Source organism: Sebastes umbrosus, chromosome 6 (assembly GCF_015220745.1).
Source record: "Sebastes umbrosus isolate fSebUmb1 chromosome 6, fSebUmb1.pri, whole genome shotgun sequence".
Taxonomy (NCBI): domain Eukaryota; kingdom Metazoa; phylum Chordata; class Actinopteri; order Perciformes; family Sebastidae; genus Sebastes; species Sebastes umbrosus.
Genome location: NC_051274.1, coordinates 21,716,596 through 21,860,774, shown reverse-complemented (window position 1 = coordinate 21,860,774; position 144,179 = coordinate 21,716,596). Strand labels below are relative to the sequence as shown.

General features: G+C 40.8%; 2 protein-coding genes across 2 annotated transcripts in view; one reads left to right on the top strand and one right to left on the bottom strand.

The window, feature by feature from the left end:
• Window positions 1-32,870: 32,870 nt before the first annotated feature.
• LOC119490602 (chemokine-like protein TAFA-2) lies at window positions 32,871-122,939 on the bottom strand. The gene is made up of 5 exons (XM_037774107.1): window positions 122,447-122,939; window positions 80,833-80,933; window positions 44,832-44,981; window positions 39,321-39,445; window positions 32,871-33,805 (listed from the first exon to the last, which is right to left on the bottom strand). Exons 2-5 carry the CDS (start codon window positions 80,930-80,932, stop codon window positions 33,794-33,796), a joined length of 387 nt encoding a protein of 128 aa, XP_037630035.1. The 5' UTR covers window position 80,933; window positions 122,447-122,939; the 3' UTR covers window positions 32,871-33,793.
• A 19,364-nt stretch (window positions 122,940-142,303) lies between these two features.
• The window catches only part of LOC119490309 (rho-related GTP-binding protein RhoA-D), a 21,240-nt gene continuing 19,364 nt past the window's right edge, over window positions 142,304-144,179 (top strand). The window contains exon 1 of the mRNA XM_037773617.1: window positions 142,304-142,462. The gene's annotated coding sequence lies outside the window, so the exon portion shown is untranslated. The remainder of the gene's footprint in view (window positions 142,463-144,179) is intronic.

Below are 144,179 nucleotides of genomic sequence, written 5' to 3'. Positions count from 1 at the left end.
AAATAAGATTGATTGGATTTCTATTAACCAGAAGTATGAAACATTACATGTCCCTTATAAATTAAAAAGAAAATACCTCTAATTTGTGAGGGAAATGTCTTTATTCTTTGATTTTTGAGTTCCTGGAAAAAATGTAATAAATAATGCCTGACAATGATCCTGATATATTTTACTTCAGGAAATCTCTGACTACATACATGCTGAAAATCAAACATTCTTACTGTATTAATTAAAGTTAATTTAAAGTCCCTAAAAGTTTGTTATTCAACTTTTTTCCCATTGCCTAGTGTTAAAAAAAGTCAAATAAATAACGCAATAAATGGTAATACTGAATATACTGAATCGCAAATAGCAATACATATCAAATCAGCACCCAAGTATCGCGCTAGTATCAAATCGGGATATAGGTGAATCGTCCCAGCTCTAGTAGAAATACATACTGTTGGCTTATATCACCTGTCATACCTAGTTGGATCCCTCATCCTCTACACTCCAAGTTTCCACCAATCCCTGGTCAAATCCCTAACCAAATGCTAATATATGCTAATCCACTCTGAATTTACATGCCACTTTTAGCCAATGAGCTCAGCTAGAACAAAAGGCTGGAGGTAACCTTTCCCTCATCACTCAGCCGCCGCAGCTCAGGATAAAAGTCTTCGCAGAGAAGAAGATATGCACAGAGACACATTCAGCCTACAAAACAGCTCCCGCTGTGCACGCTTGATTTTTCCACCACAACTTCTAAATGTGTAAAAGTGAGAACACCCTCAGTGAGATTTCAGAGCAGGTAAAAAGAGTGAGTTGTATCGGGGGTTTATAGCTGTGTGCATTTCAATTGCACTTCAGCTAACGAGACAATCCTCTGGAAATCTCCCAGAGAAGGATTTTTTTTCCCTCCACATTGAATTTGGTCAAAGCATGTGTTCCTGCACCACTAGAGTTTTCTTTTACCCTCCTCTGTGAGTGGAAGGCTAAGTGTGAAAAGCCTGGTTAACCTCAGCCAGGGCCTTGGGGGATACTAGTGCTGTATGCTACATGTCAGAGGCTTAATGATGGCTCACAGTCAACTCCAGCTCAACTCAGTGTGAATGTGCACGTGGGCTCACATGCGTGTGTGGGGGTGTGTGTGTGATTATTCATGTGAATGTGCCCCTGTGTGTGTTTCTAAGATCAAGGGTTAACTACATAGGGCATGATGTCAAAGGCAGGTCTTTGGTCGGTGAAAACACTGCCGGCTCCACTCAGCAGTTACCATGGAGACAGCGCTGCTAATTCTTGACAGCTCTGCCACTGTTATCAATGGTATCTACATTGATTTGGTCGCTTTTTGCAAATTGCTGTTCAAGTGAAAGGCTTTTTAAAATTTAAAGGCACTATTGCTCATCTCGATTGTTTCATGTTGATAATTGATCTTCACCGTTATAGCAGAGAGTTTCAGATATACTCAAAGTTTTATTCAAAATTAGAGTTGCATCTTTTCTGCCACCAAGTTTCAGTTGGACATTAGCAAAGCATGTATATTGCCAAGAAAGTCAATTGTTCAGTCCATTGCAACATCAGCACCCAGGAGCACAGCTAGGCTTCGCCATTTTGGACTGAAAGCGACTACCCGACGCCAGTTAAACGTTGGCCTAAAAAGTGCCGTACAAAAGAAAAAAAAAATATTTCTATTCTATTGTCATATTTTACCAAAATGGCCTGTGTTGAAAATAAAATATTGTAAATATAATAAGCGTTTTCAGTCCAAAATGGCGGCAGCGGCTGTTGTAAAAAAAAACACCAGAGTTGCGTCTCTTTGCTTCTATACTCTTTGACATTAGTAGCAACTGCTACTGGCGCAGCTCTAAAGCAGTTTAACTGACACGGTTACATACAGTCTTCGTCAACAGGGCTCCTGACTGCGACTAAAATGGTCACATATGCGATCATTTTTTGTGAATGTGCGAGTTAAAATTTCACATGGTCAGATTCATGCGAGATGATCATTATCATTGGTCCCTCCGCTGGAGTGGAGACATCAGCTACTGTTTATTCCATCATCGCCTCCAAAGTCTCAAAAAGTCAACTTGATGGACGAGTGAGTATGAAGCAGTTGAGAGCGTGCAGGGAGGGTTGAGCTCGAGCTCGTCACAGCTTCATGCTCGCGGGACTGCCCTTGTGTAAGGGGAGCAGAAATGCTACCTCGTGAGGATGCTTTTCCGCTCGCGGATACTGTTCTGTGCGCTCGTATCACATGGACTTGCCTGGTTTTTATGTGCGCAGGTTTTGATACTATTGTACAGTTGGTAGATTGGGTGCTTGGGGCAAATGGCACAGCGGTCAAATTTGCGTCAATTACACATGATGTGTTTTGTGCTTTTGTTTCTTCCTGGTAAAAGGGACAATGGAAATAATTTGACAGCTGTGTTCAGACACAAAGCGAAACAAATTTTAACCTTGTGTCATTTATGCAATTTTGGCCACTGAATTGTTGTTTATTGGCTCCAAACAGCCAAAGTACTAACTTTACATTGGCTGTTAGCTATAGCAACAGACACACTGGCTGCATAGCTTTTAAAATTCGCTTTGCCTATCTAAACACACAAGAAGTCTTTACTTTTGTGATTCCAGTTTCGTTGTTACTGTGAGGGCAGAAGATGTGATCTGAACTACTGTATATGCTAGTATTCATGTTCATACATACACACACATCCCTGAAGAAAGTTTCAAAGATAAGTAATTCATGGACATTTGACAGTTTATAGTAAGCTAAAATTTTAGATTATTTTTCTCTCTTACAAAAAGTACTGAGATTCTTACAATTACTTGACAAGAAACTCATTAAAAGTGGACATTGGAAGTAGCAATCTTTTAAAATGAGCAGACTGGAAAAGCTATCAAAAGCACCAAAATATTTTCTTATCTAAATTGAAGTGCTCAAAGCTCAGCAAGACATGCTTTTAGATATTAGAGCTGTGAAATTACAAACTCAGGACCTTTCATCTGATATTTAATTTGATTTGTAAGCTGTTATTTTACTCATATCTCTCATTTTCTATCAAAGGACAAGAACTGAATACAAGTGATAATTCTGATGCTGTGAGGACACATGAGATCTGTTCTGCAGAGAAAATAGGATCTCTGGATGGTTCTGCAGGCTTTGTGCTGTTTGTACAATTGCCTTGACAGATCTCATTGCTAATCCTACAGAAGCAAGTACTTTGTTATGGTGGCGAGTTGCTAAATACTATTCAGTTATTAAATAAAATGATTAGACGCAGTTTCTAGCATGCCACATATATTTGAATGGCTGATTAAAATACAGTCATCATGAGCACATTATTTATTGCATTGTAAGTGCCTTGACTGTTACTCGGATGATCAGGTCATGGACAACAACAACTACACAACCACAACCAGTGGATTGACCTACAGTACTACTACTACTACTACTACTATTAATATTGATACTGAAAATGATGATTTAAAATGTATCCTACCTAATAAAATCAAAAAATGCCAAACAACACAATAGTCTCCTAGAAATTCTGTTTGTTCTGTTATGACTGTGTTGTCTACAAACAGTATGTTGTCTCCTATGGCCTTGTAATCCCAGGGATTTATAAAGTCATCTAGTATAATTTAATGTAATCTAATCTGAACAAATATGTTGTAATGCCACCTTTTTTATCAACATAATGAGGAAACTTTTTAATGACCGTATCAGACAAGTCGCACAATGTTTATGCAAAATGTTTCTGCAAAAAATTCACTGACAACATATTTCTTATTTGTTTTCTTATAATGTCCGCTCACAGCACTTGGTTAAGGTTAGGGAAAGATTGGGATCTTTGTAAGCGATTGAAAACGTCAAAAATCACAAGAAATGATGTGTTTACATGTTACCAAAATCAAGATCCCCTAGGGTAAATCTAATTGCATGCACTCAGGATGCGAACCCCGGTCTCCGCTGTGAAAGTCCTGTGCTCTTTACGCCCACCAATCACCCTGACCACCTCTGTACTTCCTTCACTTCTTCCATTAAGGCGAGAAAAACATAGTGTTTTCATGCACTGGTCAATTTTGAGATTTGGGGCTATTTTTATTTCATATTATCCTCTTCTTTCAGACTAGTGGAAAGAAAACATCCAAAATACACATTTAGGTTTTTATTTTACTATTTTGTCTATTTGTGTCTGTAGATTTCTCCCGAATTCACCAAAAGTTAGCATTAGATAATACCTCATTTGCATATTTGATCATACGATTATTGTACAATTATTTTTTGTATTACAAGTTTTCTGAAATTTTAATTGTAATGTAAGTAATCAACTGGGGAAGTTTTATGGTGGTATCTATTAGTTTTTGTTTTTTTTATCCCATTCACCTGTAGTGTCTTGCAAATATAAATATATATATATACTGGAAAAACAAAGTTTGGAAACTTGTGTTTGTTGGATTATTTCTCTGTTGTTACAATGCTAATTGATATTGTATTTTACATCGTTGGAAAGCCTGTTTATTTACCTTCGCAATGATGTCCAACTTGTAAGGATCATGTATTTGTGGGATGAGCAGCACAGCTGATTATGTGGGTAGCGCCCAAGAAAAATTTGCCAAAGTGCTCTGCCAATGGTAAACAGTGTATTCTCATAAGGCTGCCAGGAAGCCTGCAATGACTGATCTTCACAGTTAGGCCCGTTTGCGCTGGTGTCGACAACACAGACAATGGAACCTGAACATGTGGGGGAATGTCATGTTCAGTGATGAGTCCAGGTTCCGTCGGCCAAAGTTGGATGGCAGGGTCAAAGTATGGAGACGACGTGGAGAACGCTATGCTGATTGTTGAACCGATGGAGTAACAGCTTTTGGTGGGGGCAGTGTCATGGTGTGGGGCGGCATCTCCCTCACTGGCAAAACAAGGCTTGTCATCATTGAAGGCCATCTCAATGCAGGGAGATGTGGCGATCCCATATCTCCACAATCTGGCACCTAACTTCATCCTCCAAGATGACAACGCTCGCCCCCACAGAGCCAGGGTTATCACAGACTACCTCCACAATGTGGGAGTAGAGAGAATGGAATGGCCTGCCAAGAGTCCAGACCTCAACCCAATTCAACATGTGGGATCAGGTTGGGCGTGCTGTACATGTTAGAGTGACCAACACAACCACGCTGGCTGACCTGCAACGAATCCTGGTTGAGGAATGGAACGCCATCCCACAGCAACGTGTGACCAGATTGGTGACCAGCATGAGGAGGAGGTGCCAGGCTGTTGTGGCTGCGTATGGATCTTCCACCGCTACTGAGGCTCCTGACGGTGTATTAAATGAATAAAGTGTAAAATTGACAATATGTCTTGTTTGTTCCTTGTTACTGATAGAGAGTTCAATCATCCAATCCACCAAACAACTCAAAACAAGAGTCAATACCAACAGGAGAATACACTGTTTACCATTGACGGAGCATTTTGGCAAATTTTTCTTGGGCGCTACCCACATAATCAGCTGTACTGCTCATCCCACAAATGGATGATCCTTACAAGTTGGACATCATTGCGAAGGTAAATAAACAGGCTTTCCAACGATGTAAAATACAATGCCAATTAGCATTGGAACAACAGAGAAATAATCGACCAAACACAAATTTCCAAACTTTGTTTTTCCAGTTTATATATACCTTTTCTTTTTTATTATATTCCTATCTATATTCTGAAGGTTTTTACAGAGTGTTTTATGTTCATATATCATTCATAGCCTGATTTATACATCATTTCAAATGGTGAAAATATAAATATATATATTTTTTTATGGCTGTTGATACTGTTTTCTGATTTATGGAGTGAGAAAAAGAGATATTCAAAATTCCCTCTAAAAACCTTTGACTCTCAACCAAATGAAACAAGAATTTTGAACCTTGCTTTATCCAATGTTCCGGTTTCTGTTCTGGAAATACATGCCAGGAAACTGTAACTGTATTGTTGTGGAACAGTGGAAACAGTAGGGCTTAAACATGCTGTACATTACCGGAAACAGGTTCTGATAATGAAAAGGAAAAAGAAGTGTGGAAGTTTGTCATAAATCAGGAGAAATGGAAGCAGTGAGATCAATGGAGCAATGAAAAACGTGAGTCTCCCAGGAAAATTGTGAGGGTTGGCATATATGTATGGAAGGTGTAGTTGAGGTGGGTGCCTGCAAGTTTAGCAACATAGAGAATAAGGAAAAAAGGACATTTAATGAATGGGTAGCTGTGCAAAAGCAGAACACTGTGCAGTGATTGGATCTATGAGATGATGGATGGTAAGAGGAGGGGCCGGACCAGAGTGACTCGACGCTAAAGGAAAAGTCAGGGGATCACCAAAATCAGGAGGCTTCATCCAGTGGAGACCATAAATATCTTAACAAAATGTAATAGCAGTTTGTCCAATAATTGTTGAGATATATACTTTCAGACTGTAATTGCCACCCTTAGAGCCATGCCCCTGTATTGGCTACTTAAAATGTATTAATGAAGGTAGTTTAGACAGAGTTAACTTCAGATGTATAGTGAATCCCTGAAGTCCAGTCTGTTTTATGTCCAGTAAAGTGGACCACTGGCACTGCCTGCAGTTAACACAGACCCTAAAGACTTGACTAATGCGTACAAAGAAGTGTTCGCATGCGCAATAGTGTGTATGGGTGGATGTATATATCAGCCTCGCAGTGGTTTTCTACTGTGAGAATCTCCAGGGCCAAATATCTGTTAAAGTCTCTGGGGCCCCACCATCGCATCCACAAACGCTCACACAACCATTACACAGCCAACAAACAATTCTATTTGCCTTCCCCCAGACACAGCTCCTTTCGTTGCAGCATTAAAGGGGGAGAGATTATTCCCTCTATTTCCAGGGAAATGGATTTTATATCAGTTGTGTGTTTGTAAATCAGACCTCCATTTCCAAGAAAGCAGGGGGTATTACTCTTATCTCCTTGACTGTATTTGTAAAAGCTCAACGATACAGGTTACAACTGCTCAGATTTCCTACCCGCCTGCATTGGGAACGTGCTTTTCCTGTTACGGCTGGTGTATCTGCGGTGGAATAAATCAATTAAAGTGCAAAGGCAGAATAAAGAAACATGAACATGTTTCCTGCCACTTTTGGAAATGGATGTATTTTTAACCTTGTTTCCAGATCTTTCATGATTGGCTATCGCTCTCTTTGAACCCAATCTCCCATCACTACGTTAAGGAATACAGTACGTCATTTGCATTTAGACTGATAAGTCACTGGAGGGAAGTCAGATCGTCCTATTGAGTGCGCTCACTGAATTAAGTTACATTTTGCATGCCTTTACTTGTCGTGGAAAGTTTGGAAATACTGATCCCAGTTTGCTGATAAAATGGGAGCTGTGGGATAACGGCTGCTGGACTCCTCAAATAAAATGTTTCTTATCCCGATCCCCACGCACACCCACTGCGGGCACAGTGAAGTTAGTTCCCAGCCACCATCAAAGTTTTTTTTGGATCATCATAGACTTGTAAGATATCGTACCGACAAGAGGGGAGAGGAAAATGCAGAGAGAGAGAGAGAACGAGAGCAATCGCAGATGGAAATCGATGAAGATGACGAAGATTTAGGTAGTCTGATTGAAATCCGCAGGGTTTAAGTCATTTATGAGATCTGCAAAACCAAATGTGATTACCCATACCTCCCTGGACCTCCCTCCCCATCCCCCCTACTCCTTCTCCCTTTTCATTCTTCACTGGATCTGTCACTCAGCCCTGAAATATTCATGCGCGGCTCTGAAAAATGAATGCATCTGCCGAAAGGAGCAGAAGTTGAAGAGAGAGAAGTTAGTCATTTCGATAGATACTCTCTCATGATGAAAGTGACAGAGGGCTTTGAGTCAAGCCGTTGCTTCAGGAAATGTGGATGACGTGACGGCTCGCTGTGGCAGTTATTTGCGAGCGTGAGTGTACATTGAGTGTGTGTATGCGCGTCATGTTTGCATGTGATGATGTGAGAAAATCAAGGTGAATGCCATTTTAACCCTTTGAACATACACGGACAATAGGAATGGTCCACCAGTGCCTACATTTGTATTTTTGCTTATTTGGAAGTAAATTCTTCAAATGCTTCATATCCCTAAAATTTGTACAACCTAAGCTAAAAGGTTATATAAGTAAATAAACCACAATATTTGTAAGTATTGAAATTGTATCATACATTTAAAAAATTGGACATGCTTTTTTGACAAATGTTACTAAATAAACACAAAAAACATATTGATCCAAAAGATTTCTAAATGTAGAAACATGAATAAAATATTTCTTAACACTCCATAAGTTATTTGAACTATGCATTGAGATTCGCTTACCATCTTTTCCTTCCTGATACCGATTCCGATACCTGAACTTGCGGTATCGGCCGATACCGAGTACTGATCCGATACCAGCGTGATAAAAAAATATATAGCTATTATTATTAGTATTATTATTTTTATCATTGTTTAACAGCTGTTTGCTACTGACCATGTATGGATAGTGGACAGTAGTTGCCAGTGGCAGCCATGATACATTCATGGCGACAGCACAGTTTTGGAGCAGCAGGGAAGAATTGAATTGCGGTTAAGCAAGTTAATTCTAATCTGGGTTAATAAATTATGGGATCGGAAAGGGCGAATAGACTGGCGTCCTCGCCGATACTCAATCCCGAATCTTGGGCAGTATCGGATGCATTTCCGATATTGGTATCAACTCTATTCCGCACGTAACGTAATGACGTCATCGCGAGCATACAACGTGATCATACAAAAGACAGAAGCCTTAGTTTTCTGTTGCAAAAAGAATTAATGCTCTACTGTAGCTATTATGTTTTTTTTATTTTCGAAAGGGGCAACACTCAGAATCAAAAGAATGAATGCTATTATGTTTTTTTAAATTTTAGATAAATTCAAACAGGATCATGCAAACAACCATCTCCCACATCCGCCTGCGGGAGGTTCGTTTTTAAATGAAGTGAAGCAGGCTCAAAGAAAATTAAAGCTGATTGGGAGAGTCACGGTCTCCTATGAGCATGAATGAATGAGAGGGAGAGATCTGAAGACTTGTTGAGTTTGTATTACTACCACATGAATGATTGAGTGATGAACTCTGCTATATTTGACCTAAGGGTTCACACACACACACACACACTTTAATAGCGGGGTGAGGTTGGGTGTGGTCGGCTCAGTGTATTGTACATAGTGAGAATAATGGACGTTAATCAGAGGGTCTCTACCACTAGTACTACTCTCTCTCTCTCTCTCTCTCTCTCTCTCTGATCTTTCTATTTAATTGGCTGCAGAGTTTCTCGGCTCTCAGTCTCCACAAAGTACATTTTGTATTGATCCTCTTTCCTTGGCTTCACAGACTCTGCTTCCCATAGTTATCCCATCTACTGCTGTGTCTCTATCAGTCGGCCTCTCACACAAACACACACACACACACGCACACACACTCACTGGAGAACACACACTCTTAAATAGTGCCTCTTTATGAAGCCTTATGTAAAGCCTTGGGAAATTAAATTGGTCAGACAGTCCTGTAGGTGTTTTCTTTAAGTCTTTGGTTTTTCCTAATCACTCCACTTTGCAATTAGCTTTGACTTCATTGTAAAATCAAATGTCATCAAAAATGTATGTATGCATGTGTAATGTAATTTCACATAGCCAGTAGGTATAATTAGTGTCACCCCTTACTATGAAGTTTAGTGGACTGGTAACCCACTAGTATGGACTACCAGCCCACCAGTCACCATCAACAGTCAGGCAACATGACAATGAGTGGCGCATGTTATGAAAATAAATTGAAAACTCACCTAAATAATAATAATTAACTAAACTTTTAATGCAACAATGTTCAGAAGTTATAATTGGTGCAGTAAAACACTTATACTCTACAAGATTACAGATTTCTATGTTTGAAAGATTTAACCACTCAGCTCCCAAAACAAAATCTGTTAATTTTTCAAAATTGAACACTGAGCTTTAAAAGTGGTATGTCATATTAATATTTAGTTTTTATTTGACATTCAGAAATGATTCACTACTTATGCATTTTCCTTATTTTTAGAATTTTAAGATACGTGGCAAACTAAGCTAAACAGTTACGACTTTATAGTTGCACCTATACTTTATGAAGGTATTAAAATAATAACACGGGGGCTCATAGTCTGGACCAAGTTATCAACAACTTAATCATTCCAACCTTGTCAACAACAGTGCATCACCGCCTCACTGCTACCGTTCCACCGTTCACAATAAAATCCCCAGACACATACACTGGAACACTGCTTGCTAGAGCATTCAGAGCCTTCACTAAGAACTAATTGCAGACAGAGCAGATTACAATATCACTTTTCTATATGTTGACATCATGTTTATGCTTGTTGAACGGATATATTGATAAATTATTGGCTTTATACTTAAGATTTTATTGCACTTACTCACAGTAACGAGCGTAGTTGTCGTCAACTCCGGTAATCTTCACTTCACCTGGTTCACTTCGCTGTCTCCAACGCGGCCTCTCTGATCTGCTGTTCGCTAACTTCACTGTGTATGTGTATGTGTATGTATGTGGAGAGCTCCTCCACAGCCCCGACAGAGCAGAGGCTTCAGCGTGATAATAAATACTACCATCTTTTTAACCCGGGGGTTTAATGCCGGGTTTCGGTATCCATCCCTAAATGATTTTTCTTATCCATTCATCGTTTCATTCAGTCTTTTGCAATGTGGTTATCGTGCATATTCATATATGAAACATGCAATTTAATGAGGAGATAATAACTTTTATTGGGAGTGTTCAATATTTCATACCTTCAGGGGCGAATTCGCAACTGCTGCTACTGCTGATAGCACCATGAATTGCACATCATTTGCAACCTCTATCTGCCCCGTGTCAAGGTCCGATTCACAAAAGATATTGCACTAATGATATTATAGCACAAACGGCCATAAAGTTTTGCAGCTGCATGCAATTTGCCCTTCTTTTGCATCTGATTGCAATTATCCATGTGGCAAAGTTTAAATGCGCTTGAGGCCAATGTGTCGGTTGTGAGGAGTGAGAGTCGGCCTGAGCCAGAGGTCTTGTCAGGAGGGGCCACTTCCATCCAAACCTCCGAAGGCAATTAAGATAGGAAAGGGAAAAATGTAAATAAATTTCTTTATTTGTTATTATAATAATAATATTTTTCATTCTTTTTTTTTGTGTTTTCAAAAAGGACATGTAGGGGAGCTTTATTCATTTATTTTTCATGACACAACTGTCATTGCATCCTCTCACTGCGTCCCAAAATAAATCAGTTTGAATGGACGCCCCGTATAAATGCACTTCAGTTACCACCAACTCTCTGAAGACGCTAATAATTTCACTGTAACTGCGTGTGGCTATCAGCGCTGCTCTTTTTCAATTGCACTGTTTTTGCAATGAGGCTCATTTGCAGAGAAAGGGGCCAATTTACTCCAAACAAATGCATATTACCTAACTTAAATATGTTCAAATAGCACTGGAGCCGCCGCTATTTGCTTGGCAGCTCAGTTATGGGTGCATTTCACCCTTTGAGGGTTCTCTGAGAATCACACGGTTTCTTTTCGTCTTATTTGTGCAGGTTTAGCGGCCGCAAAAGCCGCACGATCCTTTTGTGAATTCATTGTAGTATTCCAGAGTGGCATTGCCAGGGGGCACACCTACAGTATATTTAGTGATATAGTGAAGAAGGTGATAATCCAGTGACCTCAGCAGGAAACAAATCAAACCACTTTTCACCGAAAGGTGATAGGCACACATGTGCAAAGCTTTGATGCTCTTTGGTTTTCCTAGAGGTTTGTCAAAGTCACATAACTGGATGGGGGAGCTCATGAATAATACACACCAGCGAGGTTGTACACAACACGCAGCAGCAGCAGCACTGACACACAGCTGACTTGTGTACCAACATGCTTACAACATCAATGCGTCTGGAACAAGATGTTTGGATTGATATTCATGCTGTTTCACACTCATACACCGATCCACACACATGCAGTCGTACGGAGCATCCCACAGGTAGCTAATGCAGAATAACATTGTTTCCAGCACGCTGGGCTATTAATCATGGATGAACTCCTGCATCACTGACAAATCAGCCTAATCTCACAAGGGAGGGTGTGAGTGTGTATATACAGGCACACAGACACATATGCATGCATGCACACAGAGGAGTGTGTGTGGACACACATGCATTTTATCAGTCTAATCTCATAGGAAAGAGCATGCTCTGACTGGCAAACAGAGAATTAATGCAGAGCAGGGGGCTCTCCTCCCCTCTCCCTCCTCCTGTCTCAATCTTTACTTATCTGTCTCTCTCATGTCCTTCTCCTCCCCTCACGTCTTCCCTCTCTCCTTGTTTCTTTTTGTGGAAAACAACAAAACAACATCTGCACGCAGTCTGCAGACAGGCTGGTGAAACACGGCGAGCAGACTGATGGTCTCGGCGACGATCTCGGGATCTTTCCTGAATTTTTATCAAATAGCACATCTCTCATGTGTAGTGTAACAGCTATAATGGGGGGAAAACAGGTGCTTCTTCATTGAGCACACACACAGACACATGAATACACACATGCACACACATTTAATGATTAAGCAGACTAATGGCCGGAGGAACACGCTGCTGCTGCTGCTGCTACACTGCAGCAGAGCAGTCCAATATCCACTATGCATGAGGTGTGTGTGTTTATAAGTGTGTGTGCATGGTCAAGGGAAAGAGGACAAATGAAAGAGAGGTACAGAGAGCACATGTTTGGCTAAATAAGTAAAATGGTGCAGGGCTGAACAAAAATGAAGAGGGAGTGAGTGGGAAAAGGTTGGGCAGAAGGGTTTGATGCTGAAGGGTAAACGTATTTACATTCATGTTGGCATGTGTGCACATCTTCTACGTTGGCGTGTATGGAAACACTTGCACATGTATGCCTGCTTATATGAATCACAAACAGCTCTTTGACTTCTAAAGCCTCCTTCAGCTGTAGCTTTAAACACTTGCATATCTCACAGCCCTGTTGGAACACACAATGACATCCTGTCCCCTCAACGCCCACCTCTGTTCCATTCCCTTTTCCCATGGCCCTCTGACTGGCTGCTTTGTACCCTGACAGATACACAGCTCCTGGCTGCCCTACAGGACTCTGGGGAAATGAGATACAAATGCCACAGTATCTGCGGTATCACTGCCCAAAACCAATGCTGTAGCCCGTGGCAATAAAACAGCAGCTAGGACACCGAGACCACAATGGTTGGGATAAAACAACACAATGCATGATAAACCAAGATGATTCTGGACACACAGAAGCAGAAGTGGATATTCACCTTGATTCTAACTCTCTCATTTAGCCCGGTGCGGCGTGTTTAACTTCCTCTGGCCCTGAGGTTAATCTGTAAATTTATGACTTTGGTGCAATTAAGGGGTTAAGCTTCAAAGCATTGTATAAGCCATTACAAATGCAGGGCATGTCTTCTTTACGCTGCTCGTCGTGTAGCGTAAATACATGTAGGCTTTTAATCTCCGATCCAAACATGGAAGACACACAAATGTTCTTACATCACTGTATATCTACCACAGTGTATCTATGTGTCCTTTAATTTGCCCGGCTAATGCAGCACTCTAGCATAGTGATAAGAGAGTGTAATCTTCTTAGGTGTGGCGAAAGCTTAATCAATATTAACATATTCCTCAGCTCCCTCTCCATTGAATAATTGATATCCCCACACAGTCTTGCTGAGAATGAAATAAGATGTAGGAGTATTAAAATAACTTCCCCGAGATAAAAGAAAATTGATTAAAAAAAGATGGCTGAAAATTAAAGAGAAGGAAAGGGAGCCTAAGGGATTGGACTTTGCATACAAATGAAGAAAAGGGGTTGGGAGGGTGGAGAAAAAAGGGAACTTTAGGGAAGTTATGAGCCCATTTATCTAACGCCAGTCATTGCAAACTCGGCCGGCTGGGTTTTTAACCGAACCAATCAAAGCAGTTAATCTGAGGGATCCACTGTAGCCTCGCCAATCTCTGACCCTCCTTGTAAAACATGTAGTTATTAATCAGTGATTACTCATCTGTAATTTCCGCATGATTACCTCTTCATTAAAACTTGCTGCGGCGACATCGCCGAGTTCACCTGACAGGCTACCTCTCTGTTCCCAACTGTAACACCCTAAGCGTTCTTCAAGCCTAACAGAGCGTGCCTGCAGCTCTGGCCAACCTGGGCAATAATGTCCCAGCAAGAATGGTAATTAGAAGTAATTGAAGTTTTTAAAACTTATTTCGAGAAGGTCCTCCAGTTCAACTGCTGTGTTTAAAGTTTAAAGTTATGCCAGCTAGCCATATATTGCTAAATTACTTAAAAGTAGGGCTGTCAATCAATTAAAATAGTCATCACAGTTAATGGCAAATTAATCGCACATTTTTTATCTGTCCAAAATGTACCTTAAAGGGAGTATTTAATATTCTTATGAACATGGGAGTGGGTAAATATGCTTGCTTTATGCAAATATATGTATATATGTATTATTGGAAATCAATTAACAACACAAAACAATGACAATTATTGTCCAGAAACCCTCACAGGTTCTGCATTTAGCATAAAACATATGCTCAAATCATAACATGGCAAACTGAGGCCCAACAGAAAACAACAGCTGTCAGTGTGTCAGTGTGCTGACTTGACTTGCCCCAAACTGCATCCGATTATCATAAAGTGGGCATGTCTGTAAAGGGGAGACTCGTGGGTACCCATAGAACCCATTTTCATTCACACATCTTGAGGTCAGAATTCAAGGGACTCCTTTAAAAATGTCCATGCCAGTTTTTCCTTGCCAAAATTTTGCGTAAGTTTGGAGCATTGTTTAGCCTCCTTCTCAAAAAGCTAGTATGACATGGTTGGTAGCAATGGATTCCTTAGGTTTTTTTAGTTTCATATGATACCGGTATCTTCACTCTAGCTTTAAAACTGAGCCTTCTACAACCTCCGAAATATTGTTTGCTACTTTAATGACGAAATGCATTTAAGTCCTTGGCCTGGAGACTATACGCTCACCCTCCACAGCTGCAGGGACAACACAGGGAAGGATTTTCAAGTTGGATGCAGTGAGAGGATCAGGCTTAAGAGGAATCATTCATTTGGACCACCTCAGCGCTATCAGATCACTGCTGACACCTCACCTTCCACCCCCAGGGTTTTACCACAGATCACAAGTTGAGAGGGAGAAGGAAGGCGGATGCTCGCGAGTTTGCGTCCATATACGTTGTGCGCGCTACCGTGACTTTGCAGCTTATGTGCATTTTTGTGTGAGAGGGAGAAAGAAGGATAGAAAGTTCTTCAGCTGTCAGTGGACGGGGACAAATTCAACTTGTCTCAAGGTTGTCGCACTCACATAGGCGACACATGAAGGACAAATGTTTGTGTGAGACGTCGAACGGCGCGTCTGACAGCTGCGTTCAATCAGCGGGAGGAAAACTGATGGGTGAAAATGAGATGTCAACAAGATGAGGATGAGGCCAATATGGAACTAAGATAAAGGCAGCAACCACATACACACATACAGTGTTATATATGATATAAATACACAGGAGGTAAACAGCACTGTGTCCTCTGTAGAATATAATTACATGTGAGAGATGATGGCGCAAGATGTGATTGAAGAAGTGTACAAGGCCGTCTCTTGAGCATGCACGTCCTCTCTTACCTCTCCGTGTGCGTTAAACTGGTCTCCCATTCATTCAGCACTGTATCAGATACCCTCCATCTCCATTTGACAGGCAGCTGACGTGCAGCGAGGTGAGATAGCCGCTCCGATCAATGTCTTCGATCTACACACACTGACAGTTACTAACACACTCGCAGACCTATCCTTCATGATTAACTGCTGTTTTTTACATGAAGGGGAAAAAAATACAATTAAGCTCACACTGTCTATCCTCCTCCCTCTCCTTAACTCAATCAACCATCTGTCAAATAACGGCTGGAATATCCACTCTAAACACATCCCGTAACTCTTGAAAAGCTATGGTAGGTAGCCATAATGATAACTTGTGACAATGCAATTAAAAAGGACTAAAATCTTTTTCATGGCCTGTTTTAGTGTTATTCTTTTAATAGCAGGCATTAAGATGTTGAATTCATGGGGAGAAAATGGGAATTTGTAGCCGTTTGTGCCTCCGTCTCATGCTTCTGACTAATCAAACTCCTGCCCGTTAACTGTCTGTTCTAATTACGCTGCATCGATACACAGACTGACTTTACTATACTTCTGTCTGAGAGTCTGGTTGTGCTCTCTGTTATAAGGAAAGAGCTACGACAGGAAGTGGATTTGACAACGTACTATTGCAACACACTTTTGCAGCAGGCTGACACAGTTTCCTTTCTAATTTTTCGGTCAACCTCCCTTTGCATGAATTATACGTAAATGTGTAAATTTTGTGTCTGATGTGAGTGAAATCCCCCTCTCCTTTCCTCACGTCTTCCTCTCTGTCCTCTGTCTTTTCACTTTCTGTTCTATTTCCTTTCTCTTTTTTTCTCTCCCTGTCTCTGCTGCCCTGGGCTCCTGTCAGCTGAAACAAATAGCCGTGTCTCAAACAGCCAGAGCGCTGGGCAGGTGTCAGTCAGGTTGCAGAGCGATGATATTGATCATGGTTGGGTACAAAGTCAATACGATGTTAAAATGACGCTCTTTGTACAAGCAATTTACACGCATGTAATGGTCATGCAGTACATTGGTTGTACACTATTCTATCAAGTAATTTATCTATCCAGTATGACACTAGTATGACCCACTATGTTACTTTGGTTTCTGCAATAACATGTTGCAATAATTTTGAGTGGAAGTATCACTCTATAAACTGTGTATTGCATCCTTCATCCCAATTCTGCTGTCTTTACATTTAATGTTGGCACATACTAAGCTATTTTATATTCAAAAGGCATAGTGTTTCCACCACTGATTCCAGGAAACAGGTGTTGCCTGCATTTTGAGTAGATGTTGGGACACATTTTGTGATGTAATGTGGTTGCAAGGGGTTACGGGAATCCCGTCGTAGATACCTACTGTATGGTGTAGGTTTTTGTTTGGTAGTTCAGGGTCTGATTTCACCTGCAGATAGTACCACAAGTACACTTGATGGATGATAAGGCTGTGTCATGCTTTGAAATACTCCACGATTAGCACTGCAATCCTATATCCGTGTTTTCTCCCAAACCTCAGAAAACTTCCCTGTTTTCCCCTGAGGTTCCTATGGCGACAGCCGACATGAATGGTGCCGGCTAATGTTGTTCCTGTCAATGCGTGAATCAGACCCTGTTTACAGCCAAACCCCGGTCTTGCTTGCTCTGCCTTCTGGCCTCACAAGTAAAGCAGCATTCGGTCAGCAACAGTTTCAGTTTCTCACTATCTCGTAGTCCTCTGTGTTTTTTGTTGCTGGACTGAAGCATGCAGCATTGATGATGGAAGACTTTTGTCTGCTTGGATATATGATTTGATCTAGGGCTGCAACTTGCAATCATTTTCATGCTATTGAATCAGCCTGCGTGGTCGGACCTTAGTGCTTTGATACTACAGTAAATTTGCCTTTTGTTTTGTTGTGTTTGAACACCTCATGGTTACCTACTTTAAATTAGCATGTAATTCAATGCATTTTCTTTATTTTCTGTGAAGTTTAAACAAGTGACTAATGATAATTAAACCTCAGCTCTCTGTCCATGATGCTGAAATATGCAACACTGTGTTTCCCCTACCATTGCCTTGGGGGTCCCGCCCCACAAAGAAAGAAAGAAAATATTTTATTTACCTAATTATATGCACTCGTTACATTTCAGCTCAGTGTGAGAGTCTTTACTGCATGTTGCTGCTATATATTGTCGTGCTAGTGTCTCTCCTCTTTCTGTCTTCAAACACTCTGCAGTCGGCTAACTTGTCGCTCTCCCTACCAATATTAGCTGCTCTGTTTCAACAATGTTAGGCTGAATAAACGTGCAAGCATGCTGAAATCTAATTTATGCAGTGTAAAATGCCATAGCACCACCCCCCACCCCCCAACTCAGAACTCAAATTTTTATATGTTGCCCTTATCCTCTTCCGTATTGATGTCATGTCACATTTCCATACATTGGCTTTTACTGAAACAATGCTCCCAGCAGTAATTAGACCCTTCCCCAAGAACGCTATAACTTTAACATTTCCATCAAAAGGAAGGATTTTAACTGATAAAAGTGATTTAAGACAGGATTGAAGAATACTGTTAGAGTTTCTGTTTATGGTTCTGAGTCTCTAACTGGGGAATTTTAAGCTTTGGATAATCTTATAAGCTATACAGAGAATGTGGACTCATATCATGATATATCAATTTTGACAGATATGAAAAAAGAATATTGTGATTTTTTTGCCATATTGCCCAGCCCCTATATAACTATATAACTATACCTGCTTCACAGTTATTCTGTTGTTGACCAGCAAGTCATTAAATGAGGCTGACCTGCTTCTCACCAACAGCTGTTGACACACACACACATACAACAAATGTGCTTCTGATGTCAGGTGTGTGAAAATGTAAGGAAAGCAGCGCATGACTGCCGGATGTCTTGCAGGTCCTTTCTTGTCTTACAGATGTCCAACCCACGTTGCAGCTATTTTCGACCGCCTGTTTTCTGCCCTTTTTTAGTTGACATGCATTGGAGCTGACTTCTTCCATTTACATTCAGGAAAACATGGAAAGAGAACCTCCTCTACCTCATCTAGTCCATCAGAGGGAGAGACAGAGCAGGACATGTTTAAAAGCACAGGAAACAAGGCTTAAAACTATTTCCATCGTTAGACACCACACCATCATCTCCAACGTCACTCACTGCCCTCCCCACGCACACACTAAAACATTTATACTGCCATGCCTGTCTGCTGATGGTTCTGCCTGTGAATTATTTACCAGTGGAAATGCAGGAACAATCTAATTGAAGAGAAGGGAACTCCATTGGAGATGAAACTCTGCTTTTTTTTTTCTTAAGAAAGATAAATACTTTTCAGCTGATGCGGTCAGATTCTGTTGCCGTTGTCTGTCATTTTGCATTTTCAAAGCTCGCTGTCTGCAGCTGTCCGCAATTACCACAACGTTAATGACGTCTCCTCTGTGAGTTACATATCGGAATGCTACCCTTAAATTTGTGCAGTAATGTAGTTTCAGTCTGCTTTATAGGCTGTTTGTATCACTAACACAGTCTGAAGCAGTGCGAGGCAAATGTTGTCTGACTCACAGTTAACATCTGGCCAATTAACACTGCTGCACGTTAAAGGATGAAGTAGGAGGAGATGTATTGATTCAAATTTTCACGCCTCTTTAGATGACTTCCAAGTCTTGTTATTTAAAGTTGGAGAGAGAGCGACATACCAGAACGATTCCAAACAAACCCTGCCTTTGTTATTATGAAAGATGGATATTAAGCCAAAATAGACTTTTCTTGAAGGAGAGGTGTGATTTATACTTAATCATATCTTTTGCTAATTATTCTTTGACTTATTCAACTCAATCTCTACAGTAGCAAATACGTTTTCAGCCATAAGAGATTCTGAATGGAAATTACAGAAATGTGACCAAATAATATTGTGGTGGAGTTGTTTATCAGTGAAGATAAGATGCAGAAAAGGCTAATCGAAACAGTGTTTGAATGAACAATCAATGACATGTAAGAGCTGGTCATCTTGTTCTTTTATTTTATTTCCGGCATGACGCGTTTTCGGACGAAACAGTTCTGGGGACTCCCTGAAAGGAAATGACCACTGGGGATCTCCCCTGAGAACTACATACCTTCAAGTACTTTTTTGACTCTCCCTCTTCCTTTGGCTCAGTGGGTGTGTGCTCATGAACGACTTAAATTCTTGACTTCATTTGTCCGTGTTTTCTTCCATTTATTTCGTTATGAACTGTTATCTGTGTTTTGTGTTGTCTGTTGTTTACATGGCTAACAAGTACTTAAAAATGTCGGTTGCCGGTGCTGCATTCAGAGTTGTGCTACATTTAAAGAATTTCAATCATCAATCAATCAATTTTAATCTCCTTATGTCCATGTTGCCGGTGTTATGTCGAAGTCACCGGCCTCAGCTCAGGAGATGCACATGGCATGTCGTACACCAGTGGTTCTGTTTATAAACAAACATTATGTTTATCGTGTTATCATATTGCTTATTACTAATACAATACAAGCTGGATTTAGGGACGTGATGCCATTGATACCTGTTGCTGATAGGTAACCTACTTTTTCATTTATCAGAACGTGTCATAATGACAAATGCCTGTTCAGCCGGTTGGCATCAGACTACACCGAACCGGATCGGCAAAACCAGAAATCAACCTAACTCTAGCTACATTGGGTCATGTGTTCGATCAATCACCTCACACCTACGTCACTCACGGTTCCTCATGTGCTGGGAGAGTACCTACTCTGAAATAGCTAAAAGTGTCTCTTAAAACGGCGTTCTGATAACTACGATCGTTTCTAGTTTTTGCTGTGCCAACACAATAAAAAGGGAGTTCTTAGAACTGTGAAAAAGTTCCTCATTCTGCTTCACCACACTGCTACCAGATCCCATTTCTCCCCCATCTGAGAGCCCAAATAATAAGAACACAAAAAAGAGGAAAAACACAAAACCTGAATGCTACATCAGGTAGGATGCATCAAAAGTACAGGCAATTGGTTATCTTTAGTAATTCAATTGGTAATTTACTTAAAATCTGCATTTGGTCAAATATTTTGACGGAGATATCCCTACTACTGCTGCTGCTAACAAACAAACAAACATCCCTGCAGGACATCACACTTTTGAGCGAAACCCAAGATGCTTACAGCACATTCCAGATTAAGAAAAATAGAAAAGCCGTTTGCACACACTGCAGGATAAATATTGGCTTGGGACATCACTGTTGTGTGCCCGATGATGAGATTCCCTGCACAAAGCAAAAAAGAATCTGTCACTTACACTGTATTGCACGTGCATACACACTCCCACAGTTACACACACACACACATGCAGCTCTGCCTGCTTTGAAGTGCTGCATCACTAGACTGTAATGGAATTCTATAGCTGACTGCTGACTGGAGGCTTTGGAGGGGGATGGATGGAGAAATGGATGGATGGAGGGAGAAATGAGAGGAGAGGTAGGTGGAAAGGTGGGAAAAATTGATTGAAGGAAAAATGGTGGACGGTTTTTGTGTTCATGCGTTTGAAGAATTGCGCCCCCTCTGCTTCCACTATGTTTTGCATGCTTGTGTGTGTATGTGTGTGTGTGTAAACTCCTAGGGTGATGCCATCGATATTAAGTGTGACACGCAGAGGTACAAAGGTTCATTTTCTTCTAATGCCTGTTTTAAAAACCCCACCTTGCTCACGACTTCAAAAAGGCTCCCCGGGGTGAGGACGTAAGTGTGTGCAACACCTCCCACCCTCCTCCTTCCCTCCCCTTCCTTTCCAGCCTACGTTTTAGCGGGGGGACAAGAGGGTACTGTAAATTACCTTTTGATTCATCCTCTTTAATTATGCAAATAGACTTCATTATCTTGCAGTGACTCTAAAGTGTTGTGGAATGTATTCATTAGTCGGCGCGTAGAGCTGGGAGAGTGTTCATTGAGGGGTACTCGAGTGTGTACAATTTCGCATGCTCCCTTTTTTGAAAGGTGCAAGTGTACAATATTTTCAACAGGGTTTGTGTGTGTGAATGTGTACACAGGCCACTTTGTACAATGTGTACTTTCTTGTTCAGCGTTAACTCTTTATAGTCACGGTATAACAAAAGTTAGAGAGTTTTTAGGTAATGTGATGTATTCGATTGAAATTGATTATGTGGGTGCGGTGTAGTTACGAAGGGGAGGGGAATGACGTCAGATTCTTCAGATTTGATTGAATCACTCGAAAGTGGATGTGACCTACGGTGCAATACAGAGCAGCAGAGAGATTTTGAGCTGTAGAACACTGGCCACCCACCCACACTTCCCTCACCTGTGTTGTTAGAGGAGGAGGAGGAGAAGGAGGAGGAGGAGGAGGAAGAGGAGGAGGAGGAGGTAGAAATTGATAAATTAGACCTCAACCACATTCTCCGAAAATGTAAACAAAGTTTTAACTGAGATCTAACAACAACACAATACTTTCAACCTGGAAGCCTGTGTTCGAGACTGGTGTTTTGTTTTTACGTTAATGACGTTTGTCACGTGTTTTGTAGTGGCGGCTGTAACGTGACAACCGCTTTCCGCACTGATGTTGCATTGTTTCTGTACGTGTTTTACTTAGTCTATGTACTTATTTTAAGCCCAACCATGACGTTTTCCCTTAACCTAACTAAGAAGTTTTCTTGCCTAACCCGAAGTCTGTGACCATGACGTTGGACCTAACTAAGTGGTTTTCTTGCCTGATCCTAAGTGAGTGATTTTGTTGCCCCCTTCTGCACGTTAATACAGGCGTGTAATATTCACGTCTCTGCAAGGCACAATGTGACACTGACACGTTGTCCTCTGGTGGACATGCGGGTCTATTACATGCTTTGGCGTGATATCAAGTTGTGCGGTCTCCACTAGGTATCTCTATTGCCATTGTTACAATTTTGAGGAGGTGTATGTTAGCTTTGGTTAAACCCGCAGCATGACATAAGCTGTAACCTCGTAACGCAAACATGCAGTATGAATTTAGCTGTGCACGTCTGTCTGCTTCCTTACTTATTTCACTCCATAAAACGTTTGCGTTCTCTCAGTGACAAACACAGACACGTTCTCTGGTTGAGCCTATGTTTAGAAGAGAAACCCTCCTGAGAACTGTATGTGACTGTAATTATGCAAAAGAGGTCATTAACTTAATAAACAATGTCTGTAAACAACAGCACAAAGGCACAGTTTCCTTGCATCCTCCCTTTCTTTCCCCCCCCTTTCTCTCTCTCTATCTCTGTTTCTCTATCTGTTTCTCTATCTATTACCTCTCTCCCTTTATCCCTCTCCAAATTTAACGCAGGGGGTTTTTCAGTCTTGGTGATGAGCGTCTGAATTTGAGAGAGGCGTCTGAAGTCGAGAAGGGAAAACATCCGCACTATCTCAATAGCTGAGTGAGCTGATAGTGCAGCGAGGGAGCTGAATGGGCTTAATGAGTAGACTATGGCAGTGTGACCCAGATCTAGTTTCCAGACTGTCACTAAGCTGCCTGCAAAAACCAAACTGACAATAACAATCATCAACAACAATTCTCATCAATTACAGTGGCGACACCCGTGGTCTCCATTCTCAAAATCGACCCAAACGTACTCCCCTGTGTCTGCTGAGTGTGTGTGTGTGTGTGTAGGTATGTGTGCGTGTGTGTGTGTGTGTGTGTGTGTGTGTGTGTGTGTGTGAGATATCTCACAATTGTTGTCCCCGTCTCCCCCTAATCTCCTCTACTTCTCCTCATCCCCCTATCTCTTCCCTGTTCTGTAATGCTCTTATTTAACTTGGCATCATCCCACCCTCACATCCTCAGTGCTCCACGCTAAATGTCAACAACTGAATATTCATCACAACGCTGACACCCCTCCCCTCTGTCTCTCTAAATCTCATCCCAGACGGGGAGGTTTCTCTCTCTTTCTCTCTCTCTCTCTCTCTCTCTTCCTCCACACACTGATTAGTAGCAGATTTGAATATTACAAATTACCGATATTACAATAATAATTTCCTGCAATATTCTGCTTCTCCACCCTCCTTGTGATTCAAAGAGCCCAGAGATTTTTCTCCTTGTTTACCTAATTTCAGGGCGTACGGCATATTTTCTGTAACATCATTTTGTAATTCCTTTGTTTCTGAGTTTCAAAGTATAAAACTAGAGTTCTACATTCGTACTTTCAACAAGAAGTGCATGCAAAGTTCAGAACTCTGAATTGCAAATTTGCAAAGAGGATGAGAGAAAGGGAGTGGTAGGAAAATGGTTAGCTAAATATTGTCACAGATATTGCACATAAGGATAAAAGAACAGAAAGCTACTTTCCCCACCTATGATTTGTAGTAGGGCTGTGTATTGGCAAGAATTTGGCGATACGGTACGTATCATGATACCGAGGTTATTCAATATGTTGAGATACTAAATCTAAATCTAATTTTAAGGACAACTGTCATAGTATAAAGAACACACATATGCATAAAGTCTGAGTAAAAAAGTTTACTTTTTTATGCAATCAGAACAGTGGGATCTGCATTTGCATTTATCACAGTCCTTGTAACATCCAGCATCATAGCACTACTTTGAGAGGACACATAGACTGAGAGGGCGCATCTCTTTGCAAATTAAATAAAGTATTGACTGAGTTGATCTTTGCATGTAAACTATTAATGAAAAATCAATAGTGTTTTGGAGAATCAATATCACGATACTTCCTTACACCCCTTATTTGCAGCAAGACCATAAGCCCTTCTTTATCAAGCCCGCCATAGAGGTAATATCATAATTTATCACATAAGCGGACACAGCGTAGCAACAGCCAGCAGGGAATTCAGTGAGAAGTTCACTGTGAGCTATCCTGAGGCATGCAGCACAAGGGCCTGTCTGCCAGACTCAATCTCAGACTCAAGGTGACAGAAATATGGGGTGACCAAAGTATGACCAGCAGGCCATCTCTGGCCCCGACACCCTTATTGAAACCCATTTGGTTATGGCCCTTGAGTTATTTTAGAACTACATTTTTTTTTTTTTCCTGTTAAAGTGCTTTATAAATGTAGTTACACGTTTGAATGGTGGGTGTTACCATCCTTAAAGGATTCTTCTTTTTCTGTTTACCAAATCAAAGACATGGCAGCAGCAAGAGTTGTTTTTTTATTACAGTGTGTTTAACTTGCCAGTAGTCAATCACTTTGAAAAATGTATATAATGTCAGTGAACATTTTGAAACATAACATGAGGTAAGACGGTTAATATTTGTGTCTCAAATGTGCGCTACAATTCTTACTCCCGACGCCACTTTTCCCATTACAAGTGCTATTAACTGATGAGTGAAATGTATTTTACCTTATTGGTATCAAGCATAAATTGTCCACTTATTAATGCTGGGCACACACCTCCAGTCAATATACAGAAAAGACCCGATGGTTCTAAAGATTATCTTGCCAGATATCCCTGTGGTGTGAGGTATGTTAAGAGTCCTTTTTCCATCCCCCGATCTATGCGGAAGTCCATCTTGGCTGCACCGATTCAATTCACACATATTAAACATGTCCAATATTTACGATTGGATATCCTGCTGTGTGTGTGACGCACACGCATTACATTAGAAAGCAAAGACAGCCAATTGGGAACCAAGCTGACTGAAGAAGGAAGGACAACAACTTCAGTCATGGCGGCTGCGGCTGCAAAACAGGAAGCATACTGTAAAGTAGTAGTAAGATGGAGCTCAGAAATGGATCACCACCTTGTTGGTTTGTGGCAACAACACAAGTGTTTATTGACGGTGTGTCAGTGACTTCATCCATATTTTTTTCCTTTTTCTTTGTCAAATTTCAGTAAAAAGTAGTGTAAAAACTAACATTGCTAATTCTTCCTGCCCATCGTACGGCATGTTTGTTTACACTAAAGTCACATTTGATCTCGAGAGATTTCCACTTTTGAGAGTCAGGACTCTTGTTGTTGATGAATGAATCTGTTAGTGTGTGGTGTGCTGTTTTAGCCAAATCATTGCTCACCACACACTATAGGAACAAAACTTAAATCTATCAGAACATGTTGTTATGTGTGGAGTCTCTCACATTTTCAACCTCTGTTAAGATTTGAAAAAACTGCAAGTGTGGGCCAGCCTTAAAGGACCAGTGTGTAACATTTAGGAGGATCTATATGGAATACAATATTAAGTATGATTTCATTAGTGCATAATCACCTGACAATAAGAGTTATGTTTTCGTTTCCTTAGAATGAGCCATTTATATCTATAAGGAGCAGGTCCTCTCCACGGAGTCCACCATGTTGCAACGCCGTGTTTCAACAGTAGCCCAGAACGGACAAACCAAACTCTGTTAACTTTTCCTTCTTGGGCCGTAGGCAATTAGTTCACTGTCTGAATATCATGATTTTTAGGTTTTGGTGCAAGATATTAATCTAGAATGCGTTCACTATGAATCGCTTGAACTCGAGGCGTTGCATCGCATTGAAGAATTGCGTTGAAGGTTGTGAGCTACGAGTGTGTTTTAACTGGGTGAGGAGCTGATTCACCAGCTGCATGGCCTCATTCTCATCTCAACGATATTCAAAAACAATTTTGGTAGGTAATTTGGGAGAAATTTCAGAAACAGTCATCATGTTGACTGATGACATCCCGGTCGGAGGTGCATTCTGCAGGTGTAGGTAGAGAAAACAGAGCACTTACCAGTCATCTATTGTGCAGCCCAGGTGACAATTGCCTGTCTCTCGGAAATGCCTCTTGAGCCTTCTCTGACCACAAACACAATGCGTGGGTTGGCTATGTTTGTCTCTGTTGACAGAATGTGTCAACAGCCTGCTAGCGAGTCTAGATGACATTGAAATGAATACCACAAGACCACACACACACACAACCACACACACACACACACACACACATATTATGCGGCAGGATGAGAGGTCATCTTATCTGTGCGAGTCATCAGTACGACTTTAATCACTCTGACTCATATTTAATGCTCATTCAGGAGCGACTCATAAGGAATAAAAGGGAAGCATAACACCTCCTTTCATGCTTCCCTTGACATGAATGACACCGTCAGGGTTGGGGTTATCTGCCTTTGTGTGTGTGTGTGTGTGCTTGTGTGGATATCAGGAAGTGTGTTTGAGGAAAGTGACAGGTTGAGACCGCCATGTAAAGAACCCTTTGGGCCTGTGCTGCTTATCAGTCCCACACACATTCTTTCTTTCTCGCTGGCATGCTATCCACCTTACACACACAAAGACGCACACACACACACACACACACACTCTCAGCTGAATTATATGTCACGCTGATCTGTGGAGTTCATTTGTAACCTGCTCAGATCTGCTCTGTTCTCCAAGTCTCACGACAGAAGCCATATTATTTTTAGGCCGTCACTTCGCACTAGCATCACAGGACTCCCCCTCCATTACTTCTGTCTTTCCACTTCCACTTTCCACTTCCTCGCCATCCTCTCTTGTCTTTATCTACTGTATGTGTCAGAATCAGACGAGAGAAAGGTTATAGCTTTATGCCTGCGTACCACACAAACTGGATGGTGCCTTGAGTTATAGTGAATATGGAAATTGTTTCAGGAATTATATAATTGTTTTTAAGACATATAGGCTTGCAGAACCAGAAAGTGAAGATATCCCACATCTTCACTTTCTGGTTCTGTCAGGCCGCAGTTAAGACTCAGGCCTTAATAGGGTAAAGTTGTGTACATAGACTTCATATAAATGATTTAAAATTGCTGTTGCTCTTTATAGATACAGAGAATAGCTTTTCTTTACAGCCTTTGCAGGTACAGTAGGGCGGCTGTAGCATACAAGTATTGCTGGGTTGGTGATTTAAACTCCAGCTCCTCCTGTTCACATATCGGTGTCCTTGGGCAAGGCACTGAACCCTAAATTGATCCCGATGGTCAGGCCAGCTCCTTGCATGGTAGCCATCGATGTTTGATTTAGATAAAGGTGCCACATAAATGCAATGCCATTTGCGTTGACAGCTGTAGGTACAAGGTACAATACAACAAATCTGGTATCATCCTGTATTAGAGCTGGGCGATATGGAGAAAATCAATTATCACAATATTTTTTTACCAGATATCTCAATATCAATATTGCGACGATATTGTACAGTTGACTATTGGTGCTTTCACTAAATATTTACACAATGAGATTTTTGATAAATTGTCAGTAATGTGGATATAATGACTAAGTGGGTAAAGGCAAAAAATAGAGCAGCTAGAACAATCTGGTGAGTTCAGAAAATTACATCAATTTATTTTAATACAGCCTTTAAAACCAGGAAAATACAGCACTTATGTCATAGTACGATATTATGATATCCAAAATCAAAGACGATATCTATGTCTCATATCACAATATTGATATAATATCGATATATTGCCAAGCCCTAGCCTCTAGCTATCAATCAAAAACACTTGTGCTCTCTGTAAATATTGAATATAATATTGGACCGCGTTGCTTTTTAAAACTTTGGTTAGCCATGTTTTTGTAACCAACAAATAATGTCTTTTTATATGACTTTTTATATGACAAACCTAGAAATCTCTGTGCATGTAAACCTAACCACCATCACCATCAATGTCGATCTTATTTGTAGAGTAACTATTAAAGAGAACCTATTATTTCATATTCATACTTGTACTTTGGGTTCCCACTGCAACTTTTTTACATACTTTAATATTCAAAAATGCTTTATTTTTCTGATACCGGCTGTGCTGCAAGACTTCTCTTCACCCTCTGTCTGAAGGTATTATGCAAATATGTTACTTGGTGACATCACCACGTCACAGAAGAAAAAGCAGGACTTCAAGCAAGGCGTTTCAGGCACTTCAGGACTTTCAGGACTTTGGGCTTTGTAACTTTGCAGACCATTTACATGCACAAAAAAACTATACAACACACTAAAGGAAAGGGAAAAAGCACAAAAGCATAATAGGTTCTCTTTTATACTTCTAAGTCTCCTTGCCAACAGTGTTGCCCAGGTCAGCTATGATAAGAAGCACTGAGGTAAGCAAACAATGGCTAAATATCAACTCCAATACTTACCTGCGTAATTTCTTTCAAAGTTGTCCTGGAGATAACGGAAAAGCAGAGGGGAGCATCATTACAGTTTGGGGAAAAACAGCTTGGTTCATGTTGGACAAGGGAACAATTACAGCTGTTCATTTTCCCATCTGTGTCAACTGGCACTGTGCTGTGTACGGTGAATGACAACACTGTTGGCGCATGATGCATCACACTTGAAATAAATCATCGGGCTTAATATTCATGCTTGTCAAACATGTCAAGTCATGTCGACACATTTTTATTTACTGAATGACATGCCTGTCCTTTTAATTGTCTCCAAATTAGGCATATTTTAGTAATTATAATTAGTATAACTATAATTATTAAATATTAAACAGCATTGTTAATTATGACATAATTTGCCAAGTTTATTTGCGTCAATTAGCTCTGCAGATACACCTAACTGAAATGCTGCCGCTGTTAATGAATCACAATGAGTTCACCTGTGATTGACAAGTCAAAATGTCCTCAGTGAGAAAGATCTATGAATAGATACAAAGTTCAACAATAGGATTAATTTCAATTTTGGTTTATTGAGTCCAATATAATAAAGTACATGAGATAAGTCCACTGAATAAAAGACAGAGAAAAAAAATACGTTTTTAATATCATGAGAAGCCAGGAGCCAATACCAAGAGGAGCTTGTTGGGGAGTATGTGGGAATAGGTGGTTGGACGATGCAGGAGGCCGAGTTCTTCCAAACATCGACGAAGAGGAGAGGGACATAGATATCTGAAAGCACAGAGAACCAAACCAAACCCAACCACTCTTGTAACTCAATGCAATCTCTCATTCAGCATTTCTTCCATTTGTCTTTATGCTAAAATGAAGCGTCTTCCTTGGGTTTACTTTAATTATTCTAAGACAAATCGGCACCCACTACAGTAGTTGCTAACAGAAAACGAAACCTTTGCGGTTTTAACAGTTAGGCTAGAGAACGATTACTTTCCCCACAAAAATGAAAGTGTGCCAGCGTAGATACTAACGTCATTGTAACTTGGTTTGGTCCAAAAATGATAGAATTCACCAATGCTCTCTTTAAGTAAATTTTTCCCCAAAGTTTTTTTAGATGTAATCTCAGTTGTCTAAAAAGTTGTTCAGCATTTCCTCCCTTTGTCCTGCTGTTATTAGATGTATCTGAACTAACCGCGACCCCTAAATTCACCACCAAAGTTGTAAGGCTTTCAGGGAATAGTGTTTATTAAAGACCGCTAAAAGACAGAAATATTAAATAAAAAACAATATTGGATAGTTTTCCCAAAAAGGACCATCCTTATCTAGATATATGGAGCAAGCCACATATTGTTGAGAAGGTCCAAGGATATTTGTTATTAGCATTGTTACAAATGCCGGGATAGGATTTTAAATAACATTACCTCATGAACAGAGCCCAGAAGTTCTGGTTCCACTTCCACTCTCTATGAAACATACAGAAATGGTTACGCATGTTTGTGCGTGCTATTCAAACCTTGATGTGTCACCTTCCTCTAATCATCGTCCTATGTGTCAGCATCTAGGATAGCCTATGTCGTCGTTTGGCCGGATGTAGCATCTGCTCTGACATCTGTTGTTAGCACCGCTAACCAGAGAGCACACTGACTAATCTCAGCATCGTCTGGATATTCAGAGTAAAGCCACAAATAACTAGATTAATGCTTAGCAGCAGTGTTGATGATCAGAACTGCCAGACAGACAGGAGGAGACTGTTAAATATTTTGTGTAACTGCGCAAGAGTGGGTTTGTATTAATGATGCTGTGGAAGAATGTCAACGTGCCTCACATGGTTGACTCATGATTGGATTCACGTGTAGCATGAGAAACACAGTGCGAGCAGTTAACAAGAATACTCAAAAATTGAGGCTGTCGTATTCTGATGTCAAAACCCTTTTACACATTTTTTTCTCTCTGTAATTATATCTGTTCCGTGCTCAGTTCCTGTTTCTCGCCTCTTGTGCGTATACGTGTGAGAATCAGTATGTGGGTTTATTCTCTGTAATCTTTTAATGACATGCACTAACGACGCGTTGAGGCTCAGAGAGAGCCCAGGCCATGAAACACACACGCAGAATGACTGAGGCTCAGTGGAAGGCCGCAGCCCCTGAGAGGATCCACTGGGAGATTAGCCAAATCAGAAAAGCGTTTTAGAGAAAGGCGGCTTTAATGCAACACAACACAGACAGTGTGTCATGGAGAGAAGAGATAGATGTCCACAGCTTCAAACCCAACATTTTGTTTGAAACTTTCTCAGTCGGAGCCCTGTTGTTTCGTCTCCTTCGTCATCAGGTTTACAACAGAGGCATCCTGCCACTCAGCATCAACATCTATTACTGGCAGTTGCATACTTACAGTTGTGTACATCCTGCTGTTTGGATTACATTTTTCCATACCATACTGTACTGTCTATATTTAAACCTACGTCAACATCATTATACTGTAATACTTAATGATAGTACGTGTATCTCCTGGGTTGTGATTGAGTAGAATTTCTCATCTGCTTGTCAAACTTCATGACTTGCAAAGATAGTAGGAATGGGAAATTGAGAAATATGGGCAGGATATATACCATACATATACCCTGCCCTATATGTATATATACCATACATATGTCCTCGTTGGAAGTACGGTACATAGTGTGCGTCGCTACTTGTCCAGTTGAAGTGGATGTGAGGAAATTTTTTCTGACAAGGAACCATATTTATTTGATGTAATGTGACAAAGTTGCAGAACTCATGAAGTTGTCTTATTCCCTTTTTTTTTTTACAGCTACAAGAAATGTTTTTTTTTCTCACTCTATATACTGTATATAGGTATGCATTAGAAACCCAACAATGCTGGATTTTTGAGGCATATGCAATATCACTATTTAAAGTGTAAAAGAATCACAAAAAATATAATGGTGATATTATATATTTATTTCTTTTAAATATATATACTGTCTAGATATTTTACAGAAATAACACTTTTGAAAAGGATCCCTAAAATGTTGTTATTAAAGGATTGTGACCAAGATTTGCACTTTTACAGTGTAAGTGCCCTGCTTTCCCTGAAATAAGAGGGCCAACATCAATGAAAAATTAATGAAAAATTATGAAAACAAAATACTAGGCTTACCACCTCTGCTATTCAATGTTGCGCTGGAAACTGATATGTGATGCCAGCACTTTATAAATTACCTCAAAATATCTAATCTGCCTGATTTATACCTCACTACGATATACAGTACCTGTTATAGAGTGGTGTGTATTTTTGTAGGCCAACCCGGAAGTTGGCATCGCATCGGTTCCCTCGACAAAAAGCCAATGAGATTTTTCCATTGGATTTTGGATTATTGCAGAAAATAAACTCTGTGGCAAACAAACATTTATAATACTTACACATTTTGTTCAGTAAAATAATCTTAGTAATTTACTAATATTATCTCACCATTTCTGCCAATAGATCCCCCTAAATGTTACACACTGTTCCTTTAACATTAACACGTCAGCCCAAAGCTCAGACTGTAACAGTACAATGTGTGTTGGTAATAAACATAGTATCGCTGCCTATTCACAATCAATGTTTAAAAAAACTCACCTGTTGATGAAGCTCCACAAAATGTCAAATGTAAAGCCACAACATCCAGCACTAAATCTTGTTTACCAACCACGTCTGTTTCCTGAGTCCTGGCTGAAATGTGCTGCATACAAATATCCTTTTCCTTCCTCACCTGCTTGGGATTTCTGTGGTGAAGACTCCAGCCAACTGTACAAGTTTCTCCTGTAATAGTCTCTCCATTGTTGACTCCACAGAGGTCAGCAAATGGCCAAGGAAGAGCATTATTCCATATTTGGAGCTCTTCCTGTCCGTTACAAAACAGTTGACAGTGTTCAGAGCAGCAGCAGTAAATAAAGACGAGGAAATTTAATTAGAAAAAATAACAGGAAAGCAATTACCAGTTATTGATGACATTTCTAGGAGCCAGCTATAGTTTCCTGTCGCTTCAAGGTTTCTTGGAAATTAATTCACAGTGATGTTATCAATAATGCTTATACCTCCAAGCAACCAATCTGAAACAATACAATTTGCTTGAATCTTCACAAAGATTAATTTGCAGGGCTGAAATAAACTGCGGAGATTTATTTTTTCTTTTGAAAGGTTTTATTCATTTCATATAATACTGACACATGTACTCAATAGCGGTTAACAGGCGTTTAAAAACACAGATATTAAAACCATTAGAGCGTCAATTTGTTTTTAGCCCCGTTGATTCCATGGACCATTTTTTACACGTTTACATGTTTCAATATACCATAAACATCTACTTGGTATTAGTCTAACCTCACCCCTGAAAGGATTTTGTCCTTTGTCAAAAAACAAAAGAAAAAAGAAGACTGACAAACTGTCTCCCCATTTTAAAAAATGGCATGTGGTAAGCCACAAACTATTCAAGGTAAAATATTCTTATGGAGGTGAAATCTGAAAAAAAAGCAAAGGTTCGGTTTCAGATCTGAGAAACATTTTGACAGCATCAAAGTGTGTCATATGTGGCACAGTTAAATTTAAACGTGTCATCCCGACTACATGAGACAGCCATTCTGGATCCGCTCCCTTTTTTTTTGTAGTGACGTTTCTAATGCAGGATAGCCGTCTAAAGTCCAGGTCCCCTTTATTCCCCGTATGCGTATGGAACACAACTAAGCCATAGAAGAGAGATGAAGAGTACAGATTGTTGTAAAGAAGGTTTTGTCATCTAATCAAGTGTTATTTAGGTCATAGTTCACTTTTTTGTTGTTTGTAGTAGCAGTAAAGGATTGTGAGCGATGCAGTCTTGTGCGGTAAAAGGACCGAGGACACTCAGTTGAGTTTAAGGTGATGGAAGAGGGTGTCAGAGTCCTGTCTCTTCAGCCTCCACATCTTGGATATCCTCAAAAAATGAAACAATTACTGGTTCCTCATAGAAGTCCGTCTGAGCGTGTTTCCTCACCACCGATATGTCCATTGTGCTGTGTAATTATCTCCACCGCCATTTCTGCTCCTCTTGAGACGGGCGGGACTATCGCGTCACCTGAAACAGGGAGGAAAAAGAAAGTGGGTCACTGAAAATAGTCCCCAAAAAAAAAGTTAGGATGACGTCTGAGACAGAACACAGTGCGAAGCCAATTCTGGGAGAACATTTGAAACGACGCAGCGTCGTGCTGCACGCTCTGCTATTTGGAAATAATGGGAAGTGATTCTTGTTGGTGGAGCACCGACAACGTGGCGAGCACGGTCTCTGTCTCTCCTGGCAAGAGACTAAACAAGACACAGCTTGAATTGTGGCAGACGGCCCACAATGCCTCACTCTCAGCGCCTGGCCCGCTGCCATGTCATTTCGTCTGTTTGTCGAGACGGCTGCTCTAATCACATGGTCTCTTTATCTCGTCTATCCATCTTTCCATTTTCTTTGCTCATGCACTCACTTTTGGTTTATTTCAAGCTATTAGGAGACATTTTCAAGCAGCCAACGCTCAAACAGACACAAATTGCTGTGTAACTGCCAGCGCTTTGGCATGTACAGTTATAGACCAGACCAGACTCCCCAAGTCTATGCTTCTGTTTTCCTGCGTGTCTTTCTTTCTCATTATGTTTCTCAGAGGCTTCCCCTCTTAGCCCCAACACATGCTGTCCCCTCTGTATTTCCTCTTGAGGGACTCCGTCTTTTGTCCGACCCAGGTGGTGCCAGTTAACAAAGTCTGAAGGCCAGCCATCACTGAGAGAGCTCAGAGGAGCGTTTCCTCCAAGCTGCTAGCTGAAACTGTTCTACTGTATCTGCTCTGGATGGCTCCAGGCCACCCTTCCTGGGCCCGATCCCATTGCCTTCAGGCATCTACTCCTGTGCCTGATCAAAGAGTCTGCAGGCGTTTGTTGTCACGCCAGTTCGCAATACACGTACGCACCGCTGCATCTCTGCGCCTGCTATGCTTTAAGGTGCTCAGATCTAGTCCCTTTAGGTGCTCATCCCCTTGCCTGTTTAAATATGCCTGTAGGTGGCAGTTTCTGTGCCCAATTAGAAAGTGGGTTTAGGTAGTTAGATCTCAATTTACAAAAAAGACACGAACAGTGCTCAAGTGTCATCTCTACGGGCTTTTTTCAGGCCCATGAGTGCCACATTTTCTATTCCTTATTCCACAAGCTTTAACTGTCTACACTAGTGGCTGCTCGGATGGCCACGAGGCAGATGTCCCCTTCGCTCCTACATTATGCACACCCTTTATGACTCACTTAGTCACACGAGAGTAGATTATGGAAAGACATTATTTAAATGGTTTGATCTTGATTTGTTTTTTCTAGGGCTGTCAATCGATTAAAATATCTAATCCTGATTAATCGCACATTTTTTATCTGTCTAAAATGTACCTTAAAGGGAGATTTGTCAAGTATTTAATACTCTTATCAACATGGGAGAGGTCAAATATGCTTGGTTTATGCAAACATATGTATGTATTTATTTTTGGATTTAACACAAAACAATGAAATTAGCATAAAAATATGTTCCAATCATAACGTGGCAAACTCAAGCCCGACAGGAAACAACAGCTGTCAGTGTGTCAGTGTGCTGACTTGACTATGACTTGCCCCAAACTGCGTGTGATTATCATAAAGTGGGCATGTCTGTAAAGGGGAGACTCGTGGGTACCCATAGAACCCATTTTCATTCACATATTGAGGTCAGAGGTCAAGGGACCCCTTTGAAAATGGCCACGCCACTTTTTCCTCCCTAAAATGTAGTGTAACTTAGTAGCATTGTTTAGACTCCTTAGCGACAAGCTAGTATAACATGGTTGTTACCATGATTCCTCAGGTTTTTGAGTTTCATATGATACCAGTATCTTCACTCAACCTTAAAAACTGAGCCCGCTACAACCTCTGAAATATCGATTACGTTAACGCGTTATCGTTAACGTTGACAAACCTAGTTTTTTTCTTATTCTTTGATAATGTAAAAGCTGCATCAATCAAATTCCTTTAGGTCTTGATGCACTGTTTGTATTGTTTCTATCAAAGAGAGGTGGTTTCACAATATGTTGCCTAAAGAGGTTGACGGTGCTTGCAGACATCGGTTTAGTGTTGATGTAAGCTTTCTATATAGGAAGTGAAACATACACCTTGTCATTTGTTTGTTAATGTGTGTATATGGCTGCATGTGCATCTACACAAATACACACTCACACTTGCCTTGCGGTGTATGACAGCTCAGTGGCTTGGCAGCCCGGCCGTGTCTGTCTGCTCATCCATATGATATTATTTGGCATTGATCGAGCTGTCTTCCATCCCCTCCCTCTCTCCTCCCTCTGCCCTCCTCTTCTCCTCCTCTCCTCTGCTCCCGGCCAGGGATGGATGGATGGAGGAGAGGATGGAGAGTGCCAAACCCTTCTTTTGTGTTCTTGCCTGCTCTGTGTACCCAGACGCACAAACATAAGCTCCTTGTCCGCTGACCAGTTGCAATATTCTTTTATCTACCTATCACCTCTGCCTCCTCTTGTTATTCTTTCTTTGTCATCCATCTCCGCCTGCCTCTTTCTTCCTTTTCGCTGCTCTCTCTCTCTCTCTCTCATCCTTGTTCTCTCTCACTCCATCGTCAATTTCAATTTACGAGCGGGTCTTAATGGGACTATAAGAGAACGTTCGATGCTATTGATCTGGATGCCTGTGCATCTTGACCTCAACGTACCACACCAGAGGAGGAAAAAAAAACACGCTCTTCATCATCAGGCAAACACATCAGCTTACACGCTCACATAATGTACACACACACAGATCATTGATCAAAGACCTGAATGCAAGAGACAGCAAATATTTGTGCTCTTTCAAACTACGACAGACTCAATGATAAAGCGATGCGTTGCTGAAACTGGTTCGCTTTGATCGTGTTCAGGAAATTATAAATGCGCTCTTTTGGCTTGATAAAACTAAATGCATGAGATCAGATATATGAATCAACTTCTGAACAGCACTCGCATATTCAGAAATTACATCATCTTCATATCTGATCAACCCTTGCGTGTCTCTCTCTTCAATTATGCCCGTTACATACTCCAAGACCACTCTGCCGTTTTCTATTTCCATCTCTTTGTCTCTTTATCTCGCCGTGATGTGAGCAGTGCATTTGGAAAGTTCAGTAGCGCTTATGAGCAGGCTAACACAAATTTGAGCTTGGGCCAGCGCAGCAGAATATATTTCAGGGTGAGAAGGAGCTGTTGAGAAGGGAAGAGTGTAACTTGAGGGTGTGAGATCCACTTTGCTAGGTGAGAGGTGAGCAGGAGGAAAAAGTAGGGAAGGAATTCTTAATCAGCCAGGTGTACTGGAGACCGTCTCCAAGTGTTTTAAAGAAAGAGAGAGTGGGAAAGAGAGACGAGTCCACGCGTGTCTTACGCTTTACTTAACCCTCTCTTTTTCCCAAGGAGATGCACTCTCCCTCCTCTGACCACGCCTTCGATCAATTATTTAGACAGAAAACAAAGGTCTGCACCCAGCCATGAATAATGGAAGATGAGAAGGCAGAGAGAAGGATGGAGGTTAGAAACAGAAGCGCACAGTGACAAGAGGTGAGTCTCGCGCAAATTCCCTCCTATGACAGTCAGACAAGAGTCTGCTCAGGGCAAGTCACTGAAGAGAAGCCAACAGGTGTCGACATACTTGCCAACCCTCCCGATTTTCCCAGGAGTTTTTCATCGGTTTCCTCCTGGGGTCACAATTCTCCTGTATTTCTCCTGATTTATGGCAAATTTTCACACATTGTTTTTCCCTTTTTCTTTATCTCAACCTGTTTCTGCCACTGTACAGTGTGTATAAGCCCTACTGTTTCCATATAGTGCTACAGCAATGATTCCTAAAACTCGGAAATGAGTCATCATTTTAGCACTTCCAGTTCCCTTGTCTGGAAGTCAGTGGGGTTTTTTAAATGGGTTTTTAGTTACATGGTTGAAATAAGGTCTTTGGTTAACACAAGCTTAAGAGATTTTAACGTTTTGTTCTACAACATAAATTACATCAATAAATTACAAAATAACTACAATAATAATAATATATATTATATTATTATAGATAATATAATAATTACAAAAATAAAAATGACACATAAGTTCACGTCAAAGGGGCGAATTATTCATCCTCTTTCCCGTGAATTAAAAGTAAAATTAAAAGTAGGGCCTATTTAACATAGAAATGCTGATGCCGTGTACCCCGACCTCCTTCCTACGCGGTTTTCGTCGCTCTTCATATTTTCTGGTTCACGATTACATTTATTACCTCCGCCAAGGCCAAGGGCCTTGAAGGTTGGCGTTAGTTTGTTTGTTTGTTTGTTTGTTTGTCTGTCTGTCTGTCTGTTAGCAGGATTACTCTAAAAGCTCGTAATGGATTTGAATGAAATGTTTTGGAGGGGTGGGGTGTAGCACAATGAACAATCCATCAGATTTTGGTGGCGATCCGGATCATGATCCGGATTCAGGAATTCTTTTAATGATTCCGATCAGCCTGTGCATTAAGACCACAGCGTATAACACATGCGCAGTGTAACCGATGACGCGTTGAGGACGCGTGACCCCGCCTTCCTCTGAGAGCAGAGCGATACGTGTGTGGATGTGTGACGAGACAAGTGCGGGAGCTGCTGGCCCTCCATGGTGAGAAAGAAAAAGGCGGTATAGATGACAGGATGAGAGACAACGTAGTGTAACGTTATACAGCCAAGGCTGCTGAATGAGAGAGGCATCCACCGATACGTTACATGGAAACACACTGTGTTAATAATAAGCTGACCTCCTCACTGTACCGCCAGCTGTGAGCTGTGATCTGTTTTTAAAGTCAGGCACCTTGGCGGAGGTCTGCGCTCTCCGATTGCCATTCTAGTTACACATGAATTGATTTTGTGGGATATACTGCATACGAATTACAGTGCATTACTTTTCATAGGTATAGCTACGAACGGTGTATGAGAACAGCCTGCATAAAGTCACAGACAAATGGACAGTACATGAGAATTGCAGAAATTCAAGTAGAAGAACACGCACACATTCACAAAACGTACATACTGTATTATGGGCGAACAGGAGTGTAAAAACTATCCGAGCACAATTACCACTCTGGTGTATCCGCTGTGGCGAGTTGCTTTTGCATCGAGTCAGATGGCATGCCAGTCAGAGGCAGGGAAGCAGGGCAAGTGGGAGTGAAGGGAATTGTGATGTTCTCTCTCCCTGTGTGTGTGTGTGTGTGTGTGTGTGTGTGTTTTATTTGTGTTGTTCCTGTTGGCCTTGTTTTTCTTCAGAGACTGTTTGATGTTAGATCCAAGATGGGTGGGATGAGAAAGTGAAGAGAGAGAAATTAGGTGAGAAAAAGAATGATATAGAGGGGAAAAAGAGAAAGCAGTAGGGGCTGGAGACAGATAACACAGAGAGAAGACAGAGATATAACACGACGGAGGTGGAAGTGGGTCACTCGGCAGTGGGCCTGACCGTGTGTGGGCAAGCATGTATGCGGAAGTGTTTTGTGTGAGAAAGAGGGAAATAGAGACATTACAGAGAGAGAGAGATTGTGTGAACACCAACCTTTGTGGTCTTGACTTTGTTGCCTGTGCTGCAGCTCCATCCTGTGAGGTCTGGGAGAACCTTACACTCCTCGCCATCCATACACGGCTGCATCTGACACCACCACTTCTGGGCTACAATGGAGGCTGGGGGGGGGGGGAGAAGACGGTGGCAAATATTTAGTTTGGTGAAGACGTGACTCGATGTTTATGGGTGTGTTTTCATTCAGTGCTTTCATGTGTTTCCAGATTGTGTATGTGGGAATTTCAACTCCAAGTTTTCCTTGGCCAAGTTTCCATCTGAATTTTAAACACTTTTTTTAGAGAATTGGCAAAGGAAAATGTGAATTAATATGCATTTACATCCACTACCGTTATGTGAATATTAGGAGTTGGGTGCATCAACATAAAGAGTCGGTAGCACTAATGCCATTAAACTACTGCAGAAGAAGAGGGTGCAACGAGATGATGTAATTAAATGAACGCCAGTCAAAATAAAAATAAAAAAAACGATGTGGAGCGCAGCTTCAGTTTAAGTCACATGCTCCATGCACGTCATGATTTATTCGCTAAGTCTGTTTCCATTGCACATTGTCATATTTTGCTTTTATCAACACACACATTTTTCCAACTTTTTGTGATATTTTTTTCTTCGAATATACAGTGTTCCCATTTGCAAGTTTTTTAAGCGCAAATTCAAAATGTCCATAAAACCACGTGGATGCAAACAAACTTCCTATTAACGTAAATTCATCAACAATATGATCCTGACACAAACTATAAATGATTGATTTCTCACTTTGAGAACACATAGCAAGGTGCAGAGCAGTGTGAGCTTTGATTCAACTCCATCAAAACGAAAACATGTCGCACAACTCCAGTACACCATGCTTTATTCACCAAACGTTTTGGGTGGTGTCTGAGGTTGTTTCAGATTTTCTTATATACAGTTTATTGATCAATTATGTGACTTATAGATCACCATGGACACTAAATATACAAAAATCCCCCTCACCTTTCTAAAATAGTTTGGGTTTTAAGTGATGATCAAAATACAAAACATACAATATTACAACCATCTTTTCAAAATATTCTTTAGCAAATACAATCTCTCATCTTTGCCCCTCGATGGGTACGAAGGTTTTGGTTTTCCTTCAGCCTCTTTTCCTCAAACAAATTTTTCAAAAACACTATACTGAAATCTCTTCCATCTCTTCATATTTATGGATAGCCCAAACTAATTTCGGAGCTAATCTGTGGTAAACCTTAACACATCAGTTCTTTAACTAAATTTCCAACTGTTCTAAAAGTTCATGTTTTTTGACAACAAATGTTATCCAGTGGGTTTTCACAAAAATGGCTTCTGAAATCCAGAATGCTGGCTGACTGAAAAACATGAGTTTTAACATATGACACTTACCATATGATTTTGAATACTCAATATTGTTACACATCAATATCAAGATCATTTTTTTAAATATTCCCATATGTCCCGACACTTCAGGGAATTATGACAGAACCTTTTCTCTGGAGAAAACATTTTGACAACCTTTCAGCAATAAAGAAAAATGGGTTAAGTTCTCTTTGGAGAGCATTTTTTTTTTTTTAAATGCAGATTATTACTGTATGCATGAGCGCCGGAGTCATGTAAATTTAATCAGTACATAAGGGATCATTTACATGTTCAATTCATGTAGGAAAAAAAGACAAAACTGGAGGCAAGATTTGCATCAGACAGCTTGGATATGTTGTGTTCAAAAGAGAAAGAGGCATAGACAGACCAGACACGTCAAGAACAAGAAGATGATTAAATATCATCACAAAGAAAAAAGAAACAAAAGAACGCTCACCACAGTAAAAGCTGATTGACTGAATGTGTGAATATATGAAGAATGTTCTTATGAATGCCCTTTCTTTATCTGTCACAAGACGTGTTATTTGCCACAGCCAGTTACCAGGTAATGACATGTTTAGCATGTAAGTATTTAAGCGATTGTCACTCCAACTTAGAAACTACGTAGTCAGAACACAGCCTGTATTCAGTGACATAATTCCCAGGGGATTGGTGACACTTTGACAGACTTTTTTTGAACAGACTAACTTTGCAGTACTGTCTGAGGGTTTCTTAGTAATCAGATATTGTAGACGGTATAGCCGCTTTGAGCAGAGAAGTCCCAGTATACAAAGCTCAGGCTGACTTTCATCAAGTCATCATTATGAGGTCTGTCAGAATTTGTGTCAGCTCAATATTGAAGTCATACCCGCAAGCAATTTAACAGTTTTATGGCTAATAAACGGTTTCCAAGTGGAGGGAGCCATGAGCACTTACAATGTATTAAAGTGCTATTTTGTTAGAAATGATTCAGTGGTGGAATATAACTAAGTACATTTACTAAAGAAATGTACAATTTTGTGTTACTTGAGTATTTTACTTTTATGATACCTTATACTTCAACTCCACTACATTTATCTGACAGTTATAGTTCATTTTCAGATCAAGATTTTACAAACAAAACATGTGATCAGTATATACGATATGATGCTGTGTTATAGATTTAACTACCCAAAAGTATATAAAATGTTTAAAATCATCTCCACCTCAACCAGCTAAATACTATTACTGTTTACATGTCAATGCACCAATAATAATGGTCCAGTAATATAATGATATATCACGGACTGATATACACATGTACACTGATACTTTGAGTACATTTTGCTGATAATACTTTTGGTACTCAAGTGAAATTTTGAATGCGGGACTTTTACTTGTAATTGAGTAATTCTATAGTGTGGTATCACTACTTTTACTTAAAGGAACCGTGTGTAACATTTTGGGGGATCTATTAGCATAAATGGAATATAATAGTCATAACTATGTTTTTGTTAGTGTATAATCACCTGAAACTAAGAATTGTTGTGTTTTCGCTAGCTTAGAATGAGCCCTTCATATCTACATAGGGAGTGGGTCCTCTTCACAGAGTCCGCCATGTTGCTCTGACATGTTTCTACAGTAGCCCAGAACGGACAAACCAAACACTGGCTCTAGAGAGAGCCTTTTGTGTTTTTACGTTACCTGAAGACCACCATAGTTCTCTGACACTTCAAACTGTGGTAACGTGAGCCGCAGAGTACAAAACCGCGATACCGGCAGCCGCCGGATTACTTCAGTTTTACACCCAGCGGCTCACGGTACCGCAGTCTTGGAAAGGGAGGAATGAGCGAAAGGGTACTTAAGTTGCCGCCAAATCCTACACACTACCTTTAAGTAAATGATTTGAATATTTCTTCCACCACTGATAATAATACATGCTGAATTAACACATAATAAATCACAAACAAAAGATTACAGTCTAATTTGTTGTTAATCTTTGACAACCAATGGTGCTCACACATACTGTTACTGTGTTCACCTAGTGAGTTACATGTGTCATGCATTACTGTAATTTAACTGTGAATTCTAAAAATCTATGTCAACCTTTCATTCATTGTCAACAAAGCAGCTCCAGAAAGATAACACTTTCCTTTCTGCAGATTATAATACTTGCTATAAGGATGCATGTTGTGAGTCCTTTTATATTCACATAACATTGACTGAAGTGCTCAATATAATAGCAGGAAACCCTGAATTCCTCCTCCTGGAGCATTTTTCCTATTCAGCCTCTCAGTTAAGAAGCCATTATGTTATATTGGAATTTATTATATTCAATTTGTATGCCTTTTGAGTTATTTGCTTGGTTGTGAAGCACAGATTACTTTTACTGTTGAGAATAGTTCAGATTTCTGTTTCTTTTATCTTTACTGGTGTATCTGGTTAATAGCTGGAGTAGAAATTTCATTATTTTTGAATTGCTTGTGCGCGCAATGTAACCTTATGCCATCCATCATCGTTGTAATTCCTCTGAATTCATCACAGAAATGTAATTGATAAAACAGGAAACAACGTTGAATAGGAAAGTAGGAGTAGCGTGTCTGATTCTGTTCCATGCATATGCTGTATAAAAGAAGTGGACGTAGTCACCGTGACCTCACCCGTTGGTTTATGTACTACGATTTTGAAGCTTCAAGTTCATCATTTTGGCCGTGGCCATCTTGGGTTTTTACAACCAGAAGTGACAGAAGAGGGTGGAGCTAAGTACAACCAAACGCTGAATAACACATTTTTAGGAAACCAAAATGTTACATTATATTTCATGAACTGAAAACACACTGTGAAAGGGTTAAAGTTATAAGACAAAAACACGGACAACACCCAGACCGGACAACGCCGTGGTAGCGACCTGTCAATCACAAGGTAGCCACGCCCTAAAGCATACCCTACTTTATCGTCTATTTGACTCTAAATGGGACCATAATTTACTAAATGAACATCATGCTGTATTGGAGAAGACTTGAAAACTCATGTTTACAATGTTTACTGAGGTAATAAATCAAGTGAGAAGTAGGATCATTTTCTCATAGACTTCTATACAATCAGACTTCTTTTTGCAACCAGAGGAGTCGCTCCAAGAGAGTCTTGGCATCTATGTATTCACTGTCAAACCAAAGTTTACCCCAATCATATATACTGTACATTTTTATACAAATTTTCAGAAGGGAGTAGCACACACCAGAACAATAGTTTAAAATGGACACATGTATGCACTATGCAGTATAATGTAGGCCTTGTTATTTGACCCAAAGTTCGTACAGGAACTCTGGGTCAAATAACACTTAGTTATGTTTTTGAGCGCCATATTTGTGAGGATTACTGCGTCAGGACCGGCCAGACAGTATACATTAAATTTCAGTCAGAGACACTTGGGAATGTGAGGGAATTGACCATTTATAGCAGATGGTTATAATGTTAGATTTGGCAGAAAAGGCTCTTCTCTTGATGGAGCTTTAAAAGAATTCGAGCAGCAACAAGGCTTGTACTGGGAGACCTCTCAGTTTCCTAACGAACACATACACGTACATTATCTATGAGTTAAATCCGGACCACCAAAAGATGTAGCACATAAGGAGGTAAGGAGCATTTCAGAAGAGTAATGGTGAAAAAAACTGGGTTATAATGGCCGTGCTGTGCACCTGCATGAATGTGATTGGACGATTTTTTTTAGCCAGTCCCTTTTTTTCACTAAAATGCTGCTGACTGGGTATTGTTTGAGTCAAGGTCATTCTCCTGAATTTGGTATTTTCAACACTGTGTGAGTGCGTGTCCCTGTAAATAGAACAGCTTGCCATGGCTTCAGTAACCAGGAGGAGTTAAGGGGCCCATATACTCCATCATAACTGCTTGTCAGGTGGTCAAAGAGCTTCGGAAATCCCCTCCCCGTACACTTTTCTGATGTCGGCTTGTCCAACCATTTCTGTAACTGTACGAAACTGACAATCCAACTATATTTTTTCACACACAAAAAGCATAATCAACATGACAACATTAAAAACCATAAAAGGCATTTTAAGACACTACTAAAACCAGGTGTGGTTCTGACAGTGGGAGCGTGCAGATACGTACAAAATGTGCACAAACACAAACAGTAGTACATACCATCAACACAGGAGGGCATGGCCCGGGTGGTGCCAGCAACCTGTCCAGGGAAGCAGGAACATTTGACAGTCTGAGATCTCTCCTCGATCTTGTTCTTGTTGCAGCAGCGATGGGCAGCGATCACCTCACACGTCCCTGCCTTCACATGCACTGTGAAACAGAGAGAGAGAGAAACACTGTGTTCAGTGTACCAGGCTCATTTACACTAGTGTTTAATCCAACATGTACTGTGATAATAATATCGAACATTAACAAGTAAGTGTGCAGACAGACAGAGAGAACGATTTAGCCTGCTTTCAGACCAATGAATCGCTGCCCAAGTCTCACATTGTTTCTGTTTTTCAAATAGGTCTGGTGTTGTGCTCGCTGACAATCACAACTTGGTGTGATTAAGAATGAGGAGGTTATCTACCCGTGCATGATCCAAAAACACAGCGACAGAAAAATGGTGACAAGCGTAGATCAGATCAATGCAGCTATAAAGGTTGATTTAATTAAACCTACAGAAATAATAACACTTAAATGAACCCTGGACAGATGTGTCAGTCACTGCCAAAGGGCTTGGACAAAATAACCCCCCCTTTGCCAAATGAAAATGGCAACACGAACATGATGTCAGACTAAATAATGAAGGGGAATAAAAGGGGAATCCATGAGACTATTATCAGATAGCCATGAGCCACAGAAGACCAGTTTATAATCAGAATTATCAAATTAATGTTCTCTATTTATGCACTGATGTGTGCACAAACAAAACCATGCACCCATGTAAAAATACACATTTGGCTTACAGACACTCACACATAGCGACTCACAAATATAGCAAATCTGGAAGTCGCAGTTTCTTACTGCATGGCTGGCTGCTGAGCCACAGCTGCTCCTTCACTAAGGGGATCTGTGTAGAAAATGCATGTTAAGTCTCCTGTGGCTATTCTGTGATACATAGGGAATGAAATGGTAACTCGGTAATTGAAAGAGAGAAAAACAACCAATGTTTGTATTAGAATATGTACTTTGATTGCATTGTATTGTATGTGAGAATTCGCCTTAATACTAATGAAGGGTAGCTGTATGAAGCCCCTTCACTTCTTCTATAGCTACCGCTTCATGTGCACATTTATATACACACACTTCAATCAGACAGCTGTGTCGTTAATTAACAACAAGTCCACCCCGAGCACAGAAGTCCCTTGAGTCAACTAAGAGAGAAGGAACAAAGAAATCACTCTACATTTGAAGATTTGTGATGTCAACACATGGCCCTTTCATACCAGCCTTTCATCAAATACATGAAAATGTCAAGGACAAACAATAAGTCTTGTCAAGAGCACTGTGTGCCAGAATACAGTGTGTATGTGTGTGTGCACGCTCGTTTGTGACTAAGTACCTACAATGTATACTGTTCATGTCTTCAGCTATGCTTGTGAGCATACGTGCGCATGTTTGTATAGTCTTATGGTTGCAAAAGTCAAAGTCTGGCGTGTGGGTTTTGACTTTTCACACAGTTGTTGGAAGTCACTGCTATTTCCATTACAAAGGAGTCCACACACGGTACAACAAAGGGTGCACGCGGCGTGGCAATGAAAACTAAAGCAGCAAACAATGACTGTGCTCTGTCCAAAGAGTATTTAAAAGTGAGGCGAGCCGAACTGAAAGACAGAGTATGAATATGTTAAACAGGCTAACAGAGATTTGAAAAGTTCTTAATTTGCTCCGTTAATGAGAAAAAGACAAAGCAGCAATCCTGCAAAGCCCAGTCCAATTAATATCTCAGTGAAAAGCACAGTCTAATATCTCACCCACTGTGTGTCTGTCTGTCTCTCGTTGTTCTTTCATGTCCTCCCATTTCCCTTTTTTGATCCACTAGCAGTGGGTAGTGATGATGGTAGGCTGATCTGTCCATCTGGCTGTCTGTCCATCAATCCAACACTTTGGTCCACAGAAACATATCTCATTTAATACAGACTTGCCACAAAATTTGGTGTCAATATTCAGATTGTTCTCATAAACCATTCGTAGCTATACCTAGGAAAAGCAATGCACTGTAATTCATGTATATACCACAAAATCAATGAGTGGGTCTAAAGATACCGGACTTTTGCCCAGGAGACTGGTGTTCGTGTCCTGTGTGAAACCAGAAGTCATTGTTGATTTATTTGTCACGTAAGTTACTTACTTAAGTCCAACCGTGATCTTTTCTCAAACCTAAAAGTATTTTTGTTGCCTTAACCTATAGAAGTTGTCTACTGTGAAGACGGAAGTTTATTTTGAAACGACTGTATGCATGTAACGAGCGGTAAATTGACACGTGTTGCTGGACATTTGTAGGAAAACGAACGAAAAAAGAGGAATAACTTTTTCGTAAGATATTATACGAACCGTTGTATGAGAATACGTTTCAATATGTATGGTCTCCAGAGAATGATTCCCAGTGGTTTTTCGGTGATTTTCTCACCTTTTCTTTATCATCACCGTCAGGCAGACGGAAATATCCACGTGAGCTTTCCTCTGACACGAGCCTCAGGCCACATGGTGACCTCTTCACAGTACTGTATTTCCTGATCTTAGTGACCTTTTCTCTATTCCCACTCGTCAGGCCACACTTTTATGATCCCCACAAGATCTCTGTCCATTTTGGTATTACATGACCTTTACTGAAACGCCGACTTCAGGCCAAATTGTCAAGTTTGTACTAATGAGAAATTAATGGCCAGTTTGCCACGAAATGTCTCTCGATTGGTTTCTCTACCCCAGAGAATGAATTATGTCAACTTTGCTGATACTGGGGCTTCCTTTGTGCCACTCTCAAACCAAAATGAAGAAAGATTTGTGATAATCTAACCTACAAACTGTTACACTTTTAACCCCAAAATATCTGCTTGTACACTAGATTTTGAACAATGATTTTCAGCATGTATGTAGTCAGAGATGTCCTGAAGTCAAATATATAAGTCGTTGTCAGGCATTGTTCATTAAATTTTTTTTCCAGCAACCCAAAAATCAAAGGACGACATTTCCCTCACAAATTAGTGGTATTTTGGATTTAAAATGTAAGGTTGCAGGTCGTATCCACGCGGACCATCCGACGTTTTCTACTAGTTTCGGCTAGCTGCTGCCGACTGCGGTTTGTTTTGGTCGACGGATACGGAATGGATATGACGTCACGTTACTCTGACTACAACAATAAAAGCGGTAACTTCCTTCTACCTCCGGATAGACTCAAATGAAGCAAATATATCGATTCTGGCATTAAAAAATCTATTTAAAAATCGTTAAAAAAAAAAAAAGAAATCGCAATACATAGGGGAATCGATTCCCCCATTCCCCCCCCTAATAGTAAGATGTTTATGCCTGCGTTTATGCCAAGAGGGAGAACATATTTCAATTGAGCAATTTCTTGAGATCATTTTGACATTTTTATCTCCTTTTGTCGCAAAGCTGGAAGAATATCCAAACAGCAAGGCATCCAATACTTCCATGCCCTGGGCTGAAATGAGCATCGCAGCCTCTAGAGATTGCTAGCGGGCTTTCGAGTTTTACTTTTGTTTGATACTAATACCTCTCATTTTGCCTCTTGCCCTCTCTCTCTGTCTATGCACCACCCTAATTGACTTGCTTTTTTTTTTTTTTTTGAGGCTTGACAACCTTGTCGGCCAATACACAGCTCAGGAAAAACAACACACACAGAGTAAACACCTTAACCCAACCCCCACCGGCACCCACACCCCCGGCCCATTATTAGACTCAGCACCTGCAGTAGTAATTGACTCAGCATTAGTAAGAGCGCCGGTGCACTAAGCTGAGCGTAGAGGAGTAATGAGGAGACGGGGGTGTGAGGATTTTACTGGAGGAATGTAAAAGTTCATTGACGCTTGATTACACAAATTAATATGAATAGATGGCAGTACATTTCTTCAATATGGACCACATGGTGAAATAAATATAAGCCGGAGCCGTATGACAGGATGGTGGAATGATTATTTTGGCACTGCTTGATACGTGGATGTCTGCAACAGACTGTCGGGCTTTATTTAACGCATACTCTAATTGTCAGCTGAATCGTTGCCTGTTCAAGGTATTACTCTGGAAAATTAATTTGACAAGTTTTAAACCATTACTGCTTCCAGGTGGCAGTAATTGGTGACTATGTGCTGTAGTTGCTCAGACAAGAAAAGTGAAGACGTGGGAAACTGAGCGCTGAAGCCCCACTGACCAAAACTGTTTGATTATTATGATTGTTTTGATTGCTGCTATTCATGTTTTTTTTACAAAAAGCAGACATGTGGTAATCATCCTGTCTGAGGTATTGTTGTTTTAATCCCTCAAATCAACCTTTTTAAAATATGAAAGTTGTTAAAAAAAACACATTCTGTGGACTATTTTTTAAATGGATGCTGTACTCAATGATTCAAAGAGGCTGTATTACTGCAACAGCACTGATTTCAAATTTAATAAAATGGAAACTGGCAGTATTCACTCGTGTTAAGCAAGCAAGCAAACATTATTTATATAGCACATTTCATTCCAGGTGGAAGCACAATGTGCTGCACAACACATGAGCAACCACGAAGTAGCAGCTACAGACACTATATTGATAGTGTAAAGATAAAACATTATACATAGGTAAACACAATATAAAACAGAAGAAGTAAAGAAGAAGTAAGAATAGAATAAAATAATAATTAAGACTGGCAACCAGACTACTGAAAGGCGCAGCTAAAAAGGAATGTTTTCAGTTTAGTTTCAAAGGATGATAGTGTTGATGCACACCTAACATGACTGGGTAGGATGTTCCAGCGGCTTGGTGCATAAAAGCTAAAGGCACTTCACCAGTTTTCTTGGAGACCTAGCTGTTAGGCTCCTAATGTGAGCTCATGTAGGTGTACTCTGACTCAACATTAATCTCAATACATTCCCTTTTTCAACAATCAAAACAGTGCTGTTTCTGGTGGATTTGAGCTTGAATGTGTTGAATATTTTGTGCTAAATTCGATATTCAGAGCATTAATTTAGCAGCAAACTATTTGCAATGTAACGATATAGAGGAGTAATGTCTACCTGAGCAGAAAATGAAGTCACTCTCCCCCTCCCCTCCCCTCCTCTGTGCTTTGTTTACGTAGCTGGGTGGCAGTGGTAGTACATTTGCGTGTCTCTGTTGTGCCCCAATGGCTAGTTAATGGCCACCACTGTGCTCATATGTTGGTACAGCTGATAATGCTGTCCCGACCTATGGTGTCGTCGCAGAAGCGTAGCGCCCACCCTCCGGTTCACAACACCACTAGCTCTGTCAGCACTGTTGCTGTTGTTTGTATTGTTCGTGCTGTTAATACCGTTAGCTGTGAGTTTTTGGCTCAGCTGTCTCCATGTTGAGAACCATGCGGAGGCAATAGATGTGCACTGAATTCCATATTGAGCACTTTTAAGTATATTGGGATATTTGTTTCAGACCTCTCTGGTTTGCAATAACATAATGGAGACAGCGCATCATTTCAGACTGTAATTTTCTTTCTTCTAGGTTTGACATGTTCCCACAACAGGAAGTCGGAGTCAGACTGCACATCAGGATTAAAAGGTAAGCAAGATCTTTTGATGACGATTGCTCGCCTCCTCCATCATTCTCACATACACAGCGAAAGTGGAAAAACAGTGAGGACATGTTTTACCGACATCATGCCATAGTCAAGTGATATCCTGAGCTTCTTGTAGTGCAGAGAGCGGCTGCTGATGTTGGTAATGTTGTAGTAAACTAAATAAATATGCACGTTACACATGTTACTGCTGTTATTGTTGGTTATCTTGGTCGACCTGCGGGCTTTATATGATGGCAGGTGTTGCCCCAAAAATCAATGATTTTTATATTTTTGATATAAAAATGACTCTTTTATATGAAGCAAAAAGTGATTCTGGGGTAAAATACATGAAATATCTAATAATAGACGGTTGATCAGTACTCACGCGAGAAACAGCACGGCAAAGGCACCGGTGCGTACAGTGTTTAGTGTGCTCTCTAGCTTTGTAATACAGCCTGTTTGAGGCTGTGTTGTGCTAATATGTTAATAATTACCAATCTGCTAGGTAGTGAGTCAGGCAGGGGGTCACAGACTCCAATAAAGTCTGATAAATACTCAGCTAAATTAGGCATTACTCACCACGTGACATATACACACACAAATGTACAAATAGAGTTCACACACTCACAATGAAGTTATTTTATTTTATTCATGACCTGCCTCACAGTGTGTGTGTGAGTTTGAAGACCAATTATGCTGAACTACACTTAAAAAAACATCCAGTTCAGTTTTAATAGGTGAGACTACGACCCTCTTTCTGTTTCATAAATGGCACCTATTTTCTTTTGTGATCGCTTTTTACACACTTCATCTATCCTCCTCCCTTCTCCTCCTCATCCTCTTCATCTCAACTCATTCTACTGCTATTTCATAAATGACCCCTCCTTTTCTCAATCTCTCTTAGCCACACTGGTGTGCAATTTTTCCTCCGTTCTCTCTTGCTCTTAGCTCTGCACAGCAAACTCAGCAGGATAGCAAACCATTATCCTCAATCACGGGCCCTAAATCAGACAATTTTTTACACTTTCTATAATGTGTTCTCCCTCTCTCTCTCACCGTTTCTTGTTCTCACACTGTCGGTGTGTTTCTCCCTCTCCAAACCCCCTCACATCTCTCTCAATGGCATGGGGACTTGTTATCCCCGCCTCTCTTAACACAGCAGTGGCTGTTAACCCCATTTACTAAGGATGACGTGCTACTGACAGACTAACAGATGGACAGATTGGCCTGACTCTGAACAACCAGGAGCTCTGTGTGTGTGCATGTGTGTGTGCGCGTGTGCGTGTGTGTGTGTGTGTGTGTGTGCGTGTGGTTTCGCTGACACACAGAGCATTGAGATAGCTCTCTTGGTCCCAGCGGGGGGCTTCTTTCAAATGTCATTCCCACCACTGGGGGTCTCTCTCTCTTTCTTTCTCTTTCTCGCTCACACACACACACACACACACACACACACACACACACACACATGTTGCTCCAGCCACCTTTACAGTATATAGCCCTCCTCTGCCAAATGAGAAACCTCTCCAATGGAGCTTTCCGATTCATATCCATAAGTAGCCACAACCAATGGTAGTCATTGGACAACCTGCAAGTAGCCGGTATGTCTTCCTGTCAAGTTTCCAGTGCCACCTATTTCATGAGGATGTTCTTGTGAATTTTTGCTGTACCACATTTCTGGTCTGACCAGATACTACTAAGCCTATCTTCGGCTTACAGCTCTGCCAGCAGTCTGTTCCCCTCCACGTTGTGCTTTCTCCCTCCACTTGGATGGGACAGTAAGGAAGGAAATCCCAAATATTTTCTGTATGTCAAGCCCCTAGGGAAGTGTGCCAGGCTTTGAAGCAAATTTTCATAGAGGCAAAATTACAACTTCCGTGTCTGTCACCTGATGTCATTGGGCCCAAAAACTTTTGAAAAAAAAACACTTTTTCCCATAGACTTACATTTGGAACGAGATGCCTGTAAATTAGCAGCTAATTTTTTTTTTTTGAGGTAAATCAACTTCCCAGTATGAACCCTTGAATAGCCCTTATTTAAATCATTAGGTCCTAAAAGTTGTAAAATGAACTAATTGCCGAATTTCACTTCCTCCGTTCGTGTGAATTGCCACTGAGCAACTTTCATGGGAATGAACGGGAGCCCCGCCCCCAGGAAGTGTTCACAGCCAAACTGTCAGCTAATGTGACACCACGGTACCCTGAAATAATTTTTACCACACACATTGATCCATTAAAGAAGAAACAGCAGTAAAACTAAGAAGAACATTTCCTGAGCATCACAAACATTTACAAATTACTCTTTGAATTATCTCTATTTGATCCAGTACATATTTAACTCCACTCAACTTAATTCATATAGCACGTTTCATACGAATATGCAGCCTTGGGTTGGGCGATATGATAACATTTTCCAACTGGCTACCATCAGCCCAACAACCTGCTATTATCAATATAGTGTGTGTGTCTGTGTGTCTGTGTGTATGTCTGCACAGCGCACACCCCCTCCCCTCCCCGCTGCCATAGTTTCTGCTGGGTGATCAGCTGTTCTAGCGGCAGAGCATCGTAAAACTCGACAGAAACGAAATAGAACTCACCAAAAAACACCTTTGTTAGTCTTTCCAACTATCACCAACTTTGGTTTGGTTGAAATAAACCCTTATTTCACAGAGTTAGATGTGAAAATGTGCCGGCTCTACACGTTGTTCTCTCCCTGCTGTTTCTCTCCCTGCTGTCTCTCTCTCTCTGCCCGCTGAGCAGCAGCTGAGGGGCTCTCGTTCTTCGGAGGCAAACCATTAAATTAACATAATAAAATGACAAACATCGACCAAAAAAAAACAACTGGCAATATACGCAGCCAATCGGTGATAGCATATATATTTGTCCAATCACCCGACTCTTATGCTGCCCCAAGTGCTTCACGTAAAATAAAAACAACAAAAAGTGGACAACAATAGATACAATTTTGCAAGACTTAAAATTATAACAATAAGATGTTTAATAAAATATAAGTAAATAAGTAAGGGATAATGTACAGTGAGCCGGTCATTGTTGTGAAATAAAAGGTCTTGCATCGCCCTGAAGGGGTTTATTTCACAACAATGACCCGCTAGCTGTACATTATTGCACTTATTACATGGCTACTTACTTAGGAAATCAATAATTTGACACAAAAACGGTCCGCCAGAGTCCGACATCAGAACTGCGGCCATAGCAACGGTCTGTTATACATAGCAACGGTCTGCTATAAAGAAATAACAGACTGTAGAATGCCGTGATTGACCAATCACAATCGAGTATTCAACAAAGCCGTGTAATAAAATAAAATAAACACCAGGGATAAAATGATTAACCCGTAAAAACTAAGACTATGACATTACTCCAAATTAAAAGCCAGATTAAAAAGATAGGTCTTGAATTTCCTTTTAAAAAATACAGAGAGCGCTTGCCATTCTAATATCCAGAGGCAGTGAGGTCCACAGTTTAGGGGCATAAAGACCGAAGGCACTCTCACCGGTACATTTATGAAACACAAAGCCACAAAGAGTCATATTAAGATATTGCTATTTTAATGCATTTGAGAGATTCATGTGATGCTAATGTTAATGTGTCATGGACGCACACTGTAGGAAGGTGGAGAAACTTTTTTTGTCTGTCTGAGCAGCTTTCATGAGAATGAATGAGCGGCCATGTTTGGATTCTTCATCATTTGATACATTACCTTTATTATGTTGAGCAACGTGTTAAGCAGCCAGTACCTAAAATAAATGCTTAAATGGAACAAAAGCAGCTATTGTGGAGATGACAGTGTCATTCGATTGAAGACAATGAATCAATTCTGTACTTGATTGTACGATGTCTGGGCGGTTCAAGTTGGCTCTTTTTTAAAAACCCAATCAATCTCTGTAAACGCACATTCAACGCCAAGGGTGTATATTGACAAAGCAGCTACAGGAGCTGACAATCCCTCATCAGGTCTGATTAAAGTACTGGCATAATGATGTATAAATAGACTTACCAGTGAGATAAACACGCCCTCGGGTATTTGTTCGTTTGTGTAGGTGCTGGTTATACAGTACTCTGATTACAGGAAAATGGGGTCATACTTTTGAAGATGAGAACTGTTTTTGCATATGTTTCAACTTAATTAAGTAATTCACCCATTTAAGTGATTTCTTGTTCAGGCATTTTTAGATTTAAAAAAAGCTTTTGCCTGTTGGGGATGTAAAGATACACAGTATTTTTAAAAGTGACCCGACCTTGTAGCCCAGCCCTAAATAACTGACAAAGTAAAAATGATGCTTCAAATGACTAAATGTATCCACAGTGCATATACAGTAGATACACTATATTAATCACATACTTAATATGTATAAATATTTAAGTATTTCCCCAAGGCCCATCGTGTTCTTTTCACAAAGAGCATATTTCTAAATGGAAATTCAGTTCAGACTGCTTGCCAAGTTAATTAGATTACAATGTACGTTTCTCAGTGCGTGTGTGTGTGCCCATCAGTGCATGTACGTCCATGCATTTGTGTTAATAATTAGATTACACTGGCCTCTGAGATGGCACCATTCGTTATGAATCGTAAACACAGAGCAAATTAAAATTCTGTTTAAGAGCCTGCCAAGAAAATTAGCATTGAGAGAAAGGGAGGCAAGCACACTCGACCACTACTGTCTTCTCTTTCCTCAACACTGTTTCCTGTTCTCTCTGAACGCTTTCTGCACGTCTACATCTCCATCACACCTCTTTTCCCATCTACTGCCACACCACTTCTATGTATAACTCAAAGGTTTAAATACATAACCTACATAACATGCACAGGAGACAAATATTTCTCTCTCTTTTTTTGAGTTATAAGTAAAGGTATAAGCAGGGAGAACCTCTTTCTTTTCCTCCACTTTTGGATATGATCTAACATCGGCATTGTACTACCTGTGCTGTGTGTCTCATATTGTGTGTGTATGTTGATGTTTGCACGACTAGACTGATCACTGGCAGACCCCAGAGGAACTTTACAGAGCAGCAGGGTAAAAACACAACAGGAAGAGGAAGAGGAAGAGCAAGCACGGCACCCGTCCAGGGCCATGGCATACATGCACATAGTTTATTCCAAGCTCAGTAAAGCTAAGAATGTACTGCGCAATATGCCTACAAAAATAATGCTTTTTAAGCTTTTTTTTTCTTGGCTCTACAAAAAGATCTAATTGGAACAATATTTTTAGCTAACCAGCATTTTCATAATTACAATTTTCTGTTTAGGCAAAACAGAATGCAACTACAAATTTAGAGACAGACTAACTTGGGTCTATATTCCACTCTGCAGCCCAGAGAACTGTAATAAATGAGCCACAGTTGAAACCATCAAAGCAATTTGTCAGTTAAACATACTGTAGAGCAGCAGTTTATCTTTTTTTCTCAGACTTGTAGAGTTGTCCTAATGTTCCCTCCCTCCCAAAGCACAACAAAACACAATGACATTAACTACCACGGCTGGCGTGTCAGGCAACAGAACATTAAACTGAACACTTGCTTGTCCCCAGCAGCAACACAGCAAAGTTGCATCACATGGCTTATTTTCCATATTTTGCCCAATGAAATAAACATGAAGACTCAACATGTGTTTACAACAGCTGAAACTCAGTAGCTTTAAAATTTTCATACTTCTGTGCTGGCTTCCTTTCACAAATGGCATAAACAACAAGTCCTTTAAATAAAACCACAAAATACGCCTTTTATAATTGCCCTCCAGAGCGACATATATAAGTCTTTTCTTTTTAATCCGCATGACATCATTTGTCAGTACCTTCCAAAATTGTAAGAAATCAACATTTTCTGTTCTGTATGGTTAAGTTTGGGCACTTAAACAACTCGGTTAAGGTTAGGGAAACATCATGGGTTGTGTTTTTAGTGCTGAGCAGGTAGCGTACAGTGGGTTTTAGAGCCTTTTTATTGAAAACAGCTGCCTGCCGTGAGAGTCAGCCAAAATAAGCCAGACAGTTAAGCAATGAGCTGAAACCAACTCTTTTGCACTGCGAATAAAGGCATCAACCACGTTGTGCGGAACGGGTTGAGTTGTGCCTATGTTTATGAAACAACAACACGGAGGCTCAGTAGTCCGAAGCAAGACTGCAAACTTTATTACTCCTTTCAACCTTGACAAAGGCAACGCAGACCACATCCACTCCTACCATTCTTACCTTTCACAATAATAGCCAGACATATAACATTTGCAGGAGAGTATTTTGCATTTTCGTATTGTTTATTTATTATGCCACCAGCGTGTTAAGGCCTTAAAGCTCTGTAAAGCCAAGGGGAACTGCAGATTTGGGTGACAATTATCTGTAGGTTATTTATTACGAACAACCCCTTTCACATTGTCATTTGATGCATTTTTATTTTAGAAATATTGATCATGGTTAAAATAATAGCTACTTGGTCAAGATTAGGTGGTCATGGTTAAAAAAAAGAAGAAACTGGAGGCAAACTGTTCCAAAGTACGACGAAAGTAAATAAAAGACCATTTTGTATCCGCAACAGAACTATCACAAATAAAGTAATAAGAATTATTGCATAGATATGTGAATGAAAGCTGAAGTAGCAGAATAATGTGATATAAAGCATTTCGAAGTCAATCAAAACTAAAGCGTCAGCCACAAAACTGCCTCTGCTTAGAAAAACAGCAGGTTGAGAGCAGACTGAAGGCCGAAGCTGCTCTACACAGCACATTCTCACTCGCCGTCCTATCACACACCATCCCTCAGCTCAGCGAGCGTGAATGAGTGACTGACCACAATTGGAAACTGTTTGCTCGCAGCGGCGGTTCCTGCTCACAATGTCGCAAATATAGAGAGTGAAAGGAGAGAGGAGGAAACACTGGGATCTGGCTCATCGGAATTTAGATTTGGAAGTAAAAACCGTGGACATCCACACAGAGGGAATCATCCCTGTCAGAGAATACGCCCTGCCTAAAATCACCCGACCCATTTAGATACACTCATCAGCCTGCGCAGAAAACAAAAACAGCCTTGAACACTCATAACATCGCTTTCTAATTGCATTTGCTCCTCTGTCAGTGTTACCGTCTCTCTAGGACGTGACGCCTGCTGAACCGCTCCATCTGTAACACGTCCCATCCACCGCCACCCACCCACCCATCCCTGTACTAATCATCCTCACTGATATGAGACCAGCTTGTGCCAGATTGTCTCCTACTCCCCAAAACCACGCCTCTGGTTCTCCGTCACTGATCTCCATGCAGTTTTAATGCAGCACTGCCATGGGAATTATCTCCCCCCACACCACCAACACTGTCCTCCTGCTACAAGATATTAGGACGCGCCTGGTGATACATGGCGTGACCTGACTCACCAGTCACCCCGCCACCACCGTCGCCGCCACCCCACAGCAGACGATTTGTATTAATCTGTGCTTCAGGCGAGATATTAGGGCGGTGAATTGGGTATAAATTGTTAATATGCTCTGATGTGTTAACACAGCATTACCACTCAGCCATTAACCTGTGTGTAGTAGCATGTGTGTGCGTGCATGAGGCCCTCATGTTTTAAGCCGTGTTAATTGTTAACTGCTGACTGGAGGTGACTTTTCACAAGCCCTCGGGGGATCGCCAGGTCTCCTTCATCAGTATTTCTCAGTATTTCCCCTCCCACTCGCTCTCTGAATTTAGAAACCCATCCAGCGCATGGGAGTATTTACATCTTCTATCCCCTCCTACAGTTTCTAATATGCATAGTTGTAGGGGAGCTCAGAGCCATGCCAGCCTCCTTTCATTTCTCTGACTGAAGCTGGTGTCTCTCTTTCTTTCTCTGCCTCTCAGTCTCCGTTTCCTCCTTCTCTGTGTCATTCTGCCAAACCACTATAGACACAGAAACACAATGATTGAGTTCAGTCCAAACAACCCCCCTCCTCCAGTTTTCTCTTTGTCAGTCAGCAAACAGAGAGGAGAGGAGAGATCTATAGCACCGCAGCCATGTTGATGATGATTTCAGTCTGTCTGAATTCTCCGCCTGTCAAAGGAATAAGGACGGACACTCGTAAACGTCAAACTCTTGCGTATTTCACTTTAACAGGTTGCCGCGTATTTGTGTGTTTAGTGCATACTGTATGTGTGCGTGTGTGTGTGTGAGTTATGGTCGTTGTTTATGTCGCTCTGTTGTAGAGGTGTCGTTTTCACAGATCTAGATAAATGGCTTGCTACCACCCTGTTTACTTTCTGTGAAAGACTGGACAGTCCCATATGTTACACCACACACCACCAGTTAACTCAGAGCACACAATGCCGCTGTCATCTGCAAACCTTTTACGTCTAATGTTGGACGATTCTCACAGCTTCTTTGGACATTTTAGGCATGTTGTTTTATACTGTAATTAGACTGAAACAATGCATAAAGTGTGGCACTGAAAGATTTGTTTATAAGTGTGTGCACGCAGGACGAAGGATGATGATACAGTGGTGAGGGTTTTAAAAGGTTGAAGACCAAAGTAAAAGCTACCATTGCAACGTCACATTTTGTGGTAATCCACAAACGTGCAGGCACATTTCACTGATGGACATATGCTCATAGACCTACAGATGAATAATAAATGATGAGTAATGGCTCAGTCTGTGGACTGATTAAATTCTTGGTTACAGCTTATGCACAGTCTGATCACTGTAAGCAGTGTTGCCAGATCTTGCGAGAGAAACAAGCAACCAGGTTTATAGAAACAAGCCCAAAAGAAGCAACTATCCCCCCCAAAAAAGCCCAAAACAAGCGACCTTACCTACCTACCACAATATGAGAGAGAGGCAGCCACTTGATCACTTCGCATATGTATGAATTTATTTTTTTCCTGTTTCCTAAACTTAAAGAAGTTGAACATTATATTACATTTTTGCATTTTGTTTCATTTTTGCATTTTTGCAAAGAACTTCTAACTTCTTGTCCCTTTTGTCCTCCTTGTCTTCTCATCAGCTCTATTCCTCTGTAACAGACAAATCACACGTGCACACCTTAATAACTTTTAGCCTCCGCTTCTTAACATCGTAGTCTGGCTGGCACTAATGTTTCCCAGTTTTCCCAGTCTGTTGAACTTTTCACCATATTTCACCCACTTAGTACTTGCATTGTTAGCTCAACTCCATCAACCCCGCAAAGATTTGTCTCACAACAACACCACTCTGAGTAGCAGCAGTGGCGTTGCTGGTGAGCGACCGTCAGTCATCTGTGTGTGAGTGTGTATGGTGGAACAGGACAAACTAGGCCGTTATAGAGGAGAGAGACAGGAGCAAGCACAAATAAGCAACTACACTTTAGAAACAAGCCCAAAAAAACGCAACATGCAACTCAAGAAAACAAGCCTAAAGTCGCTTATAATAAGAGGACTCCGCAACTCTGACTGTCAGGGTTCCAGCATTTACTGTATAACTGACATTTCGGACCAAAATAAAAGCATTTCAATTTGTATCGGTGCGATCAATGGATCTGCTTGCTGTGGTGAAGTCAATTTCTGTTCTGCTTAGGTGAACTTTGACTGCAAATTAGCACCGTTGACCAGTTGCAAATGTTTTTCATAGTTCTGACCTTTGAGTGAACAAAGCAAACTGGAAAAGCCCAATTAGGAAGCAATCATATTAGCACCATCCAATTTTATATTATTCTGCCCTGTTGAATGAAAAGCAACGCCAATAGTGCTTTGTATCCATTTTGCCGTGACCAACGGTAGCCTCTGCACGTCCCGCAAACAGTCAATAAAGCTTCCAGCATAGCATGTTTAATGAAGATGCATGAAAGGCCTTCACCGTGCCACACTCTGGTGTGACCGAGCACTTGCTCCTCAAAGATATAAATATGGCAGATCACTTTTGGATGCTAGCCAGCTGCTGACAACATCCTCAAGGATGGAGTGGATGTCTCGGGGACAAACTAATACTGCTGCTGCTGCAACTTTTCCCCAACCCGATTTGAACCCTCGGACGTTGCAATTCATAGTCGTCGTCGTCTTAACCCCTAAGTCATGGCGGCACCCCCTGTTGAACTTTGTGTCATCAATTAATATACTTTCAATCAGTCAGTGATTAATTAATCATTGATTACAATCTACTAAATACAGTGTACTATTTTATTTTGCCCTTTTCTCAGGTTTGGAACTTCTTATTCTACTAACTTTGGTGTTTTTCAACCTGGATCCTGTTTTCCCATGTTTTTGTGTCTAGGTGAGTTATAGAGACAACAATTTAAAAAATTGGTCCTGTATTGAGGGAGAGTGCTGTAGACGGCAGCCGCGGAACAAGCTGCAAGGGCAAGTTACGTTCCGTCCACTAAAAGTGCTTGATTTTGCCACTGACAGGCTCCGATTGTCATCATAAGTGTCTGACAACAATATGGAAAGGATCCTTCAGAGAAAAAAAACGTTTTTCTCACCTTTCACTTGATTCGGTCTGTTTGTTATTGTGTCCAAGTCCCGCTCAAGGAGAAGTCTCGTTGTGAAATCTGAATATCCGTATACTCTGACTCAAATACACACAGGCAGTCATCGAACTGAAAGACCTCATCCACATTGTGGAAATCGTGTAACTATTCAGTCATGGCATTGAAAACCTCTTAAATAACACTAAGTTATGCTTTCTGTACTTCAACATTACAAACTCTGCCTGGCTGGCACTCACATTTCCACCATGGAAGTATTCCACTATTCCACCGTTGTCTTCCGGCAACATGTCACCTTACCTCACCAGATTTCAGAACATGACTTCTCCTTGAGCAAGACTCTTTCCATAATGTCAGACACTTATAATAACAATCAGAGCCTGTCATGACTAAAACAAGCACCTTTAGTGGACGCAAATGATGGTGCCAGCTTGCCCCAATAGCACCATATAGCAGCCTGAGAGCAGCTGCTGTCTACAGCGCTCTAACTCAATACTGGACCGATTTCAGAACTTGTTGTTCTTATTAGTCACTTAGACACAAATACATTGGAAAATATGTTGAAAACTACCAGAGATGTCCTTTAAATAAGTATGTGACCAAAAAGAGCACAACCGCCCTTATTAGCTTCTTACAGGAGAGAAGGTTGTGTCCCTTTTTCCTTAAAGTAAACATATATTGTTCCTGGTTAGAATTAAAATTTCCGTATTAAATAAGTTGTGGTACATTATGAATAAGCACCTTAAGAATCAATAAAGAGCAGTATCGTATAATGAGGTCCCTTCCAATTTCTATCCCTAATGTTTATCCAGTCTTGTAAAGATTAAGAGCATGTGATGGCATTAATAAAACGAATGTAAGCTTAAGCTTAAAACTTTTATCTTTACATGAACAACAAACAACTGAATGCTCATCCTTAATTATGTTGGATTATAATTACTTAATGAATTTCTTTGATAAAGAGGCTCAGCTCATATTTCAAACACCTTCATTGGCCATTGAACATTGACAGGTGATCTGATGAGCTCTGTGATTGGTGCATTAAGCCCATCTCTTCTTAAGGCCTCTCTTCCATTGCGTCAGCACTTTCTCTCTAACTGCATTCATCAGGACAGATCATTACATCCTTCCACAGCTCTCCTCTCTCGCCTCTCTCTGTCTCTCATCCCATCCCTCACTACCAAATGAAAGCAAAACCCTGGTGTGTCTGAGGATGGCTGGCAGCAGAGCCAGAGGTGGAAAGATGAGAAGAGAGAGGGAGCGGAGATGAAGGCAAAGAGAAGGAATGAGAAAAGAGAGAGAGCGAAGAGAAAAAGCATAGCCTGCTCTGACTATAAATGGTGTGAGAGAAGAGGAGAGTTTGTGTTGGAGGGATGGTTAGTCTCTTTTAGGGCTCTGTGGGAAGGAAACTGAAGAACCGTCATAGTTGGACTATTAGTACGCAGCTGGATAAAACTAAAGCTCAAAGTCTGTCTGCTGCAACTTTCAAAATCACACTGAAAACAATGAGCATCGGTGCCATTTTGTACAATACAGTTGTACATCTGTGTTCTGCCAACCTGTTCTCACTCCCAACTCGTCGAATACCACCAATTGGTCAGCGCCCCTCGGCATTGGAAACCAACGCACGGAGGCACCCTTTAGCGACAATGTGACGAACCAGGCTTTCAGCTAACTCCAATGTAAACCCACCCACAGCATTATTCGCTGGTTGGTGCAAGTAACGAAGTATTAATAGCGTGAGAGTCCACTAAGGGCGGGCTGGAGGCGTGGTGTATGGGTCAAACAAACACAAGACTTTCACCCAGGAGACTGGTGCTTGTGTCCAATGTGAAACTACAAGTAACATTGACTTATTTTGTCACGTCAGTCGGTAGTCACGTGACTTGTTATCGTCAATCCCGTGAGTCACAAGTTGTTAGTCAGTGAAGTTAAGGTCAACCACGGCCGTTTCCTAACCCTAACTAAGTGGTTTTGTTGCCTAAACCTAACTTCCTGTGAAAACGGAAGTTTATTTTGAAAGGACACCGTGCATGTAACGAGCATATATTGACACGCCGTCCCTGGTCCGTCCAAAAGTAACGCAAGAGGGGTACACCGTGTGTCAGCCTCCGATGCCGAGGGGCACTGACCAAGGGGGGTATTTGACAAATTAGGAGGGAAAACGTGTTGACATTTTGCCCTAATTTTCTCCATGTTCACATGTTTTGAATATTAACATTGACATCAGCAGTTGCAGTTGTTATTACTGTCCAAAAGCATATGCCTTGCATTACACCCACACTTTTTTTTCTCTTATTACATTAATTTCAATGACACAGATTTGCTTCCAGTCGTGTATTGACGCGCCTCATTCACTTTGAATTCAATCTGATTGAACTTTTACGCACAAAAAGGCAAGGTTCTCCATTGTGCAGCCAGTTTGAGAGACTGGGCACCCATTTCCAATGTCATCAGCCCATTAACTGATCCTTATCAGTTCTTATCGCTACCATTATAATGTTTCAGATCATAGTTCAAGTTCGGTAAATTTGCTGTCGTCATATTGGTTTTTGGCCATTGCCATCTTGGGTTTTTGCAACCAGAAGTGTTACGAGAGGGTGGAGCTAAGTACAACCAAATGCTAAATAAGACATTTCTAGACAACCAAAAAGGTTATAATTAACTTTCATGAACTGAAAACACACTGTGAAAGGGTTAAAGTTGTAAGATGAAAACACGGACAACTCCCAGACCGGACAACACCGTCGTAGCGACCTGTCAATCGCAAAAGTAGCCACGCCATAAAGCATACCCTGCTTTATGGCTGAGGTAATAAATCAAGTGAAGTAGTAGGGTAATTTTCTCATAGACTTCTATATAATCAGACTTCTTTTTGCAACCAGAGGAGTCGCCCCCTGCTGGTTATTAGGAAGAATGCAAGTTTAAGGCACTTCCACATTGGCTTCACTTTTCAGACCCCAGAGTTGCCCACTGCTTCAGACGGGGCAAAATGCACCTATTCTAACGTTGTGTGAAACAGTCGCAGTTTTAAACATGTGGTTAATATTGTGAATTGAAACAAAAGTACTTGGTTCGGTTTATCAAAAGATCATGGTTTAGATTAAAATAAGTATGTTTATAAAGACCTTTAAAGGCCCTGTATACCCATTTTACACCCACACTATTTTCACATACCTGTGCCTGATTAGATCTGTTCTCAGTGTGGGCGTTTAGTGCTTGACTGACATCTCCCTGACTCTTCTGCTGCACTTTAAAATGAGACCATTTTGTAATTCCAGCATAGCTCAACCCAACATCAACCCGAGCAGAGGTCGAATCAGTAGACTAAAGGAAAGCACACCTGTGTGGGTGTGCACAGCCTTTATGAGAGGAAGGACATTGCCCAAATGACTTTCTGTTTTTACATATCCCTTTGACTTTCACAGCCTCACGACATCAGAGGATGAAAACATTTTGTTTTTTGTTAAAGGAAATCACACCAAAGCTGTTGCAGCACAGCAAATATCCTGTATTTGCTTCAGGCAGCTTGTATAATTCACTCCAGAGCCACAAGGGGAGATATTAAAGTTTCATTTTGAGACAAAAAGAAATACAAAAGCACTTGTTTATTTGATACACATTTCACAACAGTATTTGTATTATTTTCTGTAAGGTACAATCTGCAAATATTGCTTCAGGGGATCAGAGGAAAGCTGTAGGCTACATTGCATAGATATTATCTGTGTGTACGCAAGCAACTATATCCTTACTCCTCCTCTAGCCACATCTTAGTCACTCACCGAATCAATCTCGAGCCGAGCACGGTCGCAGCTTGTCAGCGAGAGAGACTCACAGCTGCCAATCATGACATCTCACCCCCTTTTTATAGCATCAAATAACTAATTAAAACCAAATTTATAAGAAAAATTAACACTTGAACATACATCAGCTTTATAAGGACTATCTAAAATGACAGAAACCCTCTTTAGGAAAAATGTATTTGTACTTTGACTTTTTAGTTTGGCATATGTCACATCTACTAACATGGAAGAGGCAGGGTTTAATATGTTTTGGCTTCACTTTTGTTGTCCATCTTTATATACAGTCTATGATTCACACTTACAAGGAGGTCAATGTTGTGGGATCTGGAGATTTTGGTTATTTGTGATCAATAATTAAAAGCAAAAATGCCAAACCCTGGCAGTTCTTTTGATTTTTTAAGTGGCATCTGTATTTATATTCCACACGAGCAATTAAATCATTAAAATATCAAAGAGGCAACTTTTTCCTTAATTATCAAGAAGGCATTCCCTGATTAATTAGGTTTCCTTGCACTTCACATGTCCTTCTAATTACATTTTTGTCAGCAAACAACCCAACTTGAGCCCGAATGTCGCTGAGTCGAGGAGAAATTCATCCTGCTTTGGTATTTCAGGACATTTTTTGTTTGTTTAGTAGGATAACGCTTGATGGTAGAGAGTATTTATTTATTTATTTATTGTGTTGAGTTGAATGCGCTACTTATTTTTTGTACTGTAATTACCTTGTGCCTTTTCTACTTTTTCTTTTCCTAAAGCTGACTCGGTGTAAGCTTCTCAGAATTCCAATGCACTAAGGTGCAAATGGCAAATAAAACTCTTGAATCTCGAAGAGGCCACTGTACAACATGCGGATAAAGGAGTTAGTTAAGATTCATTACAATCCAACAAACACACAAATGACCTTGACTGCTTTGAGAGAAGAGCAAACTTAAATCATGATCATCTTCTTTCATGACACATCGTACAGTTCAAAGCAGCCCACACAATCCTCAAATGAATGGCATCAACAGTACCGTGACCTCTGTGTAGAGAGGTCATCTCAAACCTATTTCTATTTATCTCAAGCATGTACTGTTTATTTATTTCCCAGTTAGTACTCTATGTGCTGGCTAAAGCACACTTCAGTACAAAGATACACAGACAAAAGCCATACAGAAAGTCTAAAAATTCCAAAAGGAAGACCAGTTATTTCTGGGACATCTCTCTCGTAGATGAAAAATAGAAGAATTTCTATTAATCTGAACAAAAATAGCATAAAAAGCTCAGTGAGGGATTGAGTGATTTGTGCTTTAATGCAGCCCACAGAGTATTTACAGTGGTGTTCTGCTAGGATTAGTTGTGTGAGAGGATTAGTGAAGCTGCATTACTGCTGTTTTATTTAACTCACAACAGCAAAAGACTAAAAATAAAAGCCTCTTAACCACATTTAGGCAACATTAGAGGCCAGGCCGGACAGTTTAGACAAACATGTTTGTGTCCTCTACAAAGACGTGCTGGAAAGGGATGTGCATAAACACACACTTTCTCACATACTCAACTTTCTGCGCTTAATCTTTAATCTAGTAATCTGCTGAAAGTTGCCCTGTGCAGCATATGCTACGCAAGGAAACACTGTGTCATATCAGTTAAGGCGATGGTGTTGGTGAGAGTGCAGCATATGCAGATACTGGCAGGATCAACAGAGTGGGAAACTCACCGAGAGAGGATTAATGCAAAAAGACTGGCAGAGAGAGGGAGACGGTGAAAGAGAGAGATTTGCAGAGGCAGCACATTACCTCTCTCTCTCCTTCTCTCTCTCTGCCTCTCTGTCTCTCTCCCACACTCTCTTCCCTTGCATCAGCATTGATCACAGTACATCAGTAAAGTAAAGAGCACCCCATCCATCAGTGCATGGCTCTGGAGCTGCTGGAAAGAATACTAAAGCTGCTCTCCACAGTGCACACAGAGGCGCAATCATATGCATACTGTTTACTATATCAACATTAAGCCGACCACAATAGAGGCACTGCTAATCCCCTAAAATATGACAACATTTGAGACCACACTCTGGGGTTGTTCACAATGTTTAACCAAATAGTAAAATTTTCCCCAATCATATTTTTATTGAAGCAATCACAACTTGTGTCAATTTTTAGCACCAATACATTTTTTTCAGTCCCAATTCCGATACCTCGGCTTTGGGTATCGGCAGATACCGAGTACCGATCCGATAACCAGTGTTTGATTAATAAGCAGTATGTGTCACTGTGTGGAAGCAGCGGCGCCGGAATGAGTTTGAAGTAGGGGGTCCAGATTTGATGGTGATATAATACAGTGTTTCCCACAGGATTTTAGAGACTATGGTGGGAGACCTTGGACCCTTTAAGGGGTCCGAGGTCATGCCCCTTGGCCCCCCTACTTGCGTCGCCCTTGTGTGGAAGTGACTGGAATCATTCTTTTATGTGTAAGGCAACATCAGGTTTGTTACATTTTGTTTTCCTAACTTGTAAAACTAAATGTAACAAATAAATACAAAGATATAAATTGACTGAAATTGTTATTTATTATTAAAATAATAAATCATAAACCAACAAATTGGTAAGAAATCTTCAGAATTAACAGGAATATACTGTTAATTTTATATACTGGAAACAGGAATTCCAGTATATAATGTATATTGTATGTAAACATTGAATTGAATTGAATAGATCAGCCCCATTGTCACCGATATACGATCCAGCTATTTGAGTCAGTATTCAAGATTCAAGAACTTTATTGTCATTATGCAAGCATAACGAAATTGCTTTTGCCCTCGAATGGTCCATTGTAAAAAAAAAAAAAAAGATTACTCACATATATACAAGGAATAAATAAGGCTGTGTATTCAGACCTCTTTTGGTCCAAATTTGGGAACTTTATAGTGTTTCCAACCCACACTCAAACACCAACCTTTTCTATTTTAACAACTTTCTCCTACATTGGTGGCTAATTGCTAACAGTGATGGTCCATTATCTCTGTTTGCGCCTAATGGAAACACTCCTGAAGGTTCTAATGGATTGTTTTGGAAAATGAAAGGATGAACTTCTATGGCTACATTTTTCCTGCCGACATACTGTACATACTGTATGAAGGTCCTCTATAGGATAAGTATGTTCCATTCATTATTCACACAGCTTCAAGTGTGCCAGCTCTACTGGGAAAACTCTGGAAAGAGGCTATTCTGCTTTAGATCCAGCAAGCAGAAGCCAGGCAACACTTGGGAACCCTAAACATTGAACAGAGGAAGCCACACGTGTAGGGAAAGAATGTTGTTGCCGGGGTTATGATGCACAATGTAATGGAACTAATCCGTCCAAATTATTCTTCTATGCAAATATACACATGGCTGAGAAAACAAAAGCGTTGGATGGATTCCTGCCTCTCCTGAAAGCCCATCTCAAATATCTTAAATGGTTCAAAAGGTAACATCCAGCCATTTGCTTCCTCGCCAGACATCTGGTCATTTGCAGAATCTCCTGAGACCGTGAATCTGAAACTGTGTACATGGGGAATGAAAGGGGAGGGAAACGGGGTCAAATGGCCCCAAAGGAGGGAGAGCAAAAGGCTTTGATGTGCTTAGAGCTTGGCTGTTTGCAAATTATACAATAACATGCAGGGAGTCATGTTTTTCAATGCTAATTTTTAACTGTACAAATAATTAATACTAACTCACTCAATGAAATATTTTACCCTTTACAAATTGTCTTTGTAGAGTGCTCTGGTTTCTTCTCCCAGTCCACATTCATGGAGATTAGGTGAATTTGAATATAAAATTGCCTGTAGGTGTGAATGTGAGCATAAATGTGTGTCATATGCGTGCGTTCTATAATGTAAAGCACACTGCCTCTTGTCTTGTACAGATTGTAAAGCCCCTTGAGGAAGTTTACTGAGATAATACTGATCATTTTTATATCAGGCTGCCTGAGATTGTGAATATGCAACAAAAGACCTCTCGCCGTTTTTATTATACTAGTAATGTCAAAGAAACACAGGCGAGGCAAGTGTCTACAGTGAGTTGGCCCACTGGAGGAACTACAGTATGATACAGTAAATTTACAACCAAGCAACATGGTTTTTTTTAATCACAAAAGTTGGAAACACATTTAACACTGTGATAAATAATATCAATAGGTAAGAGATGATATAGCTCACAGTTTTGGTGCAGGCTGTCCTCATACAACGTTCGTAGCTATACCTACGAAAAGTATTGCACTGTAATTCGTATATATCCCACAAAATCCATGAGTTTGTAACCACGTAATTGTGAACCAGAAAGTATAAAGAGCGACAAACGTTGTGTAGGGAGGAGGTCGGGTGGATGGGTGCGTCAAAAAACACCAGACTTTTGCCCAGGACACTATTGTTCGTGTTCCGTGTGAAACCAGTAGTCAACCTCGATTTATTTGTCACGCAACTTCAGTACTTAACGGAACAGTGTACGACAACGCGAATGGCCCTGTCTAGAGCCAGTTGTTGTAAGTGCTAGAGTGCTTAGTGCTTAGTGTGCTTAGTGTGTGTGCTCAGTGTGTGTGTGTATGTGGGAAGTGAGTGGTGAAGCAAAAGCGAGAGAGCAGCGGGGACGGGAGCGTGTAATGTTATCTACTCCGGGCCAAGCAGGAAAAGTTAACAGTGTTTGGTTTGTCCGTTCTGGGCTACTGTAGAAACATGGCGGTGCAACATAGTGGACTCTGTGAGGAGGACCGGCTCCCTATGTAGATATAAACGGCTCATTCTAAAGTAACGAAAACGCAATGATTCTTATTATCAGGTGATTATACACTGATGAAAATGTACTTATTCATAATATATTCCATTTCTGCAAATAGATCAACCTAAATGTTACACACTGGTCCTTTAAGTAACGCCACTTCCGTATTTATTTTAACCCAAACCACAATCTTTTCCTAAACTCTCAAACTGTCCAATAAAGACGAAAATACCAAAAGACTAATCTTAAAAAAAATACATTTTAGTATGATCCTTTTCATTTGTATTTTCTTCTGTGGGGGTTAAAATCCGCTGTAATATACACCCTGTAGCTAGGAAGATACTTGTAATCCTTGGTAGTTTGAGGAAAACACTATAGTTTTCTGTCTGCGGGGTGCAATGAACCAACAACCTTCAAGTTCCAAAGTAAGCTCCTGTGGTCATCCTTGACTCTAATAAAAGGAAATTGTAAGTATTGGTTATACATATTTCAGAGCATCTCTCCTTGCTTGCCAAGAGATTACTTGAAAGAGCGATTCCCATCTCAATGTGACTTTCATGTAAAATAAAGCCAAAAGAGTTGCAGACACAGAATTGAAAATTCAAATGCATGTATCCGTAAGACTGTGTTCCTATGAATACCAAAGGCGAGTGTTGTGCAAACACACAAGAACAAAACCGCTGCGCCACCCACCAGGCAAATACCTCTGGAGGACAAATTGGAAATTGAATCATAAACTATAAAGAGCCAAGGTTGAGTTCAGCTGCGGAAGAAAAGAGAGTCGAGATGGAGGTGGAGAGGAGAAAAGAAAGAACGGCTGCATTAAATAAAAGTTCACTCTTTCTCTCCTGCCCCTGCAGAAATTCACGCTGTGCTACCTGATTGAAATTTCCTGGTTTAATAGCTGTGAAATAAAGTAAAAGTTGGGAAGAGGAGGAAAGAGAGAATATGAAACAGAGGGCAAAAGAGAGGAATGGAGTGGTAGCGGAACGGGGATGGAGAGAGCCTTTGAAACTCAAAGACCAAAAGATATATGGATTAAATGGAAAGTGAATTATTTTATGACTTGTAAAAACTGCAATCAATCAGCTAATTAGTCATTTTTGTTTTAAATGTGTCTCCCTGTAGATATCTTAATCGCCAAAATGTTAATCCACTACTGTTGTAACCGTTCTAGTTCCACGTAGTGGCTTAACCAAAGGCAGAGAGTCAATGAAGGCTTAAGTTTTACTTAAGGAAGCAGATGTACCAGGCTGGGTCTATGCGGGGTTGGCTGGTGAGCTAACAGGTAACGATTAGCACTAATGAATGCAATGAGAGGGCCCCAATGAGATAATCTCACTGTGCAGCCAGAGGAAACTCTCCATTTACACCAATTTGTGCAAACACATAATCAGACAGTGGCCAAAAGCACCCATACACATACCGTTAATGCTGTTGTTATTAATTCTTGAGGGTTCAACGTTTCGTGTGGGTGCATAGCGGGAATCCTTTCCTCTGCATCTTCCTTAGATTATCTTGTTGGGTTTGTCAATAAGATGCTGTAATGGCAGGCTTCTGAATGGGATTCTTTCTGTGTTGTTTGTTCTATAATTACGTGAATACCTGTCCCTCGGGACTTAACAGTGCAGAAGGACATCTTTAGGTTAACGTGGATCAATTACCATGAAGTTTGGTACAGACATTCATATTCCCGGCAGGATGAACTGTAATAACTGACTTTTCATTCAGCCCAGGCACACGAAAATGTGTATGGATGACATGATAATTCACAAGGCTAACGAGCAATAAGAACGCTGTTCTTGCTTTTGGCGTGTACGTTACGTTAGTGACATCTGTTTTTTAGAGACATTTGTGGGGTATCATTTTGTGACGTTGGTGATGTGTTTTCCATAATTACGTTATGTTGTTTCCATACATATTTTACTTAGTTTACATACTTATTTTAAGTCCAACCATGGTGTTTTTCCTAAACCTAACTAACTGCGGACATTAGTTTTGTTGTTTGGTTTACAAATGACACGCGAAAAGCCTAAAATACGTCATCATGACATGCAGAATGTCCTTAAAATGTGGTGCTATTTATACACCTTCCCATGAGATTGGGTTGTTTCATTTAACACCACCAGAACGTTTTCACATATCCTGTGAAATATCTCAACATCTACTAGATGGGCTGCCATAAAATGACATTCATGGTTCCCAGACGATGAGTCCTACTAACTTTGGTGCTCCCCTGACTTTTCCTCCAATACAACAATGACATTGACATTTGTGGTCTTTGAGTGACATGTTTTGACAACTATCGAATGGATCTCCGTGAAGTTTGATTCAGACATTAATTTCCCTCCTGAGATGAATTGCAATAACTTTGGTGATCCCCTGACTTCTCCTCTAGCGCCGTCATTAGCTAAAAATTGGAATTAGTTCATAGCCAAATACCTGCAAAACTATTTATTTTTTGTTCATTTGATAGGGACAGAGCATGTTAATGGACATCGGTATAAAATACAGGATGTAAACATTTAGCAAGAATGCAAATTTTCATACAGATACAATAGACAACAGATACAAATATACAACACACACAAGTATAGAAGACAAAATACATAATGCCAAGTCATAATAATTACCAACAGCCTCAGCTGTTGACTTTGTGTTTTGTGGTAATTATCAAATGTTAGCATGCTTAGATGCCACACTAACATGGTGAATATAGTAAACATGATACATGCTAAACTTCTGATGCAGTTGATGATTATCTATTATGGAATCAATGGAAAAAAATATTTTATGTGATAATGGACAATAAGAAATTTCAAATTTCCATTACATTAGATTTCTTAGATTCTTGGACTTTAACGATTAGCAGATTTAAATCAATGATACCCTTCTACCTTTTGATCTCACGAACCTATGTATCATCTAGAATCAGTGAAAACACACACGTGAATGTCAAATGCAGAAGACACATACACATAGTTAGATATATTCACAGCACATGGCTAGTCCTTTGTAACCCAATCACACCCTCGCAGTCCGCTTTTGTTTATCTGTCGACCTGGTTCTCCAGGCATAGGCCATGAATCATACTGACTCCTAGCAGAGTGCATCTCGCTGTCTGGCATCACCTTTCTACTTTCATAGATATTCATTTTCTGCACTTGGTGGAAAATAACGGCTATAAACACACTCCCCCTGGTACTCTGGCTGCTTTGTTATCCTCTTGTTCAATATTTCAGCAATCTGCTTGACAGACATTAGAGAATATATTTCTCATCTCCACATCCCTTGAATGTGCGATGGAAACATGTCTGACGAGGAATAAACACCGAAGATTATACTGTGATAGAGTACAAAAGGCCAGAGTGCTCGTAGCCAGTCATCAAATACACTCCTGGCACCTTAATAACTGAATACATCATGGTTAAAACAACACATGCGTTACCAAGGACACACTGATTGGCGAAGGTGAGTTTATGTAAATGTAGTTCATTGGAATTTGTCAACACCAATTGAAGTGGAGCGAGGGATTAAAGAGGAGGGAGGGAGAGAGCCAGGGGCTATATAACACCCATAATGATGAACAAATGGGCAGATCATAATTAACAGGTCTCTTGGTTGCTGTAAGGCAATGGGACAAAGATCACGACTCTTCAGTGGAAACCAGTGTGACAAAATGTAATGTAATTGTAATTTGATGATGAGCAACGCTTTGCTATGAGCAAAATGGTCATTTTTAAACAGGCCACGACCTGTTTGGACTAGAAGAAGTGTTGAAACTATATTCAATCTTCATCAAGTCAACTCAAGTCAATTTTATTTATATAGCCCAATATAACAAATCCCAAATTTGTCTCAAGGGGCTTTACAATCTGTACAGGACACGACATCCTCTGTTCATAGACCAGAGGTCTACACAGCATTTATAGCCTACATTTCAAGTAATTGATCTTAAAAACTTTCAGAAAATGAACAGTAGCAAAACTGGCATAATCCTAATAAATCCAGACATTTAAATTTACCAGTCTAAAACTCCACAATAAGTGCTTAAACTTAAATAATGAACTTATTGCTGTATGTCACAATGATATCAGAAAAATAAATTATGGGGTATATACTACATAAAAAAAAATCTATTTTCTCTTCTTGTGAAACCGCACTTAACTTTGTTAGCGTGTGGATTGTAGTAGTTAGCAGAACAATATTAGTTATATTATTTTTTTCAGGGGTTGCCGAGGCTGGATATAGGACAGTGGTGTTAAGATTTGCAGGGTGGCGTGTAGACGAGCACCGGCGTGCACCGAGCCACCGCCGGTGTGGGGGTTGTACTTAGAAAACAATAGGGGCGGCTGTTTTGACACACGCCATTCGGTGGTGGTGTGTTTTGGTCTTAAGGTGTGTGTGTTTTGATATCAGTTGGCAAAAACAGTGCTAAGATTTCCAAGAGTGTGGCTACGGTTTAATTGACTAATTTCTGTGGATGGAGGCAATCAGTCCTCTACAGCGGTATAGCAGGTGGTATCCCATGACGAATGTGGTTCCCAAGAGACTCCATGCTGTCAAAGTCACGCTCACGTTTGTGTGATCAAATCAAATCCCTCTCTATATTGTACCCCACTCACATGCTGTAGCCTGCCTAGCTGTAATTATTATCTCCTGTCACACTCTTCATATTGTAAGGAGGTTTATGACACTCAATGAAGGCTATTTCTGTTCTATTTGTTTATATGAACTGCTTTATTGTGTGAATCACAATAGCTTGTCTTTATTTATTGTCACAAGGTAACAAATACTCAATTTTAGTAAAGCTCATTTTTAATTATTTCTTTTCATTGCCTTATAAAGAGCTTCACAGAGTTCATTAAACACATTTGAGATGAAACAGTGTAGTACCAATGTGCACAGAGTCTGAGCATACACAAACACACAACAACATGGAGATGTGGGTCATCATTCAAATGTCACAGCCATGAACTGGCATAAATCTGAAATGCCAAAAAGCAGAATAATTCACATGTGTGCAGCAAAAAGAGGGAAACCTCCCTTCCCCAGTACCACAAAAGAACATATCATGATTGCTGTGCCACTTTATTACATCCCTATCACCAGACATCGATATTCTGCACACTCCGGTTTACATTCGTCAACGTTTATTTTATTTGTTTATTCAATGCCAACATTTTTACAACTGTCATTTTCTTCAATATCGTGAAACTATATATGGAAAGACGGCGGTTACTATTTATAAAAAGGTGAACATCAGTTAACTCCAATGAAAGTCTGACATATCTCCTATCCACCACCCCGATCTCTACTTTCTACCACTTTCTGCTCACACTGCAAGCTGCTTCCTGCATTAACACTGAACGGCAATTTGACGTAAATCGTGAGGTGCGATATGAACATAATTCCTCGGGATACTGAGTTGGTTCATCCATGAAGTATTGCAAAGAGACTGAATTAAAATAATTTGCTTGATTATCTGTTCTACTCCCAAATATCATTTGATTTCAATAATTTAGCCTCTCTTTTGCTCTTACATACATGAACATAAACACACTCTCTCTCCGTCTCTTGATCAGTGAATTAAAAGTGGTAGTTAACGCTGGGACGTTTGTCGGACTGAACATTTTCACATATGTCAATTTCAGCTTGAATTTTTCACAAGCGCATACGGAGCCGTGTTGTAGGCTGAGCATGGAGTGCAGCTTTACTGTGGAGCAGCCTTTAAGGAGGGCAGACAGCCTGTCTCCGCACATCACATTAGAGAGCCTCTTTGAGTGTACATGCATGTAAGCGTGTGTGCATGTGTTTGTGTGTGTCTTTCCGTGTGCATTTACCGCAGGCCTGACTGAATGCACATGTCCATCCGAGCTTGTGTGAGAGTGGTTTAGCACATGCATCTTAGCACACCTATACATCTTTGTCCTAACATCTCTATTTCCCCTTCTTGGCTGACAGAAAGCCTTTCAGAGTAAGTTAAATTCTTTGCAGCCTCTAATCAGTGGCGATGTATGGAAATTGCAGCCTATAGACTGAGAATCAATGACTCGACAGTGTGTGGTGAAGTGATCAGCATAATCGCGTTCCACTTTACTTCAAAATCCAAGCCAAGCTGTTTCTCCAAGACTATTGGCAAAGCCACTGAGACGTTTCACCAAGGCCTATCTACAAATAAGATCTCTTCATTGCAAGATATCTGTAGTCCACAAAGAGGGCTAGAGCTCTATGGTCTGGCTATAAAGCCCGTAAATTTTCACACAGTTCTGTAGCGACGTGTATGATAAAGCATGTGAATAAGAGAAAAAGACAGCAGGATGGATGGGTTAACAGATGGAGAGGCACCGATGGCAAAGTAGAGGTATCTTTTTCTGTTCTGGCCTGAGAGATAAAAATCTGGAGAATAAAAGGTGAGCAGAAGCTTTGCAGGCGCACACACACACACACACACCTACAGACACACACGTTGAGACTTCTTAAACCACTGCTCAGCCCCTTTGACTTTCCTCCTGAGGTTGCCAAAGCTGTCTTGTCAGCACATGCCTTTTGATCCGGTGGTAGGAACACACATACTGTACACACATATGGGCTGAGCGATATGGCCAAAAAATAAAATCACAATTTTTTTTTCATTAATCTTTGGGGGCCATTCACAACTTAAAGAGTTGGTAACCTTCTTCAAAAACATTTTTTGTTATATTTGTTGAAATTCTCTTTGCACATCCCGACGGCAAATAGATATATATTAAGAAAAAACAAACAGTATTTGTGGATGTCGCAGGACTGTAATAAGCCTTTCCAATCATTTCATTCGGCCCAAATGTAATGACTGGACGGGCTACCAGCCTGTCTGTGCGCACTCTGCCCATGCACTCATTGCATGTCATCGGGGTCTTCCCCAAGCTGCTAGCTTGACAGCTCTGAGTTCTAATTATAGCCATGTTTGTTGTTTACATTCACAATGGTAATTTTGGGGGAGTGGCTTTGGAGGGAGGCCTGAACGGACGGACTGTCAGTGTTGCTGACTTGGTGACTTTCTGGCTAGATTTAGGGACTTTTGGAGCTACTGCTGCTAGCTACTTTCATTTGAAAAAAATGAAATTTTGTAGTCGATACTAATACCAGTGAAATTCCACGATTTTTGATTTCCAATTCGATACCACTGTAATCCCATGTACTCCAACAACAAACTGTTTTTTGTGATTTTATTAGTAATCCCTGATGATTCGCCTCAAATTTCTTGCCAAAAACTACATTTCACAACACTTGAACAGATCATGATAACATTATAATTTTGCTTCGCCCAATACTTTACTGTATATACCATTTTTACTGAATAGAGTTTGAATGCATTATATTGTAACTCAATGCAACCACCGCTAACGTTAGCTTTTAGCTCCGTTATTTAGCCAAGCAGTCCAAGTAGTCTATGCTGTTCACCGGCTGCTAACAGCTAACATTATTAGCTCTCCTCCTGCCGATTTCAACATGGATTTGCTGTTCACAATGTAGCAGCAGGATGCCAGTAGTCTCAAGCCCTGATCCCCCGGTACCTGCGGTACTGTAGAAAAAGGAGTGCCATCATGTTTTCAGAATTTTGGCAACGACTTGGTACCGAAGCATCGGTTCTTGTGATGTTCCTAATTTCAGCAACCAATCACACCCTTTGCCCAATAAGGCTACGTTCACACTGCAAGCAAAAGTGGCCCAAATCAGATTTTTTTACTCATGTGTAACTCAGATCTGGGTTTTTTTTCATAACTGTGTGAAAAGCACAAATCACATGGAATTTGATCTTTTCAATTCTGATTTGGGTCACTTTCATATGTGGTCCTAAATCAGATACAAGCGACCTCAGCCTGAACAGTCAAATCAGAATTCATGCGACTTTTTACGTCACTCTAAATCGACATTCGTCACAATTCTTCACAGTGAGGCTCTTCACGTCACCATCCCACCACTCCTCTTTACAGAAGTAGCAGCCGTTGCTCCACAAAAAGCTATGATTAAACATTTCTCTCTTTCTCATCCTTGTCCTCGTTATCATCTGTGTGTGTGTAAGAGAAAGAGACAGTGTGTGTGCGTGTGCACTGTATGTGTGAGAGCATCAACCTTGGAGTGACCTAAGGGATTGTATTTAGTAATTATCTGATTACTCGTCTGGTTTTCCCCACTCAGACAACCTGCAACTGGATAACGCTGTAACTCCCTGATTACAACTTACTCTACAATCAATCACCCATTAACAGGAGCCCACAGACGGTACACATGCCCAATCACACACACATACAACCGTGTCAGACTAAAATACCGACACCACCATTACTGCCACTATTTCAAAGGATAGTACAATAAAATAACTATGACATAATCTTCAACTTCACAAAGCCAAAACTACTAAACTTTTTCATTTCTTGCGACTTTGCCATTCATGTCTCTCATCTGTCGGTTTCAGTGTTTTCGTTGCTTTGTGCAGAAGTCAGCACTTCACTGAAAGCCTGGTGATGCACCACAATAAGAGAGGATCTCCGTCCTCTCTCTCTCTCTCTCTCTGTCTTTTCACCATCCTTCCATTTATGAAAATGTTTGCCCTTGTCTTGTCAAAAATCTCTCTGTGAGAGGAGATAATGCCCAGCAGAGTCAATCGCACACACAAACAGAAACAACAACACACACAAAGCCGTGGTTATGGGTACTCGCATTCCAGCAAGGACACACACGTACTGTACACACACATAAACTCACACAAAAACCTTGTAGTCTCTGAGAAGTGATAACATTATGAGAAATTTTCATTTTCCACACAGAAGGCCAAAGGACTCGCTCACTATCCGTCTACGATGCTGCATTCTGTTTAAAGAATTAAAGAAGAGACTCAGACTCATCAATCATTTCCCCTTTCAGTTATCCACTAATGAAGCATCCGTACGAGGCAGATGTTGAGACACGCAATACACCGACTGCAGTATAAATATCTTTAGCATCAGAAACGTTAGACACAAAGTAACAACAATGACAAAGACAACCAGTTCAAGACGAAGGGCAGCTGGTGCACGACATCACAACATGAAAGCCAAAGGCAGAGCGTAACATTTTCAAGCCATCATATGTAGTCAAATTAAAGACAACATCCACTATCATCACTTCTTGCTTGTATCCCTAGGTGATTTTGTTATTGTCCAGTACTTATTTTGGTCAGATAAGTTTTTTAGCATGCTAGTCACGTCCACGGTTCTGTCTTTTTTTTGCTCCACGAGTCTGGAGGAGCAGTGTTGAAATGAAATGTGCAGGCTTATTGACCACGTCTGTAACACCGGCATCAACCTTTAAAACCTGCAGACTGGCAACCCCTGGTGCACCAACGATCTGCATCTTTGTTGACGTCACCAAAGTGCAGACTTGGAGAAGGACCACATGGCTTCAGGTGCCAATTGGAGCCTTTGTACAACATGTGGGCTTTTGTTTTTCCTAATCAATAGAGAGACAGTTGGATTTTATCCACCCCTATTATGGCTGGACAAAAATAATAGAAACATATTTTAGTATAATGTAATCTCTATAAACAGACTTTCGCCCAGGAAGCTGGGGTTCACATCCCATGTGAATCCAACATCTAGTTGTCTTTGTGTTCACAAGGGTTCGCTTTCACTTTTGAAACGTAGTGAATTTAAGCCCAAACATGAGCTTTTTCCCCCTAACAACAACTAAGTGGTTTTGTTCCCTAAACCTAAAGAAGCCGTTTTGTTTGTGTACAAAACTTTCATTCAGTTTTACGAGTTAGAACCTGTTGCTTTTAAGTTTCACTTTCACTTTTACAACATCTATGGTGGTTATAGCGACCGATAACGCTTATTTAATGGCCTGATAAAAGTCGAACCCACCAACTATTGCCTGACGATTATTTATCTTTTTATTGGTTTACAATTTGCAATTAAACTGGCTACTTGTGAAACAATCTGGTTGTATACTGGTCGACCTCAATGTTAAAACATAGGATTTAATTAACACTAAGGTTGAGAATCATCAGAGGTCCCACGATACGATATTATCACGATACTTAAGTCATGATATGATCTTATTGCGTTTTTAAATATTATGTGATATGCTGAGTATTGCGATCTGATATATGGCAATTTATTACCTTTTTTCAACTGCAAATTATGCAGTTTGACAACATCTGTTTTATCTAATAATATTCAGTTTCCACTCTGGTCATCTCAGAGTTTTCATTCACATATCTTGAGGTCAGAGGTCAAGGGACTCCTTTGAAAATGGCCATGCCAGTATTTTCACTCTAGCTTTAAGACTGAGCCTGCTACAACCTCTGAAAGAAAGAATAGCGGCCGTTGGATTGTTAAGAGGTTAATAGTTTATATAATAGAAGATCGATACTTGACGTCCATGTATCGATACAATATTGCCACGCAAAAGTGCAAAAAAACTGGACATTATAGGCATCATAAAAGTAGACTTTATGGCAGAACAGTTGTATTTGATTGCATTAGACTGTATACAGGTGTACCTAATAAAGTGGCCACTGAGTGTAAGTTTCATGAGGATAGCATTTATTCCAGGTTTGTTGTACTGGATAGGTGTAAGTAATAAACTGTCAATTTACTGTATAAATTCATCAACACATACAGCGACAGCATTATCACATTATAATGAAATTCATTACCAAACTACAGCCAATAAAATGAGCATGGAGTTTCACATCTCTGACACATTTTCAAAAAATTCTAAACATTACAAGCTTCACAAAGACACACGGAGGAGTCCATATTCACATTTCCATCAAACGATTGTATGTAAGTGAACGACGCAACCTCTGGCAAATAAAAAGCTCTTATTCATAATACAGGTAGCAGGTATGTCGTGCTCTCTATTAAAGCTTTCTTCCCCAGAGCAAGGTAATTTTCAGGCGAAGATACCCAACCTTCACATGAGAAATGAACTGGAAAGCAGTAAGAGGCCTCTGGGCTCAATCATGCTAGTGACTCAGCCACTTGGCTCACATGGGAGGGGTATCACGCAGCCAGGGATTTCTAATCCATAAGGCTCACTGCTCGCTATGTGCGCTGTAACCTACAGGCATGTTGGAAAGACGCCCCGCTCTGATGGGGGAACTGCAAAGATGTGAAAGCCCCTGAACTGAGAAGACCTTTTCTTGTTGGATTACTTGTATTTCCCTTCCTTTTTATTAAAGAACTTTTTGTGTTCTTCCTGGCAACCGGCCTCTGTGGTCTCGTATTTCATTGTGAATCCGACCTCTGCATTCCCTCGGGCGGCACGCGGCCTATTCACTCCAACTTTACAACACGTGAAAAGAAATTGGCTGCAGAGGCTGCCTGCAGTGGTAATCCACGATAAATCCAATACTGTGAATGCCGCTGCACAAAGACACTGACCAAGTTACCGAAGTATGTACACACACACAAACACATGATTGGACATATATGTACCTACCTGTGTGGCTCCTGTGTGCCTGTGTGAGGGAGGCCAGACAGAGGGACAGCAGTAGGCTCCACACACCTACTCCGCAAATGTAAGGACCCCGTTCCCGCATTCTGCCAGAGAGAAACAAAAAGACACGTAAACCAAAGAATATACTGTACATTGCATGACTTTGCGTGCTAAATCCTAGTGTAATAACTTCAGTAGCCCTGTTTCCATTCAACTGTCAAGCAAATTTTAAGTGAACTTTTGAAATATCACAAAAAAAGAAATGTGAATGAGATGTGTTTCCATCAACTGGTTTGGAGGGAATAAACTCGGCTACATCATAGTTTGGTCAGAAGTTGGCACTATAGGCTACGAATGGCTGTAATCCGCCAGTAAACAGAGTAGAAGAAGAAGTCAAGGTTGCGAACTGGGAAAAAAACAAGTTGGCTTGGCTACCTAACCATCTATGAGAGAAAAATGGAGAGACGTCTTCAAATTCTTTGAATTTTGCCGCTTCCATACAGCTCATCTAATGCAATACTTAAAAATATGCATAAAATATGTGAATTGAAACACAGCTTATGATCCATTGACTTTCTTAGCACTACCAGCAAGTCAAAGTTTTATTAATTATCCAGTAAAATATCTCAACATCTAGGAATTGAGACAGAATTTTGACCATTCATTCACATTCATGATTCCCAGACGACGAATTCTAATAATTTAAGCCATCCCCTAACTTTTCCTCTAGGGCCACAGTGAGCTTGACAGTTGTGGCTTTTGAGTGAAATATCTCCACAACTATTGGATGGATTCATTTATGTTTCCTTGACTTCTCATGTAGCGCTATCATCAGGTCAAAATTTACGCAATCTAGTGCCGTTTATTCGTCACGCCCCGGCCTTTAGTCTTGTTAAAGCACAAATACTTAAACCTTGGAAAACTTTCTAAGATAACTGTAAAACATATAGCCATAACCGACATTCACACACACTCTCCAGTACAGAAAAAAAAAATTTACACTGGGACATTATTGTTTACCGCAAATGCATTCAAACAGAAGGGGAGGTGGTGAATGACTCCCGAGTGAGAGAGTGGGAAAGACGAGTAGAGAGAAATAAAGGGATGAAGGACAGAAGTTAGGAGATAATAATTACTTGTAGGTTGGGAAATTCTCTGTTTAATTCTCAATCTTGGCAGCCAACGCGAAAACAATGTCAAAAACAGAGATGAGCCAAGTTCTGTTAATGCCTTCTGCATCTTTGCTGTCCAGTGATTAACTACTATGTATGTGTTTGTATATTTAGATGGTTGCAAATACAGTAGATGCCATATGTTGTTATGTCTGATGCACACAAAACTCACAAACCTTCTCATGAAAATAAACCTTCCAATAAAAGCAAAACAAATAAAACCGGTCTGATAAAAAAAAAAGAACTGCTTTATTATTAGTCAGCAATACACTTTTAATAATGGATTTTATAATTTCATTATATTACTCTAGGAAGGATGCAAACAATGATGAATAAACACAAAAACACAAAAAGATCTCTTGTTTCGTGTCTCTCTCTTTGTGCAAATGCTGGCAGGTGTTTGCATCGGAGTGGTGAGCAGGGATGCATATGATTAAAGCGCTTTGTATTCCGAGCACTGTGTGGGACGGAAACTTCCACAACAGACAAACAAACTCTCTCTCCACCAGGGAAACTGTGTTTTTTAAGTAAGCTTGTATACGTGCGTGTTAAGTGTGAGAATAAATAACTGCAGGAGGCTAGCGAAGCAAAAGCAAACGTGTGAGACTAAGATACAACATGAAGCGGAACTGAAAAAGCCATTTTAGCTTGAACACGCCATGTTGACACAAAAATAAACAGGAAATGGGTGTATTGGAGCGGTCGGGAGGCTGTAGGTTTGCCTAGAACACTTTGTTAAACTACTACTACTTGTTTGCACACTGTTGATCTCTTTGCACCTGAAAGAGTTGATTTCTGTCTTTATATTTCTTGATTGGAGTGATGCTGCCTTTTACTTTTTTGTGTTAAGTGTAGCATTACTCATTTTTCTTCTGTAAATAACTGTCATTACAATGCACACTATAGACTAGGACCATAATCTAATAGTATAATAGAATAACTCAAAGTGAATTTAGCGTTAAGTCACTCTTTATTACTTTTCATGGTGGTTGATTTAATTTTCTAGAAAGCCAGCGAAGGGAAGGAAAAATGAAATAGTTGTGAGCAGATATGTGATGATGTAAGTAAAACAAACCAAACTTTCCAGGTTTGTGTGCAGATTAGCTCAGTGTAGATGAGATTATACACATGCCTGGTTGGGCCTCGGTATGTGCTGATGTGTTTACTTGTGCAACATGTATTTGGGCATATATCCGCATGCATATGTGTGTTAGCGCTTTTGCCATGAGGAAGTGTGTGTGTGTGTGTTAAGCCCTGGCTTGAGTTCTGAGCTGGGTGTGTGAGTCATCTGACTATGCAGCCATGCATTTCTAGAGCTGGGAGAAGCTGCAAAGCCAGACAGGCTGAGCCAAGGCTTTCTCTGGTTAGAGGGCATCACACACACAACCGGAGAATCATACACATATTCGCTTTATTTGTCGCTTTTTGTCTTTTCTCCCATTCATCCTCGTCCCTATATCCTCTCCTCACTCCTTCCCTCCCTCCCTCCTGTCTACACCTATGCTCTGCTCGTAGTAAATAATTAGGAGACAAAACAGAGACGCGGCCTGCTTCCCCTCCAGCTCATTTAGACACACAGCAGTGTTTGTGATGATGCAGTGCCACTTCATTTTGGCTGGTTGTTTGGTTGTTCTGTCTGCCGCAGAAATGAGTGGGTGTGCAATATAGAAATGGATTCAGAAAGTAGCAGGAAAAGAGACAGGATGAGGGGGACGAAGCTGTGTGTGTGTGTGTGCGTGTGTGTGTTTGTTTGTGTGCGTGTGCGTGTGCGTGTGTGTCTGTGTGTGTGTGTGTGTGTGTCTGAGTCTGACTGCTCAGGGTTCTGATCAATGGCATCTAAACAGATTGACTCTCCATCAGTATCAAAGTCAGCAGCCGATGGTGACTCAACTGCTTGAAACAACGTATTCTCATACAATGGTTCGTCTTATGAAAAGTTATTCCTTATTTTTTGTTGTGTGTCCGGCAACACGTGACAATTTCCGCTCGTTACATGCATACAGTCTTTTTTAAATAAACTTCCGTCTTCACAGGAACCAACCTGGTTAGGTTTAGGCAACAAAACAACTTAGTTAGTTTTAGGAAAAGATTGTGGTTTAGGTTAAAATAACTACGGAAGTGGTGTAACTTCAGTACGGAATACGTGACAAATAATTCAACATTTGGGTTAAAATAACTATGGGTATTGGCGTTACTTAAGTACGGAAGTTACGTGACAAACAAGTCAATGTTTGGGTTGAAATAACTACTGAAGTGGCATTACTTAAATACCAAAGTTATATGACAAAAAAGTCAACATTTGGTTTAAAATAACTACGGAGGTGGCGTAATTTATGTACGGAAGTTAGGTGGCAAATAAATCAACGTTGACTTCTGGTTTCACACGGGATACGGTCTCCTGGTCTCCTAGTCCGGTGTTTTTTGACCCGCCCATCCACCCTGACCTCCTCCCAATGGGGCGTTTGTCACTCTTTATACTTGCTGGTTCACGATTACGTGGATTACATACAAATTGATTTCATGGGATATATATACGAATTACAGTGCATTACTTTTCGTATGGCTACGAACGGTGTATGAGAACAGCCTGCTTAAAAACGATTGTGTTTACGCTTGTTAACTTCTAATTGCATGTTGAGAAAATGTCTCCAGCAGCCCCTTCAGGTACTGTTGACGTCAGCTAGAACCCCTCTGATCATATCCGCCGGTATGAATAGCGGCTAGAAAACAGCATTGGATCCTATAACCCTGGATGATGTAGCTTTCATTAAGCAAACACACAGGAGAAAGAGAGAACGGAAGAGCGAGAGGAGAAAGAGATAGAGTTGGAGAAAGAGTGGTGGTCTCCGATGAGTTCTGCAGTCTGTTCCATCCCTTTAATTAGTCCCATTGGAATGCCCTCCCGGCTCCGTGCGGCTGATCAGCTTCCCCTCTATATCTCCAGCCTGTATTTGTGTGTGTGTGTGTGTGCACGTGGCAGTGTGTGTGTTTGTATGCATCTTAGCTAAAGCCGGACAGACATCTCACGGGCATGTGAGCCATGGTTGATCTCCCAACGGTAGATGAGAAAAATGTAGTGGAAATACATTAATATTCAAGGAGTTTCCATTCCCCGAGATATGCACCATTTGGAAAAATGGGATGCCTGTACTCTCTACATCAGTTACTGTGGCAATTAACATGAAGTGGTTTTAGTGGATAGTGTCACCACATTATTTCTTCTCCAGAAAAACTGAATCTGTGGTTTTTAATATTGAGAACTAAAGATAAAAAGTAAGAGTAAATTGTTTTGAGGCAACAGGTTGCGCCGCTCTAGTGTATAAACTACTTTTAGTGTTTTCAAACCTTATCTATTTGGTTTGGTTAAGACAAACTCTGGTGTACCATTAAATGCCAGTCAACTCAGGCCTCATATTGAGCATGTCCAGTATACAGAACTGTTCTGTCAATTCTAGATATAGATTCATCCAATTTAAAGTCTTACAACTTAGTAGGATATTTGGAATCAGTGTCTCTCATGTGTGATAGATGTGATACTGCCGAAGGATCCCTATCACACTTATTCTGGCACTATCCACTACTGCGTAATTTCTGGGGGAACACATTTAATTGAAATAAACATTCAGCCAGACTGTAATTTGGCAGTATTTGTTTGCTCTGACCGGACCAGGGCTCTTCACTCCCATCAAAAGCAGACACTCAAGGCTGGCATGGTTTTAGCTAAAAGATTAATATTATTAAACTGGAAGTATCCATCATCCCCATGTTTCAAGAGGTGGCTCAACAAAATGCTTTCTATATTGCTAAGATGGAACAGATTTGTTTTAGCAAATAGAAAACTATTTGGTGTGGAAGTCGTATTTATTTACACTGCTTGATGAGACCTAACTGTATAACTCATGAACTCTGCTGCTATGTTGTATCTATACTCTGTGCAAACTTATCCTGCATATGACTGATATTCTGGCAGTGCCCCAACCATGTGTGTTTTTTCATTTTTTTTCACCCTTGACCTTCCTGGCAGAGGGGGCAGTCTCCTCTTTTGCCAATATTGCTGTCGACTGGCAGCTTTGGACTGGTGGGAGTTCTAGATATGAATCCCCTGTCTCTCTCTCTGTGATTTTGTGTAATAGTGCCAGGTGCTTTGTGTCTATTGTGCGTGTTTGTTTAGTTGTAAAAGAAAAAGTTGCATATGCACATTTAGTGCGGTTCATTTGGGTTGGTGTGAAAGCTGTCAATCGAACTCTGATGCGGAGCAATGGAAACCGACCAACCGCAGTGTTTTTTGAAAATAGATATGTGATTTTAGCATGACTTCATAAGCTAAACTACTGTTTAACCCATCTGCTGATTGCAATCTGCATAGGCAATATACTGTATATATTATACAGGTAGTAACCATGGTAACACATATGCATGTCATGATTTTTACCATCTCCCTCAAAAGCAGTTGAAACAACAGTGTTTGAGCTTGTATCTCCTACTCCATGTACTTTGTCACTTCAAGTCTATTAAAAAGTGTGTGACGCAGTGATCCCAAAGTAATATCCCCTATTGTATTAGTTAATTTAGTTCACTTTACTTTCGTTTATTATCCTTTTGTGTCTGTGTGGCAATTGTCAACAAAAGACATCAAGTAACATAATGCTCCATAGTGTCAGACAGCGTGATGCTGCTGTACAAGACTTCTCTTTTTCATTCTGTCTCTACCTGTGAGTCATTATTCATATCATGCAGTCTTATGATATTAACAATAATCATAATCAAATTTAATGTTCCTATGGGGGTCCTGATGATGCAGGATGACAATCACCAAAACTGTCTAATCATTGAGTTACCTGTGAGTCTGTATTACTTCATGTTCACTCGTCTTAAATCGTTTGTAAAAAGTCAGTGTGAACATGAACCGGACCAGATGTTTCTTTTGGTCCAGACCAAATGTACCGAATTAAAGGCGCCCTAAATGTCCCCAGCGCTATATTGTGTCATATTGTGTTGAGTGCCATTTTGTCTTTAAAAGTGACAAAAAGAATTCCGCACCAAGTATCAGGGAAATCTGTGATCTTACAAGCTGTAACCTTGTTTGTGTATGTTCCTCTCTCTTTGTTCATGAAGTGTACCAAGTGCCCTCTCTCACACAAACTCTGAATTAGGATTAGCAGTGCCGATGTGGGTCTTATTCATCCTGAGGATTCAACAGAGAGATGTCTATCTCAGTCTCCTGTGGAGTGGTACCAAGGCTAAGGTCATCGGGATGCTCACAGTAGCTTGCTGTGCTATTCAAAGTAACAGTATCAAAAGAAACAGGAGATATTGTCTGATATTGTCAAGAGGCAGCAGAGAGGAAAGGAAAGGACACAGAGATGATAGAAAGGAAAGATGAAAGGTAAGGAGACGAGTGCATAAAAGGGAAGTGACGAACCAAAGAGAACGGTACAAGGATGAAGGAGAGGTGAGGAAACAAAGGTTCACAATAGAGTTGGGACCGATCCCATCCAATATCGTGTTCCGATACCGACGTAAATCACTCATCTGATTTTGGACTGACATTACAGATTAGTGGCTGCACCAAGCCCACAGCCTTTTGGGTCAAAGACAGTCTGACACTAGGGCCCATAAACAACACATTACTACCATTTGTATTTTCACAGAAACGGTCTTCCGGCTTTCAACCTGGCAAATACAGACTGCAGTTTGTTTTATCACAAACAAAGAGTGAGTGAGAGTGAGAGTGACTCGCGGCGCGTGTGACACGGTCTGCCGTTTGTTTTATGACAGTCACGGTCTTTCGACTCCTTAAATGGACAGTGAGAGTCACTCGCAGTGCCCTCAATAAACCATTCAACATTTACTTCTAGCGGATATTAATAATCTAGTCTTTTGTATATTTATTAACGCGGATATTCCAGCTTTAATAATAATAATAATAATAATAATAATACATTTTATTTAGTGGCGCCTTTAAGGACACCCAGGGGCGATAGGGGACGGTTGCAGATCTCCTGCTATTCCGGCCAATCCCAGCAGCATGGACAGGCATTGGGGGAAAACATAGGTATGAATATTATATTCCATTTCTGATAAAGGTCCCCCGAAATGCTACACGCTGTACCGCTGTATTTTGCATTTAATTTGTAGTGGGAAGTGGGAATTTCAGAGTTCCCAGAAATTTCAACTGGATTGCCCCCTTAAGTCGTTTTTTTCCGTTGCTATGGCTTTTGTATGCGCAAAATACTGAAATAATGTGTTATTATACCATATATATATATATTATACTGGAACGCGGTCAACTCGGGTGTGATGTCTTTCCCAGCTCCGATTTCCGACTCCTGCAGCATAAGTACAGCCTCACCGAGCTGCTAGCATGGCAGTAGACAAACTGAAGTATCTATAAGCTTGTAAATGTTTTTTAAGCAAAGTTAAATTTGAACATCCATACCCAGCTCAAACCGGGCGAGGCAAACACTTATAGACACACATATAATACGTACACAACTAGCTGTGCCAAACAGAAAAGGTTCTAAGGTCAAAACATTATTGCTATACTAGAAGAAAAAAAAGCCATGAAAAGCTGGTGTGTTGGTGTCTGTCACCTGTACTTAATTTATGCAGTGCTACTGTACAATGAAGGAGAAGCGGATGAATGTGAATGGATCATGGAACACAATAGTGTGATGATTTGTCAGAGGAAATCTGTGTGTCCTTGTAACTTAATGGGAGGGTTTGCTTTACAGCCAGAGTTAGAACTGTGGCTCTCCAAACCTAATTGTAACCTCGGGAGGTTCCGGCTTGATTAGGCCTCCATGATCCTGCCAGGAGCGTGTGTGTGTGTGTGTGTGTGTGTTTGAGTGAGTGTGTATACATGAGTGTGTGTGTTTCATTAATGAAATCCACAGTTTGGCCTTTGTGGATAGATTCACTCTATGTGACCTGTGGAAAAAAACCAGAGGCTCCAAATTAAGCCTCCAAGTTAATGAGCATTGTGGAAACTCAAACGTGCGTGTGTGTAAAATGCGGAGTGAGAATCTTTTAGCCCTCTTTTCCCCCAATCCTCAGCCTCTTATCACTCTTTCACTAATTAACTGTATAGAGAGGCGAAGTCCCTCCCTTTCAGGTGGACCACCATGGGACTTTATTTCGGAAGAAATATAAAAGGTATTCAGCAGCGAAAGACAAATAACCTTTTGATCCAGTTTTAATTGTGCCATGACATGATGTTTGTCAATTTAAAACATAATTTTGCAAGTCAAGAAAATCACAGTTTGTTGTAAAACTGTTGAAGTACAAGACTATGAAAATACGTAATTACAAAGACTACACACCCAAAAGTCGCGTAAATGACGTCACTCTCCTGGAAGGTACGATGCCTGTGTCCTCTCTATTCTGTGACTTCAGAAGAGTGCACATCCCAGACTTTATATTCCCATCTTTCAAATCAGCTTTTGCCTGCTGCTACATGTGTAACCCCAACACATTCCTAAAGCTTTCACCCAAGGGTGTCACATTCCATCTATCTCCCCCCCCCCTCACTTCTCTCTCTCTCTCTTTGCTCTGTCTGTGTCTGCTGCTCGCTGTGCGAACCTGGAGAACTCGCTGCACCGCGAGGTAAAAATCCTGATGTCACTACAAATCCATCGTCCACACACGACACAGCCACCCCTAAAACATCCCCAGGTCAAACACACACACAGAGACACACACACACACACACACACACACACACACACACACGTGCAGCAACAGCACACAGCTGCAGAGTGTGTCTGCTGACGGTGCAGATCCAGGTGGTAAACGCAGTTATGTTGTCTGAGCCTTTCTATCACCCACAAGTCCAACAGCATCAGACAATAAAAGAAAAGGGGAATTGCCAGCCCTCACCTACTGGCGCGAGCTCCACCGTAGCTAAAAGCTGGCTTAACACTGCAAAAATAACATCAAAGTCCCTCTCTCCATAGAATACACAGCGCACCACTTTCATATGTATCTATCACATTTTGACTACACTTCAATTCTCTGCAAGGTTCTTGGGCAATAACAGAAAAAAACACTTTGAACTAAATAAACAAATGCAAAGTAGGGATCTCTTGAAGCTTTGTAATTTAGGAAATATATAAAAGCAAAATGCAAATGGCCTCCGCTGTGTGGTCTCTGACGCGGGGAGAGAAGGTACCGTCAGGCATAGGAGAGCACGGGCGAAAAAATAATCCAGGGGGGAAGAAATAGCTTCTTTAATTCAATTTCAATCCATGTTTTTTTAAACTTTTGTACGCTCTTGGCTGGGATTATCTAACTGCTAGCAAAGTGGAAATCCATCCAATGCTTTAAGCCTTTGTTGACAAATGTAACGGTTGTTCTGCAGAGTAAGAACAACCGTTAAAAGTAAAAGACTTGTTTTTTTTGCTGAACAAGCAATGTTAGGAATTGAGGCGGTTCAATAAGAGTGTCATCAAAGAGTATAAAACAATAGATGCTCAGATGCTTTAGGATAACTGTGAAGGAAAAAAGGGTGCAGCTATTCCCTTGTTTCTGAACTCACAGACAGAGGAAGAATGTAGGTTCTACTTTTCCACTTTAATAGGAGTCTGATTTCATCCGTCCATCTCCCAGACAGACAGGTGAAAGTGACCGCCGGTAAAAGCACTTTCTCTCTCTCGCTCTCTCCATTCCACTCCTCTCTCTCTCTCTCTCTCTCTCTCTGCTCTCCTCTCTCCTGCGCCTCCCAACTTAATTTTTCATCACACTGTGGTTTTTCAGAGCACCGTTGCTTTTTCTCCTCTCCACCGCCCTCAGCTGGTATATTTAGACTGTGTCTCTCCTCCCCTTCCATTTCTGTCTGTCTCTCTCTCTCTTCATTACTTTCTTCATCATTGACATCACGTGGCAATATGCATGTTTATAGAGTCATGATTAGTCAATACATTTGTATACAAAAGTAAAATTAATCAGCAACTACTTTTATGATAAATTTTGAAAGCAAAAACAACAAAACAGCTCTCTGGTTCCAGCTTCTCAAATGAGAGGAATTGATGTTTTTTGCTGTGTTTTATATCGTTTTAAATTGAAAATTTTTAGATTTTTAATTCATGGTTGGACGTTACCATGGGCACTAGAAAATTGTGATTAGAAGTGTTTAGTACATGTAGCTATGAAACAGATATTTAACAACAAATCCTTAAACTGAACTGACTTTCATCATCTCTGTACAAATCAGTAGCTTTTAGCAGTGGAGCTCCTCACTTGTGATAGAGAACTGCTGAACTATTACAACACATTCTCATACCAACTCGTCACATACTGACGGTTTGTCGAATCCCTCAACATCACTTCTCGGTCACAGTAAACACGTGCTTAATGTTGTGAATTAAACAAAAACATGCTTAGGTTTAGACAACAAAACTACTTAGTTAGGTTTAGGAAAAAACTGCATAGTTGGGCTTAAAACTACTACGTTTGTACGGTGAAAATGTGACTTGACGTTGTGACCATGGGACAGGAACGAACAGCCGATTGTAAAGTTAAAGTGAAGCGTAATGCATGGAACACAAACAGCAGTCTCCTTGATGAAAGCCTTGTGTTGTTAGGCCCATCCAACTCCCCTCCAATCCTACCTGTGTGTCTTTTCGCTCTTTAAACTACGTCACCACAGCACTTTCTCTGAGCTTTTACTGTCGGATGGGTTTACATTGTAGTTAATGGAAAGCCCGGTGCGTCTCATACAGGCGCTAAAGTGTGCCTTGTGCGGCAATATCGAATGTTGACGGCCGTGACAAAGCATTGGTATTTGACGCCTGGGAATGAGAATGGGCTGACTATTAACTTTATGGTCGGAGCTTGTGCAGGCTAGTTTTGTACTGAACTGAATGTGACAGCTTGGACTGAACGTACGCTATGAACGGCGATGCAGTCACTTAGTCTCGGACGTACTGAAGTGCATTTGAAAAGTGATGCGACTTCTTGGCTTGGGGAAAATAAGGGAGCCAACTACATAGTTTCTGACTCTTTTTGCCAAACTGAACAAAATTATTCAAATCAGTAAAGTGATTCGTGATTTCCACCTATGTGATGGGTGTTTTTTTTACAATTTCACAAATGATTAATCAAGAGAATAATCTGCAGATGAATCAATAATTAAGTGTTAGTTATAGCCCTATTTCATAAGCAGGCAATTTGTGGCATACACTAAACAGTTTCATGCATTTAATCCTTTGTATCCGCTATAATTCTCTTACGGCACTGTGACTAGCTGGGCATGCCATATGTTGTTATTTTAAAAATTAATTAGTCTACAAAGAAATGCCATCATTTGGCATGTGAGTAGTACTGGGCATGTTCTTTTATGGGGAAAAAAATGTTTGGGATATTTGGCGTTGTTTTTATCTGTTTCTTATTTCCATTAGTGATGAGTGTCTTCTCATTATTCTTGTTGAGTGATGTACACAGGAAGTGTGATGTTACCATGGAGTCAGCAATTTATTCCTATTTGCATTTATATGTCACTGAGTTATGACTCTGACAAGAAGCGATGTGATTTTGGATGAAAATGCTTCCAATCTGGGTGTCAAAGGTTAAACACACACACACACAAACACACAGCCTGCTTAGAGGAAACCGCTCGTGTTACTCACTGGAGATTACGAATTGAAGTGGCCTATAAGAACCACACACACACACACACACACTAAGAGGTCGTCCCAGCAGGACAGCACTCGCAGACACTCTGAAACCAACACCTGCCACTGGAGAAAACCCACACACACACACACACTTAAGGGCACATAGTGAGCACTCAGTGTGGCAAACTGGCACGCAATATTTTGTTCAAAATCAGTCATGTTGGGTTATAAGACAAGCTGCTGCCATTTGGGAACCTTGAGAATGTTCAATCTGAGCGTAAAAAACTTCATCCAGAACTGGATTCATCCATGTGTGTCAGTGTAGGGCTGCCAACGCTGCTGGTTATAGTTCATGTAGAAAAAAAAATGTGGTCGAGAGAGAGAAAGTGATGGAGCAGAGAGGAGTCAACAGTCCACTTCCCCTGTTGTTGTTTTATTTTCCATTTTAGAGAGAAAGAGATGACGATCAGTGATGTGAGATGAGAGGCGGGACGTAATGATTAGTGTCCGAGCTGCCCTTCGGAACTTCTGCCTCAGTTTAATGAATACTTAAAGAGGGGAAAAGAGCTTGGGAGATGGTTAAAGGGCATAGGTGCATCTTCTCTCCATTCCCGTCTTTGCTTTCTTTGTCTCACCTTCTCTGACGGACTAACATATACAGGGCAGCAGTTTCTAAAGAACAATGTCGAGATCACAACGGGTGCGTCTTGCTGATGGCTTCAGTCCTCTCTGGTCTCATTCTGTAACTCTCCTAAACTCCCCCGGTTCAGACCTATTTCTCTGCCCTAAATGCATAATTTTGTAAATGAAGCATCTGCTTGGGTGGTCCCAGTAGGCCCATGTGTATCAGGCTGAGGCTGACACACACAAAGCCACACACACACACACACACACCATCACTCAAAAATAGTTTTGCTAACAGTCCCCCAAAAATATGTAGCACCTAGGAAGTATCTTTGATGGAAATGACAGCTACGCGTTAATGTTTCACTGTGCACAAGTTTGTTAAAGCAATAACAAGACGCAGCGGGGTAAACATAAAATGTGAGAACAGATGCTGATTACTGCAGCGGCGATGAATCATGACACTAAAAAGGTGGGTTGCTGTGTCAACCGAAACAAAATCTGTATTTAGGTTTTCCCAAATTAGGACAGGCCTTTATCACGAGTCTGTTTCTGGAGCCGTACAGATAAGACAATACACTGGAAGCTTTCAGACAAATAATACGCTGGAAATACTGCAGAGAAAAGCCAAGAAGGAGACGTAAATATTAATCGGCACAAAATCACTGTTAGCATGACGTCAGTGTTTCTATAGTAACATAACTCTTGGTGTTATTGGCGTGACAACAATCTGGGGAAGTAAAAAGCATAATTAAAGCATGTCTGTTTTATTGTAAACACTGTCTCCTTAATTTTATACTGTGTGTTAAAATGGCAAAATTATCTCTATAAATAGTTGTCGCTATGTGCCTTCACAACTAAGCGATGATACAGTAATTCAGGGTGTTAGATGCTTGTTAGTGTGTGTGTTTGTGTGTGCATGGATGCGCAAATACATGTATTTATTACAATTAAACCTGCAGTAGGCAGAATGTTTTTGGCATCATTGGGCAAAAACTCCATAATAACCTTTTCAGCATATTGTAATTCAAGTGTTCTGAGAGATAACTAGACTTCTGCACCTCCTCATGGCTCTGTTTTCAGGCTAACTTAACAAATCTCTCTTTCAGAGAGAGAGCGTTCCTATTGGCCATTCATTCAACGGAGGCAGCTGTCAATCACTCGCGAACTCCGATCAAACGGTCAAACTAGGCATCGCTGATCAAATATGAATCAATATTCTGTTACTGTAATGTCTATTTCTCGCCTCAAATGTTTTCAGAAACATCTGGTAGTGTACTGTAAAGCTGTAAAATAAGAACGTTTGCTCCGGCTGGTGGGCGGTGCTTGGTATTTCCTCAACTTATCTCAACATGGCTGCCAGGTCACAAACTTTCTCATTTCTCAGGCATTACAGCAACAGAATATTAATTAATATTTGATCAGCGCTGCCTAGTTTCACCGTTTGATCAGAGTTTGCAAGTGATCGACAGCCCGCTCATAGACGGCAGGCTCCAGCTCGGCTCTGATTGGTTGTTTTCCTCCGGTCTGTGAAATCTTACTACTACTACTATCAGGATATAGTGACTGTTTTATAAAAATAATTTAAATCTTATTTGCTCCAATTCTACCCACAGCAGCTTTAAGTCTTACAGGGATGCTCACTACATTTCTTGATAACAAAAGGCAGAGTCTCTCATGCATTACCCAAACTTCACCCCTTTCTTTCTGTTCGTCTCTCCTCCCCAGATCACTCCTCATTGCTTTCCTATTTCACCTCGCAGCCTGGTGCACACATATAACTTATGCATGCTGTTTTCATACAGGTTGCCATGATTTAGTGTGTGTGCTTGTGAGTATGTGTGTGTTGTGTGTGCAAACAGCAGCCATAGATAGCAGCAGAGCAATAATAGTGTATAACTCATCCTAATGATGCAACAGTGAAGCAGCAGGTAAGGTCAGCACAGTCGTGGAAGGTGAACTGGACAGACACACACACACACGGACAGACTTATGAATGAATCAATCCCGAACAAACACACCTCCAGGCCCATAAACATGTACCCTGCCAATCTCTATATCACTCCCCATCCACCTTCTCCCATATTCGCCTGCAACCCATTATTTTTCTTCGCCTGTCCTTTTTCTTCTCGCCATGCCTGCTCCTCTCTTCCATTCCCTCCTCCTCCTCCTCCTCCTCCTCCCTCTCTCCGTCTCATGGTGATATTGTTGGAGGTCAGTTGACGCCCTGAGGAAGAGGGTTGATGAATAGATCCATGATCACTGGCTGTAATTACAGTGTCAAATGAACTGTTAGCTGTCCAGTATGTGCAGGTTCAGTGTGTGTGTTTGTGTGAGTGTGTGTGTGTGTTCGTTCTTTCCTAATGTGCTAGTCAGCTCCCCACAGATGCAGCTGCCATATCAGCATACACAACAACAGATGGGCTCCAGTTACACACACACAGTCACACACATGCAAATCCGCACATAAGCATGCAAAACCACTGTCTCATTGTTTCATTTATCATAGTCTCAATAACAAAAAAACAAAAGCAGCACATCCAATTAGAATATTTAGAAATATATATATGCACGGTGCTTTTGTTTTTATCCCGGTTATACCATTTCTGCACAGGCTCATATGGGAACAGACAGGTTAGCATCTAAACACTTAACCACAATACATCCTGTCCTAGCAGATTCAACTCAGCAGGACCCTCTTTGCACTGCCAGTAAATCTGGCAGATGTGGAGTTTTGGCACACACACGCCAATACTCCAATCACAAGTTATTACCACCAGATCAGGGTGAGCTATTGACTACACACGTCTCTCCACCAGACATGATAATGGAGAGCTGAAGCCACTGGGGCAGGCGGATCAGCAGCTGGGCTGGCAAGAATCAGAGGCAGACAGACGGACAAACAGTTGAGTTCAGTTTTTCTGGTGGGTGAAATTATGTCTCTTTTTGTTTCCGTCTCACTAACAGAAAGAAAAAAGACAGAAAGGAATTCTTGGAACTGGTCCAATCTACTCGAGCATTGTCAAATTAGAATTTATTAACATAAATTACAGTTTAGGTCTCATACTAATGTAAGGCTTTTATCCACTAATAGAGGTACTTTCTTAAACCTGCAGTAACTGATTTGTTTGGCCACTTGAGGGGAAGCGGAAACAAGTTATGAACACAGCATCGACACACGTATCATCACTGCTTTTCACCTTTTAAGTTGCGAACTTTTTGGCAAACAGTTATTTATTCATCCAGCAGTTATGGAGTAACATTCATTCATTTGGAGTCATGTTTCTCTCCACCTGATGTCCAATATTCACTCTCTTTTAACTCTGTTTTGGTCCCTACCAGGCGGCAACCCCCGGTTCTGAAAAGTGAAACCAATGCAGAAGTGCCTTAAACTTGCATTCTTTCTTATAGCCAGCAGGGGGTGATTCCTCTGGTTGCAAAAAGAAGTCTGATTGTATAGAAGTCTATGAGAAAATGACCCTACTTCTTGATTTAGTTGATTTATTACCTCAGTAAACATTGTAAACATGAGTTTATGGTCTCAATCGCTAGTTTCAAGTCTTGTTCTGCTGCACCAAGATGGCGCGCGCTCTGCTGCGACAGCACAGACTGTACTCTGTTTGACAGCATCTGCACAATGCCCCGCTCCGGGCACTGGTACAGAACATTGAGGTGCAATAGGGCTCGCTTTGGGAAAAGCTTGATACCTGCAGTCATAGCCGCCTTAAACAACAGGCGTTGCTGAATAGGCCTGAGTGTGTACTGCTGTCCGTCATTTTCTGTTGTATTGCTGTTACTGTGTTACTGTATGCTGTTGTATGTATTGGTGTCTGACAAGTACAGTACTGTGGAAAATAATTTCCCCTTGGGGGACTATAAAGTCTAAAGTCTAAGTCTTCTTCAATACAGCATGATGTTCATTTAGTAAATTATGTTCCCATTTAGAGTCAAACAGACCATAAAGCAGGGTATGATTTTGGGCGTGTCTACCTTGTGATTGACAGGTCGCTACCACGGCGTTGTCTGGTCTGGGAGTTGTCTATGTTTTCGTCTTACAGATTTAACCCTTTCACAGTGTGTTTTCAGTTCACGAAAGTTAGATGTAACATTTCGGTCGCCTAAAAATGTCTTATTCAGCGTTCAGTTGTACTTAGCTTCACCCTCTCGTGTCACTTCTGGTTGCAAAAAAACAAGATGGCGATGGCCAAAATGCCAAACTTAAGGCTTCAAAATCGAAGTCTATAAACAGTACAGCACAGTCTATGGTCTCTACCAACTCCTGAGGAAAATATCTGGCTCTTTATCTTTTAGCTCTTTAGTTTTTACTTTAGTGCAAACAACTGCCTGCTGTGCCTGAAAATGACGCTATGAGAGTTTTGAGAGTGAACCAAACAGTACAATGAGCTCAATATAAACCTCAGGTTTATCACTACGAGCAACCCCTTTCACATTGTCGCATTGTTTTCACGTTGTCATCGATAGCAGCTTAAAACTCTCCGCCAATAAGTGTGCATTAGAGGCAGAAATAAGCCGGTATGGAGAGAGTTGGATGCTGTTTCTGCATCTGAGCTTCAGAGTGATTTGGTTTTCTACATCCTGTTAATCTGGGCAGACATTTTCCTGCACTGTCGCTGTAAGTTGAGTAAATCATTTATATTACTTGGCCTCATGCACCCATGTGCCTGCAAAACACACACATCCACATGCATGCCTCTGTTTCCATGGATGCGTTATACGCACAAAAAAAAATGTTTACATTGCAGAGGCAAGGCACCTAATCAAATTCAAGAACTGCATCTATCGTAAAGAAAGAGGAAACATGGATACACACATATTCGCTGCAATGTGTGTGTACGCCTTTGAGTGTGTATGCATCTGTGTGTGTGTGTCAGACAGAAAGACAGACTGAGAGAGAGAGAGTGTGTGTGTGTGTGTGTGTGTGTGTGTCTAGTTGGTATTCCAGGGTGGCTTGTTGTGAGTGTGGTTTCCCACAATTCTTATCAGAATTGTGATCACAGAAAGCTGGTCTCCTCAAATGGAACACATCCCTCCCTCGCACTATCAGGGATGCACACACACACACACACACACACACACACACACCACACACAGTCATCATTCTTATGTTTCTCTGTTCGTTTCCTTGAGTCTAATTCAATCTTCAACTTATAACCCGTCACCGAAACACGCGTCGCCAAGAACATGAATGCAATTTGGAACAATCTGAGGTGAATGTGTCTGTTTTATGAATATATAAGCGTTTTTTTCCTTTGGAAGTCCTGCTCAGAACCAGCAGAGGCATTCAGCCTGGGGACAGATAAAACAATTGCTGGCTTAGAAAAATTGAAAACAAAGGGGGGAAAAAAATGCCTCGCCAAATACAAAGTACCAGGGAGAAGAAGACATGTAATATTCAGTGGGAAAAGTAAAGAGGTCGACATTTTGAGGACTAGTGGGGGGTGGAAAAAAAAAAAAAAAAGCAAATGGCTGCCAGGTTGTACTTGAGTTAGCCTGCACTTTACTTCCTGAGATTGAAAGACTTGCTTTTTTTTATCAAGAAACGGTCTAATTGGCAAGCCAGTGATGTAGTAGAGTAACTCAAAGTGCATAAACTGTGTACTCACTTTAAAGCAACGCAGCACTTCAGTAGCAGTGAGGTACATCTGCATGCTGATATGCTGAGGAGTGCATCACACGCCGCAGTTCACGGAGAGGTAAAAAAGTGACGAAAAAAATACTGAGATAAGAAGAATCGTGTTCAAAATCTGGCTTTGCTTCATTCTGGGAAATGTGTCCTAGTTAGCATCCTGCTGCTCAGTGCACACACACACACGTACACACACATTCCTATGCTGCTAATGAACAGGCTGCTTTGTCACTTGGGATTTCTCTCCCTATATGTTTGGTTCTCTCTACCTTCACTACATCCTTCCATTCCTCCTCCCCTCCCTTCTGCATTCCCATGACAGCTTCTACTCTCCAGGGTTTAGACGTTTGACATGTGTCACTCATACACACTCAAACTGGCAAGTTGTGAACCCAAACACACACACACAAACTCACAAACACATTAATAATACGCAAAATGACAAAGCACTTTTCCCAAAAACAAATGTAATGAAATAGTAATTAGATACACTTTGAGCTTTCTCACACACACACCTATGAGCTGAGCTAATCTTCAGTCGCTGAATGCATTAGCACATGTCAGTATGACACCTCTTGTAAGTGACTGAGCTGTCACCTCGGCATCTGCAAATTGGATGAACAAATAAATCTATAATTCTCCAACATCACAGGGTATTTGAAACGCGCTAATCCCCGAGATCCGTAATGTATTCATGTTATTCATCTTCACACTCGATATACACACAACCCCTCTTATTCAAATATTTGTTTTCACATCCTTTTAATCAAATTTGCATGGATTGATTTTCCGAATATTTAAAGGCATTGAGTATCTCGTCTATACATAGCTCGGCAATCCGTTTGAAGAGTTGCGTCATAGTTTAACATTGTATTGTTGGGATATGTGTGGTAATTCAAGCAACTAGTTATTTCTCAGCTTGCGTTGCAGGTCACAGTTAGGTTTCATCAAAGACTTACAGCTGTGAGCCTCGGCGTCAAACAGCCCTACATTTTGAGGCAGACTTCAAACAGTTCATTTTTAGTCAATCATATAAGCTGTTTTACTCGGAGGCGGAAGACGATGAATTGTTCGAGCCAGGTTAAAAAACCTTTGAAAATTATCTGGTGCATGCAGATGTGTGTACAGACAGAGAGAATTGAGAGAAAGGGAAATGAAATGAGAGAATGGATCATCATCACTGATGGCAGCTAACACAAAACACAAAGTAAAAATTGGTGCCAACATGGCTGTTTGAAAGCTCATCTTCAGTTCAGTGAATTCCTAACATTGGGGAATCCTGGGATACATAAAAGAGAGTATGAATTTAACCTTTAACCACCCACTGTTTAGCCTGCAGGACGCTAGCACCATGCAGAACTTTGATTCACTACCAGCACAATGACAAGTTACTCAAATAGGAACATGTTAGGGTATACAACTGAACTGAAAAATATGACATATCCCAAACATTCAAAGCAGTCTGACAGTCGGATAATGTTAAAAATCCTTGAAAACTTTACATCCAATATCATTGCAAAGTATTGCCAAGAAGTTCATTGTGATGTTGGCTCAGTATTTAAAGGGTCTGTACCTCTAAATTTATTGAACATTAAAGTAAAGCAATTTATGCCTCATTGTCCTTCCAAGTTGAAGGCGACATGAAGCTGACAATGTGTGTATGAAATCATGGAGTGTTTTACTTTACTTACTGTGACACTTGTCTTGGTTGTACTTGCATTATTCTTGAGGTAAATAAATAAAATCTGATGGTTTGTTTGGAAATATATAAAAGCTGAGTAGGCAGGAGAAGGTGGGAGCTTTTGTCACTGTTGGTGCAAGGCTCTGGCTATTTTCTGGACAGTGTTGCCAACTATTTTCAATGGAAAGTAGCTAAAGCATGGACTGTATATAAGAGGTGGATTTATTCACCATGACGTCACCCATTGGTTTGTGGACTGCTGTTTTGAAGCCTTGAGTTCGGCATTTTGACCTTCGTCATGTTGTTTTTTTGCAACCAGAAGTGACACAAGAGAGTAGATCTAAGTACAACTGAACGCTGTAGGATACCAAAATGTTAATATTAATTTTCATGATCTGAAAACACACTGTGAAAGGGTTAAAGTTGTAAGACAAAAACACGGACAACTCCCAGACTGGACAATGCCGTGGTAGCGACCTGTCAATCACAAGGTAGCCATGCCCTAAAGCATACCCTGCTTTATGGTCTATTTGACTCTAAATGGGAGCATAATTTACTAAATGAACATCATGCTGTATTGAAGAAGACTTGGAACTAGCGATTGAGACCATAAACTCATGTTTACAATGTTTACTGAGGTAATAAATCAAGTGAGAAGTAGGGTCATTTTCTCATAGACTTCTATACAATCAGACTTCTTTTTACAACCAGAGGAGTCGCCCCCTGCTGGCTGTTAGAAAGAATGCAAGTTTAAGGCACTTCAGCATTGGCTTCACTAACTGTAGATAGTTAAGCCAGATGGGTAGATGGGTCAAACTAACGCAGGACCTTCCCCCAGGAGATCATTGTTCGTGTCCCATGTAAAACATAGTAATTTCAATTCAAACTATGATGATTTTTGCTAAACCTAACCCAGTAGTTTTGATGCATTTTTTGTTTTGTTTCAGTTTACAACGTTAACCACGTGTTTAAAACTGCCTAAAACTGCGACTGTAATCCGGGAAAATATATATTTCCTTCCAAACATTATTGAGAATGCAGTTTAGTTGTGTGGGAATGTCATTTTGCGGGAGACGGGGATGCCTGGACAAACAATGGGGATCAGTGATTGAACGTTAGGTATACACATTCACAGGACATTCACATCTGTGTGTGACTGATGATCGGTCAGCTGAACGTGCTGCTGCTCTCCTCCACTCACATGAACACCGTCAGCTGGGACTGAGAGAGCCACATCAATATTCACTGAGAAGCAAGTATAGGCACCAGTGCAGATCTGGTACATGCAGAGCTCTAAAAAGTCAAATATCAGTGCAAAAGATTTGTTGGTTCCAGTATTAATGCAGCCTGACGATCAAAAATAGTCCATTTGTTTTAAATTAGGCCGACCCTCCCCCTAAAGAAGAGTAACTGTTAAGGGGTTAAAGAGAGAAATCTTGTTTTTTTTCTATAACACCATATGTGTTGTGTTTGTTCCTAAGGTGCCCAGTTAGACACCACACACCTTAAGGAATTCCCTGTGGTGCCAATAAATGATAGTGTTGCATTTGCCCCCTCACTGGTTTTACTATCTAGCAGCTGTAGTTAGCTGTAGGGCGCTATCTCACAGACATCAAAAACAACAGCGGACAAACAATTAAGTGGTCACAGAGGTATAAGAATTACAAGAGCGGTCTGTAACAAATGTTTAGATGCAGATTTTTACACAGCTCAAGAGAGTTTGTGGTTGTGTGTGCGTGTTGGTGCGTCCATAATTAAATCTGATTCCTGTTGAGCTTCTCCAGAATGAGACATATATACATTAATGCACGCACGCCCATTCACACCACCTGATTAAGCCATGATTACAGACTGCTGTTTTCTGGGTGTGACAGCAATTTAAATGTACAGCTCGGCACACATGCAGCACAACTCCATCTGCGCACACACACACATATATATACACACACACACATATACACAGCCAGTGTCCCACCGCTCCTGACAGCATATTGCCAAAATAAACAGCATCAGCCCTGTCAACACAGTGATCTCTCACTGCGAGTGAGGGACTCAGACATACACCTGGTCGTAACACACACACCTACACAAATGTAAATCTGTGCACACACACACACACACACACACACTCTCACACTCTCTCTCTCTCTCTCTATAAACACATCTGGCAATCAGAGATATGCAGAAACACACACAGCAGGGAGAAGAGGATCAGTGGGATATTGATATTACAAACACACCTGTCTCTCTCTCTCTCTCTCTCTCTCTCTCTCTCTGTTTCTCTCTGTGTGTGTCTCTCTCTCACACACACACACACCTCACCCCTGATCCAGACTGTTACTGACAGGCTGGAGGACAAATGATTTCCTGGCAGCCATCGTCTCCTTGCCTCCTAATCCAAGCCGTGGGACATCTGAGAACCAGTGTGTGGGATCCTCTCATATCTGACCTTTAACACAGCCAGACCAGAGCAGGTAAAGGTCTACAGCTCCCCAGTGACTTGCATAGATTTGATACTGCACTCAAGAGCGAGAGGAGAAAGAGATACAATATAGAGCACTGGGACAAATTGAGAGACCTTGAATAAAAACCTATTAGTAACGAAGAAAAGTAGGTTTCTTCTTCTTTCTTTTCAAGATCACTCATTCAGATTCCTATTTTTTTTCAAAAGAGACAATATTAAAAGCTTGACATGGTACGACGCTCTCTGAGTATCAGCATATGCACTGGACTCAGTGGGTTGAATAGGTTGCCTTACTCAAGGCCCCATTTAAAACACATTCAGAACACAAAGCTATAGTACTTTGAAACTGTAGCTAGTGAAGCTACAAGCTACTGGGGGATAAGTGGCCTACTGCTTACAAGCTATCTCACATGATGCAACATCTGTTGATAAGTAATATACAGCTATGAACAAATGTGCTTGTTATGCCAATGCCAACGTTAAAGGAATAGTTCAACATATTGGGGAATGCGCTTATTCGCTTTCTTTGCAGAGAGCTAGATAAGAATGGAAACCAAAAGAAGATCGATACCTCTCTCATAGCTGAAGCCGGTGACATGAAGCTACAAACTGACACCTGACACTTGTCACTGTGTGACGGGACATGCTACAAATAAAGTTGACCTGGTCCCAAGTTTTTTCAGTGCACCAATGATGCGCCAACCAATCATATATTTTTGTTTCACCCTGTTCCGTTCCTTCTAAAGAAAATGCCGTTAGCCAGTTCCCAGTGCTATTTAACGACATAACTACCTCAACGAGCGCTTGAGCAACACTTCAACAGCGACTCGGCGACAATATAGCTGGCCATTGTGTTGCTTCTGTCGCTCATAGTGTGAACTACGACTACTACATTTGTGTCCCTCCTGGAGTCTTGTCGTCACTGTGAGGTTGAAGAAAGAAATAGTCCGGCACTTAACCCTTCATATTTACCACATAGACATGAGTAGCATCAATCTCCTCATCTAACTCTGCACCAGAAGCAAATTTCCCAAAATGTCAAACTATTCCTTCAATTATACCTTAACCCTATTGTAGCTGCCATGCATTGATATTGTAGAAATTAAAATAATGTTGGCATTCGAGTGTCAAAATCCAGGATTATGCCGAATCGTCCAATATCCCCATGTCTATAAATAGAATTGCAATGAGACTTTAGTATGGGAAAGTTGTTTTGATGTGGCATGGCATTATGGCCAAGTGGTAATCATTAGGCAGCCTCACCAAACGACCTCCCACATCCACAGCTCACCCCAGCCAGGAGAAGGGAGTTAAGGGCAGGCTTTGACCTGCCACCCGTACCCACGACACCTGCCACTCGGGTCAATCAGCCAGGGGTGCCACGTCTGTCAGGGCCAGGGTGAACCGGCTAGCTGGTCACCAAGCAGTTTAATCTCCAACAGATTCCCACCACCTGGCTCTACTGGCATCGCACCAAGCCCTGCAGCCCTCCAATCTGGCAACTCTTACTGTCATGTTGCAGAGGGTTCAACAGGAAGTGAACTGGAATTGGATGGATGGATGGATGGAGGACATAAGTGCAGGCAGGGCATGCAGCCTATATTTGAACCTCCATCTCTTAAAGATAACAGTTTGAACCCACCTTCTACCTTATTCCCCTGATCAATCCTGCTGTGTGCTGGGTACAGTTGGAGCCATGGGTGGCCCGCAGGCTATATACTACTGCATAAGTGGATGTGAATACATGAATGTTTGCCTCAGGGGAGGATTTGTTCTTGGGTCTTTGATTACCAGTTTGCAGTCAGGCTTTTCAAAATGACACGATTCTTAGATTCCCCTTCAGCAATATAGCTCGTGGCTTGTACTTAAATCTCCCATCTGTTGGATGAGGACTTAGCATTTTGGCTTGGCTAGCCACGTCTTTGTTGTAAATGTGTGCTGCAGAATTTGTTTTATGCCTCTGAATGCAGTGTGTGAGGTTAACCTTTTATGGCTTAGCTAAAGGAGGCTGATGAAAATCAAAGAAATGCTTGTCTTTACTTTTGTTGAGTAGTAAAGAGGAACATACAGTGTTTTGCATCGACGGTAGAACTGGCTCTGGATTACATAACCCACCAGAATCTGTGACAAAATTTAGACACAGCAGCTTCATTTCCCTATCCTCCAAATCTCCGCTCAGCACATTATCAGCCTTTGTACACACACAAAAAAACAAAGACATGCACACAGACCCACAATATGCCCCCATTCCCCAACACACACACCCACACACACATAATTTATATTGCTTAGCAAGAGGTTTAACTAAAGGATGCATCTGTCTTCTGTATGAACTTACAGTTATGTAAACCATTGACTGTATATAAGAAGTGGACATGGTCACCATGATGTCATCCATTGGTTTGATCGACTACAGTTTTGAAGCCTCGGGTTTGTTATTTTGGCCATCACCATCTTGGTTTTTGGTCGTTGCCGTCTTGTTTTTTTGCAACCAGAAATGACACGAGAGGGTAGAGCTAAGTACAACCGAACGCTGAATAAGACATTTTTATGCGACCAAAATGTTACAACTAACTTTCCTGAACTTAAAACACACAGTGAAAGGGTTAAAGTTCTAAAACAAAGACATGAACAACACCCAGACCGGACAACGCCGTGGTAGCGACCTGTCAATCACAAGGTAGCCACGCCCTAAAGCATAACCTGCTTTATGGTCTATTTGACTCTAAATGGGACCATACTTTACTAAATGAACATCATGCTGTATCGAAGAAGACTTGAAACTAGTGATTGAGACCATAAACTCAAGTTTACAATGTTAACTGAGGTAATAAATCAAGTGAGAAATAGGGTCATTTTTTCATAGACTTCCATACAATCAGACTTTTTGCAACCAGCGGAGTCGCCCCCTGCTGGCTATTAGAAATAATGCAAGTTTAAGGCACTTCAGCATTGGTTTCACTTCTCAGAACCGGAGGTTGCCCACTGATGTACACCCTTTACATTACATTTGTTGGGTTGCGGTGAGAACAGAGAGAAATCAAATTAAACTCAGATCATCCACTGTTAACACACTGACACAGGTACAGAAGCGTAAAAGCAGTTTACGGCTGCAACTAATGACTATTTTAATTATTTATTAAACTTTTTTTTATCAAGCAAATACTATTTCACAGTCAAACACTTTTAAAAAGAAAGACAAATGAAAGTATTATAAGTTACTAGAGTCGAAACTGTTCTCTTAAAATAGCTTTGTCCTGACCAACAAACAACACCCCAAAGGTTCAATTAACAATGATATGGAGCAGAGAGATTCCATAACCTGCAGATATTTGGTATTTTTACTGACTCAGAAGATTAATAGATGGCTAGATTAGCAAAAATAGCTATGGTTCAGTTTTCGAAATGTAATATTTAATACATATCATCTATAATTGCGATCTTATTTTGAAGCTTGGGAAACACTCTTCATTAACATTCATGCCAATAAATCCCACTGAACTGAATTAGAGTAAATTGAGTTGATTTAAATTAAGACGTGTGCTGTGCAGCAACAGGAGAGACAGGCATGTCTTTCAACACCCAGACCAAATTGGATGACTAATAATAGTCCACACAGTTCCATGAATCATGGTTATTAAGCACCATAAGAGAAAACATTTTCACATTTTTCACACTCTCATTGAGCATAAAAAAGTTAAGAGACAAAGTTCACGATACCAACAAAAACAGCATTTCCGTGACTCAACATTATAACTCAGTTAAGTAAATGAAGAGCTTATATTTGTGCTACACTCAGCCGCCACTTGAAAACAGAAGGGCAGAGTCTGAGAAATGGAGAAGCCAGATAGAAATAGATGAGTGTAAGGCAAGAAAAGAAGCCGAGAGGCGGCGAGTCACGGAGAGAGGAAGGCAGACAGAGAAAGAGAGGGGAATGGTTCGTAGGTGGGGACCTTGAGAAGCTTTTGTTCTCTGAACACGGAGGGTTAGTGAGGCAGCACTTGGCAGTTGGTTCAAAGCAACAAACTCTAAATCAATCTTTTACAGCTTGTCCAAATAGACTCGCGCAGACACGTACACACGGACACAAAAAAGAAAACACACATAGCGGCAGCCACAAACAAACAGACACTTTGTAGTAGACCTGTGTTGTGAAAGAAAAAAAAAAAGGTTTTCACTTCCTATGGTATGCTTGAAATAGAGTCTGGCTTGATACTGAGACTGTGTGTGTGTGTGTGTGTGTGTGTGTGTGTGTGTGTGTGTGTGTGTGTGTGTGTGTGTGTGCGTGCGTGTGTGTACGTGTGTGTGGCCATGCTGTGTTTCTTTAATGAGCTCGGTTTACACACTTCGTTAATTGGCTGGCACAGCAAAGGACTGTCCAAGATCTACAGGCTGCACACACACACACACACGCACACACGCACACATGCAGATACACATCTCCATTTCACTGTGCTTATTTATTCATGTATTAGTTAGTTTGTTCCACTAGGTTCACTTGCAGGCTGCTGTAGTAATTGCCACTATATTCTCTGCATTGATTTCCACTCCAACTGCAACACTCTGTGCCATACACGTGAGCACACACACACCCGTGCATACCCGGTCGCCGACTCTTTGTGCAAATCTGCCTTTCGCAAAGAAACAAAGCAACTGCAAATTGTATTCTCGCTCAATTTATCCGTCCATTTATCCATTTGCGTGTATCTCCCTAACATGTATTCATTTTGTGGTAACAAAGAGACAGGTGAGACAGCGAGAACTGCAGCCGTTCTAATTAAAGTGTCTGGGAGGGGAAGAGAGGCGAGCTTTCTTTCAGCACACCCCTCATCGCACTGGCTGTAAAAATAGCATCAACCCCACAATCCCGGGCAATGTTCTGTCTGCTTTGCAGCTCAGGGCTTGTTTCTGGTGAGCAATAGGAGGTACAGTGGAGAGATTTTTTGCTGTTGCTGCACAACAAAATACAGACTCGGTCCACATAGGCGTTCTATCTGAGCTGGATGAAATAGTGCATTCGGACAGGACTGTGTATGTGTGTGAGAGAGCCATGCTAAACATGATTACAGATGGGGTTGGTGTATGTGTGTGTGTGTGTGTGTGTGTGTGTTTGTGGATATGTGGGCAGGCAGGACAGGAGGCCTGCTGGGAGAGATAACTGCTCAAATCTGTCCTCTCCTTCTCACTCACACCCCTCTGCTCAGACCTCTAAAAGCTTACCCCTTAGGCTTACCCTGCGCACACACACCCACACACACGTACTCACACGCAGGATCCTCACATCAACCCTATCCCCAACTCCCATTTCAGACGTCACAGTTCTCCTAAGACCATAGCAGCTGTGGTTGATTTGAGAGGAGATGGACACGGAGAGACAAGAAAAAAAAAGAGCGACGGACAACAAGTGCATTAGCACAGCTCTGTCCAGCCGGGGTTATCATCTATTAATGAGGCGCAAGTTCACACATGCATGCGCACATATGCTCATATGCACTCACTTACACTAGCAAACACACAGAGTGAGAGAGGCAGTTGGAGAGGGGTAGTTTAATATTTAAACAGGATGCTTTAAAGGCAAAATTGAATTAGGGTGGCACAAGGAGACGCTGAGTTCCCCCCCAAAAAAATTATTCAAATCTCACACATATACAGGTAATTATACGGCATGAAACTCAGAGCGAAAGCTTCCCTCATAAATCTTTTGTTTATCCTCCATGTGCTCTCTTTCGAGAATACCTTTTTTGTTTTTTCAGCGACCCGTTGCCCTCCCCTCTCCTCTTTGTCCCCATGAACAAACAACTACACGTCAGATAGATTTTCTCTGCGCCGTGCCTCATTGCATTATCTCCTCTTTTCCCAAACACCTTTGGGAGGGGGGTGAGATGACGGACACAAGAGCCAGGCTATGTCAAGGAGATTCTTAAGATCGCCATCTCCCCATGCTGGGAAGTATCAGCTGTGAACAAATCTGTCCTTAAAGCAGCGGAGCACCCCCACCTCTTCCTCGGACAGCACGGGGCATCATCATGTTGGGGGGGGCAGAATTTTAGGGGAGTGACAACATTCACAGTGAGAAATGATTGTGATCTCGTGAATTCACGTCAAGCATACCAAGTGGGTTACAGCGATAAACTGTTTTTCTTCCTTTGTGTTTGCTCTTGCAGCACCACGGACAGATCCCTCACTGAGTCCTGCTGCACCGGTCAGCACCACAGACAGCTCCCTACTGCATGAGGTGCAGTCTGGTCTCAAAAAAAGAGGTCTGAGGGCCTTTAGGGGTCTCATTAGTGTAGTCAGGGGTATGCAGATTGTGCAGAGCATACCCACTTCTACGCAGACCACATATACTCACAGCTTGGTCTGACTCTAATTCCTACAGCGTGCAACATAGATGGTGAAATCTTACCTGATGTCTCACTGACAGTCATCACAATGCATGTTCGTGATGAGATTTAACTGATAAATACAAAAATGCACTTCTTCAATTCTCATACATTCAACTCTGTCTCTCGAGCTTATCCACTGCTGTAATCTCCTTTATGTAAATGCATACAATCATCCATATTTTGTGTTGCTCAGTAAAAAAACAACATGCAGAGTCAGAATCAAATCAGGGATATTTAGCATCAAACAGGGTTTTTGCATTGTTGTTGCAGGCTTTTGAAAAAACAAGATTAAGACTCTACAGCCATGCTGGCGGATCTGTGAGGATGTACTTGCCAGATGTACGATAATTATCATATTTGTACGATCATTTTGCCCTCTGTATGACATCTGATCAATAATGCCAAAAGTGCCATAATGTACGATAATTCGACCATTCAATCATTTTGTGACGCTTACAATTAGAAGTTGGTGTTAGTCTGCGCTGTCTCATTTTAATTCACATCCAGATGAATCCTACGTCTGTGTTTATGTATCTCTTCTCATGTGACCTCTTTCCAGCCAATCATGCTCGGTGTAGGCTATGATGTTGATGAGCGTGACGAGCATGTCTGTCTTGTAATTTAGTTTTGTAATAGATTATCATTTTAAAGGCAGTAGATTATTACAAAAATTGTCAGATTGATGGATTTATGGATGCATACCCCCTTCCATGCATCATAGCTACATCAGCTTGCTTAAAAAAAACAATGTAGGATGTGGGTAGATTTGTTAGGCGTTTTCGAAAGTTTGATTAAATGTGTTTTGTAAAACACACAATGTCATGTTTTTGCTAATTAGAGCTAATCTCAGTACAGCTGAGGCAAATGGGAATATCATTTGTTTTATAGGTCATAAATCAAAGTACGCTCACCTTTACCTGATGATGGCGCTAGATGGAAAGTCAGTACAGCTGAGGCAGATGGGAATGTCATTTGTTTCATAGGTCATAAATCAAAGTACGTTTACCTTGACCTGATGATGGCGCTAGATGTAAAGTCAGGGGATCAAGTTATTACAATTCATCCTGAGAGGGGTATTAAAGATAGGGTCGACGATGTGCACGAGTACTGCCGCATCGCAGGGACAGAGCGGAGAGAGGACCTCAACTCAACAACGCTACCTCATGACAAGTAACCGCGGCAGTGCTACTTTTGGCTGAGTTTTCTCTTCCATTCTCCAGTAAACTTGCGGTGGCGACGCGCTTTGAGTTCAGGCTGGTGCACGCCAAGGGTAGAGTACGAGCAGGGAGGCATCTGATTGGTTCTTCCCAAGCGGACCGCGAGGCAGCGATTGGTAGACGTTTTTACAGGATTACAGCAGCTACAGATGATGGCTCTTTTCCGGTTCTTTTTCAGAGCTCATCAGTAATGGATCGCTGTCGGGGTGTAAAGACCATTTCAACCAATATAACAAATAGTGTATACTGAAGAACATCGTCAACCCTGCCTTTAATGCATGTGCCAATGAGGAAACGTCAGGGGATCACAAAAGTCAGTAGGATTCATGCTCTGAGAACCATGAATATACCCTATGTGCAAAAGTCAGTTGCAATCCATCTAATAGAGAGATATTCCAGTCTGGACCAACGTGGTGGTCCAACAGACCAACATTGCCATCTATAGAGGCATACCACTAGCATGGCTACAAATTTAACATTTTCACATAATAGTACAAACATGCTTAATAGGCCAAAGCCAAATAATTTCTATGCGAGATAAGAGCAACAAAACGTGTAGAAAACATATTGACAAAAAATAATTGACAATGTAATTCCTTGTGACCGAAAGCCCTAAAGCCATCGGCGTCACAAATAAAGCTCCTTTTTGTGCCCTTCTCTGCCACAGCTGCAGTCCGGGAGAGGACACAAGGCCGGCTCAGCCTCATCACATAAAGGCAGGCGGAATGCTAATAAAGTTGGATTCAATCAAATTGAAAGCAGTCTTTTGGTAATTCATGGCTTTAAAATTAGAATTCTTGTTCTGCATTCAGAGCCTCTCTCTGCCTCGCCCACACAGCCCGAGTCTTATCCTGACTCGAACTGAGAGCATGCTGTGTTATTTGTTGCTTTAGTTGTACGAAAACGTAAACACTTAACATATACTATGATTCTAAAGATCATGTTCTTATAGTGACGTCATCTTTGGTGCTAAACAGACGCAGTCCATTTCCTACAGTAGTTGTCAGCAGTTGTCGTTGCTTTTTCCTCACACCATGTGTTGATTAAGTCTTGCTTTCTGTCGACACTGACACATATCTTTGTCTCCTCAGCCTTGGGGGGATATCACTAAGTCCAGCTAAGCAACACATTCCTGTAATGAACCACTGTGGCTGCCGGCCAAAAATATATTGGGCATCATTATCTGTCCACCAAATGGTTTTCTCCAGAAATTACCAAACCGGCACTGGACGACAAATAGCAAACAGAAAAGCTAGATTACATGTTGCGTTCGGTCATAAACAGAGCATTAAAACAGATGTTAACGTTGCAGATTAATACCTAAAGCCGACCCAAACGCCACTGTTTTCGTGCATGCCATAGTTTTCTCTCTGTATGCCCTCAGAGTGCTCTAGCTAATGGCAGTGTCATAATATTAGTCATATTAGGAGGGGATTAGTAAGAGAACCCGTCTTAAGGATGTGATCCCTGCGAGGGGGTGCCAGATACTGCTTGTATTACTGTCAGCCCTGTCTCACACACACACTGGGAGCCGAGCAGCCTCGCCTGCTTTCCTCAATAGGATCTGTAGAGAAACATGACACACTGAAGTGCACCACCTACTGTAGCTCATTCCCCTCTTCCTCTATGTGTTTTTTTATCTCATCTATTGGAGTGCTGGTGTGAAACATGTCTTGTAGAAAAACAGAAATGCTCCAGCTGTGTTGGAAGGTTGAAGCGATTAGGAGGAAACCAGACCTCTTGAGCTTCTTAACAAGGTGTTCCCTCTAACTGGGCAGACGGTGTCATTTATGGTTGAAGCCAAAGTGACAAGTGACTTCTCGGTGACTAAAGAGCATGACTTACGTAACAGGATGTTTCTGAAAATGCAGTGTTGATACCAGTGACTGCCAGCCAATTGAGGGCTCACATGCGGTGCCCCACCAGCAACAAACATTAATAGTGTCAACAGCCCTCCAAAGGACCCACGTATATGTAGCTTTTACGACGATGATAGCATGGTAAACTAAACTGTAGGCTGTTACTACTTTTTATATACACTAGAGCATATTGAAATTGCTGCAACAGAAGCAGTAGGCCTTTAAGCATTAAGCAGAATATGACAACAAAGTCAAGACCACCGGGCAACCTCCGGGTCTGAAAAGTGCCTTAAACTTGCATTCTTTCTAATAGCCAGCAGGGGGCGACTCCTCTGGTTGCAAAAATAAATTTGATTGTATAGATGTCTACGAGAAAATGACCCTACTGCTCACTTGATTTATTACCTCAGTAAACATTGTAAACATGAGTTTATGGTCTCAATCGCTAGTTTCAAGTCTTCTTCAATACAGCATGATGTTCATTTAGTAATTTCTGGTCTCATTTAGAGTCAAATAGACCATAAAGCAGGGGATGCTTTAGGGCGTGGATACCTTGTGATTGACAGGTCGCTTCCACGACATTGTCCAGTCTGGGTGTTGTCCGTGTTTTTGTCTTAGAACTTTAACCCTTTCACAGTGTGTTTTCAGTTCATGAAAGCTAGTTGTAAAAATTTTGTCAACCTAAAATTGTCTTATTCAGCATTCGGTTGTACTTAGCTCCACCTACTCGTGTCACTTCTGCTTGCAAAAAACCAAGATGGCGATGGCCAAAATGCCGAAGTTGAGGCTTCAAAAAGGCAGCCCACAAACCAATGGGTGACATCACGGTGACTATGTCCACTTCTTATATACAGTCTATGGTCAAGACAATATTTTATTATGTTTATGAAAAGCGGGAATGAAAATGAATGTTGAATTACCGGCTCCTGCTGGTAGGGAGAGTAATTTCATCTCACGCAGGACGTACGTGGTAGTTAGCCGTTGGCTGTAATCTTTGCGGGATGTTCAAGTGCAACTTTTTGGCCAAGACAAAGGAGACAAAGGAGACATGAGGTGACGCAACAGTCGGCCTTCATCTCCGCTATAGTTCTTTGATGTCTCTGTGGTGTGTCTGGGCCTTGAGCAGAAGCTCTCAGTGCCTGTCGCCCCACTCAGGTAAATAATCACCATCCACCCCTGGTTGATACGTGAACACAAAAGTATTAAAATGTGTGTATGTATATTTCTCCATCCACTTCTTCACCCCTGCCATTATCAGGCTTCACGTTATAGAGACCGGCTACTTATAAACCACACATACACACAACCACCCACCCTTAAACTGCAGTAATTACTGCTGTGTATGGGCTCCAGCTCAAACATACCAATCGACAGTATATAAAGCTTCATACTGAATTCATAATTGCATAATTAGATATAATTGCATGTGCTGTGGGCTCGCCTGACAACCTAATGAGGCAGTCATAAAATAGCTAGTGGTTCCACTTATAAGAGCATAATGAAAGACTACAAGATAAAAGGGCATACACAGACAAACACAGACAGCCAGTAGGATAGGCCCAGAGCGACAAATAGGCAAAAAAAAAAAAGAGTAGAAATTGTTAGGAAAGATGTGAGGGAGTGACTTAGTTTACGACTCTAGTTACACTCTGTCAACAGCAGCTCAGTTCATCAGTGACAGAGTGTCTCTGTGATTCCCATGTCACAGCCTTCTGGGGAATAATTTACTCCCAACCTTTCCTTCACCATCACCGAAGGAATGACCAAGGCAAGACTCACACAAACACGCCCCAGGAGAGCAGAGATGGGACACACACACAAACACAAACACACAAGGCCAGGCCTAACTATGCTGTCCTAATGACCACAGTGATTGTTGCGTAGTTGTTGGTGATGAAAAAAGCTGTCAGAACCGGAGGGTTGTGTGTGTGGCGTAGCTCTGACTTGTGGCTAACGGCCCCTCGTTGCCGTCCGCCATAATGAGTCAGCCGTGACGCCGCCAAGTGTATGTGTCGGTCCGTTTATTACCGCCGCTGAAAGTGATACTGCATCCCCAGCCCACACACTGGTGGAGACTCCTGCCACTGCAGACTCATTAGCAGAAGCTATAGCCGCGCCAAAATCAACAAATCAAATTGCTTTCTTAATAAGTTGCAACTTGTCTCAGCACAGTTGGCTGCTACAAAAGCAACCATGGTTGTAGTTAACCTGCACACCATGCATTTAGCTACCACGGAACCACAGCATCCACCACAATGTCTAATATTTCTGAAATATTGTGAATTACACCTCAGTGAGCCTGCAGGTTTTACAGTTCTGCAACACAAAACGAATGTGAATCAAACAACTGCCTATAAGGCAATCACCATTACATGACATTCAATTAAAGGTGCTAAACTCGCCGTCAGTCGGGACGGCCTTATCAGCTGTATCCGGTTCTCTTTATACATCCATGGACGTCAACCATTGGTATGTTGACTGCCATTTTGAAACCTTGAGTTTGGCATTTTGTCCGTTGCCATCCTGATTATTGGCTGAAGTGACACAAGAGGGTGGAGATAAGTACAACAAACGCTGAATAAGACATTTTTAGACGACCAAAATGTTACAATTTACTTTCATGAACTGAAAACACACTGTGGATGGGTTTAAGTTCTAAAACGCAGACATCACCCAGACCGGACAACGCCTGTCAATCACAATGTAGCCACGCCCTAAAGCATACCCAGCTTTATGGTCTATTTGTCTCTAAATGGGACCATAATTTACTAAATGAACATCATGCTGTATTGAAGAAGTCTTGAAACTAGCGATGGAGACCATAAACTCATGTTTACAATGTTTACTGAGGTAATACATCAAGTGAGAAGTAGGCTCATTTTCTCATAGACTTCTATACAATCAGACTTCTTTTTTGCAACCAGAGGAGTCGCCCCCTGCTGGCTATTAGAAAGAATGCAAGTTTAAGGCACATCTTCACTTTTCAGACCCGGAGGTTGCCGCCATGTTGTAACACACACAGAGGGAGAGCAACTTCATTCTCTGCTCAGGTAGACATTACTCAACTATTTCTTTACATAGCATATAGCAGCTGTTTTCTGCTATATTAATGCTCTGAATGCCATATAGAGAACCTTTGAGAAACTATATATTTTTTGTTTTTGTTTCTAATGAATAGTTTTCAATGATAGCTTTTCTTTTATTATAGTAGACTGTGTAGTTATGTGCAAACCACTTGATTTCTTTTCAGTCATTGTTATACTTACATCTGAACCTCGTACAAGTTGCTTTAGCAGAACTGTACTTTATTATAGTCATGCCATAACGCAAACTTCACAACAGAGGTATTCAGTGCACCAGGGTCAACTCAGATGCAATACCTTACTTCGTGGTCAAAGGCTTATTAAAAGAAAATAAGTGATGCGTTCACCTACCGATGTACACACTGAAGTGCATTTGATTGTTTAGCTTAGGGGAAAAAAGTGAACAAACTACATCATCAGTAACGATGAATCTTTGAACTAAACTGAACTGATTAATCAAAATACCTTCCTCATACTTTGAAATGAAAATTTGAGTTTGAGAGTGCAAGGCCGGCAGTGAGACAGCACAGCAGAGAGTTTGGTCAAGAGAGATGGCCATTAACAGTGTAAATGAAGGGAAACATGTAATGACAGGACCCTAGAGTCACTGATGAGGGTGATGGATGGATTTCAACTCAAATACATGGCAGGTCATCACTCACCGCAGACACAAACACACACACACGTTCTTACGGTGCATTTTCACACACAGAGTCACACACACTCACTCAAGCTCTCTCTCATTCTCTCCATTATTAACCTTCTGCACATCCACTTACACTGACTTGCACACGCTATTCAGCATTGTATTGATGGCCCTGCAATCACATATATAGCTTTGGAAAATGTATACACACACACACACACACACACACAGAGAGCATCACTCACCGATGCCCTATCACATACCCTCATTAGTCAAAGAAGAAGAGCACAGCCTCACAGTATTCCCCTGTCTTCTCTGTCTGACTCTTTGCCATGCATAATTATCTCTGTTTATTACCAATTACTTATTATTTTCAGTTAACTTATTAATATTTTAGCATTAAAAAAATTATATATATAAATAATAATGAATATTCACAAAATAAATACATATATTATAAATAAAGTGCTTATTTTGTCTGACCAACAGAAAAAAAATCCCAAATGTGTTCAACTGAATACAATAAGGCTTTAGCTTATTATTTTTACTTGATAAATAATAATTTATTCAGTGCTTCTGATTATTTTTATTTTTCCTTTTTGTTTATTGATTATTTTAGTTATTTTTTAGATTAATTGGTTAATCATGTAGGTTATAAAAGAAGCTTAAAATTGCTTGTTTTCTTTCCAACAAAAGATAAAGATACTCAATTTATGGTATAAAACAGAAAAAAGCAATAAATCCTCATATTTAAGAAGCTATAACCAGATTTCATTTTGCATATTTGATTGATAAATGACCTAACCACTTGCTCAGTTATCAAAATTGCTGGAAAAGGTCAACACAACGTCTTAAAATTGCTTATTTTGAGAAGCCGTAAAAAAAAATCCCAAACACATTCAAATAAATATAATATGGCAGTAACCGGCAGAAGTTTATGTCTACTTGATGAATAACAAACACAAAACACAAAGATGTTAAATTAGCGGTGATAATGAATATAGAAAAGCAGCACCTCCTCATACTTGAGAAGCAAGAACCAGACATTTTTTAAGCAGTTTTCATTATCAATGACCTTTATTTTTTAAATTCTAGCACTGACTCTCTAACACTGAATTTGTCTTGTCTTTTGATCCTTTTTGTTTTTGTCTTGGCACCTGATGTATTCCTTTATGTTGTCCTTTTGCACCTTATGTTGACTGCCTTGTTTGCATTGCTTAAATGTTAAATGTAGCACCATCGGCCTCAGAGGAAAACTAAATTTCCTCCCTGCTGTGTTCTTGTATATGAATGGGTTGACTATAGGCATGGGACAATATGAAAATTTTATGTCACGATTATCCAGGCCAAAATAATGCTGATTCACGATATCCCGATAATCATCAAAATATGCTTAAAACTCTTAAAATGGCACTTAAACATACTTTAATCACTTTACCTTATATTTTGTTAAGAAACAGATTGTATTGCATCACAGATAGGACACATCTTTTGGTGAAAAACAAGCAATCAAATAATCTTATATAAGGTAATCACAAGATCCTTCTACATAAATAAAGGATAAATAAATAAAAAATAGCAACATTGTGTTCTTTCTTACATGATAATTCCTGTATTTTTAATGTCAGGCTCTGTTTAGCTTTTTGAAGTCACTCATGTGACGATATTCACGATTATCCTGATGATGGAAATTCACCACAATCAAATTATTGTGAGCATTTTTAATCGCAATCTGCGATAAAATCCTATATTGTTAACAATAAAGTTCTCTTGAGTCTAAATGATCAAAAGTATTGGAATTAATTTTCTGACGATCAACTAACTAATAGATTATTAATTAATTTTCTCTCAGTTGACCACTGAATTAACCGACGGACTGTTTGAGCTCTACACACCGCCCCGGCTGTGACAAAGACACTGAAGTCACTGAAAGATAAGCCCCATGCTTTCCCCCGATGCAACTCCTCTCTTCTTTCCTCTCCCTCTGGTCTTCACCCCGTCCTCGCTCTGTAGTCAAGGGAAACAGTGTGTGGGGCACAGAGGTGCTGGGTAAACAGTGGTTCTGCAAAGTGCTTTTTCCCAGGCTGTGTATACCCGGGTAATAGAGGCAGTAATGGAGTTTGTTCAGGCTAAGGTAATCCTGGAGCTGTGAGCACAGCATCTGCTGCTGTTTCCCTCCGACGCCGCTCTGTTCCACAGCAGGTACTGATGCTGTTGTAGCTGTCACCGCTACTGTCCCACACAAGCCGTTTGGGAGCAAAGCAATGTGTTTGTGTGTATGTGTATTTTCGGCAACAAAAAAAAGTGTGTCAAAAAAATATGCGTGTATATGTCTGTATGCATCCTTAGCAAAAAAAATTGCATACAGATAAAGTGAGGTTCTGCTGAAAGATGTGTGTCTGTGGAGGAGGGAAGGTGTCTGGATGTGTGCGTGTTTGGTGGAAAAGTCTGGGTCTGTGTGTTTGTGTGGAGAGAAAGCATCTAAAAAATATATGTTTGGATGTGATAGCTCACCTTTGGGAGGTGGGATAAGAACAGGGCTGGCGGCTAGGAATGAATTTACGGGGCCCGATCTCCCAGAAACAATTTCTTTATGTGGGTTACACACATTTAGAGTGGCTACTCGTCTCCCCTGGGCCTCGACACACCACACACAGCTACTGGAGCTGGCCGATGAAATACAGAACACCTTTTATAGGACACATGCTTTTTATTTATTTTTATTTATCCCCTGTAGCTTTCTTTTTCCCTATTTCTTTCTCTCTCTCTCTCTCTATGTTTAGGTCTCTGTGTCACACGTTCCTGTTTCTCATTCTCTCATATTCTCTTCTCATCATGCTCAGCCACAGGAGGTGGCAAATGAAAAGAAGACTACTACACATACTATACTTTTTATTTCTTCCCGGTTGCTCTCCTTGTCTTTCTCTCTCTCTCTCTCTCTCTCTCAGTGTCTCTCTGGACAGCAGCTTTGACACTATTCCCCTGACCCAGAGGGCTTATTGGTAGAAGAGAGGGATAAAGGAAGTGAGAGAGAAATGCAGGAAGAGGGAGCATGTGTGTTAAAAGTGCACAGGGAGACATGAAGAAATATGGAAACATGTATTTTTGAGAATAACTTTGTGTGTGTGTGTGTGTGTGTGTGTGTGTGTATGCTTTTCGTCATGTTGCCATAGGGAGGCAGGGTAAAATTGTCCAATTTGAACAAGTCCTGAGGAATCTGCTGGTTTGCAAATCAGTGTATTATCCCCTACATCGATCTTCACATGCAGCCATTCATTTTCCAAAAGCAAACATGCACTGGGGCGTCCCTGTGGCACAGGGATTAAGACGCCCACCATGACCTTTGTTGCATCTCTCTTCCTCATTTCCTGTCACCTTTCCACTAATCGCTATGTAATAAAGGCATAAAAATAAATAATTAAAAAGCAAAGACACACCTAAAACCGAGCCTTGACCTAAAATGAATTGTTGTCCTTGCCCAGCTGGACCAGGTTTTGGTTCCCTGATAGGAAATGAGTCCCCACAATGTGACTTTGACAATATATTTGCATCCCCGCAACATGATTAATCAAGTACACATACACTAGGATTGAACCGAATGCTTCGAAAGACATGGTATTTGACTTCAAAATCACCATTATATATATATACATATATATATACTGTATGTCTGTATGTAATAATAATGCCACATAATGTCCCAAAATAGCCCATGGAATAAGGAATAATCCCACAACATTACTCATTATTCATATTCAACATTAATTATTATTAGTTATTCTCAGACGTATGCTGCTCAGTCCCTGGCATTGAAACGGGGGAGATGGAGACAGACAGACAGAAAAACATGTCAGCCTGTAGTGCCATGCTGCTCCACGAAGCTTCGAATGCCTTAGAATATTTCTCACCGAAGCTTTGAAGCCCAAAAAATGGTATTCGAGACAACCCTATCGCAAACATTTCTATTTTTAAACTTGTGGAGACCTCCTTTGACGAAATGCGGCCCCTAACTTAAGGTTCCAGTATGTAGGATCTGGCGGTATCTAGCGGTGAGGTGAGGAGATTGCAACCAACTGAAACCTCTCCTGTGTGCCAAACGTGTTGGAGAGCTACGGTGGCCGACGTGAAAACGCTAATGGCCCTCTCTAGAGCCAGTGCGTAGAGTGTTTGTGTACATGGAAAGTGAGTGGTGAAGAAAGAGAGAGAGAGAGCGGCTGCGACAGGAGGGAGTAACGTTATCGACTCCGGCCCAAGCAGGAAAAGTTAACAGTGTCCGTTCTGGACTATTGTAGAAACATGGCGGTGCAACATGACGGACTCTGTGGAGAGGACCCGCTCCCTATGTAGATATAAACGGCTCATTCTAAGGTAACGAAAACACGATTCTTATTATAAGGTGATTATACACTAAAGAAAACATACTTATTAATATCATATATCATTTCCGCCCATAGATCCCCCTAATTGTCAAAAACTCAATTTCCAAAAATGGCCCCAATCTTAAAGTCTAAAATGTCACAAAGGTTGAACTTCTTTACCACGTCATCCTCTTCATCTCTGGTGTTATTTCACTTAAATAGTTTGCCTGATTTTGAAGGAAATATAATGTGATTTAGCCAACATGGCATTCATTTTTAAGTAATAACACATGAGGGGAAGCATTATACTGTTGTGTCATACTGTAGGAAAGAGTCTGCGATTACTAAATGTTTCCTAAATGACGTGGCACAAATCTAGATTTGATATACTTACGAAAAGCTTTATTAAAAAATGAAAATCTAAACCGTAAACGTCATTCCTATTCTTCCGTCCTCCGTCTACCTGTGATTAGTAACGTGAGCAGAATAGCGTTTATCGAATGAACTGGTGACGTAACATTTCATGACTGTATTCATCAGCCTGTGGCCATATTAAAAATACATTCGAGAACCGTTAAGTCAGTGGCCGCACATTTGTTTGTTTCTTTTAATGTATTCCTGTATTTTCCCCCATAAAATCCAATCCTCTGCCCGGCACCTCCCTGGATCTTTACTCTCCTGTCAATCACGTTTCGCTGTCTCTTCCTCCTTATTTTGTAACTCCCTCTCTCTCCACTCCTCTGCCTCATCTCTTCTATCTTCCTCTCAGAGGCTCATGAGGCAGAGGAAGAGACAGAGACAGATGGAGCAGGAGTATGTCAAAAACATATTCACAGTCGGGATGACCATCTTTGTTTACGTCAAACCAGCTTGTAAGGATTTTATAAACAAGTCAAGGTCACGAAAAGGCCCGTAAGATTACGTGATCAGGAGACACATATGTCACCATGTCACCTCCGACAGTGTACGTTAACATATCCAGAGCTAAAAGTAGCCAACTTCACCATCTCACAGCCTCTATACCCTGCTACCAAATTGATGTGGCCACTGTCACCAATAAAGGTCATCTTATGAATCACCATCTAGTACATCAGGTGATCCATGGTGCTGCTGCTGCAGAAGACACCCACCCCTGCTTCTTTTTCAGGGGGGACGAGTTTCCCTACATGCTCCACACACATCTATAAAATGATATTTTCCTTTCATAGAAAGACTGTTGAGTGCAACTATTTTTTAATGGTGCGAAAGAAACGTTAAGGTTCCTCATCTTTTCTCTCTCACCAGTGAAGTAAGGCAACAACATTACTTATCATTTAGCACCTCTGGACACAGCAGGGCTCACAGGATCAGTCAACAAGAAGTAAGCAGATGTTTTGGTCCAGCTAAAACACCAGAGCTATGCATAAAATAGTGTGTATGTGTGTGTGTGTGTGTGTGTGTCAGAGAGAGAGAGAGAGAGAGAGAGAGACTATATAGGCAGTGCAACACCTGAAACAACCGCAATCATTTGTCTTTGCTATGAAATCACCACCATGATAATAAAGCTGATGCCCGAACAGGCTGATGGGATATTACCACGAGGCAATCTTTTTTTTTGCATAACTCTCACTCCTTTAATAAAATAAAATCTCTGTCTATTCCCCTAAAAAAAATGGAACAGATGATCCATTTCTGTGCGTAAATTGCTTTTCCAAAGACGAGAGATACCCAGCCGACTGGTTCCAAGCGCGCATCCATATCCATCATGCGTATGGCAGGTGTGTGCCACTAATTTACTTTCCCTCACGCACACTTTGACAGACACAAAAGCGCATTGAAATTGAAAGGCTGTCGTGTGCAAAGTGTGTAAAAGGGCAGTGATCCATACCTGTTGGGTGCGGTGTGGATCTTGATCCGTTCAGCCCAGCAGGTGATCCTCTCTCCTCATAGCCGCTCCGCTATCCGAGACGGAGGAGGAGAGGCTCGCATCCCCTCTCCGGTACCATGAAACAGCTCCTCTCCTCTCTCTCTCTAACACCGGTTCGACTAGAGAGGAAAAAGTTACACCATACCATCCACCCTCCGCAGCCGGTGTGCAGATGTGACCTCCTGGGTTAAAAACCAGCGGTTACTCCGGTGCAAGAAAAAAAAGCTCCCCCTTGAAAGTTCCCTCTCCTCTCCTCCTCTTTTTAGACAGGAAACTTAGTTATTATTAACCAACATGGAGGAAAAAACATCCAACTTAAACCTTCCCCTAATCAGCCTTTTTTTTTGTTTTGCACCGAGAATCCCCTCTTTATCCTTTTCAAAGCGACGGAGAAAGTAGCCGAGTGTGACGGGACAGAGGTGCGATGCGGTCGGAGAGTCAGGCAGACTGTTGGTGCGCTCCCAGTCTGTCCGCCTGGGTGATGGAGAGAGCTGCTTCCGCTGTTCACAGCTGGGAAGTGGAGCAGCGCTCCCTATCGGCCAGAGGAGGGAACTAGCTGACTAGAGAGGCTGCATGCAATAAAGGCAAGGCAAGGCCAGGCAAGGCAAGTTCAAGATTCAAGATTCACTTTATTGTCATTTCACTGCATATACAGAAGGAAAATAAATATTGTTTTTCCCAGCTCCCGTCAGTGCATTAAAAAGGATAGCATAAATAAGTATCAAAATTAACATACCTAAAAATAACAATAAAAGAATAAAATAAGTAAACGTTTCAGACAGGAGTTTGCATGTTCTCCCCGTGTTAGCGTGGGTTTTCTCCGGGTACTCCGGTTTCCTCCCACAGTCCAAAGACATGCAGGTTAGGTTAATTGTGGACTCTAAATTGCCCGTAGGTGTGAATGTGAGCGTGAATGGTTGTCTGTCTCTATGTGTCAGCCCTGCGATGGACTGGCGACCTGTCCAGGGTGTACCCTGCCTTCGCCCAATGTCGGCTGGGATCGGCTCCAGCCCCCCCCGCGACCCTTAACGGGATAAGCGGTTGCAGATGGATGGATGGATGGATGAACGTTTCAGACACAATTTCATACAATTTCCAGTCATACACCCAATTTGCAGTCGTGTTTAGCAGCAGAAAAAAGTGCATTTATGTCCATAGTAAAGTGCTGTTTTGCATTACTGTTCCAAAAAGTGTCTTTGACATGTGACTAGCTTTAAAAACAGTTTCTGTGTTGATGCTGGGGGGTTGGATGTGTGTGTGGGGAGGGGACACAGTCCATTTACAAGCCTAACTGCTTGTGGGAAGAAGCTGATCAGCATCCTGCTGGACCTGCAGCAGATGCTCCTGTACCTCTTCCCAGACGGCAAGAGGGAGAACAGGCCGTGAGAAGGGTGGTGAGGGTCCTTGATGATGATGGAGGAAGCCCTGCGAATGCAGCACTGCTGGTAGAGCTCCATCAGGGAATGAAGAGGGGCACCAATGATTTTGCTTGCTGTCAAGTTTATTTATATAGCACATTTCATACACAAAGGCAATTCAAAGTGCTTCACATATATAAAAGCAGGATAAAAGAGCACAAAGGGCTTAAGATAAAAACGAATAAAAGAATATAAAAGTATAAGTTAAAAGAAAAAAAATAAAAGGATAATAAAAACAATCAAAAGACAGTAAAGTGCAGCATTTGATCAATTAAGAAACGTGTCTGAGAACAGTTTTTGGTCTTGAGTCTAGATTTAAAAGTGGCCACTGTTGGTGCATCTTTGATCTCATCTGGAAGTTTGTTCCACAGTTGAGCAGAGTAGCAGCTAAAAGCAGCCTCACCATGTTTCCTTCTGACCTTGGGTACCACTAATAGATTTTTTCCCAGTGACCTTAGAGGTCTAGTAGGTGTGTACTGCTGAAGCATATCTGAGAGGTAATTTGGACCTACCCCCTTTAGTGATTTGTAAACAAGCAGTAGTGTTTTAAAGTCAATTCTGTGACTTACTGGGAGCCAATGTAGGGACTTAAGTACTGGAGTGATGTGATCTGTTATTTTGGTTTTTGTTAGAACTGTAGCAGCTGCATTTTGCACCATCTCAAGCTGTTTGATGGTCTTTTTAGGTAGGCCCGTGAAGAGACCAATAAAATGTAAATGATACTGTACAGTAATGTGAAGAAGAGCATATGGGCTGCGTTAAAAACCTGCTCTGGATATGTGATATGTGTCCTCTCTTGTCAGCATATGAGTGTGGCAGACAAACAGAAAGAGAGCATGAACTTATCAGCGCACACACACACACACAGCTCCTAAATGCGTCAGCAATGCCTCTCATGGGGAAAGTCTGAAATGTTTGTGTCACTTCAAGAAGGACAAAACAATATTGGACCTCCCTCCCTCCCTCTTCATCTCTCTCTCTCTCACTCTCGCAGCTCTGTGAAGTTCAAATTAAATTGAACTCACTTTAGCTGAGCTATATGGGCATTTCCCAGTAGACTAGACCAACAGGAGCAGAGGGGGTGATCGACACCATGCCCGACCAAACTGACCTGTGTATGTGTTTGTGTGTGTGTGTGTGTGTGTGTGGTCTCAGTGTTGCACCGCCTGAAATGACCCGAGCTGCCCAAAGAAGTTTACTCACAACAAATGACTTGGATCCAGACTCTGTCACTCTGCAGTTCATTTGAGGAAGCATCCCCACTGGCTCTGGGATGTAACTCTGTGTGTGACTGTCCAAGCGTGTGTGCTGTGTGTGCATGTGTGTGTCTCCTCTGGCTGCAAGAGAAACCAGTAATAGTAATAGGTAGGGCTGTGAATCGACTAACATATTTAATCATGACTAATTACAAATTAATTAATGTACCTGAAATTTTAAGTGTTTAATAAACTTATTAACATGGGAGAGGGCAAATATGCTTGCTTTATGCAAATGTATATATGTATTTATTATTTGAAATCAACTAACAACATAAAACAATGACAAATATTGTCCAGAAACCCTCACAGGTACTGCATTTAGCATAAAAATATGCTCAAATCATAACATGGCAAACTCAAGCCCAACAGGCAACTACAGTTGTCAGTGTGTCAGTGTGCTGACTTGACTATGACTTGCCCAAGATTGCATGTGATTATCATAAAGTGGGCAAGTCTGTAAAGGGGAGACTCTCGTGGGTACCCATAGAACCCATTTTCATTCACATATCTGGAGGTCAGAGGTCAAGGGGCCCCTTTGAAAATGGCCATGTCAGTTTTTCCCTCACCAAAATTTAACATAAGTTTGGAGCGTTATTTAACCTCCTTCGCGTCACGCTAGTATGACATGGTTGGTTCCAATGGATTCCTTAGGTTTTATAGTTTCACATGATTCCAGTGTCTTTACTCTAGTTTTAAACCGAGCCTGCTACAACCTAAAAATTGAGAGCTGCGCTAATGCGTTACAGAAATTACTGGCGTTAAAATGAATTTGCGTTAATGAGTTATTATTGCATTAACTTTAACAGCCTTAGTAATAGGCATTAAGGCCACTGAAGTCAGGCAGTAGAGAAACTTGGTCGTAAAACACTAGACACACACACGCAATGAAACAGAGTACAGTTGAAGTTCTAGCTGTGTGTGTGTGTAGTATAGCGTACAGTATATAGGAGTCAGCATGCAAGTGCCAGAGTTTGTGTGTGTGTGTGAGATGTAATCGAGGTGATGATGTATTGTTGCACACATGGATGACAGGGTAATTGATCCATAGTGGGGGCGTGATTGTGCGCGCGTGTGCATGTGAGGAGGCCCAGTGCCAGTCATATATCATTTCACCCAGTGAGCTAATCTGTTACTCTGACAAAGAGTTCAGATTACTGATCGCTCCTCTCCTTTCCGTCCTCCTTCAACACTCTCCTCTTTTACACTTTTCCTCTTTTTTTCTCACCCTCTGTGTCTTCATCTCTCATTCTTTGATCCCTCCATAGTATCTTCCTCTCTCTCTGTCTGTCTCTCCATCACTTTCTCTCTCTCTCTCTCTTCAAGTAACACGGGTGAATCATGGATAACCTAGCCATGGGATTTGTCTTCTGCTGCACCGTTCACTGGCAGCATAGTTAAACTGAGCATGTGGACTGCAAGATAACAAATAGAGACACACATGCATGCAAGATCCCAGGGCTGCTTGGAAACCCTCAAAAATCAACCTAATTCCTTTGGGATCTGTGGCATTTGCACACATCCATCCATCCTCGCCCACACACACACACTCTAGTTGGTGGCCTCCCAGTGACACAGAGAGGGATTTAAGATGTGCCAATCACAGACCCTTGTGCATTTCTGTCACAGAATAGATAGTCGATTCCCACAGAGAGAAGCTTTGCAGACCACATGACAGCGGAGGAGAGGCATGTTGTGTGTGTGTGTGTGTGTGTACACGGAGTAGCACATGCTAGCGCACACACAAACACAACCACGTGGAAACTAATAGAGCAGCTCAGAATAATCTGATCATGTTCGCTTGTCACACATTTCCTTCAATCACTGAAGTGAAATCAGCTCAACGTAACAACTGAAATGGAGAAAAATGTTGCCGGACTATGAGATAATCCTTAAAGGCCTGAGGAGTTTGCCACATGGTCCTCCATATACTCATAACAACTAGAGCTGTTATTTATTCTAGACAATGTACCATGGGGCAGCTGTCACATACAAAACCTCATAGAGAAAAGTTGTTTTTTAAGTTTTAGGTGAAGAGACTGCCAATATTCTATATTTTTGTTATTGTTCACAAATCCCACAAAAAGCCCCAAACCAGCAATATCTCAATATTTTACGACTTCCTCGGCCTGTCTGTGCCTCTCAGCCCATTGGTTCCTGAAGAAGTAAACCTTTCAAGCAGACCGAGTATTTACAGCCACAGGACGGAATATGTGGGATTGACTCAAAATAAACTACAGGGCCCATGTTCATTGCATCATGTGACCAAGTCAGGCTGCTCTCATACACCATTCGTAGCTACTCACAAAAAGTAATACACTATATATATATCCCACAAAATCAATTAATATGTAATCCACCTAATTGTGAACCAGGAAGTATAAAGCCACGTAGGGAGGAGGTCGAGGTGGATGGATTGCCCAGGAGACCGACATTCGTGTCCCATGTGAAACCAGAAGTCAACATTGATTTTATTTGTAATTTGTAACTTTCATACTTAACTCACGCCACTTCTGGAGTCATTTTAACCCAAACCAAGTAGTTTTGTTGCCTAAATCTAACCAAGTCTATTTCCCTTGGCTGCCATCTGCCATCGCAAAGCGTGCCCAGTACAATATGTGATTTAGACATGATTTTCATGTAAAAACATCGAAGTATGAAAGCTCTTTACTCAGTATTATGTGTGCACATGTGCCTTAACCTAACCAAGTAGTTTTGTTGCCTAAACCTAACCAAGTCGATTGTTTCCTCAACCTAACTACCGGTAAGTAGTTTTGTTGCTTAAACCTAACCAAGTCAATCTTTTCCTAAACCTAACTAAGTAGTTTTGTTGCCTAAACCTAACCAAGTTTTTTCCTGTGAAGACAGAAGTTTATTTTGAAAAGACTGTATGCATGTAAAGAGCGGAAATTGACACGTGTTGCTGGACATTCCTAGGAAAACGCTCGAAAAATGAGGAATAACTTTTTGTAAAATATAATATGAACCATTGTATGAGGATATGTTGACCAAGTTCAACGTTGTGGCTCATTTAAGTTTTTTAAAATAACAATTTTGTACAACAATGGAGATACAAACAAGTAAGCTACAGTATATCAGGCTATGGCTCCAAAGTCAATACTTGTTAGTAGGATCAGTTAATTGTTAGTTTCGGTCTTTTCATGGGATTTGTTGCCACTGCGGAAAATATAGAATAACATGAGGCTTATCCTTTAAGAAAAATGCATTTTCCTTTGGCTGCCATCTGTTACAATATATTGTAACTGCCATCACAAAGCGTGCCAGGTACAATACTGCATAACATTTGATTTTCATGTAAAAACATCAAAGTAAAGATGAAAGCTTTTTACACAGTATTATGTGTGCACATGTGCGTGCGATTCAAAGCCTTGCCAGATGACTCTTATTACCAAAACCATGTGGCACAGAGCGCCGAGTGCATCGCTTCATTTGCAATAAACACACAGAAACACACAGAAACACACACTTTGTGTTCTGTGTTGCATTGGCAGGCAGTAATACCAGCATTAGCATATGAAAGACGGCAGCTGGAAGGTGTAGCTGTCACTGTTGTTGTTGCTTGTTGCTTGTTGTGTTATCCATTTGGATGGCAGCTCCTCTGTTCTTGCTAACCCTCGCCTCGCTAACGTTCGCTGTTGCATTCCCTCCTGTCTTTCTGTGTGCCTCCTTCTGTCTGTCAGTCATGCTCCTTTTTTCTTCTCCTCCATGTATGACTAATCACATCCCTCGGGGGGAACGAAAGGGACATACGGTACATGCATGTATGAACCGTGGACACTCATTACAGATTACAAAAATGATGTATTGTTTGGCATATTTTATTCCATTTTTCTTGGTCAAAATTCAAACATATGCTGACTTTCTGGAAATCCTAAAAGCACCCCCCCCCCCCCATCTAGAAATCTCATAATTTGTAAAATTGAAACAGCTGAATAAGCCTTTTTTTTTTTTTTTACTCGAGCAGTGCTTCTTAGAAGAATGCGGTGTAAAAAAAAGTTACAGTAGATCACTTATCACAGGCAGTAAGTTGAGTTGAAAGACAGAGCTGCCCTCGGCAAAGAACACTTTATCTCAGATAGCAGCGGGGTGCAACCTACCATCTGAACTCTCGCTCCTCTTGTCTGTTTCTCTCTTTCTCTCACTCAAAGATGTAAATGTTCAAACAGACTAATTCCTTCAAAGCTCCCGATGAGCATGAAAGACCCGTCTCCGCCCTCATTGCTAATTGATGGCCTTGCATCGCAGCATGAAAGCTACATGGGCCTTGCTTGAGACTCTCATTAGCGGTAACTACTCTACAGTTATCTGCATTAACATTACATTACAGACATCCTAGAGACGCACCTCGTGTTGATCCACTTTCACTCTAATTCTGTCACGTTAAATGTCATTTACCGTATGTGGAAATGAGCTGAATGATCTCTGAAAAGAGTCCCACTGTTATTCAGATGGTCAGACTAATGTTGCTCTCCTTTCCTTGTGACTGGTCAAACCACAGCAACACGCTTCTTTTTCAGCTTGAGCCTTTCCCCCGTGGGAAAGCCAGTCTGGCATGTGACCACAGGCAGTCATTGAACTTCAGACTCATGAGCAACATGACAGAGTGACTGACAACATGTCCCAGCTGGTATGGCAGCACCTGGAGATCCTCCAGGGAGAGACCTGGGAGGACGCCGCTTTTAGAAAAGAACATCTATGATGCCACCTTTAACCTGGAGGAACAGGGGGATGAATGAATGCAGGTGAAGATGCATTAGTAGTTTTAGTAATATAACCCTAATAGCGATGCACAGAGCCAACTTTTTCAGTCCCGATACCGATAGCTATGCCTTGGCTTTGGGTATCGGCCGATACCGAGTACCGATCCGATACCAGTGTTTAGTTAATAAGCTGTATGTTTCACTGTGTGGAAGTGACTGGGATCATTCTTTTATGTTCAAGGCAACATCAGGCCTGACTTTAACCTAGTTTTCCTAACCTAAAAACAAAATGGCCTTTGGTTTTCTTCGTCAGTTTAGTAAACCGAGACTCTTTTAAGTGTTGTTTTCAGCTCCTATACCTACCAGCCGGAAAGTCCCATGAAAAGCTGCTGTGGACACTGGTGAAGTGGCACTTGACGTTACATCTTTTACCAACTGATACACTCGCAGCGCAAATGAGACACACATATTTATCATTCACATTCACAACTCTGTTACCCATTACTCATGAAAATAGTAATTTTTTGCCTTTTATTGGCCTGGCTATTTTCTGTAGTTATTGTCAAATCTGGTGTGCGAATGCTAGTTTACTATCATCGCTTAATGTTATGGTGTCACTGATGCTATTGTGAATTTGCGCTTGTTCAAATATAAACTCAGTGGTCCAATGCTCACATACATAGGCTTGAGGACACGCTGGACCGCAGCTTCATCACATCCAGTTGACTTTGATAAACACAGCAAGGAGGAAATGAAGAGCATCGTGTCACTATGTGATGTTCTGTTCTGCTGTGTTCTCAAAATGTCACTTCTTTACGCTTCATCAGGCTTTATACTAACTTAGACACAACGGGAGTGCACCAGGGACACCTCTACAGGAATACACTGTCCTCAACAGGCAAAGACCAACATTGTTTCTTACAGTAGGTCTATACAAGTTTGATATTCGACCAACTTTTGCATTCAGTGTCAAACATGGAACTAGTGTGATGTTTTCAAAGAATTTATACAGTAATTAGAATAGAAAACGCTTATGCGTGTTGATAAGGGATTCAGTGACACCAGTTTGTCACACATGGGCCGCTCTGGAACAAGAAGAGCACCCAGAGTGATGATCCTTTAACTTATCAGATATCCATGTGTGATGGGAGTCAGTTATCCCATACATAAAGAATGATATGCACACCAGCTGGAGAGCTCTCTCTCAGTGCAACGAGAGACTTGTTTCCATGGCTATTTGAAATATTCAGTGGTGAAGTGGTGAAGATGATGGCACTCGTTCACGAGGCAGTGCAAATAAGAGCTCTAGTTAATGTTTTTCACAGTTACTGGGGAACAATAGAGAGGAACAGAGAAACTGTCTGAGTATCTAAGAGACAAATAGAAAGATAATTTGTTTGTTTGTTTGTTTGTTTTCCAATCCTTAGAAAAACTCAAAAGTCAACTTCCTCTCTCTACTCTCTTCGCCATGTGTCTTGACCAGTGGGCAGCCTACACGTCTGAAAAATGAAGCCAATGCTGAAATGCCTTAAACTTGCATTCTTTCTAACAGCCAGCAGGGGGTGACACCTCTGGTTGCAAAAAGAAGTCTGATTGTATAGAAGTCTATGAGAAAATGACCCTACTTCTCACTTGATATATTACCTCAGTAAACATTGTAAACATGAGTTTATGGTCTCAATCGCTAGTTTCAAGTCTTCTTCAATACAGCATGATGTTCATTTAGTATATTATGGTCCCATTTAGAGTCAAATAGACCATAAAGCAGGGTATGCTTTAGGGTGTGGCTACCTTTTGATTGAAAGGTCAATACCACGGCGTTGTCCTGTCTGGGAGTTGTCAGTGTTTTCATTTTACAACTTTAACCCTTTCACATTGTTTTCAGTTCATAAAAGTTAATTATAACCTTTTTGGTTGCCTAAAAATGTCTTATTCAGCATTGGGTTGTACTTAGCTGCACACTCTCGTGTCACTTCGGGTTGCAAATAACCAAGAGGGCGACGGCCACAATGTCAAACTCAAGGCTTCAAAACGGCAGTCCACAAACCAATGGGTCCACTTCTTATATACGGTCTTGACCTCTTAGCTCCACTCATCTGAGCAGCCGGGGTTTTGGAGTCCCGTTTTATAATCTTCTGAGCACAATGAGATACAGGCGTTATAATGCAACAGCCACTCATAATCCAAAAGCTTTTCAGGAAAAACAACAGCCATAAAAATCTGGGATTATGTTGTTCCACGCTACCGGTTCAGGGGCAGGAATATCTATCGCTCCTTCTGTCTTTCTTTTTTTAATCCTCTCTCATTCTCAGTTTTTCTGTCTCTCTCTCTCTCTCTCTCTCTCTCTCTCTCTTTCTCTATCTCTCTTTCCTTCTCTAAATCTCGTAAACAGCTTTAGTTGGATGGAATCAGACAGAAAAGGCTCTATTTGGAGGCTGAAGAGCACATTTTTCAAACGCTTTTGTCAGGTTTATACTATACTATAGTACAGTTAAGAGAGAGAGAGGCAGAGAGCGTGTAGTTTCTTAGGATTTAGAGGCTGTTCTTCCACTTGCATTGAAAAGTATTAGTAGATATTGTGCCCTTAACCCATCCCTGCATCCACCACCCTGCTACACTGTGTACATAAACTGGATTAGAGGGAACTGACACAAACACAAGTGCGGATGCACGCCTTTAGCTTTACATATTTGAGCAGCACAGCTGGATATTTGGCCCAGGCGAAATGGGATTAAACTTTTACTGTCTCCTCAATTCCTGGTTTTTATGTTGGTGTGGCTCTCTCATCCCTGTAAAGCCTTACAAGGAGAAGGCAATTGTTTTTAAACTCCTTGTGAACATGGTCCGCTGAACAAAAGTGTGTCCAGCCCGGATTCACGTTCATACGGGTTTAAATTGCCTGATAGTGAGACAACATCCCACCCATACAGATGTGTGTCTATAACCCCACAGAGGCATCACTGTGCAAAGCACGGCCACTGAAAGCAATTCAGTCTGTTTGTATATGCTGCCAGTGGGACTACACTGCATTCATTCATCCTTCTCACCCCTCCTCTCCCACCTGCTTCCCCCTCACTTCTCTCCTCCGACCTCCTCATTTCCCCCTGATGACAACACCTACACATGATTAATGATAATCCATGCCGGCCATTGGCTGCGAGTTGGGAGCATTTTATATGAGGCAGCGGGGATAATTTCCACTCACTCTTTCTCTGCTCCCAGTTGTGTCTTTTACTCAACTGACTCCAGCTTACTGAGGAAAAAGACACCAGAGGGAGCCGAGATGAAAGACACTTTGGAGAGGAGAAAACCAGTGAGCCCACATTCCCTGCTACTAATAGCACTATTTTGAAGAAAAATCAGCTCCGAGCACGAGTAGGAGGAGGCAGACGAGGTCGGCGGTTATAAATGTCATCTAGTGGAGAAATATGATTATTTTCATTCCTTTTTGGCCCAGTTTAAAACTCCTAAATGCATCTTAATCTGAAGGGGTTGAAGGAGCATGAGCAGTAGGCAGGGCTGGTTCATGGGATGTCAGTGCTGGTAAAATGAGTCTCTTAAAACACCTCATGTAAAGAAAAATGAGTTGTTATGCAACCTTAAAGAAAGAAAAGCACACAGGAGTTGTGTTAAGTGTCACTATTTGACTATTTGTGTGATTTTAGGGCCCTCTAGTGGTGATGTCTGCAAACAACCAAAAGTTGTATGTTGATGGAAAGGTAATGAAAAAAGTTACTCTAAACTAAAAAAGCTGGTTATTTACATTTTCACAGATGAATATTATTGTCATTGTATAGTATGTGTTATGAGGAGTGTTATCTAAAGCACACCTGGTAAACAGGGGTGTAGGGGGATAAAAATAAAATCATGTATTGGTCATGGACCTTCGTCAGGCATCACATTCACAATGTGAACCAACACGTTTTTATACTAAAGCCCCAGGCTGTAACAAACAATAAAATGAGACTGTTAACACATCAATATGACTGACTTTTTTGTTGTTTGGTACATTGATCATTTCTTTGCCTCCAACATTTGTTAGGCTCTTTATTTTATACTTTCAAGAACCAATTGTTTCCACTATTTTTACATCTGTCTTCTTCATTAGTGGATTATATTATTGGCCACATGTTGTGTAACTTTAGACTATTTACTTGAGAGTTTTAACTTGAAATATTGACAGGTATTTTGTGGAATATTACTTCATATTTTCTTCATATCATTAGCAGATGTATGATTTGTGTGTCTTCAAGGACATGGAGATTATGAAGTAGTGTTGTACTCTGCAGTACTCGAGATTGGTCTCAAGACCACTTATTGAAGGTCTTGATCTCATCTCTTGAATCAACCTCATTTTTACTCGGTCTTGTCTCGGTCTTAGACAAAGCGGACTCTTGATTTTATTTCAAGACCGGTCAAATTCCCACACATAAAATTCACCTCCGCAATGGCTTTTGATTATTTTATCAAGACATTTCTCATGGTACACTTACACACAAATACAGTATATATGTGCTAATAAAAGACATGAATGAAGAGGAATCTTCATTTGTTTTCTGTGGTGTTATTATGGGAATGTGGATCTTTCAGATGCCTATATATGGTTAGCTTGTTCCACATTTTATCGTAAGTATGTCATGCAGTGTGGGACTCGCACTGGTCTGGTCTTGGTCTTGACTTGGTCTCAACCCCTTAAAGTCTCGGTATTGATAAACTCTGTTCTTGGTCATGACTTGGTCTCGGTTTAGGTGGTCTTGACTACAACACTGTTATGAAGACCTATGAGACATAGACTTACTATTTTCAGATCTACCTCCCTCATCCCCTTTTCTTAACCGTTCTTGTTGATTAGAGCTGCAGCTAATGATTATATTCATTATTGATTCATATATCAATTGTTTTCTCGATTAACTGTTTAATCGTAAATGTCAACACATTGTGAAAAATGCCTATCCCAAGTTCTCAGAGCCCATAGTGACATTTTTTTCACACACACATTGTCTGATCAACAGTCCAACACCCAAAGATATTCAGTTTACCATCATATAGGACTAAGAAAACCAGAAAATATTCATGTTTGAGGAGCTTGAAGCTATTTTCTGTAGATGAATTAATCAACTAATCATTACAGCTTTATTCTTGATAAATTGCATGTTTTGCATCCCCCATCTAATATTTTTTTTTCTCTTTTTTAAAGCTATTTTTTTTATTTAATTTGTTCTATTTTCATTAGTATTCAACAGATTTCTACATATATTGTCTCATGTTAAGGCAGATTTTTTTCCTCAATTACTGGTGTGTTCATTCGGGTGTCAGGTGTTGTTGTCTGTTATCACATTTGATGCATGATGAAGGTATATGGCCAAAACATTGTGTCTCTAATAAATTCAGACCTTTCCTCAAATTTCTTCAAGCATTTGGACTGAAAATGAGTCCAGATGTCGTCGTCTCCATTCTTTTAACCAAACGAGGTTGATGAGGTGGATTTCCTTCTGTTCCTTGTCATCAGCATTCCTCACGTTTCCCATGAGATCACCTCTTACAAACAGTGATACACCTGCAGTTTGTACTATGTGTGTTACACCACTAGGTGTGGCTGTGTCCTCACATTTTAGCTGTGTTAATGCCATAAGGGTGAGGTGAGGACATGTAGCCCACCTCCTCTCTCATGAGTAAACTTCCTCTGGGACATGATGGGTGACTCAGTATAGTTCACCGCCGCCCCGAGCTTGTTCTCTTGTTTTCTGTGTTCACTGATCCATAATGACTAGGGGGAGAAAAAAGATGAGAAATGCCAGAAATGGGTTTCATATTATTGATATAGTGAAGTTGTGTCCTGAAGGCAAAGTTTAACCACAACGCTGAATTATATAAGCTTTGATAAATCAATGAAAGGCTTAGGTCATTGTATTTGCACCGTCAAATTTATACTTTTTTGTGCTTCTGCAACTTTGTTGATCATCATATTATCCTTTCGAAAGGTTTATATGTCACACTGGACAATGTGATGCAATGTCAGCATAGTTTGTGATACTGTATGTCCCGTAATTTATTTTTACACAACAATAGTAGATGAAAGGTGTGTCGTACTCCATCCTTATACTACCATCTATAGTTTAAATGGTAGTATAAGGACTCTAAAGACTATAAACTTTAGTGGTGTAAGAATAAAAGTGCAGCCTTTAAACCCAGTAGTACACTGTATAATGGTGATATGACACTAGAGTCCACTGTATAACTCATTTTTGGTTGATGATGCAAACCTCTATGTCACATTGCCCCAGGCCCGTTTTCCAGTTTGTGTGCACCGTTTTGCAATCCATTTTCACAGTTTAATTATCTTTTCCAGCAAATCTGTTCATGGATTTCTTCCTCGGTTTATTCTACCATGTGACACTTGTACTATTTGACATTTAACATGAAAAATGTGAGTAGATTCCTCTTAACTTTCAAACAATTGCACCCTTGAAAATTAAATCCGGGGATTATTTATGGTCAAGTTCTGGTTGGTCTTTAGCAGTGTAAAGGCAAACATCTGCATCATAGAGTACCCATGATAGTTGCATCAACGTTAAGTGGATGGTGATGCAACTATCTACTCTAACAATAATATAAAAGCCATCATTTTCAATGGATGGTGTTTGGTGTAGTGCCATGACATCAAACTAACAAACCTTTTTTACCAATTCCTTTTTGAGCTTGTTGTCTGTTGCTTCCACACAATCAGCCTCCCTCTCTACAATAAATCACACAACAGCTATTCTCGACTACTTGCCCTTATTATTATATGTCATCAACCCAGTGAAAAATCACTCCATATGTCTAAATTACTGTGACAAAGTCTAGATTATTTGTAGCAGTGTGGGTGTTAACAAGATTTCCCCTTGAGGCCGTACAAACTTGTTGTACTGTATGTTACTGAGCCCACACTGGAACCTCTTCCATTTGGAGCTACTGAAGATGCTCAATATTAGCATTTTACTTCTGTACTGAAATTCAGTCAGGCTCTGCCGTGGTGCTAATTTCTGGACATACCACTCATCCGTTGTTCTTGCTGATGTTAAGCGATTAGCTCAATGAATTAAATTAATTCTATATTGGTGAAAAGAATACTTTAATTATCCTTTTTTTCCCTGCGACTCTCATGATAGAAAACACAAGTTTTTCTAGATTTAGAAAGTAGCACATTGAAATGTAGTCACGCCTCCTTGTGAAATAGGTGGTGCTGGATGCTTGGTGGTGTAGGTACTACTTTGGCTTTCATTTGCTGACAGTTAATTCAAGGGATTATATCTGTACCATCCACTCCTGTCTCACAATTGACTACAAACCATGCAACATCTCTTTTGTGGAGCAGTTAACCTCCAGCAGAGAAAGGTGTTTTAGATTGGATGGTGCTCAAAAGTGTGTGCTGTCAAGATGAATTATCATTGGTCAACGGCATGAATTTACATATGAACGTTTTTGAAATGTCACTGTTAGAAATATTAGTGCTGTTAGACACAAGTTTGATTCATTTAGACTCAAAACTGACTCTGTGTACACTGATCCAAGTAAATATTAAAAGTTCCCAACACTATAGATGAATCCAAACAATCCAACCATCTAAATCTACAAAATCAGCATGATGCACCACATAGTATGGTGTCACCGTGACGTCCCACATTGGTTTGTGGACTGCCGTTTTGAAGACTCGAGAATTTTGGCGGTTGTGTCTAGAAGGTAACCCACAAGGGAAACTCTCGCGAGATGGTTAAGGTTAGGTATTGATCTCGAATAATTAAGGTTAGGAAAAGTCTTCGGGCAGCAAGTCTCGTAAGAGTTTTTGCAAGTTTTTGCAGATTTTAGATCAGATTTTTCAATTTGCTGGTTGTCTTTTAAGACACGACCCATTTTGGCCGTCGCCATCTTGTTTTTTTGCAACCATAAGTGACACAAGAGGGTGGAGCTATGTACAACCGAATGCTGAATAAGACATTTTCAACGTGACCAAAAAGGTTATAATTAACTTTCATAAACGGCAAACACACTGTGAAAGGCTTAAAGTTGTAAGAGGAAAACACGGACAACTCCCAGACCGAGCAACGCCGTGGTAGCGACCTGTCAATCACAACGTAGCCACGCCCTAAAGCATACCCTGCTTTATGGTCTATGTTACTCTAAATGGGACCATAATTTACGAACATCATGCTGTATCGAAGAAGACTTAGAACTTATGATTGAGACCATAAACTCATGTTTACAATGTTTACTAAGATAATAAATGAAGTGAGAGTTAGGGTCATTTTTTTCATAGACTTCTATACAGTCAGACTTATTTTTGCAACCGGAGGAGTCGCCCCCTGCTGGCTGTTAGAAAGAATGCAAGTTTAAGGCTCTTCAGCATTGGCTTCACTTCTCAGACCCGGATGTAGCCCACTGGTCAAAATAGCAGTTTATAGAGGGACAGAGGGAGAATGATGGAGAGTATGGGTGTTGTATATCCATATCATAGACTGTCTATGGTCAATATGCAGGGTTATGGTTCCCTCTGAATTGCAGCTGCACTTCAAATGTTCATCTTTCTCCAGTCCAGTCGACACACATCAGCCAGCAGCTCCCTCCTCCCAGACAGCTTACAGAAATAGCATCAGTATTCTATGGGACTGGGAGGTGCCACTGTGCACCGTTATATCTGAAACTACAGTATGTGGGTATTACCATGGAAACTGCAGAGAAACTGTCCAAATTACTGTCAAAGAGCCAGAATACAGAGATGTAAAATACAGTCAGTTTTGTCGTGGCTCAAGCCTCTCAACAACAAAGTCTTTGTTTTGACTCTTTTTTATTTTCCCACATGGGAAGCAAAACCAGTGCAATAGAAATCTGCCGCTAGCTGTTTTTCTTTGGGTACAATAAAACTTCCTGTTTGACTTTATAAGGAACTCTGTCTTGATTAGCATGTGTGTGTTTATAAAGTAGGCTACTGTGGGTTAATAATATGCCTACTGCATGCTATGAAATGCTCTTCTTACCCTGTGTTTTTACTGTGTGTACTGCACTCTAGGGTGAATGAACTTACGACCTCATTGAGAGAACGGCATGTTAAAAACTCCAAATCCCTGTGGTGGAATTTCCTGTTGCACTGTGGGAAAAAAAAACTTGGGTCAATGTCCATTTTATTACACAACAAGGAATAACAATAAGAATAAGAATAATAGCGTACTACTAACCTACTACTACTACTACTACTACTACTACAGCAACAACTACTACTACTACTACTACTGATAATAATAAGAATAAGAATACCAATAACAATAACAATAACAATAACAATAAGAGAAGTATTCATCTCAGATTTTACAAAACACTGAATAACATTCATTACTTAGATAGATAGATAGATAGTAACTTTATTGATCCCGAGGGAAATTCAAGTTTCCAGCATCACAGTTCCATAGTGCAAAACATGTTAGTAAAAAGGCAATAAAAAAGTTATTAGTGCAAAGTACAAAGTACAAAAAAATATACCAGATATAAAAATACAAAGAGATGAATTAAACTGTTAAAACTGAATATAGTGCAGGGTAACAGCTGTGATACAGGACTATTAAAAAAGTGAATATAGTGCAGAAGAGACTGTTAAAAAGGAGTCTAGTGCAGGGTAACTCCAGTAGCTTAGTCTATGAAAGTGCACTGTGTGCATTATTATCTTTGTGTGAGATAACGGAAAATGCAACTAATGGTGACAATTTAAATGACAGACCACCTCTTTATACCAATGATGTCATTATTCTCTAACCGTAAAGGGGAGGGGTCATTGTAACGGTTGAATCCTCTCAGCCAATAGCGTGCAGGCGCTGCAATCTCAAACAGTGAAGACTCTGTGCTGCATTCAGGTGTAGTCGGGAATTCTCCCAATGTGGTATGCATCTGATCTTATGTCCCAAATTTACCAATTCTGTGTGTTTCAGTATGTATGTATGTCTGCAGCGCTGATCAAATATGAATCAATATTCTGTTACTGTAATGCTTATTTCTTGATGCAATATACACCTCAAGTGCAACTTTGTTTACATTTTATTAATTACATCTACCCTACCTATTTTACAAGTGCAATTACCTCTGTTTACATTACATCTATTTTTGTATTTTATACTTCTAGTGTAACACTTCTGTTTATATTTATTTATTACATCTACTTTACCTGTTTTATTTGCTTTATAACTGTGTGTGTGTTTTACCTGTTATATGTTTTATCTGTCTCGTTTAGTCTTGTCGAGTATTTGTTTTAAAGCACTAGCCAGAAGTGGCAATTGTGAATCTCGTTGTATTTAATACAATGACAATAACGCTTTCTATTCTATTATTCTATTCTATTAATCTATTCTATGTTTTCAGAAACATCTTGTAATGTACTGTTTAGCTGTAAAATGAGAAAGTTTGTGGTCTGGCAGCCATGTTGAGAACAATTGAGGAAATACCAAGTTCCTTTCTCAAAAGTTAAAACCAAATTAAATGTGAAAATGAAAAATAGTACAAAATTTTGAGTCCAAACTGGCTGAGGCGACGAAGAGCCAATCTAGGTTCTACCTTTTCTAATGAAAATAGAGCATTTTAAGGGAGCGTTCAATAGTGTTCTTGAGTTAGTGTTCATTTATCTTTTACAGCAACCTTATAAGCATTACAGTAACCAACTTTATTACCTCCGCCCTATCAAACACTCTAGACTTTGATCAGACATTCGCTTGCACTGTAGTCAGTGGGCATGGTTTTTGATTGACATTTTGGGGCGAAAGTAATAAAAATTGCGTACTGTAAACGATAAATGTCTGCTGGGTGTTGTGAATGATGACTGTTCTGCTGTACTCTGCTTCTCTGCTTGCCTGCCTGCCTTCAATCAGCTCGCTCCACCTCACGTTCATGCGCGCACACTCCAGACTGCAGAAGACTTCATAGCTCTGAGAATACTTAGTAAATGTACAGTGGACGTTTGTGCAGAAATAACTGCTGCAGATCCTCCAGATGAACAGAGGTTTTCCGTGTCTTGTGAAGTGACGGGGCTCTGCAGCGAAAAACGTTATCGTCTCCGACCAAAACTCCGGTGTCTCCCTCCGGCCGCAGTCAGGAGGCTGAAGCAGGAAAAGCCAACACTAGGATCAGCATTGATTCAGTCTACTACAGTCTATTTAGAGCGAGCACAAGCGCGAGCCTGACGCTGACTTTTGTTGACTTAACGGCCACAGGTGTCGCTGTTAACAAGCATTCATGATTCTTACAAACAGTCCCTTTAAATGATAATTTAGTGTTTTGAATGATGAATGTAAGATGGTGAAAATGATGAAACGTGGCTCTGTTTTCATCATATCACGACCGTTTTTAGTCAAAATCAGCTTTAAAGTAATCAAATCGCTTACAGTTTTTCTCGATTGTTTACACACATTTTCTGAAAGCATGCCTCATACTCTCAGAACTCTACACACAAATCAAAAAACACACACACAATGGGCAAAACCCCTCAATTCTCCTGCAAAATGAAACTTTACATTCAAAACAATGTTATTTCTTCTCAAAATGGTATTTTGTTTTCAAATGACACACACAAACCATCATATGAATAGACATTTATAAGAACCAGTTGAACACTGATGTGCTCAATGTAAAACACTATGATGAATGGAAAACACTTCTTCTCCATTCATCATAATGACTTAGGCCTTTTTTTTGTTCAGTGTTACACTTACTACAGACAGTACATACATAAGTGTGTTGTAAAATATTTTAGAATATTGTTTTTATACTCAGAACACACAAATACACGGTAACAAATATATTTTATTTTCCCCACAAAAACAATGTACACAGTGTACATCCCAACCAACACAAAGTTGCACATACAGTGGTCTACATACAAAACAACAGAGGAATTTACTGTATACAGTTACAGTAAAAAAAAAACGAAAAAAAAAACTATGCTGCATCCTCTCTTCTGTTTCGGTCTGGCCATAGCACCTCATCCACATCACAAGCAATGTTTGCCCTTTTGTGCTAAAGCTCTGATTGCTAATTGTAACACTGTGTGACAGGTGTTTGCCCATGTGATGAGTCAGTGTGCATAGTAGGGCAATTGACTTTAGAATTTTGAATGACAGTGTGTTCCTTGTGAAAACGAGATTTTCTTCATGAAAATTGTGCCAAATGCAGAGAATTGTGTGTAGTGTTTTGAAAAAAGTGTGTTTTAGAACTGCAATTTGAGTGTAAAGCAGGAATTGTGCTTGTAGTTTAGCAGAATTGGTTCAGGGGGTTGGTGCATGAGTTACATGTTGTGGTCATTGTGTGTCAAGTACCAGTATTTGTGTGTAAACAATTGAGAAAAACTGTAATTCATTTTTGTCCACCCCCTCATGAAATGTATGTTTTCCGAGGGCACCGTGAACGCAGCGCTATGGGAGGGTCTAGTTGAGTGTCGGTTTGGTCGCTTCTTCCTTCCTCGCTTCTTACTCTGACTAGTAGCTGCTTCAAGGGACGGGAAGACGTCCAGGAGGGGAACAACACGGAGGTCTCTTGATAATTAAAAGCACACACTCTTAACTCTAAAAGGTAAGAGAATAATGCTTCCCTTTTGTTACACTCAAGAGCACCTTTTGTTGCGAGTTTGAAGGGAAAGTAGCTTAATGAGCCGAGGAAGCAACAACAGCAGCTCGGCGAGTTGAAACCTGTTACTTGTTTTGGAAGTTTTTCCAGCGGAATAGCTGACGTGTTTCGACGTTTAGCTGATAGAAATAGAAAGGAAAAGTATCTTTAACACCTGTTTGTTCTCCCCCAGTCGGAGATATTGATCATATCAGCATTCCTGCCACACTGAAACCCAACCCTGCTGTATCTACTCCCCACAATACACCTCATTACGTCATTTCATTATAAGGGCTTCAGCTGAGGAGGCTGGCAGAGAGAGAGAGGCTCTTTACTTGCTGTAGAAACTTTCTGTTTCTGTTTGGAAACCTGTTTGGTCAGTAAAGAGGGGATGGTGTTTTTTTCCTCTGGAAGGCTAAAATATCAAAACACTTTAAGTCTATCGAGTGAGTGCTTGATTTTGTGGTCAAAATCTCTCATTAAAACATGTGTCCGTCCAGAGGAAATTCCTCTCTCTCCAAGCCACCACACCCTTGTTGTGCAGCTCGACTATACTGTACTGTAGCGCAGCAGACCCTCATACATCTCACACAGCAGGCTTGTTCCCTTGTCTTGGCGTGTAACGTGAACGCACCACTGCTATCAGAGCCCTGCAAAAAAACTATAATGTCATGCATCAACTGGACTGTACTCCCATTTGTGTTTCTACACTGTCACACAGGATGTTAAAGCACATATACAGAAGAAGACTGCTTAAATAATATCTTCCTACATCTCCCCCAGCATGTATATGTGGGTGCTTGTAGGTCAAATGTTTGTGTTTTTGTGTGGCTACTACAGGAGAAAATATGATGTCATTGTAGCTGTTTGCAGGTATAGTGGTCAGAAGTTGACCTATATTGTGATAGAGGATTTAGACCATGATGCCCATCCCTAATATCTCTGAGCAAAACATTGACCTAATTAATGTTTTGCAATGTTTTCTAGATTTGCAATGCATAAACAAGAATGCCCAAATTAAATATAATTCATGTATATGTGGGTGCTTGTAGGTCAAGTGTTTGTGTTTGTGTGTGGCTACTACAGGAGAAAATATGATGTCATTGTAGCTGAACAGCTGACCAAGCTGTTTGCAGGTAGTGGTCAGAAGTGGACACATATAAACTGGGAAAAAAAAGTTTGGAAACTTGTGTTTGGTGGATTATTTCTCTGTTGTTACAATGCTAATTGGCATTGTATTTTACATCGTTGGAAAGCCTGTTTACTTACCTTCACAATGATGTCCAACTTGTAAGGATCATGCATTTGTGGGATGAGCAGCACAGCTGATTATGTGAGTAGCTCCCAAGAATTTGCCAAAATGCTCTGCCAATGGTAAACAGTGTATTCTCCTGTTGGTATTGACTCTTGTTTTGAGATGTTTGGTGGATTGGATGATTGAACTCTCTATCAGTAACGAGGAACAAACAAGACATATTGGCTATTTTACACTTTATATACAGTTTGTATACACACACACCCAACACAAATCAGTGCCAATGCAGTGGAAGGAAATGAGGAAATCCCCAATCTCGATTACATTAATGTGAAAGCAGAAGTCATGATGTCTGTCTGCTGTCATCAGCGTCTCAGTGGTTTTGACTGTCACTCTATCAAGTGATATAATCCAGAGCCACTCTGTGTG

Bases quoted from the DNA above. Each gene is read 5' to 3' on its own strand.
- LOC119490602 (XM_037774107.1), bottom strand. From the start codon at position 80,932: ATGCGGGAACGGGGTCCTTACATTTGCGGAGTAGGTGTGTGGAGCCTA. The intron at 44,982-80,832 runs GTAGGTACATAT...TCTGTTTCACAG, and splicing joins GGCACACAGGAGCCACACAG to TGCATGTGAAGGCAGGGACG. The intron at 39,446-44,831 runs GTATGTACTACT...CCCCCCCCCCAG, and splicing joins CATGCCCTCCTGTGTTGATG to CCTCCATTGTAGCCCAGAAG.